Consider the following 144,179-nt stretch of genomic DNA (forward strand, 5'->3'; position numbering starts at 1 on the left):
GAGATGCATCTTGCTGCGAAGACATTCTCAATGCCAGCGAAGTGGTTTTCCACTGCAATAGAAGCAGATTCGTCCTTGCGACGCGCCGACATTCACCGTTCAGCAAGACGGGCTATGGTACAGTCTGATCCTGCTACGAAGCGACAAGACTCGGCAGGACTGCCCAGGGTGTCTAACAAGTTGACATTTTCAAATTCCCCGAGTTTTCCAAGTTTACCGTGAGCGCCTTCGCAAAATTCCCTGAATGAGCCAGAACTTTGTTTTATGTCAAGACAGGCTGACACCATGTTGCCCGATGCTGTCACTCTCTAGTAAGCATGTTGAAAAAAAAAAAAAAACTACTTAATCCCGTTTGAATAGCAAGGAGTAATATCTATATTATTTAAAAAATTAAGAAAACAGAAGGAAGGTGTTAGTAAAATGCACAGCGAAAAAAATGATAAAACCCATTCCAAATTGAGTCGAACATTTTCAAATACGAATGAAAAGGAGCTGCATATTTAAGTAAATATTTTTGAATATGAGCTATTTCTATCAAGTGATAGCAAGCTCATAGGTATGAGGCCTGAACTTCGTCACAACTAAGATTCCCTCTCAGCTGCTGGGATTAAGTCAACCTCAACTGTCCTGACATACTCTCAGCCGGTACACAACATCTCAGTGTTGGGTTTCACTGCTTTAAAGAGTTTATTTTGGTTTGGATGAGGGACACCTGCATCTCGGCGTCAGCCAACACTTTGTTTTTTGAGCTCAAGCTCCTTCAAAGAGGCGGCGGCATGCTTCGATCCTTTCCCATTAATTCCTCAGTGCGTCTGTCCTTTCTGCTCTCATCCTCCTGCCACGCGTTCATCCCATAGATCATTTGAAGCATCCTCTTGGTCAGTTATACAGTTAACGTCCGATTTTTCGGACTCCCTAGGGACCGCAAGGACATCCGAAAAATAGGGCAGTCCGAGAAAAAAAAAAAAAAAAACGGATGCATGTCTTTAACGGCCCTTAAGGGCTAAAATTTCCACAGGCACTTCCGAAAAAGCTCTTCAGGCCTGCCAGTACATTTATTAGGCATATCGGTGCTCCTACTGTGACAGGAGACGGGGGTGCAAGTGTGTATAATTAAGGAATACATATACTGTGCCCCGTGACAATTGCCCCTTCCCACGCTTGTTACGCTTCACCGCGTAACAACGCTGTACCGAAGCGAAGCTAACTTTCGGAGACTGGCATTACGCAACGCGCTGTGCTCTGCGAGCTTCGAAGCCAATTGCGAGGATGACAAAGGCGGAGTCGGTGCCACTGCTGACAGCGGCGAATTCTTTCAATGAAAAACACGGCACCGCACGGCAAGTAGCTCAACAGCGAACGTAGAAGCAGCTAGGCCTAACGTTGCCGCGGTGATCACCGCGGCAACGTTAGGATCTGCGTGCGAGAGTGCCGGTTCGAGGCGGCGAGATGATCAAAATGGCGACGGTGGTGGCTTTGATTAATGCCATTGCAGACCTGCAGTAGGGGCAATGTACATTGACTATATGGAGTACGTGGTGGTGCCGCAAAGCCATGCGAACTATCGGGCAAGTCCGAGAAATCGGGCGTCTGGAAAATCAGTCGTTAACTACTCTGGCAATACCTTGTGCCAATGACACGGCGCCAATGACGATTCGTTGCGATTTCTCTGTTACTGGAGCCAGCATTAACACGACTTTCGTTCCCTTTCAATAAAGTTTCAGCTAATTATCCCTGATAGAAGCACAAGTTCCCTGAGTTTTCCCTGAGTATTTCCAGACTATTCAAGTTCCCTGAGAATTCCCGGTTGGCAGACACCCTGCTGCCACACATGCCTCCCGGCGAGCGCCGACACTGCGCCTCAGCTGGACTGAGACGACAGCTTCACTGGCACAACGAAATAAGCCCTCGCCGTGAAAGCATTTCCGCCTTTTCCGTCGACCAGGGAAATGAGGAGAGCGACCCAAAGCTATGTTGAAGCGGTTTGGTGCCCTTGTGAATGTGAATACTGTGAGCGCAGCTCTAGATACAGGAGCTATCATTACCTGTATCAACGAAACTGGGTTCAAAGCTCTAAAACTGCAATTACTCAAAGATCCATGGATCACTGTTCAACAAGTCACCTAATCAACAAAACCTTTAGGTCGCGTGCAAATAGAACTCCAAATAGGAAAATTAAGAAAGACAGTCCAAGCACATGTGCTGCAAGGCATGAAGACAACTGTTACTTGGCTCGGACGCCTGCTTTTTCAACCTCGTTGAACAGCATAACATTGTACCAAGGCAATTCCCTCCGACGTATCAAAAGCAAGTCTTCAGCATTCACCTTTCTTCATCGCAAAGTTTTGATATGACCCATCTCGAGGAATCTCAACAAGCAGCATTGAAAGACGTTCAGAAATTTGTAGACATTTTTTCGAAGTCCCGAATGGACTTAAGGTGCGATGAGAGTGAGCAACACCACACTGCACTGACCAATAACGTTCCCATTCACTGACTGCCACAGCGATGCTCCCAGGCCAACAAAGCTGGGATCACAAGACAAGTTGCCTGTCTTCTCGAACAAGGTGTAGCACAACCATCTCTCTCACCTTATGCTGCACCTGTCATTCTAGTGAAAAAGAAAGGCAAAGGCTGTACCCGTTTGTGCATAGACTACTAGAAACTTAACACTGCTACCCTGCCAGACTATCAACCTAAACCACACATCGATGACATGCTAGACAACTTGGGTACCTCCTGATACTTGTCAACTTGATATATTATGTCAGGTTATTGGCACATACAAATGCATGAAGAGGACATTCCGAAAATGGATTTTGTAACATCTGATGGCCAACATGAATGGTTAGTTATGTTTTTTGGTCTAAAGACTGCCCCCGCCACATTCGAAAGGGCTGTAAAATCAATAATCACAAAGCATCATTTGAAGGATGTTGTCAACTACTTCGATAACATTGTGGTGTTTTCTAACACATTTTCAGAGCATGTAAGCCTTATGTAAGCCTAATGTAAGTGCGAGAAACGAAGAAAATGTTCAGGTTGACATCATGCCCTTGCGTCACACACACGTCCATGGTGACGAACACTATAAAGGACGGTGAGGTGTGCCGCCTGATTGCCACATCATCTGTTCTGCGTAGTCTGATCCATACTCCTAGGAGAAAGCGGTGCAGGTGCAGATTAATACTCACGGACTTGTACAATGCACGTTGGCTCCTCCGATTGACTCACGGGCCCTGGTTGCACAGAAAGTTGACTCTTATATGCAATTCTTGTTCCAACATGGTACAGAGCATGGAGGACTGGACACGACTACAGTGGACCAGCATGTCTGTTCCATCTGTATTTGTTTTATCGTCTTATCTGCACTGCTTGCCAAGTCATGCATTTTCTCGCATTGGCTCTGTTGTCTTACTGTGCCTCTGTATTACGCTCTGGTCTTGCCTTCCTGAACCCGCTTCCATGTTTGCGACCTTAACTCGAGGGACATTTTGATCAATGCAAACTCTGCTGGGAATAGGCACTGTACATTTAGAACCTCATTATAATAAGTTGCATCCAACACGAAAATGCCTTTGTTATATCTGATATTTGTTGTAAGCATAAATGACACTATCAGTGAAAAAAATAAATTTGTGACCATATCTATGCAAAATACATGGAAGCAAGATGCCTCTTACAGGTCAGCTAAGGGTCTCCTGTCTATATTGATGGCCTGTCGGTGGCCTGCCAAGCTGATAAGTGGTGTATGAACTAAGTTACAAACATGCTTTGCACTAGTACCAATGATAGGCAACCATGCGATTGGTGTGATCACATGGGATTGGCACTTTGGCTTGCTGGTTGCAGGAAAGCTAGGCCTACCTCATGGCTCATAACACATGTCCCTGCAGAATATAACATTTCAATTTAACATGTATTTGGCACTCTTGCTAAGAGAATATGTACTTGCAGTTGCAAGTGAACAAATACAGTTGAGCCTTAATATAATAAACACGGATATAATGAAATGTCATTGATATCAGCATGTAAAATGCATGCTAATAACAAATATCAGATATAATGCAGGATTTTCGTGTCAAATGCAACTTTGTTATAACACAGTTTGACTGTATTCACTTCATTGCAACCTCTATCGTTCCCAATCCTTTATTTTTGGTTTTATTTATAAGAGTATAATGATTTTGAAATACAGCAAGTCCCAACCAAATTTTAGGTCTACTTAGTCGTATCCATGTTCGTGTATATGTCAATGTTTGACAGTAGTTAAAAAAGAAAAAAGAAACCACAACAGACACGTTGGCAGCTTAAGTGCACTTTCAAGCTTTAATTTGAAACTTCGCTTCTCTCTTCGAAAAGCCCCTAATGTGTGAATGGGTAACAGTGCATTCATGCACATGCTGTCCTCCATTTGCATCCCTTGCTCACTTGGACTGTTCACACCCTACAATGCTCACTGCAACTCTCCTCCTGTGTCTGTCGCAAAAGCGGGCAGTCTAATAAACAACCCACGCACGTGAACAACAAGGGCCTGCTAAAATAATAACAACAAACTGCTGTTCAAACAACACTGGGCACTAGAAACCTAGTGCAAAAAAAAAAAAAAAAAATAGAGCTACAAAGCAATACGAAGTTTGATGACAATATCACTCAAATCTCTGTGCCGCAAAAGCCATGCTGCCATGGAAAGCACAGCAGCGAAAGAAGAAGAGGTGGCATTCCCGTAAAGACTGGTTTTGGCAACTGGAATTTGTTGCTTGAGTGCTGCGGTCACACCTTCTCAACCTGGTTTACATACCTGTGCTGACTTGCTCATATGTTATCAAGCATTTTTGCAAATGCTCAGCATCGCAACATTTTTCTTCAATGTATATAATGAAGGCCTCCTGCTCTCCTGAAACCGTTACAGCCAATACAAAAAGTCTGATGCAGTTATATACTTGCACCCATAAGGAGTTTCTTGCGAAGGACACCAGAGAGAAATGTCACACGAGTGTCTGCATATGGCATATGCACATGTGTTTTTCCAGGATGGGAATGACTTGCAGGGATCGATTTGCCTGAAATTTGCCCTTTTCGCTTCAAATGACTCAGTGGATTATGTTTCTGAGGTTCACTTTATTTTTTCTTGGCAAATTTATTGTGGAGCAAAACCTGGTCTCATATACCCTCTAATTTCTGCCACTTGATGATTTTCAGAACATCGTGAATAAAAATGATTTGTTTAGGTGAACAAAAGCAATTAGGCATTGTGGGTGTTACTTGCCAATGGCAACACTGTACAGCTTTAGCAGTGTATAAACCCCAGAGTAATGTGATATGCTTATATGCTGGAAATTACACAACAAAATCATTGCGAGGGTACTATGCAATGCAGCTGAACTGCAATGAACCATAAATGAAACAGCAATGCGTTTTCTCAATAGATCCTTTCCAAACTGTGGACGAATTTGCAATTCCCGTGGTGCCTGAGCGATTACAGCGGCCTCTAGTAATTATAATATGCGAACTCTTTCTTTGTGAAATGAAAATGACTGGACCAACATTCAAAAAACTTTTCATAAACTTTTCATACGTCAGGGTTCCAGGTTACTGGTCACCGCTGCAGTGATCTTGTTGGCACACCGACTGCTACGATGAGTGACATGTTCACGAATGCCAGTCACTGAGGAAAGGCTCTTCAGTAAGAGAATTTTTGGGAATATAGGCATCAATTTGCGTACTTTAGTTAAAGCAAGCATAAAGACTGCTCTGTTAACACTCCCAATGAAAACATACTAGGCTGGTGTAGTTTTCCATGGCATGCACTCTGATCCTGCTGTACGATGAACAATTAACTTAATGTGTGACAGTCACTTTAATTAAGCTCTGAGCACAAGGGTAAGTCCACACCAAAATTTGCTATGGATTGTCTTTTGCAGTGGGCAGTAGTGTGACAATCTGCTCAGATTTCTTGGGGTGCAGGTCTGCGAGAATCAAGAGAGATTATGAAGAAGCTGACTAGCTGCATGTGCAAAATTCTGGGGGGATGCTGCGCTATGTTGAATATGTATGCGAGGCACAACATTGTAAACAATACTTAGCTCTCAAAGGCTTATGAATGTGCACAACGGGAAGGTAAACATTTCTGGCACAACGCTACAGTTCTGATAAACTGTTTCACTAAAAAAAGTTGGTTATTGCAGCAGAAAGTTCAAGTGCTTGTGGCAGCCGCGTGCCACAATGCTCCCACACAAATCCAAATCGACCGCATGAAAATTGTGTCTAACTTAATGCACTGACTAAAACTGCGGTTTGCCCAAGTTAAACTATCATGAATTTACGGGATCACTGTTTGGGCAAAGTAAAGAACTCCAATGCATGTGGCTCAGCAACACTAACTAACCCTCTGCATTCACTTTAAGATCACGTACAGCCAATTCTGCCCATTAAAATGCAACACGTATGCATGACTATTCGCAAACCAAGCATGAAAGTCATTTGACTGAACTGGGTCCAATGTTTGCGATGCTGCACATCTAAACTGCCTTTTCACCAGGCAACAGCAAGTAAAACTTCTTCAGCTGTTAATAGAAAAGCAAGAGAAGCACAGAATTCAGGGCTAGCACTCCACTAAACAGATCTCTAAAGAACACTGGCTCCTTGGAGACTCTCACTGGCTCTAAAGTTGGAAAGGTTTGACTCTACTGTGGTCGAACAGCATCACAGACGACAGATGAGGAGCACAGACTACACGAGACAGAGCTCACCCTGTGTAGACTGCCCGTCTGTCGCCTGTCCTGTTTTACCACAACGAACACCACCGGCTTGCCAAAAAGCAGATCATAGCTCTTGCCCAGACGCTCAAGTTCGTTGGTTCTTCGACCTCACTTGTGCGCAAAGTCCAAACCAGCAACCCTGACCAAGGTAGGTCGACATCGCACCTGCAGGCACAAGGAACTGAACGGAGGAGCTGAGTTGGAGAAGAAAAAAAAAAAGAAAAAAAGTTAAAGGCAACAGGGAAGACGCTGCCCACTTCATCCGCAGGTACTCAGAGCCTGAGCTCCTTGTCACTTGGCAGTGGCTCGAAGTAGGAGTTGACTTTCTCATCCGTGACTTCTTCCAAGGTCGCTGGGCTCCATTTGGGAGTGCCCGTGCGGTCGATTAGCACTGCACGCAAGCAGAACAGGGCGTTCAGGTCAAGTCAACTGTGCACGAAAGTAGTACATGCTGCATTTCTACTGTATGCTGGGTGCGAAATTACAGGGTTTTGTCACCATCATCGGCCTATTTCAAGTACATTGCAGGACAAAGGCCTCCTCCTTCTGCGATCTAGTCACCTCAAATCATCAGAAAAAACATTTAGAAAGGGGGGGGGGGGGGTTAGGCATCAAAACCAGAATATAATTATGAGGTATACCGTAGTGAAAGACTCCAGATTAATTTTGATTATCTGAGGTTACAGCACGTGCCTAAATAAAAGTAAATGAGCGTTAATGTATTTCACCCCCACTGAAATGTGGATGCCACAGCTGGGATCTAACTTGTGACCTCAATCTCAGCAGCGCAACGCCATTGCTACGGGGTTAACAGTAGACCTCTGTCTTTGTCCCTGAAATGTTCTGATCATCTGCAAATTGCCAGCTGGTACTCTGCAGCCTTTCACTTCACATTACCTGACCTGACCAACTCCATGTACAGTTTGTATACTTTTTTACAGCATAAGCTGTTATGGGCTCATTCTAATTATGACTTTGGTTGGCGATGGTGTCCGCCGCTGCTGGTGTCCGTCGTGGCTGTCGTCGGGAATGAGGAAAAAAAATTGCAGTTCCCACCAGGATCGAACCCGGGCCCACTGCGCAGGAGTCAGCTACTTTACCACTGGGCCAAGCCAGTGCCAGCTAGCTTGTAGCGGAAAATGCCCCATACATGTGTCCTAGCACGCCAGGAAACACGCAATGCGAGATGCGTGCCATGTAGCATTGATATGTGCACACTTTACATTGCAGCTGCATAATATTGCACCAGTTGGCATGCCATGTAACAGTTGCACAGGTAACGGTACAAGGTAAATAAAGAAGTCTTGAAGAAAATGAGGATTAAGGAGATGCATTAGAAATCAGAGAATGACAAACATGTGTGGCATGCCTGATTAAATCAAGCAGGCAAGGTAACTTTGTCACCAGCCCGTTTCAAAGAGGATGCCAATAAATTATAATCACCATTATCATCATTGTTTGCATCGCATTATGACACTTCTCAGGCTATGTTAGACGCTCTCCGCTTGGCGTTGATGCGTGCACACTTCACATTGCAGTTGCATATTATTGCAACAGGTGGCAAGCCATGTAGCAGTTTATAGCTAGGGGTACAAGGTTGATAAAGAAGGTTTGAGGAAGAAAGAGAATATTAAGGAACTGCACACAAAAATCCTAGAATGAAAAACGTGTATAGCATACCTGAATAAATCAAGCAGGCTACGTGACTGTTTGTTACCGCCCCATTTCAGAGGGGATGCCAATAAATCATCATCATCATCATTAACATTGTATCATGCCACTTGTCACGTGATGCGAGATGTGCGCTGTGTAGCGTTGACATGTGCACACTTTGCATTGCAGTTGCATAAAATTACACCAGGTGGCACGCCATGAAGCAGTTGCAAAGGTAACGGTACAAGAGAGATTCTTGAAGAAGAAGAGGATTAAGGATATGTATAAAAAGTCTGAGAATGACAAACGTGTGTAGCATACCTGAGCAAATCAAGCAGGCTAGGTGACTGTTTGTCACCGCCCCTTTTCAAGGGGATGCCAATAAATCATCATTATCATCATCAATCGTACCATTTGTCATAACTTGAGAGGCGCGCCGCATAGTGTACACATGTGCAAATTTTGCATTGTAGTTGCATTGTATTCCACCAAGTGTCCCGACATGCAGCAGTTGTATGTAGCAGTTGCATGTTGCATGTAGCTGGACCTGGTTAATTATAACAAGCTAGGCAACTATTCATCACCGCCTCGTTTTAAAGGGGATAGAAATAAATGATCATCATCAGCAGCAGCATCGTATCATACCAGGGGTCAAAGGCTGTGACCTGTGTGCCGTGTAATCTCAATACCTGTGTTTACTCTTTAGTAAATGTTATGGCACCTTCTTGCAAGGTACAAACCCTCTAGTGCATGCTGCCAAAAATGAAACTCCTATGGAGACACTCTTCTGGCTTATGCTGTTGACTGTGTTGCGTGTGATGTGCAGACCTGTGACTTTTTTGCTATTTATATGCGACAAAAGAGTAGGAGGTAGGAGCAAATATGGCAGATACTACCAAGGCATGACCAGCAGCTTACCACTATCCTTGAAAAGGAACATCGACAATAATTGCATTCTACCCATACTAATATAAGGGGCAGCAACTTCAAGGTGAATGAAGAAACTTGAGAAGAGGTTAAAGTCCAAAATGTAACAGCGCGACTTGAAAGAAGCACAAGAATAGAAGAGCAGACATGGACAAATGCTCGTGCAGCAAAACTAGCTCAATCTTTGGTATCATTAAGAGCTAAGGGACGTGCCAGGAGTTCTTGGAACAAAAAACAATAGGTATAATGTTAACGTCCAACAAGGTTTTAATCACTGAACCCACTTGTAACAATGTTAAGTAAACCGGGGTAGATGTTACTGTAGATGATATTAAGAGAAAGATATTGAGCCGGGCGGGTCATATGATATATCGCATACGTTATTAGAGTAGAAGGGAAATGCAGTTGAAGACGGCAGAGAACTCGGCAGTGTAATGAAATTGGGATATTGGCAGGCATAAGATGGTGCCAGCTGACGCAAGACAAGGATAACTGAAGATCATTGAGAAATACCATCCTGCAGTGGATACAAATAGGCTGCTGCTGCTGATGCAACATGCCATGCTTTAATGTGATAACGTTAAGGGCCCTGTGTCGCAGAAATTCGGTGAGAGCGCAGGCGTCGGCGCTGGCATCCACGGCCGAGAAAATCATTCCGAACCATCCCTAACTACGCATGCAGGAGAGGGAGGCATGGCGGCGTTGTACGCTAGCAGCAACTGTGCATTGCACAACCACGCCCGAAGGGCACAAAAGATTGTGGCTCAGTCACCCACGTACAAGGGAGGAAAGCGGGAAGGAAGCATGCTGTCTTCCATCATGCGCATAGTGCCGGGGGGGTGGGGGTGTCACGGTGTTTTACTCCGGCAACAACTGCGCATGCCCACGGTGCACCTTATCTTCAAAGCAATCTGCATCGGGGCTGAGTCGATGGCAGCTCATACCTATGTTCGTGCTGAGTTCTCCCTGCTCAGTTTGCGTTGAAGCGAATGTTTGCAAGTTTATACGGCCGACAAAACTACTATCCTTACTTCGTGTAACTTTGTACACATTTGCTATCGCAATCGACGGTTCGTATTTTCGGCGAAACTTGCTTTTTTAGAGGTGGCTGCAGAAAAAAAAAAATTGCTCATAATTTTACACCGCATAATGAACACACCCCAACTTTGCGCATATTTTTCGGGAGAAATAGTGCGTTCATTATGTGAGTAAATATGGTACTTGAGCTGAGTGCTCATATAAGTGATTACCTTCCAATATTTCTATTAATGACCCAGTGTTCACTTACAACACCCAAACATTGTTTGCCACAAACGATTCGAGATGTCAATATACACCGCCTGAATAAGTTTGGTGAAGCAACGTTGCTAAAGGATTGGCCAGAACTAATGCATACCATAGACCCAGAAACTGCTTATGAACTCTTCTGCGCTAGGCCAGTTTGATAAAAGTTTATCATCTAATGTGATTTCACTTCGCGTTTTCCCGTCTTCTCATTCGAGAAAACCACTTCCAGGGCAATGTCGAATTTCATTATTACATTGTTATTGAACAAGGTATGTAAATACTGTCTCTTCTCTCTGTGCAAAAGATTTACTTTGTTCCTTTGTACCTCAAGTTCATGCAATTCTTCTTCAGTTCCAGTGTCAATAAAAGTTTTGTATAGGTGGTTTTTGGTGTGAATTTCATTGATACACTTTGCATTTTTTAATAATTTTTTTACTTTGCATGCAGGTTTATCTACTTTGTAGTTAAGCATTTATCATAGGCCTCCACTTGCAAATACTTTTAATAACTATTTTACAACTTTAGTAAAGAGTACTCATGATCTTAATTCTTTGAGTTAAGTTGGCTGCTGGACTAATCAATTTGCAATTTTAGAGTGGACTATGAAAATGAGGTATTTACTGCTTTTATGTCTACCAAGAACCGCAGACATCGTGATGTTGGTGGATTTGAGATCACACCAATTAAGCATGTCCTGGACGTGATTCTACTTGCATTAGAACACATTTTTAACTTTATAATCTCCAGTGGCTTCTTCCCGAAAATAAACTACAGCTTGTGAAGGTAATAGTTATGCACAAAGGTGGTGATCAAATCGAGTTAGCAAACTATCGACCAATATAGCTGTCGCCCATTCGTTCTAAAGGTATAGGAAAGCTAGTATATACCCTCATGATGTTTTTAGCGAAACACAAACTGATCACTAGTATGCGGTATATGTCTTTGTGAAAGGGCAGTAGATAGAAAGTGCCTCACTTACTCAAGAAGAAATTAAATTGGAGTTGTTTGAACAGCAATTATGTACTTTCGGTATCTTTGCTAATTATTCGAAGGCATTCGCTAGTATAAATCATGCTGCACTACTTAACAAACTATAACATTATGGTGTTTGTGGCATCTTTCTTGAACTAATGCTTTCATATTGTCATGATTGCTACTGGGCAGGAACGGCATGCGGCCGGACGGCCAGGAGCACAATAACGCTCACACAAGAATGGGAACACTGCACCCGTTTATTCAGTGACAGCCCTTTTTACAGACGTTCTGAAGCAGCTCGCGGTACATGTGCAACGTCAGTCTCGCGTCACGGCTAACGAGGTTTTTTTGTCTTCGTTGCCGTTCGATCAAGTGACTTGGCTAAGCGATTGGCTAAACTGCTCTTTAGTTACCATAGAACGCCCCTGGATGATGGACGATCACCATCTCAACGTCTTTTGGGTTATCAGATCCGTTCTCGGTTAGACATGTGCCGCGAGCTGCTTCAGAACGTCTGGAAAAAGGGCTGTCGCTGAATAACCGGGCGCAGTGTTCCCGTTCTTGTGTGTGCATTATTATGCTCCTGGCTGTCCGGCCGGATGCCGTTCCTGCCCGGTAGCAGTCATAACAGTGGCAACGAGCAACGAACCAGCACCTTGATGACGGTGAACACGCCTGCCATGGCGTACCAAGTTCCACAGTTCGACGATGCCAAGGACAAGTGGTCGTCGTACTACATCAGAGTTGAGTCATACTTCGAGAATAACGACATCATCGATGGCGCTAAAAAAAAAAAAAGGCGCTTCTCATCTCGGCACTGAGATCGAAGCCTGTCGACGTACTGAGTGGGCATCGTGCCCCGCGGAAGGTGACTGAGTTAACCTACACGGAAGCGGTTACCATTCTCGAAGAATTTTACACACCCACGACAAATGAGATAGCCGCAAGCTTCAAGTTCTTTACCCGCATTCAAAGGGAAGAGAAATCATCTCAGCAGTTTATTGTGGGGCTTTGACGCCTGGCTGATAAATGCAACTTCGGGACCATGTTGAATCGCCTGCTGCGAGACAGGATCGTGTGCAGAATTCACAGCAGTGACGTGCAGCCCTGATTTCTCACACGAAACTGATGTTTAAACACGCCAAATGTTTCAACTGTAGGAAAAAGGGACACCTAGCTACCATGTGTTGATCTAAAGGAAAGCGACCGCAGCAGAGTTTGGCGCTGAGCAGCGGCTGAATGGAAAGTGCCGAAGCCGAGATCTGTGCACAGTTGCATACACTAAAGCCCCAAGCAACCGCAGCCAACGGACTCGTCAGCCCGGTACGACACAATTTTTGCTGGGGCGGAGCCGACATCGTGATGGAAATTGACACCGGCTTACCCATGTGCGTGGTGTCCTGGGACGTCTACTGCCAACATCGCACAAGCTGGCCCTGCCTTGAAAAATCCAGCTTGAAGTTGTCATGCTACTTGGGTCTGTTGGCTATAACCGGGAAGCTAACGCTCCCAGTTTCACACTGCGGCACGACTGTTACGGCGTCACTGACCGTTGATCACATCTCCGGACCGAGCCTGTGCGGCCGTGATCTCACCCAGGGACTGAACAATGAACGGGCTGCGGTTTTGAGCGTAAGGAGCAAGGGCTAAACATGCAAGTGATCCTGTGTGAGTACGAGGATGTGTTTGGACCTGAACTGGGTCTGTTCAAGGTTCCGCCCGCTCATCTATACATGAAGAAGGATGCGGTTCCAAAGTTCTTCAGAGCCAGGCCGCTTCCATATGCAATGCGAGAAAAGGTTTCTAACGAGCTGGACAGGCTTGTTAAATCCAGAGTACTGTCCCCGGTGGCTCACTCGGAGTGGGCGACGCCGATAATTCTGGTAATGAAGAAAGACGGAACAGTTCAATTGTGCGTCGATTACAAGCTAACGGTAAATGCCAGCTGTGTGACAGAGCAGTACCCACTCCCGGTAATCAATTACCTTTTTGCTGCACTGCACGAGGGTGACATTTACAGCACATCGGCCCTTCGAGACGCCTACAACCAGATTCCCCTGGATGAGCAGTCAAAGAAGTTGACTGTCATTAACACACATCGAGGATTACTCTGCTTTAATCACCTGCCATTTGGTGTGTCTTCTGCCCCAACTATCTTTCAGCGAATAATGGACAGCGTTCTGAACGGGTTGCTGGCAGTCCAGGAGTACTTGGACGACGTTCTGGTTGCCGAGAAGAGGAATGACGGCGGAAAGAACCTCAAGGCAGTTCTCCAGTGGTTTCGAGGGTACGGCGTCAAGCTAAGGATGGACAAGTGCACCTTCAGGATGCCTGAGGTTTCGTACCTTGGCCACAAGATCGGCACGGGAGGGCTGCAACCTCTGGAGAAGAACATGGACGCTATCATGAAGGCGCCAACACCTAAGAACGAGAGTGAACTGCGTTCCTACTTGGGTTTTCTCACATATTACAGCAAGTTCTTTCCCAATATGGCCAGTCTGCTATCCCCGCTCTACGATTTGCTAACGAAAGAATGTCGCTGGAATTGGGGCTCTCAACAACGGGAAGCGTTTCAGAAGTAAAAAAAAAAAACGCTTTATGCAATGCCAAAATGCTTACTCACTTTGATCCGTCACTGCCGCTGCGCTTGGAGTGCGATGCGTCACTGAAAGGAATCGGAGCGGTACCGTCCCATCGCATTGGCAATGTTGACAAGTCTATAGGTTTTCGCTCTTGAAGACTTACCAAAGCGGAAAGGAATTATTCACAACTTGAGCGTGAAGCGTTGGCCCTAGTGTTCAGGGTATCAAAGTTTCGGGACTCCCTACTGGGAAGAACATTCACCTTGATCATGGATCACAAGCCGCTGGTCTATTTCGCGAAGATCATCCCACGCCCATCATGGCTGCCGCAAGAATTTAGCGTTGGTCCTTGCTGCTGGGAGCATACCAGTACAATATAGAGTACAAACCTGGCTCGCACAACCTGAATGCAGACGCACTCAGTCGGCTTCCTCTAGAAACCACCAAGGACACATAAGAGGAGCTACACGAGCACGTGCACTCGCTGCAGCAGCTGGATGACACGCCCCTTTCTTCGCAAGCAATGAGACAGTTTACTGAGAAAGATCGAGTACTTAGAAATGTCAAGTCCTACGTGCTTCATGGTTGGCCAAAGGAGCGCAAAGCACCTGATTCGCAGTTGGAACCATACTTCGCACGAAAGAGTGAGCTAACCGTTTATGAAGGTCTCATTTACTGGGGTCACAGAGTCGTGATTCCCGAGGCTGCTCGTGGTGACATGCTGCAACTCCTGCACAAGACACACCAGGGAATGTCTGCAATGAAGGCATTGGCCCGTACGGTCATGTGGCGGCCCGGCATCGATGGAGCTATCGAACAAATCAGTAGGAATTGTACTACATGCATACAAGCAAGCGCAACGACACCGGCGAAAATACCAGTAAGCTGGCCACTAACGCACGAGAATTGGTCACGTGTACATTTGGATTATGCTGGTCCAGTGAATAATACCATGATCCCAGTGGCCATAGATTCACATTTGAAATGGATTGAAACAATTCCAGTGCGTCATGCCACAGCACAGTCGACAGTTACATCCCTGCGTGAAATCTTCTGCAGGCAGGGTATACCAAGAACCATTGTGACAGACAACGGGACTCAGTTCACGTCAGAGACTTTCACGAAGTTTCTGACAGGAAATAACATAAAGCATTTTCGTATGGCACCATATCACCCCCAATTGAACAGGCTTGCTGAACGCGCCGTGCGGACACTGAAAGATGGCCTCAAGAAGGTTTGATCAAGTGACTTGGATGAGTGATTGGCTTAACTGCTCTTTAGCTACTGCAGAACGCCCATGTATGATGGACGATCACCGTTTCAACGTCTTTTGGTTTATCAGATTCGTTCTCGGTTAGACAGGCGTTGCGAGCTGCTTCAGAACGTCTGGAAAAAGGGCGGTCACTAAATAAGCGGGCGCAGTGTTCCCATTCTTGTGAGAGCGTTATTATGCTCCTGGCTGTCCGGCCGGATACCGTTCCTGTCCGGTAGCAGTCATAACACATATTTTCAACACCTTAGGCAGCAAAAAATCAAAAATTAAATTATGGGGCTTTACGTGCCAAAACCACTTTCTTATTATGAGGCATGCTGTAGTGGAGGACTCCGGAAATTTCGACCACCTGGGGTTCTTTAATGTGCACCTAAATTTAAGCACATGGGTGTTTTCGCATTTCGCCCCCATCACCTTAGGCAGCAAGTGATAATAGACAGATAGATGTCAAATTTAAAGCCAGTTCTTGCAGGAGTGCCACAGGGAAGTATCCTCAGGTCTCTGCATATTTTTCATTTATATTAATGACTTAGTTACTATAAATAATAATGTAAAATTCATTAGGCACATGGATGGCACAACATTGCTGGTTACTGCACAAAGTTCCACTCAGGCTACATATCAGTATTATGAATCAAGCACTAGTAAAGCTGTCCTCCTGGTCTACTGGAAAGTAATTTGGTACAAATATTAAGAAAATCACAGCTGTTATCTCCAGACCAAAAAATTGTAATGTCCCTGTGAGATTAACATTACAACTTAATAATTCTGTTATACTGATTGTGCCTACTGTTAAGTGCCTTCGAGTTGTACTAAAACAACATGCCATGGGACACACACTGATTTAGTTGCTGCTAAAATATTCTGTGTGAGTGTAATCTTGTGCAGGTTAAGATTTTTTTTCTGTCCCTAAAACCATCAAGCTTCTCCTCTACAAGTCCTTACTTCTCAGTCAAATGAACTACTGTTATCGTGTTTGGGGTACTACAGCTCTTACTAATCTCACCACACCACATAGAGTTAAAAAATAAAAATAAAGGCTGCCCCAATTATTTTGGATGTTCCCCACAACACCCATATGCACCCACCTTTTTTAAAAGCAATATTTACGTCCTATGCCTGATATTTATGAGTAAACACTAATTCACTGGTATAAGACAAGTATTAGCAAAGACAATAATTTTAAACACAGCCTGGAACTTAAAATGTAGAAAGAGAAAGCTAAATACACACAGCTGCAATGCCTGGGAGATGAAGGATTAATTACATCTACCAAATGCTGTGCTTTAGATTACCAGCTTGTCTAAACAAAATCTATATTGTACAAAATTCATTATTGTGCTTTTTCTTTCGATATAATTACATTTTACATTACATATGCATATTTTATATGTGCTATATATGCATTCCGTTTCATTTGTGTTTATTCTATATATATGCATTATGTTTGTCCCTCATCAAACTGGGACGACAACAGCCCTACTGAATATGTACCACCTCACTTTACACTCTGCCGCTGCCTGTTAAAAAAGGCCACGGACCACGTCCAGCCATAAAACCTTTTTTGTTCACAGTCCTCAACATTTTGGTGTTGAAATAAAGAGAAACTATTTGTCCATTCTTGCAATTATACTAGGGGTGTATGAATATTGGTAACTTTCAAATAACAAATCGAATATGTATTGCCCTATTCGATTCTGTCTTCAAATAAAGCAGTCACTATTCATAAATGTGAATATTTTTCTAGTAGTTCCAGAATACTTCAAATCGCCAACTGTGTGATAAATGTTATTCCAGCAGCCACAGCAGACATAAAACATGAGAAATTAATTAGTGGAGCACGGTACATCACTCAGAGAGCCACGTTTTTCTGGCTAAACTGTTGTCATTTGCACTCGCCAACGAGTGCTGCCTATGCAAATAAATTGCTTTTTACAGCGTAAACTGTTATGGGCTCACTCCCATAGCAGTTTCGTTTGGTGATGGTGTCCACCGCCACTGCCGCCTCCACTGCCGGTGTCCGAAGACCGTAACAGCTATTGCCGGGAATGAGAAATAAAATACAGAGTTCCCGCCGGGATCAATCTCAGGCCCGCTGCATGGGAGTCAGCTACAATACCACTGAGCCACGCCAGCGCTTGCTAGCATGCAGAGGAAAAAATGTTCTGAAAACGTGTCCTAGCGTGCGAGGAGACACGCGATGGCACATGCGCACAGTGTAGCGTCGATACGTGCACATTTTGAATTGCAATTGCATATTATTGCAACAAGTAGAACGCCATGTAGCAGATGCACAGGTAGCCGTATAAGGCAGTTACAGAAGGTTTGAGCAAGAAAAAGAAATTTGAGGAGATTTATACAAGAATGCTAGAAAATATGTACATTGCACACCTAGTTAAATCAAGCTGGCTAGGGGACTACACAGTGCAGTCCACTTATAGCGATACCACACATAACAATATATCGGTCATAACGATGGGTCAAGGTAACAGTGCCATTTTATGCATTAGGTCTATGGGAGAAAAACCCATATATAACGATATGTTATTCATCGCATATCGGATATAACTATCATAACTTTGCCATTAGGAAAGCGTTTTTCATGCAGAATAATCCTGACATTTGCGTTGCTTGGTTTCCCTGAAACGAACGATGCCGAGATGGGGCGATGTTCACCTACGTGAGTTCGTATCTGCTGCCATAATCGCGCAGAGCGTCGTATTCCGCCTGTACCACCCACGCACCAGAGAGCATTGTGAGTTGGCGCAGCACGCCACAAGATGGCGCCTGCTGCTTCACATTTTTGCGCGTTGCCCACAATCGCACCGAAAGAGAGAGAGAGAGAAAACGAGAAAAAGAAAAGGAGGTGAAAAGCAAAGCAGTGCGGTGGCGCCTATCCCCCAACTCAGTCCCTCTCGCAGCGAGCGCGACAGTAGCTTCACAGCTGAAGCCACCGAAGCAGCGAACAGCCCAGTTCAAAGATGGCGCCGACAAAGCGCAAAGCTGTGTCACTTGACACGAAGTTGCAAATTTTGCAGGATTTTCGATGCGGTTCCATGGCGAGCGCCCTCGTGAAGAAATATGAGCTCGCTCAGTCAACAATATCAACAATTCTGAAAACCGGGAGCACCGCAATTGTGAAGGCAGCAAGTATTAGTGGCCATGCCGATCAGCAGAAAAGGGTTAGGGACCCTTTGTACGCCGATGTGGAAGAGTTGCTTTACCAGTGGTTTACCACAACCTGTGCGCATAATGTGCCAATCAGTGGGCCAATACTTGCCGCCAAAGTGAAAAACATTGCTTTTCTTTGGGGATGGCCAAAATTTGAGCCTGGAGGAGGCTGGATTCAGCGTTTTAAACAGCGGCACGGCATCATTTATAAAAACATGGTAGGGGAAGCGGCATCCTTGGATATGCAGGCGAAGCAGCAGTGGCTACTGACATAGCTGCTCGGCATGCTGGAGCATTACGCAGACAAGGATATTCACAACTGCGACGAAACTGCTCTTTTTTTTTTCAAATGTTGCCGTCAAAAGTGCACGCTTTTGAAGAAGATATATGCCCCGGTGGGAAGCACTCTAAACTTGTGACTGTGTTGCTGTGCCTTAGCATGGACAGGAGCCATCACTTCAAGCCTTTCATTATTGGGCTATCCAAGAAGCCAGCATGCTTCAAGAATCAGCACATCCCCGTCTGCTATGGCAGCAATAAGAAGGCGTGGATGACCCGCGACTTGTTTGAAGAGTGGTAGCTTGAGTTGGACAGCATAATTGAAAGTCAGGGAGGAAGAGTAGTGTTGCTACTGGACAAGTGCACACAGCGTTAGCCCGAAGCTGACATCGTTCGAATTATGTTTCTGCTTCCCAACACGACGGCAGGCCTGCAGCCGTTGGACGCTGGCATGATAGCCAACTTTAAGGCTTTTGCTGTGTGTGTGGCACACTTGATTTTGTACCCCACTGCTGCGATAACCCTGTTAGGGTTGCAGTATGTATATAAAAAAGAAAGGTCTTTATATCGGTGGCACATGCTAGAGTGGGTAATTTTAGTCATTGACCGCACAGCTCCTGGCACATCGGGCCATGTAGATGGCCCCCTGACCTGAAAATCAGCCTTTTGAAGGCCGTGCGCTTCGTCTATGGTGCATGGTACGATGTGAAGCAGTCCATTATACAAAACTGCTTCAAAAAGGCGGGCTTTGGGCATGAGGACGAACCTACCCCACTCCCGATAGTGAGACCAACACGGTGGATGCCGCCAACTTAACCGAGCTCTGGCAGCAGGTCGCTACTGGTGACACAGGTGGTGCGTCGATGGAAGAGTTCTTGACTGCAGACAATGCTGCCCTGTTCTGCGTTGAGATCACCGACGATGCAATTGCCGAAGGTATGCTGTCACAACAGACGGCAATGTGTGCGACGGTTGCGACGGCAGCAGCGACAGTGACAATGAGATTGACAGTGGCTCCTTGACCTCGACCTCGATGTTCACGCAAAGTGCATTGTCGTCGATTTACTCCTTAATTGCCAGTGTTCGTGCAGCAGCTGGAAGCTTTGCATACCGCAGTTGTGAAGCTGAAACTGCCGCGAAAGCGAGTGCAGATTTCAGATTATTTCAATGCACAAAACGCTTGACAGGATCTTTGGCACTAGAAATAAAGTTTTGTTTTTCACAGCCTACTTTCTACATCTATTCTTTAGTGCAAGTGGCGAATTCGGCTTTGGAGCTGTAAAGGTACGTCGGCTGCTTTTTTTTTACGGCAGTCCAGATATAGCGATCGTTGGTTATAATGACAGGGTGTCTACCGATTGACATTTCCAAATTCCCTGATTTTTCCAGGTTTTCCCTGAGTGAATTTGCAATATTCCCTGAGTGACACAGAACTTTGTTTTATGTCAAGACGGGCTCCCTACATCATGTCGCCCAATGGTGTCACTCTAGTAAGCATGTCAAAAAATAAAAAGCAGCTTAATCGAGTTTGAATAGTAAGGGGTAGTGTTTATTTTATTCAAAAAGAAAACAGAAGGGAGGGGTTAGTAAAATGCACAGCGAATAAAATATCTTCGAAAGAAATAGTAAATAAAACCCATTGCAAATCGAGTCGAACATTCTCAAATATGAATATGAAAGAGATGCATGCAGAACATTTTCGAACATGAGCTACTTCTATCAATTGATAGCAAGCTAATTGTTATGAGGCCAGAACTTTATCACACGTGAGATTATCCCGCAACAGCTGGTAAGTCAACCTCAACTGTCCTGACACACTCTCAGCCTCCACACAACACCTCAGTGTTGCGTTTCACAATTCTAAAAGAGTTTTTCTGCTTGGATGAGGGACACCTGCATCTCGGCATCAATGAACACTTTGCTTTTAGAGTGCAAGCTCCTCCAAAAGAAGTGGCGGCATGCTTCCTTTCCTGTTCATTTCTGAATGCGTAAGTCCTTTGTCTTCTTGTTCTCCTCCGGCTGCGCGTCCGCTACACGGACTATTTGAAGCATCCTCTTGGACAATTGTACAGTCAGCGTCCGATTTTTCGAACTCCCGAGGGGCCGCGAAAACGTCCGAAAAAGTGAATGCATGTCTTTTACAGCCCTTGAGGGTTCAAATCGCCACAGGCACGTCCGAAAAATCTCTGAAGGCCTGCCAGTATACTTATTAGGCATATCGGTACTTGTACTGTGACGGGAGATGACGGGTGCACGCGTGTATAATTAAGGAATACATACCGTGCCCCGTGACACTTGCCCCTTCCCACACTTGTTATGCTTCACGGCGTAACATTACTGTAATGAGGCGAAGCTGACTTTCGGGAACCGGCATTATGCAACGCGCCGTGCTTTCCGAACTTCGAAGCCAATCGCGATGACCACAAAGGCGGTATCGGTACCATTGCTGGCAGCGGCAAATTATTTCAGTAAAAAACACGACACAGAACGGCAAGAAGTTTAATGCCAAATCTCGAAGCAGCTAGGCCTAGCATTGCCGTGGTGGTGGCTACGGCTGCAGGCGCATCTTCGTGCGAGTGTGCCGGGTCGAGGCGGCGAGGTTATCAAAATGACGGCGGTGGTGGTTTTGATTAATGCCATTTCGGACCCGCGGCCACGGCAAAAAGTCAGAAAAATCAGACGGCGAAGGGTTCTTGTGTTCGAAATTTCATACGTTTCTATACATTTACCCTATGGGGCACGTAGTTGTGCCGCGAAGCCGTCCGAATTATCTGGCGTCCGGAAAGTCAGTCATTGACTGTATTCTGGCAACTCCTCCAGCCGACGTGGCGTCAAAGAACATTCGTTACGATTCCTCTCTGTTGCTCGAGCCAGCATTACCACGACTTTTGTTCCCTTTGAATAAAATTACAGCTAATCTTCCCTGATAGAAGCACAAATTCCCTGAGTTTTCCAGACTACTCAAAATTCCTGAGAATTCCTGGTTTTCCCGGTTGGTAGACACCCTGAATGATCATATTTTTCGTGTTTCTCGATATGGTCATAATACTGCATTGTATGTCCCTGACGCGTTTCGAAAGGGACGCCAATAAATCATCATCATCATTAGCATCGTAACGTACCACTTGCCTTGCAATGTGAAATGGGCACCGCATAGCGTCTATATAGTATGCGCCCTTTGTATTACAGTTGCATAGGTAGCAGTACAAGGTAAATAGAGAAGTCCTGAGAAAAAAAAAGATTATGGGGATGCATAAATATCGATGTAATTAAAAACATGTGTGTTATACCTGATTAATTCAAGAAGGCTGGGTGACTGCTTGTCACCACTCTGTTTCAAAGGGACTGCCATTAAATCATCATCATCGTCAATATCATATCGTGCCATTTGACACATGATGTGGCACGCGCAGCGTCGATACGTACAAACATTTCCATTGCACATCCGTTATATTCCACCAGGTGGTGTCCCAACATGTAACAGTTGCATATAGTAGTAGCTGCATGCTGCACGTACCTGTTTAACTCAAGCAGGCTAGGTGACTATTTGTCACCCCTCATCCTCCGCATTTAAGGGGATGCCAATGAACCATCATTATCATCATCAGCAGCAACATACCGTGCCACGGATTAAGGTATGTGACATGAGTGCCACGCAGTCTAGATATCTGTGTTTGCTCTTCGGTGCACATTATGGCACCGCACGAGGTACGAACCGTTGCTGAAGAAGCAAATGGTAGAGCTACATGCGCGGCTGCAACCAGGCAACATCGGGCTCAGCAGGCCGCTGTGCAGAGAGCAGCACAAGCCGCAGCTCGCCATCAACGCCGGGCGGACGGTTCAGATCGTTCTCGTGAAAATGACGTGAATAGACTTTCGCAGCGAAGGCCCTGTAGTGCGTGGTGCCGAAAGTGGAGCTCTTCTATCGAGCCGTTCCTCCAGCTTATGCTGTGACTGTGTGCAGGCCTGCGACTTTTTTTGCTCCCAATGCTCTATTTGTGCTTTTAATAAGCAACACTTCATAATGTACAGTGTAATGACAGAAACTTGTTAACGTTGAGACTATTTTAAGAGCTGACAATCGATGGTGAGAATGGCAGTTCATTATTCAATTTGGTTCTCTCCTGGCACTATTCGATTCATTTGATTCTGTCACAGTTGCTATTCGAACACCGCTAGATAATAAGTTGCTATAAGGAAGACAAACCTGATTTGACTCCCTCGTAGAAGTCGGAGTCCTGCATGAAGCGCTGGGAAAGACGGAACTCCATCTTAAGGGCGTCTTGTAGAGTCAGCCGAATGCCTTCTTCAAGCTCTTTGAAGGTGATCTTGAGGGAAAGTGGTGACTGTGGAAAGCAGACACAAACACTACTCAAACTCTGAGGGTGAAATACACGGTCCAAGTCACCCAAGAGCATGAGAAAATTGAACAATGGAAGTTGCATGTCATGCGTGCAACAGCGCAAGTGACTATTCCATTCTGAACCCTGACTCCATTCTCAGGAGAGATACTTTTGCTGCCTGGGCTGATGTCCAATACCCAAACGCTGCGGCAGACCTGCCCAAACTTAAAATACAAACAACACTACAGTCAAAGCCAAAATATACAAAAATTTGCTGACAAATACAAAAAGTTGTTCAATGACTCAAGATGTTCAAAATGAAAAGTATGCCGAGTTGTTAAATTGAATAGCAAATAGCATGAGAGGAACAGCGGACAAGAGAATCGGATAACACGGGCACTGTATTTTGTTCACTGTTGGTTCTGTGCTGTTTGTTTTTTATGATGCCAGGATGCTGACTCTTGATATAACTAGAACGATTACCTATTGTGACATAGGTTGAAATTATTCGCATGGCGACATTCACATGCACTTGCCCTAATTATTAGCCTAAGACATTTCGACAGCCTGTGGCTTGGCTTGCACCGCTACTTCATCATCATCATCATCATAATCAGCCTGGTTACGCCCACTGCAGGGCAAAGGCCTCTCCCATACTTCTCCAACAACCCCGGTCATGTACTAATTGTGGCCATGCCGTCCCTGCAAACTTCTTAATCTCATCCGCCCACCTAACTTTCTGCCGCCCCCTGCTACGCTTCCCTTCCCTTGGGATCCAGTCCGTAACCCTTAATGACCATCGGTTATCTTCCCTCCTCATTACATGTCCTGCCCATGCCCATTTCTTTTTCTTGATTTCAACTAAGATGTCATTAACTCGCGTTTGTTCCGCTACTTCGTGCGCCTACAAAGAGTGGACCAGAGAAAAGATAAATTTGCCGCACCTCGTATGCACGCTGCTCTTCAGGAGTCCTCAGTACATGTGGTCTTCCCATAGTGCTGTCACAACACAAATCAGTAGCTAGGCGGGTTCTTCTTTAATATACGAAAGTGTACTTGCATAACTTTCTCCTTCGTATGCTACAGTCAAGCTGCCATCGTCGTGTCAGCTTGCGCAACAGTAATCTTTACCGGGAAACGTATCGGGGAGGGCTACGTGCTTCGCGTTGCATGTAGGCGCAGGAGTGCCTTATCATCAATTATGTGGCTCGGTGCCCGATTTGAGCTTGTTCTTTATTGAAATGTATGCTGTTCTGTATATTGTATGTGTGATTCCAAAGAATGCATGCACTGTTTGCTTCATTATGCTGAGTGCTTGTAGCCCCCGCCTAAGGAGGTATGAGCCATTGATGATGACAGTTTTCTGTCTATGTTAACGCCACGAGAAAATCCTGGGATCCTAGTCAAAGACAGTGTCACTGTAAAATGTGAAACTTTGTTCTCTAAGTACAGTGTAAACGCAATCTGCTGTAAAGTTGCAATTAGACTGATCTGAGCTGCAGACAAATGGAAATATTCATGCATTTTATTCAGGAAACATTTCCTGCAACAGAGCACTGAATTTCTGTTGCTGTTATATGGTTTTATGTGGTTATGTTTATGGTTTAGGGTGTTATGGAGCAGGTGGCAGTGCTGCAGGGGTCCGAATTCGGGCTCCAAAAATTCGATTGGCAACTATACTTTTTTTGTGCGCTATTTAAATCACTGTTGCTCTAAGCTGGACACAAATAAAATTGTTGGTATCACTGACAATCAAACAAGCTCACTCTCACAATTTTACGATAAGATGTCCGAGTTTTTAATCAGACATTATACTATAATATCACGACAGTTGGCAGGCATTCTGTGGTGCATGCCCGCAGTATCCGCTTCCACTCAACCCTTCTCCTCATTCACAGTGTGGCACCAGCTGCTGTGGTTGATCCCATAATGATCCGCACCTTCTGAGGAGAGAGACATAAATCACAACCGAAAAAATTGTCGGCATGGCAGCCTTGTTCGGACGCCTTATCTGTTCTTCCACCGTGGTCCACAATTCCCTAGGCTGACAGCATGTCAACAATTTGCAATAACACACGACCACCAGAATTTTGCCCACTGTCCACTGGCCCATTAAGAGGTTTGATGCAACAGGTCTTTACAAGGTCTTGGTCCCTGTGTCATGAATAACCGGTAAGTACGTAACATTTAGAATTTGAGTGGGCACCGCGAATGACAGAACTGAAAGAATTTCAGTGCACAAAAAAACAGAGGCGTACACAGACAGTGCTGATTTGCAACACTTTTTTAAACAGACATGTAGAGACATGTGCAAAGATGCTGAATGTGCGACTGGTTTTTTGTCTGCTAGCTGGGACACATGAGTGCATCAATTTTCTGTATGCCAATGCCAGGCATTTCTTTTACTGTGTGTGACGAGTTTAGATCATTATTATTTTTGTGTTTCCTGTTGCATATTTCCCTAGGTTCATTGCGTTTTGTGCTATAAAGATTCAGTCATGCATCAGTGCTGTCAGTGTGTGCTTTTCTGTTGCCCCATTCTTTTGTATGCTGAAATGTGAAAATTCTATCCCTCAGGTGTGGCATGACTACGTGGTGAGTTGTGCATGTTTGCACTTTCTTGATGGTTTGGAGAGATGGTGCCACTATGCTTGTGATGGGTAATGTCAAAAACACGGTGACCATGGCAGGTTTCTGGCTCTGGAATCATTTCTGGTACATGCATAGCCTTTGAGATCTGTTTCTGTTACTCTGAAGATGCGGTTGATGGAGGCTGGATTTGAACATCGCCTATTGAAAGCAGCAGGAAATTTTCACTTGCATTCAATTTACCACAACAATATTCCTTCTTCACTTAGGAAAGACCTGCATTATTAATCACACAGGTAGAATAATCACCAACACTTCTCATGACCTACACCACAGTTACTGCGTTAAATGTTTCATACTGCACCAAATGATGCCTCACTATGCGATTAGCGGACAGGCATGTACGTGTTAAACAAAAAAACAGACAAAATTTCTTGTGTCAGCACACGTGAAGCAAGTATCAAGTAATTAACGACCATGCGGAATATCACCATCAATATGCTCCCCTTCTATAATTCTTTTCGTGTCATTTGAACAGACTGAAGGGCATCATCTCAAAACTGACCATTCTGCTCAGTGTGGTGAGCTGCTCTTTGGCCCAGTCTGAGTTGTCCTTTTTGAGATTCTCGATGATTTGCTCCACACTTGGGGCATCAAAGGCGGCGTTGATGCGGCCCATGTACTTCTTGAGGATGAACTCCTTCCGGAAGTCAGCTTCACACTGCAACGAGCGTCCAACATTTGATGCATGTTGTACATCTAGTAACACTGAATGCAGCAGCATGCTGCCAAGCTTTGCATTATCATGTTGCACATCAACGATGTTGACAAGCTTATGCATGAGCTATTCCTGCAGCTGTTTACTGTGAAAAAGATCAGCCAGGTTCATTCAAAACTGTTTACAGGTTGCTTCAACAATGCCACATGTTTCTCGCAACAGCTGCGAGAAAAAAAAAATAAGAAAAAATACATTTGAGTTGCCGCTACTGTTTAGCAGGCCACTATAGTCTACGTCAGATACCAAGCATCAGTTTTTGAGTCATTATTATTGTTAGGACGCGTTGCTACAAAGTATGCAATTTCCAGCTGTTGATACTGAGCAAAATCTGAAAGACCACCTATCATCAGAGTTATACAAGTACTTGAACTCATGTTTTCATTTGGTAATTGTCCTCCAGAAAGCATTTTTATAACCAGTCATCATTAGCTAAGCATCATCAGCCATTCTGAGCATAATTTTGGTAGTGCCGAATGTTCATGTTGCCCTATGCTTGTTGCCTTTATTGTGACAGATATTATATGGACACTCAAGGCATGTTCCCATTATAGGCACTGCCACCGAGTTGTTCTGTTATCACATGCAGTTGTGCAATTGCACATGCACAACTTGCGTGTGGCAGACTAGAAATCTAGTCTTTAGAAACAAAACTCCACGCTAGAACACTGCAGGAGCTGGCATCGAGCAAACTGTAGTCTTACCCCTTCGAGCTTCATGTGTTTCGATCGTCTGATGAAAATGCTCACCTGGTCTTGATGTTTGACGAGAATCTTGTCAATGTCCGAGATATTTGGTGTGGTCAGTCGCATCAGGTCGCCTTCGATGTGCTCAATCTGTGGACACAAAAGCGAAAATGTGAAGCTAGTTACTACTGCAGCTAATGCCACTATGTACCGTATTTACTCGCATAATGATCGCACTCGCGTAATGATCGCACCCCTGAATTTTGTCGTCAAAATTCGATTTTTTAAATTTCCCATGTAATAATCGCACCCTGAACTTGCCGCAGTGATATGTCGTGTGCCAAGTCTAGCTAATAATGATCGCGCTTGCCATCTGTCGAATGCTATGCTAACGACTGTTCAAGACAAGCCAAGCGGTCTGCACGCACCAAACATTCTTAAGTGCATGCCTCATTTCATTACTTTAATCACTTTCCGCACTTCCATGACAAAAAGAGGTACAACCAAACTTTGCCTTTATTATGGGTAGGCTTTATAATGGTTGCGGTCAACAAAAACAACAAGGCGCCTTTCAATTCTTTTCATCTGCACTTGTGGGCACGCAATAAATCACGCACGGCAATGATAGTGGCCCCTTTACACTGATACGTTAAAAGTGTACCCTATTCATATGCCGACGCTTGTAACACAGCTAATCGCGCCCATCTGTTTCTGTCCCCTCTAAGTGATGACATGGCTATGTTATTGCTGCAAAATTGCTGATATTAATGATATTATTCATTACTGATACGGAAGAAACTGTTTCAATGCACGTAATGCACTCACGAGAAGAAAAAAAGAATCGCGTTCGGCGCATTCGGCTTGCTCTGCCGGCCGCCATTCTTGTTTTGGCGTCCCGCACCCACATCCCGCAGCAAACGCGGGACAAAAAAATTTTTTTTTTCGCGGGAAATTTAACCCGCGTAATGATCGCACCCCTGAATATACATCAATTTTTCTGACAAAAAAGTGCGATCATTATGCGAGTAAATATGGTAATCTAAAACAAAATGGCACACGGCAACTTTTGTTGAAACCAAAAGGACTTGAAGGTGCAATGAGGTGTATAAGCTTGAAATGTACACTGCCAACTGCTTTGTTCAATTTTATTTTGTGGGTGTAGAACATTGGACCTCCGTTAAGTGGGGTTTAACCCATTTAACCCTTGTGCATTATCCCCTAATCGGGCCGACGTCGGCAGGCACTCGCAGTGACAAATTATGCTAACCTGTGTGGTGCGCTCGACGCTCCTGTTGCACTGAAAACAACGTGAAACCCTCACATGGGCGGCATCAAGCCCATGAAGCTCTGAGCCGCACACGACATGTGGCACTCTACAGGTCTCTACACCGAATATATACGATGTTTCAATAGTAGATATTCCAATCGCAAATCGAACGATTCAAAAGTTCACTGTTCGATTCGATTTGATTTGGCAATACTGTATTCAAGTATTTGCACACCCGAAATTTAAACCCTTCTGTCCCATAGATGGGCTGGGCTCATCCATGTGTCTTTGGCAAAAACGGCCAAGGATGAGCGCAGTTCGTTAACAATATTTTAACGCGAGAGCATTAAGGAGCTCGTGTCGCAGAAAAGCCGGTGTCGTGGGCGTTGGCAGCGTTGGCCATGAGCGAGAAATGGCGGAAGGCAATTCATAAATAAAAACAACTTGCAAGATGGGCTGGGTGGGAATCGAACCAGGGTCTACGGAGTGTGAGACGGAGATGCTACCACTCAGCCATGAGTTTGATGGTTCAAAGCGGTACAAAAGCGCCTCTCGTGAATGCGGTGTTGCCTTAGAAACATGCCGTATAAAGTTATACTGCGGTGTATATAGGTAATTATGAGCATGTAAATTACAGAAGTCGCAGTTAAATGAGTAGCGAAGTACGTTTCCACTACATTTCTTCGGCGCTTGGCGCACACGCAGAGCCATCTTGCGGCAAACACAGAAGACCCCCTCCTCGCAATGTACGGCGCTGCCCCGACAGGTGGCGCGCCACTCGCCGCTTCTCCCCTTCGTCTCGTTTGAGCGCATTGTGGCCGTGCGGGGACCGGTGCGAGGATGCCCCAATGCCCTTGCGTTTGATAAGTTTTGTCGCTCTCTCCCCTTCCAAATTCCAGCGTGCGTCACTCGAACCCTCGTGTTTAGGCGACGCGGCTCCACTTTCCGCTTACAGCGTGATTCCTAGGTGCAGCGTCCGATGTGGGACGCCTCTGACGTGATCGTTGCGCCGTAGCACGTCTGGTGGGAAAGCGTCCCTTGCGATGTGTGCCATGCTGCTAGCGAAGAGTCATGCGTCTGTGTGGTGCTCTCAAGTGAGATGGAGGACGATCCCATCGAGGCGTCAGCCCTATGATTGCGTCCGCCTTCATGACGCATCGCGGCCCGGCTGTCCGTGCCAGTCACGACGTTTGGCTCGCGTAGATTTTTTCTACCTCCAAGACACTGAGTTCTTTGGTTCGTTCCGCTTGCTCAGGCGCACGTTGCGTCTTTGTGTGACTCGAGAGCATGCCGAGCGAATGAGTGGGCGGTGTGAACGGGGTGCGTTAACGCTATTGCGTTCCACTCTTGAAGGCGAAGCTTAAGTGTCCTCCAAGTTTTCTATTTTTATTTGCACATTGACAATACTGACACGTGGCCTTATTATTTATGGGTGAGCACTTTACACCATCTAACGAATGTTATTACTCTGCGCAGGATGCGTCCGCATGTATTGGAAGTTTCTCTAATGTTATCGATGGTTCTGTAGTCATCGAAGCTTGTGTAATCTGATTGCATGTGCAACGCAAACTGTGTAGAACATTCTGGAAGACCCGCGGGCACCACCAATTACCGTATTTATTCGCGTATAACCCGCACCAAAATGTGAAAAAACGCGTTTAAAAAGTGGGGGTGCGGGTTATCTGCGAATTTTTTCCTTGGGAGGGGGGGGGGGGGTCGGCTTCACCGCAATGTGCGGCGGCCTCCCCGTGTAGTCCGCCATCCCCATCGTCATCGACGCTTGTCAAGCCGATGAAGGGCCAACGAAAGGCCAGCATTGTTGAGCCTCGCGTTAGGCGCTGTTTAGTGTACTTACCCCAGTTTGCACTGTTTGCCTGCTTTGTTTTGGCATCATGAGTGCGACTCGACAGCAGTGTTTCACAGCGAAAGAGAAGCTAAAGATTATAGCCGCTGCCGAAGAAATCTGCAACAGAGCTGCTGCAAGACAGCATGACGTCGACGAGTCGTGCATTCGCGACTGGAGGAAGAAAAAAAGAGAGTCTCGAAGCAACGAACCGGAACAGGCGAGCGTTTCGGGGTCCGAAGACTGGCGCGTACCCCCACCTCGAGACGCAGCTTGCGAAGTTCATTGAGGAGCAGAGAAGTCGTGGCCACGCTGTTTCGACTGAGATGGCGCAAATGGAAGCCCTGAAGTTGGCCCGGGAATTGAACATTCCACGTGAGTTTCGTGCAAGCCGTGGATGGCTTCAGCGCTTCATGCGAAGACATGGATTTTCTATGCGGCGGCGAACAACCATGTGCCAGCGGCTTCCTGAAGCCTATGAGGAAAAGTTGAACTTTCAACGATATGTGATCGCACTTCGGAAGGAGCACAGCTATTTGCTGTCTCAGGTGGGAAATGCTGATCAAACACCTGTGTACTTTGAGATGCCGATGGACACGACCATGGAAAAAAAGGGCTCCAAATCAGTCAGCGTGCTGACCGGCGGAAATGCCAAGCTGCGCTGCACAGTCATGCTATGCGCTTTGGCTGACGGCACGAAACTGCGCCCGTATGTGATTTTCAAACGCAAGACGCTGCCTGGCATTCCACTGCCCCCAGGAATCGTTGTGCGTGCGGAAGAAAATTCGTGGATGAACAGTGGCCTAGTCGGTGACTGGCTTCGAGTAATCTGGGAGCGAAGACCAGGTGCCTTGCTGGCACGCCGGTCGATGCTCGTACTAGATTCCTTCAGAGGCCACTGCACTGATGCGGTGAAGACTCGCCTTCGCACACCGACGGGACGCGTGCGAAGGCCTGATATTCCATTGCTGTGCCAGTGGATCGTGGATGCGTGGAAAGCGATACCGGCCGATTTGGTGCGCAAAAGCGTTAAAAAAAGTGCGATCAGTAATAGTCTGGATGGTTCCGAGGACGACTACGTCTTTGAGAGTGGCGATGAAGCCTCGGATGGCAGTAGTGAGAGCGGCAACGATTAAGAATCGGATAACCAGTGACGTGGTGGCGGTCGTTTGAATAAATGTTCTGAAAACGAAATGATCACTGAGTGTGAGTTGCATCTTTCTAGCGCTCATTTTTTTTTTTTTTCAGGTAAACGTGCGGGTTATACGCGAGTTTTTTTTTTTTTCCGCCGAGTTCAAAGTTAGGGGTGCGGGTTATACGCAGGGGCGGGTTATACGCGGGTAAATACGGTACTCTGGAACCTTCGATGACTCATGTATAAAAGCCAATGCACTTGACCAGCAGATCAGATTTTTGCTGATCGCTGACTGTATTCGCCGCTGTCGCCGTTCTTGAAGTGTAGCCTGTTTCTGAGGGCACAAGTTCGCCCCATAAGATGCTGGTTTCGTCATTCCCAGTTTTGCTGCTTTTTTCATTGCCACTACTATGCGACAATACATTGGGCTTTTCAAAAAAATGTTTGTATGCTGCTGTTAATGGGACAAAAAAGGCAATAATAAGTCAAGCTTAAAGTGATATACTAATGCTTGAGAATGCTTAAGGCGTCAATATTGTTCCGAACAATGTCTCAGTAATCGAGAAATTGAGCTGAATGCAAGACGGCACTTGCGACCCACACGGCACATTTAAGTACTAGCCTAATGACATAGGCACTCCTATTTTTATTCTGTCACTAGTACTCAACCTCTCGTAATAAAAAGATAATTGCACTGCATTATAAGATGAAAGAAAATGCTACTTGTCCAGTTCTACTTGATATTTAGAAAAAAGAACTCATTGATGTTACCCTAGACAACGATGCAGGTGGTCGAAAGGTTTCGTTTCTTTTAGACTCTGCATCCCCTGCGCTTTGGTGTTTCAGTAATTTCGTTATTGCGTAGTGCTGTGCTGGCTTTGACGGCTTCACGACATGTGATGTCGTGGGATGCCTGAACGGTCCAGGTCACTTGAACAAAAGCAATCTGGAGTGGCGAATTCAACGCTCTGTCTTGTCTCAGTTTCTCCATGGTCGTGGGTTTCTGTTTTGTGCAAAAAACTGTAGCGCAATCTGTCGGGCAACATTTTACTCCCCGACAGCAGCAAAGGGTGGGGATGGCATATGCAACGTCACCACTCCCAGACTTAGGGGTGGGCGATTTAAATTAAGCTAATTGTATGCAGTCTTTTTAGATGCGATTTCGTCTTAAACTAAGTCTTTACTTCGCATGAAACAAGCACTGCGAGCTTATGGAATGGTATTTTAACAGTCCACGTTGACTAGATATTTGTGTTTATTGCCCCTTTAAAGAGTGCCTGTAATAGTTCAGACAAATTTTGTAGACATGCAGGGTACAGCTACAGTAAATCCACAATACAGTAGCACAATTTGTGTGAAGTGTTTCATATTAAAAGATCTGAAGTGAAGGCGCTAAAAACACACACACAAAGGGGCTCATGCTTAACCAACACGCCCAACTATCCATCCTAACGTCGTATATTAAAAGAGCTACGGATGATTATAAGTTACCCTGCTCCATAGCTATGCATTTTTCTCCCACTCGTTTGCCGAGTGATCGGGGCTAAGCACCGCCTTCACTGGCTCTGCGTCGACATGCGATGTCAGTCGTCTACTTCCGGTTGTCTTAGAGACCGTGCGTGAAGCCTCTCCAACCTGTCCACCGCCAGCCTGGTAGTCAATCTCAAGCGAGAGCTATCGAAGCAGCGCGTATTGTGAGCATTCCATCACAGCGCCGAGCACGTCCCGTAACCACAGGTGAGCTGATACGGATAGTTTTGACGGATAGGTGGAGGCATAAACTAAAGCCCCTCCATACTACTATTGCGGTGACGAAGGAGCTTCAGCGTAGACATATGTGAGTGGCCTGATTGGTCTGCCCGGCAGTCCAGCCACATTGTGGCGCAAAGGTTAACCAGCCAAGCAAAGGGCTAATATTGCTGGAACCAAGTGTAACACATTTTAGACATCTAGAAAAATGTGTTCAAGATTACGCTCCTGCCAAAAAATATTGTCAACAAAGTAGAATACACTTGGTTACTGCTATATTAGTTCAGTGTTTGGTAGAGTTCTGTGCCACCAGGTGGCTGCACTGTCCAGGCTGTTCACATTTGAATCTCTGCTCATCCCGTAAAACACCCAGGCACAGTCCGCTTGCACTTGCATGTACCAGAACACTGGACATGCGAAACATCTTTGGTATACAGTAATCCTTTGTTGTGAAGTGACGGCTGCAAATGTGTAGATGCTGGTGACGATCGGACACTGACAACCAGCACTACAGCCACTCCATTCATATGTTTGCCTTGCAGAGGGACACGATTTCACAGGTTGACATGTCGCTGTTTGCTACAATTGCAGCCCATAATGCAAAGGCGAACCATGGTGCATGCGGAAAGGCAGATTGAGACCAACAAAGACCACGCAGCTCGCGTCAACACAGAGCCCGTTGTGACACAAGGAGACGACACTTGCTGTGTGCCGGAAATACTCGAGTGTAGTGACAAATTGTCCTTGTGCATTTTTTTTTTTCAGTTCCTTTTTATACAAACAAATTAACTTTATAACTATTACGAAGAAGATTTGTTCACCATAAAATCGGAAAAATTATTGATGACGCGTCCTGAGCAACCAATCGGAAAGCTCGCACTACTGGCGTCATATGGTCATCTCGCGTTACTTAGTTGGGGTGGATGAAAACTCAGGTGAGTGGTGCGCTGTGATCAGCAGCGATGTACATTTTTGAAACGTTATGATAAATTACTTGCTTTATGCGGAGCACTTAGATGCATCAATTAAGGACCAGAAGGGCCAACCCCAACGACTCAATATGTTTGTACAAAATCGTCAAAATCATTTCAGGGTTCCTTTAAGCTTCACTTTTGCAATAGATGGCTAATATTTGCAATAATTTGCGCTGAAATATTGCTTAACTTCTTTGTAATCGATTCATTGCAGCAAAACAATATGCTCATTTTTGGTCAGAAATCAAGAAAATTATGTTACGCAGAAAGGGTTAAGAGCCACAGAGGTCCACCTCAGTGTGGTGGGTGGTCTTTTCTAGATCGCCACTGAACGCAGGTGCAGAAGAAAACGGGCTCTCGAGGGGTGATAAAGGGTGCAGAGAGTACGGTGCAGATAAACACATGAGAATCTTAGAGTCATAAAAAATCACAGTCCTGGAAAAGTCAAGAGTTATGCTACCCAGCCACGAAAGTAGTAATGCACTAATAACTATGCGACTTGATACTACTTCCTGAGGAGGTACCCAGGAGGTTGCCTGTGCTATAGGATAATCGGCAAGTTTTTTTTTTCAGGACTGCCAGATCTGCCACTTGCACACCTATTGGAAGTGTGACACAATGATGTGGTGTTGTCTTCCTACACTCTCATAGCTGCCAACCTGTGAGCTTTAAAATTTAAAAAATATTGTGGGCACGAGACCGAGTGAGATTGCACATGAACCAGTCTACCTTGTTCCCCATCCCAAAAGTGCTTTCAATTACAGGCATGGATGCAAAAGAGCTCACTAAAAAAATCAAAATTATGAATCTGTTTCGCTGCCCTTTCCTTAAATAATACTGACAATATTGACGTGAGAAGGATGCACACATAGACTTGCTGCATCAGATAGCAGGGCAGCTTAGCCAGCGATAATGGTTTTGCCACCGTCTGCAGAGCCCATGATCTTCGTTCTCTTTGCAAGAGAGATAATTACTTGCTGTACAAGTGGCACACGAGTATGTTGCTGTTGTTAACAAACTAAACTTTGAAAAATAGGGGGAGAAGGGGGGGATGTTCAATGTTTGGAAGTTGCACTGCTAATTATTGAGGGCGTTTTGGATTAATTTTTACCAGCTTTTCATGCCATGGACGAGATCAGTTCGTCCATGTGTTTCTGGTAAAAACAGCCAATGGCGATCTCTGCTCATCGACAACACTTCTCATTCTCTGTAAGTTTTTATTATCTCATCGGCAATGGCGTTCAATTTTATTTTTTTAATTTCCTTCTATAGTTCTGGGTCAATTTTTGAAACGAACCAGTTGAAATTTTGTTAATACTAAAAATATTGTCTACATTTTTTTTGCGAAGTATTCCACAGTAAAGAATTGGGCATTTTTTGTCAGATTTCAGAATAATAGCGTGGCATGGAAGGGGTTAGCATGCACAAAAGTTTAAGTACATGAGTGTTTTTGGATTTCTGTCTTATCGAAAGGCAGCTGTGGCAGCTGGAAATCGAACCCATGACCTCATGTTGTACAGCACAATGCCACAGCCATTGCGGTAAACTGCTCCCAGTCTGTGTTCTGCCCCCAGCAGGTGACATCATTAAAAGAGGAGCCCTCCCTCACCCTCTGGGACGAGGAAAAGTGTGTGGCGATGCGGCCCTTGAGGACATCCCAGCCGGTCATTCGCTGTCCAGTCAAGCCCAGGTAGAGGCCTAGCTTTCCCGGTAGCCGCGGCAACACATAGCTGCCTCCAACATCCGGGAAAAAACCTGCATGAGAAAGTGTTGCGGAACATGACAGCTAAAGGATGTCACAGCAACACCTTGAAGGGACCGACAAGTGGCCAGAATGTGTTGCGAGACATTGATGGGAATGAAATGACCATGATTTATAGTGATAGAATCCAGCATGCTATTTGTGATTTAAGTAGGAATTTTAAGTTTAAATTGGCAAAGAAAGTCTTAAGAACCACTAAGTGGTGAGACCTGGCGGTGAAATCTTGGTACTTCGGAGGTATTCTACAAGATTACTGTACGTGAGTCAGCTGTTATTAAGTACAGCATAAGTATTGCTTAAAATTGCAGTTGGTATATTATTAGAGGCTCACGCATTATTCTATGCTTCGGAAATCAAAAGCGCACCCAGGGCTACGGCAACACGCTGAACTCTGTATCACATGTAAAGGTGCTGTTTAATTTTTCATCTGATTGGATTCGTTAAGACTGGTTAAATACCAAAGCAGTTGGACAGGAAACCATGAAAACACCTAGCTATTATCGCAGAAATAATTTAACAATTCAGAAAACATGAATTGCAGGAACATCAACTTGATAAACAAAATCATATTTTGTTACAGCTATGACCACACTTGTTGTCTGCCTTCCACAAGCGCAGGTGTATAATCGCTATTGCAATCACCTATCACCATTTCCAGCATGCTTCCAGTGAAGGACTACGTCCTCAATACAGATAAAAAAATTCTGATAAAAAATGTTCCACAATGTTATCTGCATTAGCACTTCATGATTAGACACTCTGACCGGTAAGCTTTCCATTGCACTATGAAAAATTGGTACCATGAATATTGGTTGTCAGTCCCTTTAAAGGAGTACTAGCACACACTTTCCAATTTGTGGAAAGTCTACTACATGTTTCCCCCACACCTTTTAAAAGGGTAAGACTTAATATAAATGCTGTTTTCTGAAAACACTTCTAAGATATTTTAATGTGACACCTACAGTTAGTCTCAGAATACCAAAACTGGTGTTATGATGTCATGACACAGAGCCAATTTTATGATGTGATGTAGCAGTAAGCCTACATATAATGACACTGCTCATAAAAACATTAATGAGCGCTTTGTGCAGGCACTTGACAGCATTCTCTTTTTTAATAAACTGCAGCAGGTTTGCAGAGGAATGGATTCCCATTATTGGATGCTGGCATTGAGGAAGCCCAGAATACAGTCTTTGTACAAGATAGTGGAAAAGATAGTCTAACCTCGATGTAAAGAACATGGATAGAACAAATTACTGGTATATAACAAAGTAAATATAAAACGTGTCTCGCTGGCATCATTGTGTAATGAATATATTGTGACGTAGCAGTTGTCACTACGTTTATTCCGACTCGAAGATACGGTGAACCGATCACGCCCACAGCACGGATCACACTCGAGAGCCAGCCCCACAAGCGATGAAGAAGAAGAACCCCATATGAGCCCCACATGATGATGATCATGTACAGATGACAAAGAATAGCTTATATCTGGCTACAATATGCTTATAATGCATCTTGAACATAATGAAGATATTTTGATGTTGAATGTGACTTTGTTATAACAAAGTTCGACTGTATTAAAAGCCCATTCCACCAGTTAGTTGAAAGTCATGCATGTAAGTACATTAATGGTTAATGGAAGTAAAATGGTTTATCACCCCATAAAAAATAAATTCAATAACTGAGCATACACATTTAGATGCAGTGCTCTCACTGGGCTTATTGACTGGAGAACTTGGTTGCTAGAAAACAACAGAATTCTGTGGTGAGGGCTGCACTAGCCAATGCGTGTTACTCACACTGGATACCACTTTCTGGAACCGAGAAACATTCGCATAGAACTATGGCAGTATTCTCGGGCAATCACTTTTGGTGATAGTTTCACTTTCGCAAGGTTTTGTGAGACTCAGCCCACAAGAGCCAGCGAGAGCTTCCTTCTCGCATTTGCTCAACCTTTGCGCACATGCATCCAGTGCCAAATCTTGCAAAATCTTGTAATCTTCTTCCAAAAGTGATCCTTCGAGAACACATCCCCTGGCTAGAACCAGTAAAATGGCAAGCACTCACCAATTGCTGTCTCTGGCATGGCAAACACTGTCCTCTCTGTGGCTACACGAAAAGTGCCGTGAACCGAGAGTCCTACACCCTGCAAGACGAGATATGTTGGGACATTAGAACCCACAGCTGGTCACTCATGTCACAGCACCTAAACTTAAAAAAAAAAAAGAAGTAGCATTGCAAGGCTGAGCCTACACAGCAACATAGTGTCGAACCAAAGGCTTTTTTTTTTTATCTGGTTAAAGGAATCCTGAACCGTCCCTCGGGCTTGGTGAAAAGACAGTCTGCGCATAGCATATGCTGCTGTGAACATGTCAGCCAAGTTTTGCAGCCCGTGCACAAGTGCATGGAGCTCGCAAGTGGGTTGCAGAATCACCTTTTTCTCAAATGCTCTCTTTTCAACAGAAGCCTGCTCCTCAACCTTTTCCGCATGAGTTATTTCGTAATATAATATTGCACTGCTCCTCCAAAGCCTTCGCAGTACAAGGCATTGAAGAAGGAGCAGGAGCCCCGTCAAGGGCATGTTTGACTGCCAATAACCCCGTTTCTGCTGATCGCACTGAAGTACTTTTTGCGACGAAGTATTTCTTCAATAGCCTATTTTACCTTCAAATGGATTTCTCCACATTATAAAAAGTGGTTCAGGGCCCCTTTGAGCAAAAATGTTTAATTTCTGGCACAACTTGAGACCCCCCCCCAAATAATGGTTCAACTGCCTGAATCAGTTTATGTTCATTTGTGTAAATTATTAACTACAGGAAAACAGCACAAATTTATGTAAGAACGCAACAATGCTTCCGAGCTGTAGGGGGAAAATATTAAAAAATGAAGTTACGCATGCTATTTTTGACGCAGCAAGTAGCTATGGAAAAATCGCATTATGGATGCACACCTTTGAAGCAAATATGTGTCATTTCCATTGCACCTACCTAAGTTATGTATGTACCAGGGTCATAGCCAGGTGGGGGTTGGCTTATGGGGTCTCAACATACAGAAACGCATTCGCTTGAGCACAACCTCTCCGGAATGTCTTGTCTCTCCAGTGTAGGATACTGAGCAATATGCGTGTCGTTCTCTGTAGACCAAGCGTCTCACGTTTTTTTCTATATTTATTCGGTAGCCACATTAGGTGCCCAAAGTAGGCATTAGATTGCGGCCAACGTGTTTTCCTATGAGTTTATTATTTCAGTGCTCCGGCACCACAAAAGAAAAAAGACATCGCGGCGCAGCGAATTGCCGCATGGTGAAAGTTCAATTTCGTTACTACTTCTTTTGCGGAAAGTAATAGGCCATGGGATGCTTCAGTTGACAGATACTCTTATTACATTATTGCGATAGCAATTATATGGACACTCCAGGCACATTCCTGCTATCGCCGTCGCCTTCATGTTCCGTATAAGTGCAAGGGTGATAACATTGTGATCGCGTGCCTCATGCTGCATGTGCGAGTGAAAGCGTAGGGGGGAGTGGTATGGGTGAGCCAACGATGCTGGCTCAGTCTTGTGCGTGCGAGGGAGAAAAGTGGGGTGGAAGTGCGCTGCCTTCCGTCGCAGGCGATACATCAGGGGGAGTGGAGGGAGGGGGGGGGGGAGGCCTTAGGATTTTGTGATCTGTGAATCTGTCATTGTCCAACATGTTTGTTTGCCTTGCTTGACGCATTATATAGTGACTTTTTCTTGGATATGTTGATTTATTGGAAACTTAAACGTATACTTAAATATCTTGTTGTGAGGTTTTGTGTATTTGTGCATAGAACTTTGTTTCCAGTGACATTCTTTTAACCCTTATCAAGCTGCATCTTTGCATTTGTATATTGCATTGTATCTTCCATTTCTATTGTATGAGGGCAAGTCAAATGAAAGTGAGCCAACCCGCCCTGCTCAATAATAGTTCGGTTCATTATCTGCGAGGCATGCGCATAGCACAGAAGCATTTCTCATTTACAAAAGTGACATGCAGGTGCGAGGATAAATGTTCTTTAATGCGCTCATACATTGGGTTAAACATGGTTGCGTGAGATAATGGACGCTATAAAAGTTGCACAGCATGGTGTCGTGAGGTTTTTGACAGCTGAAGGCGTTTCCCAATTAGAAATTAGTCGTGTACGTGGAACATTGCATTTCATTGGCCACTGTGAAGCGTCGGAGCAAACGGTTCAAAGAAGGATGTGAAAGTTGCAAAGACAATCCAAGACCGTGGCAAAGCCACCATGCAATCACCTCCAACACAATGACAAACGTTGATGAGCTGATTAGACAAAAACGGAGGATACGCACTGATGAATTGGCAGAGCATGTGAACATCAGCCACGGTTTGGTTCACACCATAATTCATGAATATCTCAGTTATCGGTTCTAGTGTGCACAATGGATGCCCAAGATTTTGAACCACCACCAGAAGATGGAGAGGTCCGGTGCTGCCGTGACTCGTCTCATCCGGTATCACAATGAAGGTGACGACTTCTTGCCTGCAGTTGTCACCCGGCGCAAATCATGGTGCCACTATTACGAGCCTGAAAAACGACGGCAATGCTTACAGTGGAAACATTCGAATTCACTATCCCCAAAGAAAGCAAGGGCCTCTACTTCCGCCGGAAAGATGTTGATTCTTTTTTCCGCTGCCAGGGGCCATTACTGATCGAATTTGCTAAACTTGGAGTGAATATCGATCGTTTTCGATATTGTGAAACGCTGGATCAGCTGTGTGTCACAATCAAAAACAAACGAGGTGAAAAATGTATGAATGCGGTCATCTTGCTCAACGACAATGCCCGTCACCACATCGTTGATGTTGTTAACACAAAACTGGCAAAGTTCAAGTGGGAAACGCTGCAACATCTGCCATACAGCCCAGACCTGTCACCTAGTGACTTCCACATTTTGGGGCAGTTGAAAAAACAGTTCACGGGAACCAGACTCGTGTCGGACGATGACGTGAAAGAGTCAGTAACCAATTTTTTGAAGCAAATGTCTCATTTGTCATATATTCGCATTGGCTGACTTTCATTTGACTCGCTCTCATATATTTTGCAGAACTCCTGATTTTGTATGTGCCCTCTATTGCGACTATAACTTCGGTGCAATTACTCACAATACACGACCGGTGACAGCTGCTCCTGCACAATACATTGAAACAAAGGACAGCGTTATTGAGATTTTTCCCTAGCCGTTGCATATGTACGATAATGTAAACAAGGTTCTTGAATGACAAAGTTTAATTACAATATTTGTCCTCAATTTCATGGCCTTTACACTTTTCATATCAGCGGCATGCACTGCTTTGCCGGTTTCGAACTGATATTTCCTTTACTTACAACATATACAAAAAACATGGAAGCATTGATATCAGTTATTTTAGGCACAATTTTTGGGACATACGAGTGTACTTTCTTACAAAAAAATATATATTTCATGTGTCTTGACAATGCGCAGCATTCAAAAATTCGTTTGCAGCATCTTTGGCAATGACAATGCAGTTATTATTCCTGTATTTGATTCCTCAACAAATTCTATGAGGTGGAGGCCAAACTGCAACATGAGCCCCCCCCCCCCCCCCCCCAATCGAAATTTCTGGCTTTGCCACTGGTATGCACCAGTGTAATCAAAAGCCAATCACTTAGCTAGGAAGTGCATCATTTGAATAATTAAAGTAGAACCTCGTTCATACGTTATAGGAAAAAAATGTGAGGATAGGCATACTAATTGGGAAAACGTATGACTTAAGGTCACAAACATATTTAGCATACTCCCCCCAGCTGTAATTGACATCTACGTAAAGCAAAGCGTTGTGCAAATCGTTGCAGCAAGGGATGCCGATATACGCGCCGAGCTGGTGGAGCTTGAGTGGCCCGAGACATGCATTGTTTTCCTATTGCATAGTGTTTTAAGATGGTGACGAGATACCAAAATGAAATCGAGCTGGTGGGCGACGCCGGAATACAATGCCACCAGAGCAAAATGTGACACCCGCTTTGTGCCATCTGCAGCATACAACGGCGCTGCATTTGAATTATTGCAAATTACAAGTGTGCAGTAAGCTTCCAATGACACTATGCCTTCCGTGCTGCAATACAGATAGATAAACATTCTTATCGCAATAGGGTTGGACAAGATAGCTGTGAATGCGACATGCGTGCCGGTATTTTCCCACGACATGGGCGAGCGAATGCTGTGGCAAAGCTTCCATGGCAGGCACCTACTGCTCTCTGTCACTCGTGCTTCACGCTTTATCTTGTTCTTGTGAATTCTAGTGGTCGGTGAACGTATCATATGATCACAGTTTAGGTGTACTGAATGTTAGGTCCAAAAAACTGTTGTTTTTGAGAATGTATCAACCAGTAAAGAAAGGAAGCATAAATGTACTGTGTCACTTTCTGTGTACACGATTGGGAACATAGGCGCCAGGAAATCGTACGAAATGGGACTGTGCAAGTGAGGTTCCATGTATGTAGGTCTCCCACCACTGAACGACAATCCTTTAATTTAAAGTAGGATAGTAACCTACGTGAAACGCTCACGAGCGTATCACAATGTACCTGCCTCCTGACAAGCTACTTTGAAAACTGCAATGCTCCCACATTAAAGTGATAGCAAGCCAGTGTGCATTTACAAATGCGGTAGCATGGTTGAGCTACAGGCGCAGACAATACATGGACGAAAAGCTCCAAAGAATCTGTCCTACCTGGGGAGGTATTCTGTAAGTGTCCACCTAGTGCACATGTCCATTTCGTCTGCTGCAGTGCTTATTAGCTGTGGCGTCTTGCAGCTGCGGACGTGCAACCCAGTCCAGCCAATCAGAAGTTCAACAGCAGACGAAATGGACATATGCACTAGGCGAACACTTACAGAATACGTCCCCTGGACACCGTTACTTTCTTTTCCAAGAGGGAGGGGGAGAAGCTCATATTGAAGCAGAAAAGAAGTAACATTCTAATTCTATTCTGCATATTCAAACATAACTTATTTTTAATTTCAGTTAAGTTCAGTAAACACTACAGCACACAAAAATCTAGGTAGGATGTTTACACACACAATGTGCACCGCAAGCAGATTCCCAAACTAAAGGGATTGGAAGATTAACAATATTTATGTGCACGTGCAACAAACATGAAATAGAAACAGAATGAAAAGAGTTGTCACACTTGACATGTTGCCCTTCAAACATTGCAGTAAGATTACCTCTCTTTTGATAATGATAACCAAACTTTAGCAATGCGAGGGTCATCTGCAGAACATATTTTTCAGCCTCAATAGTTTTTCCCTCAGCAATGTCTTTTAAATACAAGTTTAGCTGCAAGCTTAAGCTATTCGTGTCACCTGAATCATTCCCACCCTGAATGATAGCGGAATGGGATAACTAATCTGCTTACTGTGAAAAAGGCACAAAACTATGTGAAGAACAACAGGACTGGAAAGCGCCATGTGGTCAGCAATAACATATTGTTACGGGGATGTTGGGAGTATAAGACTGTATTTACAATGTATATGCAACCAGAGTCAATAGGGTTAAGATAACTGACTAGCAACAACACGCTGCAGCCAGCATCTCGCCTATCTTCTTCCTCTCTCTCTCCTTTCATCTTTCCGTAACAGAACCCCCGGGTGGTGAAGCGCCGTCTCAGCACATGGTAGGTGAAGAACTGCGAGCGAAGTATGGCTCCAGCCGCAAAACGTGCACGACGTCAACAGGCAGCGGACTTGAGGATGAATGGAACTGTAACAGCGCAATCTCGTAACTGACGTCGTTAACTTGACGGGGGACTTCATAAGGCCCTGTGTAGCGAGAGAGAAGCTCCTGGGAGAGGCTGACCCGATGACATGGTGACCAAAGCAGCACCCAAGCACCTGGGGTGAACTGAACATCGTGATGGCACCAGTCGTAATGCTGTTTTTGCAGATGCTGCGAGGCTAATAAGCGCGATCGGGCGACTTGATGCGCTATGCGAGCGCGATCGATGACTTCACGAGCGTACTCAGTGGCAATGCGGGGCACAGAAGGTAGGATGGTGCTAAAGGGCAAAGTGGGGTCACGACCATACAAAAGATAAAAGGATAAATATCCTGCGGTGTCATGTCGGGACGAGTTATATGCGAATGTCACGTAGGCCAGCGTGGCGTCCCAGTCGCGGTGATTGTCAGAAATGTACATCGTCAGCACCTCTGTGAGTGTTCGGTTGAGATGTTCCGTAAGACCGTTCCTACGCTCTTGTGCTCAGTGGCACAAGAGTGGAGAAGGTCGTCCACAACTCTAGACAAGAATGAGCGGCCGCCGTCTGTAAGTAACTGTCGAGGTGCACCGTGCTGGAGAATGACGACGTGAAGAAGAAAATCAGCGACGTCTGTAGCGCAACTAGTTGGCCACACCTTTGTTATCACGCAGCGTGTCGTGTAATCAGTAGTGACAGCAATCCATTTATTCCCTCTAGTCGTCATCGGAAAAGAGCCAAGCAGGTCAAGGCCTACGCGAAAGAATGGTTCAGAGGGAAGTTCAGTTGGATGAAGTCGGCCGACAGGTGGCAGTGGAGGTTTCTTCTGGCGCTGGCAGAATTTGCAAGTTGCGACATAACAATGCACAGAGCGGTAGAGACCCGGCCAGAAGAACCGACGTTGTACGCGGTCGTACGTATGCCAAACTCCAAGGTGTCCTGCTGTCTGTGCATCGTGAAGTTGTTCGAGAACGACGGATCGTAGATAACGAGGAAGGACAAGGAGCAACTCAGGGCCGTGAGGGTTGATATTGCAGCGGTAGAGGATGGCGTCCTGCAGCACGAACGTGTGGAACGTGCCATCGGGGCTGCCAGATTGCACTCCTGCAATGATGGGCTGTAACGATGCGTCGCCTTGTTGTTCAGTGTGCATGGCGGTCATGTCAGTCAAAGCCATCACGCAGATCGCCGGATCATGCGCAACAGGATCGGGAGGATCCACGGGGTGACGCGAGAGGCAGTCAGCATCCTTGTGCAGATGTCCAGACTTATAGTTGACAACAAATGAAAAATCCTGGAGCCGCAAAGCCCAGCGACCAAGCCGTCCTGTGGGGTCCCGGAGGGAAGACAGCCAGCAGAGGGCATGGTGGTCTGTAACGACCGAAAACGTGTGGCCATACAAATACGGCCGGAACATTGCGACAGCCCAAACTAAAGCTAAGCATGCCCGCTCGGTGTAAGCTATCACGCACTCGGTACCATTCTGCTGTTGGGCGAGAACAGCGCCGATGCCGTGGCTGCTTGTGTCAGTGTGGACTTCTGTCGGTGCAGATATATCAAAGTGGGAAAGTATGGGAGGGGTGGTCAGAAACCCGATGAGAGCGGCGAACGTGTGAGCTTGCTCAGGGCCCCATGAGAACGGCATGTTCTTCTTTAGAAGACTGTCAAAGGCCGAGCAAAGTCGGTGAAATTTCTGACGAGAGAGAGAGAGAGAGAGAGAGAGAGAGAGAGAGAGAGAGAGAGAGAGAGAGAAACAACCTTATTGAGCCGAGCTCGACATCATCTTAGACGCCGTCGATGGAAGTGGTACCCTCTCGGGACCCATATGCTTCCCTAGCCACCTGGCCCCCGGAGATCAGGACGAGCTGGTCTTCCAGGTCTACCATCGCTCGGTAAGGGTGGATGAGGGATGGGGTAGGGTAGTGGGGGGGCAGGTAAGAGGTGGGGGATTGCCTTGATGAAATCGCATACTCCGATGACTTGTTGGAGCTCGCCTAACTGAGTTTTGCAGAAATTACAACCCTTCTCTTACCTTTCCGGGTACATCTCATTTTGAAGGTAAGGGTGCGTAAAGGATCCTGCCTGTACCTGCCTGTGGATCGCTTGCTGTTCTCTGCTTAGCAATTTGTGAGGATCGGGGTAACGGCACCTCTCCGTCTTGTAATGGTTCGTAATGTCCCTATAACTAATTATGGACTGTGGCTCACCTTCCTCTACCTGGTGTTCAATCTCTCGGGTGAACTGGTGGGCAAGTTCGTTGCCCTCCAGCCCAGAGTGATCCGGTGTCCATGTCAACTCAACTTTCCTTTCAGGCACGTCGCGTTTACTCTTGAGAATATCTAGTGCCGCAAGAGACACCCACCCCTTTCTGTAGCTGCTATACGCCTTTTGCGAGTCAGTGACAATTCTTCCCACCTTGGGCTGTGCGAGTGCTATCGCTATCGCAGCCTCTTCTGCCACCTCCGGAAAAGACGTCTTGATGGAGGTGCAGGTTACGAGCACATCCCACGTCATAACTGCCAGTGTGGCTTTCGATGAAAACTTGGGTAACGAAGCATCTGTGAAGAGAGTGACCCCCCTTTCTTCTTCTACTATTTGACCCAAAGTCTCCATCAAGGCCGCTATACGAACCGCTCTGCAGCCGTCGTTACGACCCAACCTCATGTTACGAGGCAGTGGCTTGCTGTCGATTTTATGCGCCCACAATCTGGGTAACGGCCTCTTTTCCTTCCGCTCTGCCTCTTGCCAGCCCAACTTGGCAAGAACGCGACGTGCCGCCGACGTTTGACTGAGTCGAAGTCTGATTAGACAGATGAGCTTCTATTAACTCTTCGACGACATTGTGCTTGGCCATGGCGAGAAGCTTGTCGGTCGAAGAATGCTTCGGAATGCCCAGTGCCATCTTGGTTGCCTGGCATATAATGATGTTCAACTGGTCCCTGTCTTTCTTCAGTAACTTGAGGTACGGCGCCGCATAAACGATGCGCGACATCACAAAGGCCTGGACGAGCATCAGTGCATCGTCCTCCTTAAGTCCTCTTTGTCTGTTTGTGACTCTTCTGATCATGTTCGAAATTTGTTCCTTTGAAACCTTGATTTTGTCGAACGATTTTGCCATTGTTCTGGAAGATGACAACCAGGATACGTGCTTGCATGGTTGGCGTTATGGTCGTCCCGTCGATGGTGATGCGGTTGATCTCTTGGTCTCCTTTCTTTCTTCTTGGCTTGATGACGAGTAACTCTGGCTTCTGTGGCGAGCAACTGAGGCCGCACGATTTAGCAAACTCGTGCACAGTCTTTGCCACACTCTGAAGGGTCTCCTCCCTCCAACCCTCCGACCCTGCCCTCGTTGTCTACACAGTGATATCGTCCGCATAGAGAGCGTGATCTATGCCCTCTATGTCTTGAAGCAAAGCCGGGAGAGGGAGGAGTGTCAGGTTGAAGAGAAGCGGCGAAAGAACCGACCCTTGCGGGATGCCTCCGTCTCCCCAGGCTATCGGTTTCGACTTCTTCTCTCCAATTTTGATCGTTGCCGTTCTATTGCTTAAGAAATCCTGCACATATTTGAATGTTCGCTTTCCGCATCCCGTTTGGCCAGGTTACGGAGAATACTTTCGTGTGTGTTGTTATCGAAGGCCCCCTTGAGATCGAGCGCCAGGATAGCTCTTGGCATAGGGGTCTTCGCTTGCTTGATAACCAGCTTGTGCAGTTGCACCAGACGTCTTGCGTGCTCAGGTGCCTCCGGTATCCCTACATGGTCGGTGGCATCTGATCAGTGACGTCCAAATGTCTCTGTACTCTTTTGAACACCATGCGCTCTACCACCTTCCCTACACACGACGTGAGGGAGATGGGGCGCAGATTGATGACGTGGGGTGGTTTCCCCGACTTGGGAATGAAATGCACCTCCGCTTCTTTCCATTCTTTTGGTAACAAACCCTTCTCCCAGGACGTGTTGGCGAGGTCTAGCCGTTCAGCTCGGATTTTGTCGCTCATATTTTTAAGCATCTTGTATGTAACGCCGTCAATTCCCGGTGCGCTGCCTTGATTACTTTCATCGATGGCCACAACCAGCTCCACTTCGGTGAAGGCTTCGTCCATCTCGACGTTGCTATCCCCTTCATACTCGTGAGTCGGGTTACCGCTCTTCTCGATCTTGAGGTATTTACTTGTGAGTTCACAAATGAGCTTATCCCCGTCCCCGTCGTAACTGTTGGTCGTTCTTATGAGGTCTCGAGCAAATGCGCTCTTGCTTTTTAACGGATCTATGAGGTGCCGCAACAGCTTCCAAGCCTTCTTCGAAAACAGTGTGCCTTGCATGTCGTCACACATCTTCATCCAATTTTCCCTGCATAGTTGTTCCGCATACTCAGTCACCTGCTTGTTTAGTGTGTGTATACATCTGCGAAGCTTCTTGTTATGTCTTTGCCTCTTCCACCTTCGAATAAGGCCGTGCCTGGCCGCCCACATGTGACTAAGCCTGCTGTCTACGAAGGGAATTTGCGTGGTCGTAGTAATCTTCTGCGTAAATTTCTTTACAAATTCACGTAGCTTTTTGGCCCACGAAACGGCCAAAGAACACAAAGTAAGAACACAGGCCGACGAAGCAGCGCACGTCAGAAGCAGAACGCGGCACAGAGAAACTGCGTATGGTGTGAACTTTTTCCATATCTTGTTGGACACCGGATGCGTCAACAAGGTGTCCCAACACGGTAATCTCACGGTGCCCGAATTGACACTTCGTGGAGTTCAGTTGAAGGCCGGCTTTTCGGAAGACCGCAAGAATGGCAGCGAGTCGGGTAAGGTGGCTGCTGAATGTGGGAGAAAAAACAACAGGTAACAGAGACAGATGATCCATTTGTAGCCTCGCAGAAGAAAGTCTATCATACGTTCAAATGTCCCAGGAGCATTAGCCAAAGGGCATGACTTTGAATTGATATAAGCCATTCAGCGTGATGAAGGTCATCTTCTCGCAGTCCATTTCATCAACTGAAATCTGCCAGTAGCCGGATCGAAGATTGATGGACGAGAGGTATTTAGCTCCGTGCAAGCAGTCCAAGGCGTCATCGATGCATGGTAGTGGGTAGACGTCTTTTCAGGTGATCTTGTTTAAATGGTGATAATCGATGCAAGAACACCAGGTACCATCTTCTTTTTCGCAAGGATGACAGGCGAAGCCCAAGGGCTGGTCGATGGTTCGATGACCCCTTTGCAGAGCATTTTGTCCACTTCTGATTGGATGACGCGATGTTCAGCATGCGATACACGATAGGGTCGCGACGAATAGGATTCGTGTCTCCAGTGTTGATATGGTGGTGAACAACAAATGTTTGTACTAAAGGCTTGTCGCCGAAATCGAAGATGTCAAGGTACGATTAGAGGAGGAGACGTATGTCCTTGGCATGTGCAAAGGTGAGGTCAGATGCTATAATCTTCGCAAAGTCATCCGTTATGGAACCAGAACTTATGGAACCAGAGCTATGAGCTGCAATTGGTGCTAAGAAACTGCTCTTGGCATTCAGACATTCAGAATGTCAAATTCGGAAGTATGAGAAACGCTGGCCAAGAACATGCCGGCTGGAAGCATTTGAGGGCACAGGCATTCAGAAGCGGAAGAATGACGTTGTTATTATTAATCCTCACCAACGTATGCAGAAGAGCAATGTTCCAGTTCAAAAGCATGCCGATTATGGGGCAAAGGACATATTCACCGTAGGGAATCTGTGGCTGCGCGGTCAAAGCGACGTGACTGCCTCAGGTGACAGACGCACATCTTGAAGCGAACACAAGTGCGGTGGAGCAGTGCTCGGAGCATCGGCGACTTGAGGTAGTTCCAACTGATGATGAGATGAGAGCGGAATGATGGGATAAAAAGTCCAATCTAAGGATAATGTCGTGAGGGCAGTTGTCAATCACAGCGAAGAGAATAGAAGTAGGGCGGTCGACTATACTTATGCCCGCAGTACACATTCCAAGTACAACCAACACGCACGCCACCGTCGGCCACATGAAGCACTAGGGCAGCTGCTGGGGTGAGGACCTTCTTTAAGTGTCCACGCAGGCTAGCACTCGTCACAGATATGGGGGCTCCAGTGTCGACGAGTGCTTGGACAGGTAAGCCGTCTATTTTAACATTGATTACACTTCTCTTTGTGGGCACAGACAGAGGATTTGCTGTAGTAGTGGGCAATGCAGCACTACCTCCGAGGGCTGCATTTCTTAGTTCTCCAACAGGGTGTGGCCAAAAGCCACAGGGGACAAAAAGCGACGTGGCTGTGGCGAAAGGGAAGATGGGCGACGTGTTTGCGGAGAACGAGACTCATGTCCGCACGGCGATGGTGAGCGACTGTACCACGTGTTCCTAGCAGAGTTGTCGGCGCTGTTAGACTCGGCGGTAGGTCAAACATTGTGGGTATTTCCATTAAAATGGCTCAGGTTGGTCGGCGTGCGAGGTGTTGAGGGCCACGAGTTGCGACAGTATCTGGCAACACGACCAATGCGACGACAGGTGAAACATATCGGCTGGTCGTCCGTGATTTTCCACTCAGTCGGGTTGCGATAACGTGGAGAGAAGTGTCGGGGTGTAGCGAAAATAGTAGAAGGGCGTTCATTCACTCTGGGGTTGGTGACAGCACAGACAGAATGTAGGTCAAAGTTTTCAAGTTCCTGTCGAATGATGGCTTGCACGATTAGAACTGAAATAGGGGTAGCATCAGGGCTAGCCGAACAGAAAGCTGCGGGCACCATCGCCTCAAGTTCATGTTGAACGATTCATACAACGTCCTCTGATGGCGACGCATGCTGCTGCGTGGGTTTATCTTCAGGCGTCGACGTTGCGGTAGTATTGGGAAGTCTGGTGAATCGGTGCAGGACACGTCGGCTTTTGGCCTGCTCTAACTGTTGGCACTCTTTGATGATAGCGTCAACTGCAGAGCAGCTTTTGCACATGAGCAGATTAAAGGCGTCGTCAGCAATTCCCTTGAGCACATGCTCTACCTTCTCAGCTTCTGTCATGTCGTGATCCGCTTTACGACAAAGCACCAGCATGGGTCTGAAAATTAATCTGCAGAAAACTAAAGTATTGTTTAACAGTCTCGGAAGAGAACAGCAGTTTACGATAGGTAGCGAAGCACTGGAAGTGGTAAGGGAATACATCTACTTAGGGCAGGTAGTGACCACGGATCTGGATCATGAGACTGAAATAACCAGAAGAATAAGAATGGGCTGGGGTGCGTTTGGCAGGCATTCTCAAATCATGAACAGCAGGTTGCCACTATCCCTCAAAAGGAAAGTGTATAACAGCTGTGTGTTACCAGTACTCACATATGGGGCAGAAACCTGGAGGCTTACGAAAAGGGTTCTGCTGAAATTGAGGACGACGCAACGAGCTATGGAAAGAAGAATGATGGGTGTGACGTTAAGGGATAAGAAAAGAGCAGATTGGGTGAGGCAACAAACACGGGTAAACGACATCTTAGTTGAAATCAAGAAAAAGAAATGGGCATGGGCCGGACATGTAATGAGGAGGGAAGATAACCGATGGTCACTAAGGGTTACGGACTGGATTCCAAGGGAAGGGATGCGTAGCAGGGGGCGGCAGAAAGTTAGGTGGGCGGATGACATTAAGACGTTTGCAGGGACAACATGGCCACAATTAGTACATGACCGGGGTAGTTGGAGAAGTATGGGAGAGGCCTTTGCCCTGCAGTGGGCGTAACTAGGCTGATGATGATGATGATGATGACCAGCATGTCCTAGATATACGAAACATAGCATTCTGTGGGGGATTGGCCACGAGAGGACAGTTCCTGCTTTGCGGCAATTTTACGGCCGGCTGGTTTGCCAAACAATTCTGTTAACTTCTCTTTGCATTCATCCCAGCTGGTCAGCTCCTCTTCATGGTTTTCAAACCACACCTTTGCCGTGCCTCTTAGGTAGAACAGGTTAGCTAGCAGAAGCATAGGGTCCCATCTATTGATTCCACTCACATATTCGTACATAGCCACCCACTCTTCAACGTCGGCGCCATCAGTCCTGCCGAAAGTTATGCGATCCTTGAGTTGCACAACCACAACCGAAGGGGACGATGGTGAAGAGGGCGGCAACGACATTGATCCCGAATGCTCACCATCATTCATGGTGAGGATGATGATGCGAAGCCCACTGCGGAGCTCTGTTTCCAGCCGTGGTACCCCGCACCTCCCACCAATATGTCACGGTGATGTTGGGAGTATAAGACTGTATTTGCAACGTATAACAAGCAGAGTCAATGGGGTTAAAATGGCTGACTAGTAACAACACGCAGCAGCCAGCGTCTCGCCAATCTTCTTCCTCACTCTTTTCTTTCATCCTTCCGTAACAATATTATTACGCACTGTCGACATCACTGACCATAACAAAATTTCAGGGCTAGTGCGCAGTCTCGAAGTTGTGAAATTACACTTGAATATTCCTTTGTTTTTGATTTAAAGTGATAGTAATAGCCTATTTTTAACACTGTTCCAATGTATAAGTCTAGTTTTCTTCCTCATAATTTTCACCAGTATGACATACTACATGCATAAACCATGCGTGCCGGCATGACAAACACGAGTGCTTAATTTTTTTTTTATTGTAAGAAACCGTACATGGCAGCATTTTGAAAGGAATCGAATGTTGCAATAATGGTGGAGCGACAATTGGCGCAGATATTGGCTCCAAGCACTCGCCACATAGGCAGCGTGGTGGTAGCAGTAAGGACGCAGCAGTGAAGGCTGCCAGCAAGCATAGCCTCCGTGACGCAGGTGCCTCCGTGATTGGAACTCGCGCTACAGTTTGCCATTGTAGTTCAGTTTTTCATAAAGAAAAGGTTAAATCCACAGAATTGATGCAATAAATAACTAAAGGGTGGCCCAATTTCTTACTCCTACATTGTGACCTCCGAAACCAGAAACAGAAACAGTAACTGCCACTTGGTTACTATCATCATCAGTTGCCCATGCAAGAAATGAAATGAAAATCTTTTGGTGAATTCGACAAATTGCACCGGCCCGTACAGGGGAACCCTGGGGCAAAGATGATTGGATGAAATGGTGCATTGGGGCATCCTGGTGCAATTCGCCATTTATTGATATAGAATAAGACTGGCATGCGGCCTGAGTGGGGAGGGCGGTTAATTAAGAGGGGTTGAGAGGCGTATCATGGCTCCTCTCAGACTCGTTTTATGATGCAGGATTTGCAAGCAAGCGCCCACAAGGAGAGCAGCATTTTCTTGGCACGCCTGGGGTCAAAGGGTGCTGTCCACGCCTCATAAGACTGCGCCAGCTGGGCGTGTTTCTCCCCAAAGCAGGTAAAGGCACTCGCAGTGCCACAGGAGGTGTTTGATGTATTGTCTGACGCCGGTATGGTTGCAGTACGGGCAGGGATTCGGAGGGAAGGCGTGGGCAGCAGTGCCGTCTTCTGTGCTGCTATCATATTGCTCGGCCACCCTTATATGGGAGCACCACTTGTGCAGCGCATCCTCGGTTAGGGTGACATCGCACAAGAAGTGACAGTGGTTTTGGCTCCCAGTCGCCATTTTGCTTTTTGCAAGCGTTAGTTCAGGCATGTTGTGATCGTTTCCGTGTTTGTTCTGAGCATGCCGTGTCGCAGAGGCAATGCCAGCGGGGTGCCTACAACGTTGTGTAAAAGCTACTGTATTTTTCTACGTACAACCTGTCACTGTGAGTAACCTCCCCCCCTGATTACAATAACCTAGAAAGAAAAAGAAATCCGTGCATATAACCAGCAGAAATAACTGCATGCAACAACGCTCAAATCTTTGCAAAAACGGTTTCCATTTGCGGATGCACAAGTTGTCCACGTAGCTTCAGCCAGCAGCTTGATCAGTGCTAGTGATTTATGCATTACGATTTATGCTGTACAGTCTACGCTCGTTGCAATCTACGCTCGTTGTACAGTCTATGCTCGTAGAACAGACTTTCGGTTATAATGGGCCACATTTCAACCTTAGTTTGCACTACCTATTTTATTAATGCAACAACGCTTGTTTTTACTGGACCGCGTTACAACGGACTATCGCCTACAGCGAATTTGTCAAAATCGGGCATATAAAACAGACTTTTGCCATGTCAGCAGGGCTGGCAACTGACTTGTGAGGGTCGCCCGATGATCGTGGCTCAATATTGTGTGCGCGAGGGAGGGAGGAAAGCAGGGTGGAAGCACGCAGTCTTTGACGCGCGAGGCATGGAAAAAAGGGGGGAGGAGGTGATGGACAGGGGCGGGGGTTCTACTCCGGTGGCTACTGTGAATGGCGCGCCCACACAGCTACCATATCTTGAAAGCGATTTGTGATGTCGACAAAGTGTGCCCAGTGCCGCTGGCTTCAAACGCACTGTGCTTTCGACGTTTAGTTCGCGTCGAAGCGACAGACAACACGAAGGTAAATTCACTAGCTGTTGCAGTCGTGCTTTCTCGCTCTATTTTGACAATGACTTTCCGTGATCATTGAGCTATATGTGTTCATGTTTACCTGTGTGCGCGTGACAAGGTGCTTGTTAATTTAGTCAGTAAGCTAATGTTTACAACTTTATATGGCCGATAAAACTACTATCCTTACTTCGCATAGCTGTCCACTAGTTTGCTATCCCAATTGGTGCTTAAAACACATTTTTTGTCGGATTATCAGGGTCAGTTGTAATGAGAGTTGACTGTATTAACTTAATCATAATCTACATGCACTTGATAAAGGCCTTCAGTCACATCTTGAATATAAAAATAGAAAAAGTGTCACCCACTATTGGAAGCAAGGTTACCTTCAGCAGAAAGCTCTGGAAAAGTCATTGGGAGATGATCATTAGCAGAAATGTGTGAGGGAAAGAAAACATCAGAGAACACATGTGCTATTTCTCTAATAGCTATGTGGTGCTAAACTTCCTTTTTTCGTTTTGTTTGACTTGATGGCTACATCAACATGTGTGCCTGCTGCACAGAAATGAAATCGTAGTGGTTTGAATGAAGCTTTGTGCCCAAGGGAGCGATAATGCAAATTTGCTGCATAACAAAGACTACAGTGGGGGCTGTTTGTGGATCACCAACTGGCTTTCTCAGATACACTGCTAAATGAAAAATAAAAAGGAGAGAGAGAGGAGAGAGAGAGAATGTTCAAACAGTCAGCAGCAACTTACCCCACCCATAGTGACGCCATCCAAAATAGCAACGAAGGGGATTGTCAGACTAGCTGTGAGACAAAGAGAGAAGAACACAATGTTAGGACACAGCATGCAAAACCCATGACGAGCTAGCAACAATGTTAACTCCTCTAGCCTGTTGTCGCGATTTTGCGACATGCCAAATCTGAGCTCATAAATTAAAATTCTCTCACTAAGCGAAATCCTGATTTTTGACATAATGTGTGGTCATCCAGCAAGGACACTTCAGCATGTTGCCATCTCTGACTCGGAAAACAACACTTCGCACACTGTGTTTCCAGCGAGCGTGAACGCTCCAACAAACTTATGTGGCTGCATCTATTCATGTGCATAAATGAAAGTCCCCATCTCATCAATACCGACTGTTCTACAGACTGCCATAATATGACTTATTGACCTGCCAAGTCTGAGCTTATTCAGCATGAAAACATGGAACTATAAAGGCACTGTTTTACAGCAAAGCTGGTTACCTCTACCCCCCCATGCGTTCTAAATGGGGGTTTCCTGGCAGGGTGTATCAGGCGCACATGGCACGTGGACAGGAATGGAGACGGGTAGGGGAGAGAGGGAAAGAGTGTGGCAACAGAGCTGCAGCAATGGAGACAGGCAGGGATAGAGGGGGAAAGAGTGTGGTGACGGTGCCAGTGCACGTGGTTACGCTTCTGTGGTTATAACATCATGTGTGTCGAAGGAGCCGGTGCAGCTGCAGCAGCGGCTGCGGCAAACGCATGGGAGGTGCAGTGACCACAGAGGCGCTTGTGTTGGTGTAGTGTGGTGCCGTATATGAAAAAAATATATACAATTTCACAATGTATGCAGGCCATGTACATAGGCTAAACATCTGGTAATTTGTCCTCATATGACTGTTGTGGCCCTACACATTTTTTTTGCCACATGACCATCTGAGTTTTCTTTAACAGCTCCACAAATCTCACATCAGGGCAGTAAATGATGCAAGACTAATTTTGGATATTCTAATCTCACATAAAAGTACTACTTTAATCTATTAAAGTGCTCACTTACAGGCAAAAAAACTAAGCTTATAAGAGGTTAAAGGGACATTAAAGGCAAATACTAAGCCATCGTCGACTGTTAAAAATACCATTCCAGAAACCATGCAGCACTTGTTTTGTGCCAAGGAAAAGACCTAGTTAATGAGAAAATTGCATCTGAAGGGTCTGCATACCTTCAGCACAATTCAAATAGCTTGCCTCCGAGCGAGGGAGTGGCGACGTTGCTTACGCGATTACCGCACTTCACTGCTGTTGGGGGAGTAAAACGGTGCCTGACAGATGGTGCTATGGTTTTCTGCACAAAATGCTAATGCGCGGCCATGGAGGAGCCGAGCTAAGACAGATTCTTGGATTCGCCTCTGCAGCTGATCTTGGTCAAGTGGGGCATGACATCACATTGATGTCAAATTCACTGCTACTTTCAGTTTGTGCGAGTTTCGCGAGCCAGCAAAACCGGCACAGCTCTAAGAGATAATGAAACTGCTGAAACGCAAAAGCACGGGCGGCTCCAGAGTGGAGAAAACAACACCTTTCAACCGCTTGCATCAATGCCAAGGGTAACATCAATTACTTTCTTTTTGGAAAAATTAAATAGAACTGAAGAAGCAGCATTTTATTTCGTTTTATAATGGGATACAATGATGCTTCTATTACAAGTGGTTGAGTATTAGTGACAAAATTATATTGAGGAGTGCCTTCGTCATCGAGCTAGTACTTATATGTCCTGGAGGAATCTCGAATTGTGTCCTGCATTTACCTCAATTTCTCATATACTAACGCTCTGTTCGCGATAATATTGATGCCTTAGACGTTCTTGAGCAGAAATCTATTACTTTAGCTTGACTTAATATTCGTCTTTAGTGTCTCTTTAAAAGCAAAAGTTTGTTCCAAATAAATGCACAATGTCACAGGAAATTTACAATCCTCAGATTTTATGCAACATCGCTAAAAATTCTTTTGTAACCTTGCAGTGATGTGCCAAAACAGAAAGCGTAAAAAAAGCCCATTTGCTTTAATTGTATGCCAGTGATTTATTAATGAAATCTACCTTAGGTTGGCCAACACTTTCAATTGCACTGTAAGTGCTTTGGATTAGGCCTTTTTTACAACATTCATCCTCCGAATTAATGAGCCTTTAAAGAACAATCATCCTTTCAAGATGAATGTTCTGCCATGCCACATAATTACATGTTTTTGTTTTTGTTTTTTTCACAACAAACAAGCAGCAAACTAAACCCTCTTCCTGTGTTCGTTGCCGTAATTCAAGATTCTTGTGTTTTCAAAAAGGCAGTATATGATATTTCCTGTTAAATCACTTCTCTCTGTGATACTCACTGTGCCATTAATAACGCCTTGCACATTCATAAGCAACCTGATAGATGCACAGCCATTATGATCTAGCTGAAAACTGAATACTGGAACATGAAAGAAATACTAAATACAATACAATCAAATACAGTCTTATATGCAGTTAACTGTGATTAAGTAAACAATTCCTTTCATGCTTTCTACGTAAGATAGTGTAACAGCACTAGGCTGTAACTCTCGTTCTGTCCTAACCTGCAGTTAGCGTATTTATGTAGCTATGATATTGTTACGCAAAATAAGGATTAACAACTGGAGACTATTTACAAAGTATATTTACAAAGGATAGTGCAGTGCTGGCCAGCTCAGTCGACAGCTTGAGAGCGTAACACGTAATATGCATGTATCAATATCATAAAGCTCCTGTCTTTACATTCCATTATAGCATCTACTAGGTGTTTCTGTAGGTTTCTATCTAAATCTCCAAAACCGTGTGCTATTCAATTTTGAGTAAATCTTATGAGCAAGTTTGCCTTCTCACATAATGCCAAAACTCAAGTAAAAGAATGAATGACACTGTGACACTAGCCTTCGTGCAGGCACTGTTTCACTGATGGAACTGTTCGGAATGTAAAAGGTATTTACATTAGAGGTGGGTGAATATCAAGTTTTCTAATCTAAACTGAATACAAATAGTAAGTATTGAGTAGTCAAAGACAGGTGCACATATTTACAATATATATTTTGGCGTGATTAAGTACCACACTTGTACGGACTAGTGACTGAGCGACCTTCGTCCCCATGGTTAAACAACACATTGAAATGACTAAACAATAAAAATAAAAGATTTCGCAAAGACGAGCATTCGAACACTGCTCCTGTCTGGGAAAAATATTACGCCAGTGAAAAGGCATTTGATTCTTTGGCTGCAACAGCTAAACGAACTTTCTACTCAACAACACTCCATAACATGCTGCAAAACAATCTCAAACAATTCTGGAAATACATTAGTCCAGATAACCGTAAACCATTATTATTGTATGATAACTACAATCCATGTTTCTGACCATAAAGTATCTGAAGTACTAAACTCTGTTTTCTCTTCCATGTTCACTTCTGAACCTAACACTGACCTTCCAGACTGCCCTTACCTCAACCACCCAACCATGCCAGACATAACACTTGAGGCATACGGTATCACCAAGCTAAATGAATCCCTCAAATTAACATCCTCGGCCAGCATCGATGGAATCAATTCCAAAACGCTTAAGAACACTGCGAATATCTCCAGTGTATTTTTGTGTCATATCCTTCAGTAATCATTATCATCTGAAGCGGTGTCGCAAGATTGGAAAATAGGCAAGATAATTCCAGTACCAAAAAAGTATCATCGTCATCGTGCCACAATTACCGTTCAATTTCCCTCACCAGTGTTTGTTCCAAAGTAATGGAGTAATTTATTCTCATATTGTAAAGTATCTAACATCCGATAATTTCTTTAATCCTAATCAACATGGTTTACAGAAAAGCATGCCCTACAAGACTCAAATAGCTCTCTTTGTTAACGACATACGCTCACATCTTGATCAAAACATACCTATAGATGCCCTCTTCCTACATTTCCATAAGGCTTTTGACAAGGTCCCTCATGAACAACTCTTCCTAAAACTATAGCATCTTAATTTTAACCCTTGTCTTCTCCAATGGATACAGGTCTCCTCGATTTGGCTGCACTTTCTACACTAGTTCAGGGGGTGCTGCACTCTAGCACTCGATTTGCCAGTGCAGCTAGCGCCACCTGCACTTCGGCACTCGATTTGACGTCGTGCTGCACGAATTCATGTACACTTCGGCACTAGACTCTCCGTGAGTTCTTTTCTCGTGCACGTAGTGCAAGGCTCTTGATGGCAGACGATGCGTACGACTCCGTGGCCATGCGGGTATTGGTAGACGGCATAGAAACGGCAGTGTTTCCCGTGACAGAAAATGGCTGTCACGTGCAGTACGACGGAGCATTTCTGTATGAGACAGAAGGTGAGTGCTGTTATTTCAACACGTTGGCAATCGCAATGTTTGATGATTCGCTACAACTTTTCTTTTTGCTTAGACGGCCTTCACATCACCATTGGACATGAGGCAGTGCCAGTCTCACCTCTGCTTGTGGCAGCGGCTGGCTTTGATGTCACCAGTCAGGCCATGCCTTCGATAGCCACACCATCTATGGCCACACTGCCGCCGACAGCCACACCGCCGCCGGCAGCCACGCAGCCGCCACTGTCCGCAGACAGTGAACGCGAGGTGTGGAGCACCAACAAATCAAAGTTCCTTAACAAAATATAAGGAATTCAAGGAGGTAATTGGCAAGAACGACGGCTTCAGGTAAGTCGCCTCCATTGCTGCCAACATGTAAAATGGCAACTAGAGAAGTGCTACTAATTTTGTGCACGCTGCAGTAATTGATGTGTATGCACGATAAAACATCACATAACACAGCTGCAGTGGCGCCTGTTAGTAACGCAGCACGGACGCCAGTTTTTTTCAGGATGTGTACGCAGCATCTTGTTAAGGGCGCTTTTCAGGTTCAGCTGCTGCCAAGTGCACTAGAGGCCGGGATTTTCCCACAGGTCACAGTCATTTGTATTAATTTTTACGAGCTTACCGCTACCTCGACATTAAGTTTACGCGAAACCACATCGGTCCGTCGTTTGAAACGTTGTACCATATATGATTCAGAAAGGTGCGGAAACCGCGCTTGGTCATGCTTTCTGAATAATGCCGAAGTTCGAACTAATTTCCAGGTACTAATACATGAATTTTTTCCAGGACCAAAAAGGCCATGTGGGAGAAACTGGTCCATGAGATTAACCAGGAGTTCCGACGTCATATGACGCCTCTGCAAGTGGAGAATAAATGGAAATCCATGAAACGAGCGTATAAGAAAACAAAAATAAAGAATAGTTCATCCGGCCATTCCCGTACAGCCTGCGAGTACGAAGGGTATGGGCAGCAGATGTTTTCACATCATTGTTTTACTCATGTCCCGACCCAGCATAATTTTTTCGAATGCGGTTTCTTAACAGAGAGCTTTCCGAAGTGTTGGAGCGGGAGCACCACATCACCCCTGTCGCATTGCTCGCCCCGGGGAGGATTGTTGCGTAAGTTTGCATTTTGCATCATCTTTATCTTATCCTCAAAACAATTTTAAAATGTCACCTGATCGTGCATGTAAATTTTGCTGACAGCATATTTTAATTCCACTTTATGTGCATTTGCGCATAACTGTTAAGGCTGTTTCACATGGCGCGATTTTCAGTCAGCGACACAGCGAATTCCGTCGCTCAGCGACCGCCGCGACGTCATGGGCTCTCCGCGACTAGATTCCAACAAGTTGGTCGCGCCGCCGCTCCGTCGCAGCGATCGGCGGGATGTGGGAGGGGCAATGTGTGTTTCACCACGCGTTGGTAGCTCTGTGGAGCAATGTCGCGCGGCAGTTCTAGCTATGTTTACGGCGTACCCACCAGCGTTTGCGGCTAAGGAGCTTCATACATTTTTTTTTCTTTCGCTTACACAATTTGTTTGAAAGGAGAAGCTGCACGCTATCCAGATCGGGAGAAGGACGCCGCTTCAACATAAGGCACGTACCCACTTGATCGCCGCCGTCGTCAACCGCTTCATCCCTACAAATCGCGCCAGCTGCTTATATACATGCACACTCAACAGTAGTTTGTTCTTCTGCAAAAGGAAATACTCATCCAGGAAAAAAAGTTGCAGCTCCCATAGTAACAACGAAACTAGAGTGTACTACACGGAACCACCCCACCGACGCCGCGCAAGACGCACGCTCATACTTGCGGTGTAGAGCAGCGCCTCACTCACCGTATCTGTAAGCTGTTGTGTCTCAACGCCTTTAAACGTTAAAAATGGTGTACCTATTCTATTATCGAATAAAAATAGGAAAATTCGAACATTTGACTAGTTTCCATGGTGTTTTTATTTAACGATTCAGGCATGGATACTTCGTGAGCACGAGGCAACCCTGCGCATCGCTGCGATGGATATCGCGCAGCCGTAAATGCATGTGAAAGCTGTGAGCGAAAATCGCTCTGCGACGTGCGCGGCAGAACAATTTTTTTCGCCCCAATCGCGCCATGTGAAACAGCCTTTAGCCAGCTTTAAACCTGCATATTGTGTGCATGCATATTTTTCACTTAAGACACTGCTCCCATTAGTATGGCATACAAGGACAATTTATTATTTGCACAGAATTGTTAGCAGACTCTAAACTTGCTGTGTGCATCCATGTTTTTGTGGTAAAACACTACTTCCATTAGTACGGCATACACGGACCATTTATTATCATAGGATGAGGTCACTAATGTGACCTCGTCTGTTTCTCCATGTGCAATTGAATCCTCTTTGCAATGAAGATGTATTCAGCTGTAAGAATACTTGCACTTTACCCACTGCTTCTGCTTACAGCATTGGTGTGAGTTGAAGGTACCCAGAACATCTACAAAACAATTTGACACTTGACATTAATGAAACTTTATTCATGGAAGTAACAGGAATGGCGGAAACATCCTGCCGGAAAATGGGCCAGCTGATGAACCAGCTGAGGAGGCATCAGCCGAGGAGGCACCAGCCAAGGAGGTACGAGCACCCCGCAGAAGTGAAGTTGAACCTAGGAGAGGTCGTGGTGGAGGCCGCCACAGGGGCTCGTCGATAGGCAGCCTGATCAGTGTTTTGCAGGAAGCCATCGCTGCGAAACAGAAGCAGCACGACGAAAAAAATGAAACTTCTTGAACGTCTCGTATGCGCTGCCGAGGGCAATAAATAAGTACGCCTACACCAGCAGTTTGTTTTCACATTATTCCCATGTGCATTTCAGCATTGATGTTGGGCAATGTGTCACCTTCGGCTTTCACACTGTGATGTGGATGTGTCGCATTCGCTTGGCTCATTATCATTGCCAACATCATCATGAGGGGGCAGGTCTGCAAGTTCTGCAATGAAATCTATTTCAGAATTGCACATGTTGTGAAGTACATGTGCTCCTATAACAATGAGACAACACTGCATAATTGTCTTGGCATCAACAAGATATAGCCTTCTGAAGCGTTGCTTCAAAAGGCCAAAGCAGTTCTCAATGACCACCCTTTGCTGACTGTGAAACTTGTTGAATTTTTTTTTCCATGTTGGAAAGCTAGAGCCGTTGTCTTTGTACGGTGTCATAAGCCCAAGGCAGCAAGGGGTATGCTGAATCTTCAAGTATATAAAATTCACCGCACTTGGCTGCAGCCTCTTCAAAGAATGTGCTTTCTCTCAACACCTGGGCGTCATGCGTAGAACCAGGGAAGCCAATAAAGACATCCAAAAATCTGTTTTGGTCGTTGCAAACTGCTTGGAGGATATAGACGCCCACTTCTTCCTGTTTATGTATGATGCAGTGGAGTCGTCCGGCTTCAGAATCTCAATGTGGCTGCCATCAATGCATCCCACGGTGTTGCGGGGGCCTTACCCGCCGCTTTTTGTCAGGAAGGCCATTTTGCTGCGGGCCATGTCGGCAGCGCTAGGCCAGCATATCACTTCAGCGCTGATCGCCTGCAGAAAATTGAGCACTCTCTGCATGCACAGCACAACTGATGATTCAGAAACGTCGAATCTGTCTGCCACTGAGTACATGCTTGTTTGTGCACCAAGGTAGCTCAAAGTTATGAGGCAAGTCTTTTCTGCTGTGATCTGCGGATGGCCGGAGACACTTTTTGGGTAGAATGGCGACAACCTGAACCACGAGCACAGACTGCCAAAAGTCTCAGGCGACAGCCTAAACAGCATTTTGAATTCAAAGTCTAAGTATTCAGTTGTCACCTTCTCAAGGTATCCGTTGATTCGGCGATGGTCGACCCGTGCCACTTTGCACAACGCAACGGAAAGAGATGCGTCGAATTCCTCGTCACTGTCAGAGCCATTGAGTTCCATAGCCGTTGCCAACAAAGACGCCATTTTGAACAAATGCACAGCGTATCCGTGTTCTTACAACTAGTAGCAATTGCGCACACGTTTGAACGCACATGCTCACGGCACACACCAACAAAAGAAAAGCCACAGCCGCCCAGTTGCAGCAGACGAAGGCCTGTACGTTTTTGCACTTTTGTCCTCGATTTGACCGCTGCACCAAAAGCGCTAGTGTCGCGCTACACTCACACTTCAAGAACTGGCGCTGCACTGGCACGGCACTTTTCTGAACTAGTGCAAACAGTGCAGCCAAATCGAGGAGACCTTGGACACACAACTTTCTGACTAACCGTCAACAGTTCATTTACGCTAACTAATGCTCGCCTAATTTATCACCCATTATCTCCGGCGTGCCACAAGGCACTGTCCTGGGGTCACTACTCTTCTTAATATACATTAATGACTTACTGAGAGGTTGTTCTTCGAAAATTAATTTATTTGCTGATGATTGTGCAATCTATCGTCCTATTATTAACGATGCTGATTCTTGTGCTCTCCAGTCTGACCTTAATGTCACTGAACTTGGTGTAATAATTAGATAATATCTCTCAACGTCAAAAAATGACGCTAGTTACTTTCCACCATCACCAATCATCTATTTCAGCTAATTACGTTATCGCCGGTTTTGAAATACATGCTGTGACTCCTTATAGGTACTTAGGTATTAACATGTCCTGTAACCTCAGTTGGTACTCACACATTTGCGGCATTAGCAATGATGCCAATTGTGTACTATGCTAACCGTCAACAGTTCCCCGTTCAGTAAAACTACTCGCATATTTAACACTTGTTCGACCCAAACTGGAATACGCATACTCAGTGTGGCACCCATACCAATCCACCCTGGCAACAGCATTGGAATCCATACAGAATCTTGCAGCAAGGTTCATTCACTTTGGCTACTCTTACCATACTAGCGTCACTAAACTTGTCATATCTGAAGCTTCCAACCCTTGAGCACTGCTGCAAAACAGCAAGACTGTGTCTTTTTTACAAATTTTATCACTCGCTGCTTTCCCAGACCAACGTCATGCCTCCACATCGCACTTCATCCCGTCATAGCGATTAAAAAGCTGTTTATCCCCCTCCAGCTTGTACCACCGCTCATCTTAACTCTTTCTTAACTCTTTCTAAAGGCATGCACTTGTTTTCTTGAACTGGCCAATTTTCCCCGACATTCTTGCGATTCCTAGGGAGTCCGAAAAAACGTAATTGGATAGTAGTTAGCGCCTAATATTTGATTTGTTTCCAAAACTTCGAATATTCGCCCACCCTTAATTTACATGTTTTTCTATTGGCAAGAATCTTCAGACGGTGACATTCGAAAAAGGACAAATATTTGCACAAGCCCACTTTACCGGACAGTAATAAAGTACTGACACGTGCCCCTTTCCCCTGCAGTGGGTACTGCCTCATTGAGGAGCAATGCAGCACACCTACCAATGAGGTTGTTCAGTCGGTACTCTTCCCGGAAGAAAGCATCCCGAAGTTCGGACTCCTTGCCTTGCGTCAAGGCAATGGCCTTTACATCACCACCTGCGCAGAAGGCCTTGGACCCGGATGCCGCTTTGATGATTACCATCTTCATTTCAGGATCTGTGTCCCATTTCTGCAAGAAAAAAAAAAAAGGATACATACATCATAATGCGCATACATAAACAAACAAGCCTACATACAAACTGCACTCACCTTGAATTAATGTCTTACTGAATTTATATAACCTAGGTTAGCATTTCATCTGAGCCCTTAGCATGACTGCTAGTCATTGGCTTATGCTGTTGATACATAAGTATTAACTCAAGCACTCATTTTGTGGTAGGCTGGATAAAAAAAAAATTGAGACCATAATTTTTCACCATGCTTGTGCAGTGCATGTCACCCTTGTGTACAGCATGGGAACGACGGCTGCCGCGGTGCTCCGGAGACAGCCAGCGACGTCCAACGGTAGCGGCTGGGCCCAGCCACTACGAATATACGTTGCTGGCTGGCTCCGAAGCGGCCGGTGTACATGTGCTCTACACAAGGGTGACGCACACTGTACATACACTAAAAATTCAAAGGCACAGAGTAAGTATAACATATGAAACAGCGCAATATTAGTGTAATATAATTATGCAGAAACGAAGCTTTCATAGTGTAAGGCGTAAGCACAAGGCACTCTGTATTTTTACAGCAGTTTGATAAGCATCATCACTAACGTTCTCAGCATGCCATCTTCAAAAGCAATAGCGGGCAGCTTGAGGTCAATTTTTATTACCCTGAGTTACGTTACTTAGCATGCACACATAGTCAAACACCTTTAAGCGAGAGGGACCTGGAGTATCCCTTTCTATAAAGATTAGTTTGTTATAGTAAAAGCTGTTATAACTGTCTCTTATACAAGTAAAACACAAAATAGGTGTGCTGTAACAAATTAAACTTTACTCTGACCATGCCGAGATGCTTTTTTATTAAAAATCAGTTATCTTAGAAATCAGTGTGCACAGTGCTTTATGAAGAAACTGACTACCCCCAGCCTGATATTGTCAAGGGCGATAGCACGTTCAGCTGGAAGGTGCAGCATTTATGCCAAATATACTTAAAGAGAACAAAATACCCTATCAACTTGCCATCACTCTATTCTCTACTGCCGTATCCTCATCACTGTCCTCAGTCACTTGCTCGACTTGTACGTTGCCAATGCAAAGCTATGATTTAAAGTTGGCATAACTTCGTGCTAAAGTACCAAAACATGAACAGGAACGCATCGATTATTTTCTAACATTAGCAGATGTAGAGGGGGGGGGGGTAACATTGATACCTGCATTCTCCCTCGCCCCATTCCTCCCTCAAGACATGCTGGTATTTCAGCACTGACAAATTGAGCTTCTCCTCCTTTGTAAGTTTTGATGACTTCTATTCCCCCCAAGGTTACCCTGGATTCACCTCTGTTTTGTTAAACAGGCAAATCCATTATAAAATTCTTAATTATAGTGGTGCTGGTGATGCCATGTTGTCCCCTTTATTACACACCATTCATAATAAAGACATCCATTGCAGTGGCATTCAGCCATGTCTAAGTGTCCTGCATCTGATCCTGGCTGTACCAATGACAGCAAGGATTCCATCTGCCTTAGCAGCCATACACATTGCTGGCTTACCTCCAATGTGGAGCCAGTAAAATGGAATGTGTGAAACAAAAACTATGAATTACTGATTAGAAGAATTGTGCATACAAGCTGTTGTATATGTGAATGAGATACACACAAGGTAACCTTTATTTTATAATCATTGATCATCATGTTTTAAAGCAAATTCAGGGCTCTGACACACATTGCATTTCATTCACATTTGATTTGCTGCTGACCACACTGCCGCATAAAAACTGCATCAGAACTCCCGCTTGACAGCTTCACCGAAAAGCTTTTCTTAAAATTTTACTGCCAGATCTTGACTCACACGAGGACAGATGCCTTTGAACTACCATTGCCTCCTCTTTCTTTTCCAATGCCAGCCAGATGTGGCCAATCCAATTATTGACCACCCTCTCCTATCGTCCTTTCCTACTCTCCCCTGTTGGCTAGCGTTTGCTCCTGCTTTGCGGTTGTGGAGGAGAGTACCATCTGGGTGGCACCCCACGACGGAAGTCGGAGGAAGACTGACATGTGTGATAACCCGACAGATGCAGGGGCGGAGCATCTACCACTTCTCCACCAGAATGGCAGCAACGTGCGCTCAGACACACGCATGATGCAAGCAGCCGTACCATCTGGGTAGCGTCGCATCCAGCAACTCACTGAACTAAGGCGCACCAACGGCTCCCATTGGGGAGTGAGCGATTGCACTGGCATTGAAAAAATAGAGGAGGCGATGAAACTGCAATGGCTAGGACCATTCATGCTCTGCCTAGTTTGCTCCAGCCATGGTCATGTGCACAAACATGCTTTCGATTCACTACTGTCATTTACGATCTTTCTGGCTATGGAGCACCACAAAACTTCAATCTCATTCCTAATCTCTCAAAGCTCTATGATGCGATACTTGCCCACATGGTTCTCTCACAGGACCGCAATTACTTTGCTTACAGGTTATTCTAGACACACGAGAACAGTTCATATTGAACAAACAGTGCAAACAAACGGGGCTACGGGAAGACAACACGGGCACTGGCAAGCAATCTTTTGTTCCATTGCTTTGTGCATGATTCCTAGCTCTTCAACCTTTTTTTTCTTAGTCTTCATCTTTCTGCTGCTAATGTTAGTTTTGGTAGAATGCAATTATTGTACACTACTCAAGGATGGCGGTAAGCTGTTTGTCATGACTTTGGAGTGTCTGTCATATCTTGCAATTAACACAAGTTTATTACTATAGTCGAAAATAAACTGCTTGCCCTAGAAATTGTGCCACACTTGTTACTCCTAAAATTATTTATGGGCATTTAGCTTATTTTTCTCTCTTTTTGCTTTTTTGTAACCACAAAACTTCTGGAACTTTTTCTTTTTCTACTTTGCTATGATGACATATTTAATGCCTTCTTGATGTTCCTCATATAACATTTAGAACTGGGCTGATTCCTATTATTAAGAGTGATGTTTTAATTATTGCACTGTGCATGTTTATACATTATCATGGTTATTATAACCAACTGTAACAACAAGTGGTATGCAACCTCTCTGCTGTATGCTCCAATAAAATTAGGAATATCTTAAAATAAAATTACATTGTTAGATTACCTTGCTCGCAAACTTCCATGCAAAGAAATGCAAGAAATGAGGGTTTCTATGCAGCTGCTTCAGCAATCTTGGAGGTCACACACTGCCAGGCTCTGCTGCCTGCTTTGAGTCACAGAGAGGGCGCCACAGCCTCTTTCTTATAAAGTAAGGCCCCTAGATAGTTTGACGGTAGTGCCAGTCTTTCATCTAGCCACTGTCCTCTTTATTCTTGCACTCTCCCTCTATTTGTCTATGCGTTATTGGCTTAGTGTCGTCATGTGGTATTTTAGCCAGTTAGCGGCGGTGTTTATTGTTTTGGAAAAGTTTCAAAAGCATTGCTTATGCTAAGATGTGCAAGAATAAGGATTTATTGCATGAAATACAGTTTTAAAATGAGTATAGACAATAAGTGAAGTATGACTCAAACTAGAAGCTATTTGATTTTACATGCGTGCTGAGAGGTTTGGTACTTTACTGGGAGCACCAGTGGTGCTCCATGTAAGAAGAGGATTACAGGAGAAGGAGAATGGGAAAGGAAGAATGGCACTAGCTTAAACTTATCTAGGGACCTTAATATAAGGTGCTGACAGAACAGTGTGAAGAATTAGCACCAGTGAGTTTCACAGCAGGAAAACAACAAGATTGATCAGCCTTGGTTTTCATTTATCTTTAAATACAATGTAATGAATAGTACTGTATAATAGACCACATAGCACGATATCAACTGGGGTCAGGCTTCAGTTATTGCTAGGGAAAGGAACTGGATACAGTCCTTGATTATTCAAACAACAGAAAAGTTGCTGAACTGAAACAACAGTACTAATATCCTGCCTTCCTAAGCAAGATGCATGAACATATTACTGAAACAAGCTTAAAGAAATACTACCGACACATATTTTTGATCTAATAAAAGCTTATCACATGTTTCTCACATTTAAAAGGATAAGACTTTGTCATATACAAAAAGGTTCTGAAACACTTATATTTCAATATCGGTTTCGAAATGCCAGGCCTGGCATCATCGACACTAGAGGCCAACTGTAACGAAACTACACTTTGATTAAATTGGCAATAAATTAGCAGTATATTCTACTGATGCAATCTTGGCAAAGCCGCAGGACTGGTAATTGTCAATTGTCCAATTTTCTTACTAGCAGCCTTTTAAAAGCACCTAAGCAGATGACGGAGCACGTGGTAGTGAGCGGCTATCATGCAAGTCTCAGAACGTCTCCTTCGAGATGCTTTGGCGCACTGTGAGCAGCCGCGGGTGGTGCCTAGTCATGGCTGTCATGTCAAGGAGTCGTGCGATCCGAGCCAAGCGTCTCAAACACGTTCGCTTGCCCGCGAGGGGTTCCTAACTCGAAGGATCGCTCAGCTGCATTCAACTGGGCATTAATGCTTTTTATTGCATACACTCATGACATGGCGCCGCCTCCTACTCATTGGCTGATGCCCAACGATGCACTTACTAGGCACACGTTTAGTCAACCAGAACCGTGGAGCGGCTGTGGCATTCGGGAAGCGTGCTGGTCTCGCACCCTGGAGGACCGGGTTCGTTTCCCACCCAGACCAAAATTTACCTTATATTCTTTTCAAAGGCACTAATTTACTTTGCTTACAGGAACCTCCCCGAGAAATATGATGTAAATTCAATTATTTTTTTATGTGTCTTTACTCTTTGGCACAGGCCATTTTTATGCCATTATTTGGTCAAGCTGACGACTACAATACTGGATTTTTGCGTAACAGGGCATATAATGCTTTCGCATTAAAAGCCTACTTTTGCGAGCCCTTCACAATGCACCCACTCGTTTTTCAAGTGTGACATTATGTATAGAGGCTGTTTTATACCCGCAATGTCCGAGTCTACACTTTTTCTTTTGGCCCAATATTGCATTCTAGTTGGCCTTTCAATATGGCGAGTGAAAAATTTGCCGGCTTGGATAGCAACGAGACTAGGTATGCTGGTGTTGCTAGTAAAAAGTAAGCAAGAGTGCTGCATGATATTATTCTGGCGGCCCTCATGTGCGCCAGCAGCAGCGTTCCCGGGAACAGAGCAAGCCAGGTGTTATGATTCATGCACGTTTTGGGTGCTGAAATTGAAACTACTTAATAAAAATTTGTATTACAGAAAACAATTTACAGTGACTGCCTGGAAAGTCCTACTAAAGCTAAATTAAAGCATTTGGAACTTCAATTACGTACTGCAAAAATAATGACAACTTGAACATGCTATGTCAGCACTCCTTTAAAATGACACTAAGGAGATACGTTAAATTATTTCAGACTGATAAACTAGTCTTTGAAATGTTTATTTTCAATAATTTCACTGAAATAGGTTGATCAGTAGAAGAGAAAATGAGGGTAAAGTACATTATTTTAAACTTCCCGTTAAAACCCGTGAGCCAGTATGTTAGCGTGATGTCATGGATTTCACAGTACTATTTTGTATTTGGGCCCACATGGTTCAGTAAAAGTTCTTGAAAGCTGCTAGGCTCAATCTTTGGGTTCTTTAGAAAACAATGTAGTCCATTTTTACTGACAAAAAATTAACTGGGCCCAAGGAGATGCTTTTAAAGTCCACGACGCTGTGGCGAGATGGTGCGAAAACATTAAACAGGTACCGACTAGATACTTCCGACTGAATGTCGTAGAGCTCTATACCCTAGAAGAAAGTATGACAACCCTCAGAGCACAGTAAATAATTTAATATAACTGCTTCTCTGCAGCCAGTTTCAGTTTACTTTCTGAGGAGGAAACTGTGTTCTGACGTCACGACACAGTACATAGTCACGTGGGTGAGCAAGATGTTCTGACATTCGTTTGGTTGTCCGCTCTACTGCTACATCGGCCCACACAATGAGTGGCAGCATACGAAGCGGCCGAATGAGCCAGAATGAGCGTCAAAACGTCACAATGTCCTGCTTCCACATACTGTGTTGTGACGTGAGGACGCTCCTGAAAACGGAACTGCCTGTAGGTCACCCCTTCAAGGCATCGGCGTCACCCACCTTTTGTTTTTGCTTCTTTTCTGCCTCACCAAGCCTCTCTGCATAGTAAGAGTGGCCTTTTTGTATTCCAGAAGGGTAACTTACAAACGCATCTGAAATAATTTCTTTCTCTTTAGTGTCCTTTTAAGCTAGATATTTCAAGCCTTTTACCCAGTGAACAAAGTCTCCATGTGGAAGCCAGAACGTCTAACCCTTAAGACCGCACCCTTTTGGTCAGTGTCATTCTTCCTTTCTTTAATAAGTGTTTACTTTCTCAGCAAATGATATGTTCTCCGATTATCAATTTCATGCAGTGTAATGTGACTTTTCACTGTGAATACTTAAGTTCAATTTATTAACCATGAACGGGGCACATTTTGCAATGGGAGCTGCAACAGCAGTTTTTGTTGCGCAATATTATTTGAGTAATGGATTACCAACTTGCCCGGGATGCTGCTCTCATGCAGCAGCAGAACAAACCCTGTCTTGTATTTACATTATTTTTGATCACTTACAGAGGCTCTGTTCTAGATTACAGTGGCAATTTTGAATGCTAATCTATCACTTCACTTCACAAATCCCAAGATATCATTTTTGAAACGCTGTTTGATGCTTGAAAATGCTGCTTGAAGTGCAGGACACTACATGCAAAGTCCCAGACAGCATTTTTGACACTGTGAACAAGGCCCCCGTATGGGAGCCGAAACGTCTTGGTTTCTCTTTTTTTTTTTAATGTTTTGGTCGGTGTCTGTTTTGCCCTTGACTATGTGCAATCCTGACCAGACGAGTTTTCGCTGAACTCTTGATCTCATGGGGGAGTGAAGTTTCCTGTTGTTGATGGCTAAGCAAACCAATTACTAAATAATTACTATATCAATTAAGTGTAAGTCAAACAATATTTAACTGCTTTTGTTACAACTACGGACTGAATTGTTTGAGATAAAGGTGATCTAGTTGTTCCAATTTTCCTTGATGTGGAATGGTGCTTTATTATTTACCTTTATTGTCTAGTTAAACAAATTGCAGCTATATAAAAAAAAAGTAGTTCTTGGCAATTCAGCATGCACAATATGGCAAACTGCGGAGGTAAAACACTTACCTTAAGAACTGGATAAATCTGGCGAATCATGTCGAGAGAGAGAGCGTTGAGAGCCTTTGGCCTGTTTAAAGTGATGACACCTTTGTTGCCAACTTTCTCCAACAACACATCGCTGGACTCTGTTGACATTGCCCTCTGAAAAACCAGATATACCAGTTCATAAGCACAGAGTACATGAAAAGATAAATATAGATTGCGCATGCATGCATCGTTCTCCACCATGTTTACTTTATTAAAGGTCTACTTCACAAAAACATTTCCTGATAGAAAAACACACATGCCTGGTCAAGGCACTGTGATTTAAGAAATAATAATGTTGAGCGTTTCTTCAATGAATTTCGTACTAACAATTAGTTTTATGTGTGCTGCTATCAACATAATTCTTAATCTTGCAAGCCACACACAATCATGCTTACTCCAATAAAGTGCACATTTTGATGTCAGCCAAGACAAACTATTAAACAACCAAGCACTGGACATGTAAAAATACATATTAAAAAATAAACTGAAGTTGCACATACCACAAGTTGTGTGTGTAAGCTCACTGGTCCCCTCAGGCATCTGAAACAGCCACAGCAGAACTGTTTTTCCTGTTCGGCACGTGATTATTAAGACTAACAGTATGACGTTACAGCACCCAATTAAGCGTTAACGGTGGCACAAATGCTTCAAATACTGTCGTTAATCGCCGGCTAAGGTTCCATGTAAGCTGCCATAAAAAAAAAAAATTAAGACAGCAACAGAATTTACAACAACGTGCCGGTTGCACAGCCGATAAAAAAATATGCATACGCAGCTGCACGCTTGCGTTCACCTCGTATCGTATTCCACAAATCCCTCTGCACTTCAACCGACCTTCCCCTCAGTACATCGCACCAGTGCACATCTTTAGCGACGAGAGTTAAAAAGGAAGTTCGCAGTGCTTACGCGTCGCAATTTCGCCGAAATTTCTAAGTGAAACGCACACACTTATCCCAGATGTTGATATAACGGGCGAGGATAGACGCGGCAAATCGTAGCGCACGCCGCAGAGGTCAGGCGCGTCTTTCATAGGGCAACGATTTGCCGTAATGCAAGGTCCCTGTAGCTTATCGAAAGGTATACCTTCGCTCGGCCAGTGACAGCGTATTTATTGCCACTTCTGCCACGCCTCAAAGGCCTAAACCCGAAGGTGTCGTGAAAGTCGTCGCACACGCGGGGGGAAAGGCCCGAGTTGAGAGAAAGTTAAGCCCGCGAAACAAACTTTCCGCGAGCACGCCAGTCACGCGGGTCGTTGACATGCCTCGTTCGGTAAGCTACCGGTTCGTAGCGATCGCAGGAGAAGGACGGCAGCAGTTGTTTACCTTTTAGCGAAACCCAGAACAGTCGTCCGCATCACCTTCGGGATCGTCATCTTGCTAGTCTCCACTGATGGCTCTCCCTCGCTTTTTTTTTGTCCCGAGTACGCTGGAGCTTTCGGAGGCCTTCAAAGTTCGGCACAAAAAGCCGTGTCGTCTTGCCTTTCGCGCACTTAGCTTTCTATTGCCTTGTGCCAACTATAATCACGCCCATATGAGTTTTATTTACAAATAAAACCACATAAAAACTACACAACCTTTTCAGCTCCACAGGCCAGTTCAACTTGCAGGCTACTGCTAGCGAGGCTAGTGCGGACGGATGCAGTTTCGGATTCTCGTTATCTGTGAAAAATCGTGGTATAAATGGGTAGAAAATGTTTACCTTTTATCACCTGCTTTTATACCCTTTAAATTGAAACATTTTTTTACTAAAAAAGCGATAATTTGGGTTCGAAAAAGGGATACCAGGCGCATTGCACGTTACAAGCCCGTCATGACGGAGGCTGCAGTTGCGATTTTACTGCAGCATAGCGCATTTTTGCAAGAACGCTGCGCACAATGATGTGACACTTAGCAAGCATGGCGCCTTGCAGAGCGCCAGAGAACTAAGAAACTCCGCAAAGATGACTTGTCGTGGCTAGCATATCGCGACATCGCTACTGTTCACTGCTGTAACATGCTGTGGTTGAAATGCTTGTGCATTGCAGCACAAGAAGCATTCAACGTGCACAGAGGTTACACTTGGCACTCGGTGACGTGCTGCTGTTGGCCGAGGAAGTTTTCTTTAACGTAGAAGACGAAGTTTGAAATGTTCACGATGGTCGAACTCGATCGCTTCAGGTCGCAGTGGTTGCGAGAACTGAAAGTAGACGCGGCACGAAAGCCGGTTGGACCTGAAGAACTTGGTGGTGTCGTCATCGAGGGTCTTCGTGCCGACGACGCAAATGTTGATGACGAAGATCGGCTTGTCAGAGTTGATTGTGATGGTGGCGCGCGCACTGCCAAACGTGCTGCCAAGCGGAGATTAATCAAACTCGAGTCGAACACGCTTTGCCAGGAGCAGCCTAGAGCCTTCGACATTGCGGACCGCCTGCTTCAGGGCGAAATCCTGACCGACGACGATTTGTTCGGGAAGTGCGAAGAGAAGAAGCGCGCCTTAGGTCTCAAGACGCCAGTGGAGTGCTCGGAAGTGTCCACCGCGCCTGCTCCCCTGTCTGTAGAGGACGCCTGCTCATCGTTGGTGGACACTTTCATCAGTGATTTGGTGATGAGCTTTAGATTTCACACATTTTTGGAAGTGTTGATACATATTTCTCCCACACACTGGCACAGTCAAACGTATGTCAACCACAGCTATAGTAAAACTCATTTGGTATAGGCCATTGCTACAGAACATCTTCAAGCACATTTGACTTGTCTATAATAACGCTGACTTGGCTGTCATATGGCACCAAATCATTGCATCGAAGCTACCTTAGCGAACAGCAGCACCAGCGGCGATAAATTCGTTCGTAGCGTGCGAAGCAGATTTCAGGGATTAAATGTAGCGTGCAGGTCTGGATTTGTTTGCTGGGGCTGAAAAAAAGATAGTCTCTTCGCATCTAAAAAGAAATTAAGCTACAAAGCCCAGTACACCATTCCATATCAAGTAAAATGAGAACTTCATGACCGTTTTCTTTTTTGGCCATGGAGAGTATGTTCCTACAAAAAAAAGTGAAATGTTCGAAACAAATTAGTATATTAATTGTTAACTAGTAATTGCTTTGCCGAGCTATCCGGCAAGAGAAATTTTGCTCCAGCATGCCAAAAATGCTTCTAATATCTTTTATGTTAGGTTTACCTCAGTTAAATCAGCATATTCAGCAATCAAACTCAGTGTGTCAAACATGATACATTGAGCTTTGTGAGGTCACAAGGGTTGCCTCTCACACGATGTATTGCATCAAACGTGTGATGTAAGCATGATGAGACTCAGCCTAGTGTGAATAGAGCATTCATAACACGTTGAAACAAACACAGCTCCCTGTGGTGCTACGCTACAGACATGCTTAACTACATGCACCATTTGATTTGAAAATTAAAGCGCTAACACATGCATCCACAAAGGAACAAGGATGAGACACAAGTGCTGACTGTCAACTAAATTTGATTGACGGAAGACGAATACCTTATATAAGGCGAAAGGCAGATGTGAAGTGTAAGGGAGCGATACAATCGGGAAAAAATGACATTGCGCATCGATAAACGTATGTGCCGGCAATCAACGGAAACAGACACAGAAAATTAAAAAAAACTAGAAAAAGGCAAGGGAAACTAACAGACAATCAAATAAGTAAGTGGTTGCTTCTAGAAATTGAAGCTCTGCAGCAAATAGCGAAACAGAGGGGGTGTTTACGCACTTGCTGCCATATTTCTTTATGTGGAACGCTTCCAAACTGATGCGCGCTGTCGTGTCAGCACTCTTACCGGGAATCTTTGTCTCTCCCAATCAAGCCTCGCAACCTCTGCATTTAATTAAGTGCATGACTAAATGTGCGTACTGGTCCTTTAAATCACTTAAATTTTGGGCATGTTCCTCCAAACGTTCATTAATTTAGTGGCTGGTTTGGCCGACATAAACCCTTCCACTTTTCAAGGGAATGTCCTAGACCACTCCTGTGGAACTCTTAATGAACGGCTTGTCATGTTTTATCTGACAACCTCTTTTTTTAGAGTGGGCATTTAGACTGTGCCAGCTTGTTGGGTGCCGAAAAAACAACGGACACCCCATGCCTGTTGGCCACCTTCTTGAGATTGTGCGGTCTTATGTAGGCACTGTACAACCAAAGGCTTGTCCTACACAAGACCATATTCCTCATTCGTACCTACATCGAACCTACAAAGGCTTTTGGCAATCAAGTTTGCCAGGCTGAAACAGAAATGACTGAAATTAAGTGATATTGCCCCTGCTTCCATGTTCTGTAGCCAATTGTACATCTTGCTACACAAGAAGTCTGTTCAGAGTTCATGTGTGAAGGCATGGTGATGACACATGCAACATAAGTGTGGCCACAATGGCATGATTCTGTGCTCTGCTGAAAGTTGCAAAACAGTCACATGTCACTGTTCTTAGAGATGTTGAGAGACCGCAGGTCTGACATCTATACAAGATTTAGTTCACTCTGAATTCCTACTTGCACTCTACATTTTCGTTGACGCTATATTGAGTACCTCATTCACATGCTGTTATGCCATGGGATAGGATAGCGTAGGATAGGATATATGTTTATTGAGGTTAGCCTGTTTTGAGGAGGGGGTCACTGACACTGAGCCGATATTGCGGGGCTAGAGTCTGTGTATGAGGCTGCTCTCTCTGGCAAATGCCAGGAAAGAAGCGAGCAAGGACCGTTAATTGAGCCACTCATTGAATCTAGCTCCTGCACTCCTGTCCACATAAGCATGTAATCAGCGGTGTGGATGATGGTTCTGTTATCCTATGGGTGTCGTTATGTCTTGACATATTGTCACATTATAGTGACTGTGAAGAACCAAACACTCGGAAAATTCTGATTTAAAGATCTGTCTTTATTCAGGGAACTTGGGCCCAGAAAGATGAGCATTACGCTTGCATCACAATGATAGTGATTAGCACAGTTGTTGATTGTCAAATCTGGACTGAAATGTCAAGTCTGTGTATCATCTATGTATATATCACTGTACATTCCAGAATAATTGCTGGTGCTTGCATGTGTCTGAAAGTGTACGACACTATTTATATCATGCATGAAATCTGATTAGACAATACTGCTTCGCCATAGAATTGGCAACAACATTCAAGAAATTTCGTATACATTAGGCTCATCTTGCACCAAGTGATAACTTCATAACAGCGGCAAGCCAGCGAAAAACAGTCACCGGCAAAAAGCAATATAATGTATGCAGGACAATGTGAACTTTGGGCAGATTTCTTGTTTTGTGAGGTGCACACTCATCTATGCAAAGATGGAAAGAGGTGGCAAAGGGCTCGAATAATCATTTCTTGCTCACAAAGGTACATTTGTGCATTTTTAAAGCAGCAAGCTGGTGTACATGGCACTTTTTCATGAGGTACTGAAATGCTTCAAGTCTAATGCTCGTATGACACGGGCCACACAGGCACAAAAAATGACGTTAACGGTTCACTGCATTAAGGTTTATTGCCATTTGCGCAGTGTCACACAAACTTGCCTAATGGCATTAAAGCTTATGCAGTTTGCAGTGTCGTGCGCTCTCACCACTCATTCAGATCATCATCATCATCAGCAGCAGCAGCTTTGCTACGCCCACTGCAGGGCAAAGGCCTCTCCCATACTTCTCCAACTACCCCGGTCATGTGCTAATTGTGGCCACGTTGTCCCTGCAAACTTCTTAACCTCATCTGTCCACCTAACTTTCTGCTGCCCCCTGCTACGCTTCCCTTCCCTTGGAATCCAGTCTGTAACCCATAATGACCATTGGTTATCTTCCCTCCTCATTACATGTCCTGCCCATTCCCATTTCTTTTTCTTGATTTCAACTAAGATGTCATTAACTCGCGTTTGTCCCCTCCCCCAATCTGCTCTCTTCTTACCCCCCTTAACGTTACACCTATCATTCTTCTTTCCATAGCTCGTGTTGTCCTCAATTTAAGTAGAACCCATTTCATAAGCCTCCAGGTTTCTGCCCCGTAGGTGAGTACCGGTAATACACAGCTGTTATACACATTTCTCTTGAGGGATAATGGCAAACTGCTGTTCATGATCTGGGAATGCCTGCCAAATGCACCCCAGCCCATTCTTATTCTTCTGATTATTTCAGTCTCATGATCCAGATCCGTGGTCACTACCTGTCCTAAGTAGGTGTATTCCCTTACCACTTCCAGTGCCTCGCTACCTATCATAAACTGTTCTCTTCTGAGACTGTTAAACTTTAGTTTTCTGCAGATTAGTTTTTAAACCTACCCTTCTGCTTTGCCTGTCCAGGTCAGTGAGCATGCATTGCAATCGGTCCCCTGAGTTACTAAGCAAGGCAATATCAGTGAATCACAAGTTACTAAGGTATTCTCCATTAACTCTTATTCCCAATTCTTCCTAATCCAGGTCTCTAAATACCGCCTGATAAGCATTCAACTGCTGAAGGCATAATCTCGCTCCTGATGTTAGCAGTTACAGGTGTACACAAAAGATAATTTTTGAAGTAAACTGAAATAATTGTACATAAAATATTCCTATTAATTTCTTAATTCATATATTTTAAACTTTTTCGCACTGAATATTTTTTTTGTTAGGATTGTCAAACAAGCTTAAGTTATCATCATGGTATTTAATCACATTAAAAGTGCATCTGTAGCAGCAACTTCATATATGTTAGCATTAAGAAACTTAATTTCCTCGACACTGTATGGCATTAACCTCGCAAGGGTGTGTGATATATGCATACGTCTTGTTCACCTGGAACTGCGGATTCCACAATAAAATTTACATTGACATCATATTGAATTCACTTTTACACACTTTGATCACATAAATATGCAGTCTGTTGTGCAAATGGCAACCTTCTAATGGTTATAGCTAAAAAATGTGAACCTTTAATACCTTTCTTCTCTGTACTGTTGTCTGGTCAACATGCTGCCGACAAAATTTCTGTCTCTAGTGGTGCTGTTCGCTATGGCCGCATAATGTAGGATCATGCACATTTTCCCTTCTGGTTATGTAAAAAATTGCCAGGTGTCCTTAGCTATTGCCTAAGAGATGTGAGGGCGAAAGCCATGTAAAGCCTATTGTAATTCACCTTAAACCACTTCATCACCCTAATCTGCCTTAATCACCCTAATCTTCCTTAATCCTCCTTGATTCACCTTATTCAACCTTAGTCCACTTTAATCTACCCTAATTCACCTTAATACAATCACTAATCAATCATTACTTAACTTTGCTAGTCATTAATCATCTCTTTACACAGCTGGACATGCTTTGGTTCGCTTCTGGCCTTCCTTTGGTCATGTGATATTTTCTGTACCTCACAGCTTGGCCTTGAAACATTGAGATCTAAAGCTTTCTCCTTAAAAAGTTTGGTGTCAGTATATTTCAGTGAAAGCAGAAATTGCCTTGTGACAAGAGCATAACTTACAAGGCATGTAACGTAAAGTTCCTTTATAGGATAATACCAACTTTGATGTTTCTGAGAACAGATAGTTGTTACTGAGCCTTGTAGGACTTGAAAGTTATCTGTCAGTCATTCACTGTCTTAGCACTGGGTTCTTATATTGTCACCACTGTAGACCTGAAAACATGCAGCTTCATACTCAGCTTCAAAACATGGTGAGCAAGAGGCAGTATGTGTCCTAGTTATTCAGCCTATTCTGTAGACCATTTTTCACTGTGCCTTATTGGCTATAGTGTTCTGCTGCTGGGCATATGGTTCTTCTTGGCCTGAGTGTAAATGTGATGGCAACAGGAAAAAAAAAAGAACAAAAGAAAATATGTTTTATCAAGCGTGAAGTATGACCTTTATTCTTTATTCAGTGGGGAGGCTACTTTGCCTGAAGGCATTAAAGTAGGGAAGTTATAAGCACACACAAGTGCACGCACGCAAACATGTATCCTCATTCACACTGCACCCTTGCTCAATTAGGTCGATTCCACTGTGTCACAGTGTTTAAAAAAAAATTATGCGGAGGTGTTTTTTGGTTAAGTATTCTCTGATTTTGCACCCATGATCACTGTGTACAGATATATATCTTGGTTATCTTAAGTAACCTTGCATTCCAAGTAATTGTGCATTTTAAGAGCTGTGCAGTGTACTTTAAAGCAATGCAGAGACCTTTTGGGAGATAGAATTCTAGAAACTGGGGAAAGAATGAGGGACAGACCCAAGTTACAGGCATTCAAAGTTGTAGAATGGTCATCTTGCATATTGAAAATTAGTTCAATTTGTGTGCACTTCACTCTAATGGGGCTGAAAAATGTTAAGGTTGTGCCAGCTCAGTACATTGCACACACTTTTGAAAACGGTGCCGTGGAGCGAGACACCATTTGCTTGGCCTAATGCTTGGTGACCTGGTCAGCCTATTATGTATTACCATGTTTTCAAAACTTATGAGAGATTCTACTTTGTGTTTTTAGTGTATTTTTAAAAGGTGCCACAGTGCTGAGCCATATTGCACCATAAGCCAAACTGCCTGACACAGCATGAACATATGTGCACTGGTGGCTGGATGTTTTTTGGGTTAAGAGGTAGCAGCAATAAGGGAGGGGAGGTAGTTGCAGTTATTGGAGGTTTTTGGGATGCGCCATGAGGGAAGTCCAACTTTCAGGGGATGAGCCTTCTGAGGTGACATGATGGCTCAGAAAGCATCTCGTTTTTGAGAAGCTCGTTAACATAGAAGATTTTATGAAAGAGGCATGCTCAGATCCTTTCGGCACAATGCAAGGTTGCTGAAGCAAGGGACTTCTTTCGCTGCTTAAGTGTTGGAATTAAGAGAATAGTCTGAAGTTACGACACAGGCAATACAATTCTGAGTAGGTTTGAGGGGGTTTTTTAGTACAATTTGTCCAAGACGCAAAGTGGAGCAGGCATAATCAAGTTTAGGTCTGACCGGTTTTTTATACAATTGAAGCTTCGTAACGGTGGTAGCAGGTGAAATACTTCAGTGTAAGAAATGTAGTGTGTGATCAGCATTGCTAAATCTATTAAGGGTGCAAAATACTTGAATAGGAAGTTATAGCTTCAGTGGTGCACTACTAAAACTGTAATCAGCATGTGAATATGTAATGCTTGCAACAAATTGTAGTCTATTTTGACTGTGTAAAGTCATTGTCGAAGAGTTTAGGACGCTCTGAAAATGCCCTATCTGGCAACAGACACCACCTTGTTGAATGTCATCAAAAGGTTGCGCTAGGTCGCCAGTGAATGCAGTTTTCCTGAACCACAGCAATGCCACACTGCAGCAGAGGACTGCACTGGAGGGGTACACTTTTGTTGCATAGAACCAAGGGCATTGTAGTGCAGCGTGCCACATGCTTGTGAACCCTGTGTGAATCAAGCAGACCTCGGGTGCACTTACCTATTTTATAGTTTATCATCTTTAATTATCAGTAACAACTCGCTGTATGAGGTTGTCATATTCCACGATAACTCAGACTTCTCATTACTATGATAAACACGCTGACACATTTTCTCTTATTTTCCAGAATGAAATTACTGAAATTCCATTCTTTGACACTTATCTTCCTCGTGAAGTAGCCATCGACATCTTTAAGCACCTGGACATTGTTGATCTCTGCAGATGTGCTCAGGTGAGATTTCCAGTAGGCGACTGTGCCAATTACACAGGAAACTTTTGATCTTACAGGGGTCCGTAAAAGAGTTACATTTTAAGAGCATGGACCCAAAGGTAAGAAAATATTTAGTGGCTGGGAAATGTGACAAAGCGCCACTACCAGCTGCAGCATCTATACCTCCAGACAACACAAAGCTCTTATATGACAGCATACACATCTCAGAGAGTTGGTGTTTGGTGATGAACGCAACCGTTCGAGCATGAAAACAGGTGAAAACAAACAATGAATGCTGAGAATGTGAAAACAATAAAGTTGCATTGAAGAATTAAACCTGGTATTTCTCCTCTTGTATATAAACAGAGCATTTTCAGTGTGTTCCCTTCCTGTGAAAGTGACTGTTCAGAAGGCCCTCTTAGTTACACAGCTTTCTGGGTAGAGAGAATACAGATCCATGGAAACTAGGCGCGGAGGCCTAAACATAGGGAAATAAATTTCAGTAACGTGGAAAGTTGGGCTAGTTGGTGAGTGATCATAGTCCCTTGCTGGTGAAGCAGCGCACAAACACGGACACAGTGGAGACAAGCAGGAATAGATGACACTCGAAATAAATTTACTGTGCACTACAGCATCTGTGTAACTGCGAGCCCTTTTTTGCGAGTCTCCACTTGCTCCTCTGACGTTGCTTCATAGTCCTGAAAAGCTGGTCGCTTGTGGATGGACAGCCAGAAAGTGGTTGATGAGAATTCATTCATCAATGAACAGAACATGTTTACTTATGTTAATATGGATGGGCGCCCCTACAAGGCGACACCACTGACCAACTCGCACATTCTGCAACTCTGGTACATCAAATCAAATCAAATAAGTTTATTCACACCAATGGTAAAAAAGGTACATGTAACTCATCTGGGCCTTTCGCTTTCTTGGCTAGACGGGCCCATGCCGGAAGTGCTACATACGGCACTGAAACAACTCGACATTGTAAATAAATTTCGTGTACAACAAAGTTATACAATGGTTGCACACAACACAAATTAAGACACACAAGAACTTATACAATAGTAACACAAAAGCGAAAAAGAAACGTAACAAAACAAAAACATTAGTTTACAATGGACTCGCATATTGATCACTTCTGATTGATCAGGTGTGCATGCACTGAGACTCTCTTTCTCTCCACCATGGAACATTGCCTTCCCCATTTTCTCACTCTTGTACTTTATGAAGTTGTTTTGCATGAATGCTTATATCGATCTGTTTGTAAAAGTAATTGTTTTAAATCCTAATTTTGCTCTGGACCACATTTTGTTACCTTCAGATATACCTGCCATGGTGGCTTAGTGGTTATGACATTGCGCTGCTGAGTACAAGGTTTCTGCTTCGATTCCCAACCATTGTGGCTACATTCCAATTGGGGCAGGATCCACAAATGCTTATGCCCTGCACTTTGTGTGCATGCTACAGTACTTCAGGTGGTTGAAATTAATCCGCAGCCCCCCATAATGGCATCACTCATAACGAACTGCACAGTTCCAGGACATTTAAACCCCATAATTTAATTTTAACCTTCAGATAATTCAAACACCTGTTGACCCAAATTTAAAACAACTTAAGTAAATAACTGTGGTCCATAGGTCTTTGATGGACCATGCTTAGGTTCTTAGCATTAGGTCTGGAACAACCTAGCACGGCAGTGTAGTTAAGTGGAGCACTTCTTCCTCAGGTCAGCCGCGGCTGGAGATGCGTAGCAGACGACGAGCTGTTGTGGCATCGACATTGTTGTCAGATGGGATTTGCAGATGAGACCGTGACAGCAGAAAAGACTAACTGGAAGCACTACCTCAAGGACCAGATGCAGAGGGAGTCTCTTCTCAGGCACAACTGGAAGGTCTGTTTCTTGATGCTTCATGTACCATCTGCAGCCGAATAGTACTTATTGTCTCTATGCTGCATACAATGCTTATGAAGAACATTTGGTGACTAATTAAGGCATAAGCAGGAAACTGTGGATGATCGCTTGGTGTGGGCTGGTGGATTGTATTCTTGTGGGGTTGTTGATTTCTTGTCTGGATCCTATATTTATCTTGAAGAACTAATTGAAGTAGTTGAACACATCTTTTATCCCATAAAATGAACCAGTGTTATGTGCATCTACTGACTTAAAAATTGAGACTGCCTCCGTTAGGTTGGCAACTGTTTCACAGTAAAGCTAGCTTTACAATTAGACACTCTCCTCAGCCGGGACGGCTGCAGAGTGTAAAAATGCTTATATGTTGAGTTTCTTGCCGTATTGAAAAATCCCAGGTGATCAAAGCTAATTTCATACATGCTAGCACAGCAGAAAAATAAAAAAATACTAATCTGTCTTCTTCCAGATGTATAAATTTAACCATAAGCAGTCTGTATGAATCTAACTGTAACCAGATACTATATAACCTTCAAGTTTTAATGGTAAAAATTGATACAAGGCCTTCGACTACAGTACCTCTCATTGCTCCTGCATTGAATTGGGACGCTAAACCTTAATTATCAGTCTATCATAGATTAACTTGAAAATTAGGGAAAGATCTTATTACAGCCTAGTAAGATGCTGAGCAAAACGAGAACAAGGTAAAAGTGGGAGCCAACGTTTTGACTAGTGGACTTGTCGAAACGTTCACTCCTGCCTTTACCTTTTTCTCGTTTTGCTCATCATCTTGAATTTCCATCAACCGCCTTCCCTGTGTTTTCCTTGGAAGCCTAGTAAAATGTTTCACTAACAGGTTTTTTGCAAATCTTATGATTACCAGAATCGCATTGGACGACTTTATGAGCTGGAGTATTCAAGGGCTGGTGTACTGTCAGCAGTTGACTCATCTGAAGACTTCATCCTTGCAGGGTTTGTAAGCACTGATTGTTTACATGTGTTAAGCTAGCTGAAGCAGCTTGCAATAGGGAATTACATATAAAACTTGATTTCTGTAAGCTTTGTGACTTTTCTGCAATGTCTGAATCTTATCTAGCCGTGCCTGGCCTAGCCTAGTCTAACCTAACCGTAAACTAACCTAACTCTAAACTGCACCTAACCTGACCCTAAAGCTAATCTAAGCCTAAACTTAACCTAACCTAACCTATCCTATTCTAGCCTGGCATAGTGAAGTGAAACACTTGAGACTCTGGGGTCGAATTTTCTGAAGTACAGTTTGTAAGCGGCACTATCTTCATCAGTGGTCTACATAAAGGGGTACTGCAACACTTCTTGAACACAGTAACGAAATGTTTGTGATTTGTAAATAGTGCCGCCATGCAAACCAAATATTCCGGGAGCCCACAATCTTACATACAGGCCCCCTCTACAGGGGTGGCGCCAGGATTTTTTTACTGATGGGGCACCCACAACTGAGTTCCTTGGGAGGGGCGGAGGGGGCAGGGGGGCGGGGAGCTTATGCGTTGTGTTTTGACTATTTTTAATTGGGCTGAAGGCCTCCTAAATACATCAGTGTTAATAGCAGCGTGTCTACCAACCGGGAAAACCGGTAATTCTCAGGTATTTTGAGTAGTCTGGAAATACTCAGGGAAAGCTCAGGGAATTCCTGCTTCTATTAGGGAAAATTTGCTGTAGTTTTATTGAAAGGGAACGAAAGTCGCGCTAGTGCTCGTTCGAGTTACAAAGAGGAATCGTAACGAATCGACTTTGACGCCGTATCGTCGGCTGGAGGAGTTGGCAGTGTACAGTCGACGCCAGATTTTTGGGACATGGCTTCGCGGCACCACCACATATCCCGTAGAGTCAATGTACAAGAACGTCTGAAATTTTGGACGCAGGAAGCCTTCGCCGTCCGATTTTCCGGGCTTTTTGGCGTGATCGCAGCTCCGAAATGGCGTTAATGAAAGCCACCACCGCCGCCATTTTGATTACCTTCTTGCTTCTTGCGTGTTTTTCGTTCGCCGCTGTCAGCAATGGCACCGACTCCGCCTTTGTAATCCTCGCGATTGGCTTCGAAGCTCGGAAACACAGTGCGTTGCATGATGCCGGGTCCCGACAGTCAACTGGGCCTCAATACAGCAATATTACGCGGTGAAGCATATGCGAAGCAGTGCGGTGAAGCTTAACAAGCGTGTGAAGGGGTAATTGTCACGGGATACAGTATGTATTTCTTAATTATACACGCGTGCACACGCCGTCTACTGTCACAGTACAAGCACCGATATGCCTAATAAGTGTACTGGCAAGCCTTCAGAGCTTTTTCGGACACGCCTGTGGCGATTTGAGCCCTTAAGGGCAGTAAAAGACATGCGTTCACTTTTCGGACTGCTCGATTTTTCGGACGTTTTCGTGGCGCCCAGGAAGTTCGAAAAATCGAACGTTGACTGTTTAATTGACCAAGAGGATGCTTCAAATGGTCCATACGGCGAATGCTCGGCGAAAAGGGGCGGGAACAGAAAGGACCGACGCATTGAGGAATGAACGGGAAAGGAAGTGTGCCGACGCTTCCGTGAAGGAGCTTGAGCTCAAAAAACAGTTTTGGCTGACGCCCAGACGCAGGTGTTCTTCATCCAAACCAAAATAAACTTTTTAAAGCAGTGAAACGCAACACTGAGGTGTCGTGCGTGGGCTGAGAGTATATCAGTACAGTTAAGGTTGAATTTCCAGCTGCTGAGAGAGAATCTCATATGGGACAAAGTTCGGGCCTCATACCAGTGAGCTTGCTATCAGTTCATAGAAATAGCTCATATTCAAAAATATTTGTTTCTGTGTGCATGTCTTTTTATTTGTATTTGAAAATGTTAGACTCGATTTGCAGTGGGCTTTACTATTTTTTCACAGCTATTTTATTCACTGTGCATTTTACTAACCCACCCCTTCTGTTTTCTTTTTGAATAGAATAAACACTGCTCCTTACTATTAAAACTGGATTAAGTAGTTTCTTTATTTTTAAACATGCGTGTCAGCCCATTTTCACAAAAACAAAGTTCTGTGTCTCTCACGAATTTTGCAAGGGCACTCGGGAAAACTGGGAAAGCTCAGGGAACTTGGAAATGTCAACTTGGTAGACGCCCTGAATAAGCTATTCCAGCATCGAAGATATAAATTAAAATTGAGCATATTTACACAACAAAGCTACCGCTAAGAAAATGAAAATTTATATAATAGTACATGGTAAGCACATACATAAAAAAACTGAAAAAAAGAAACAGGTACCCAGCAGCAACAATATGCCATCAGTTAAATAGATCGCAATGTAGGTTCAAAAGAGTATAGTTCACAAGAGGAGTAAGAACTAACACCTCTAAGCAATGTGCATATCAATTCCAACTTTGGTAAAGGCACACTAGATTACACACACACACACACACACACACACACACACACACACATGCACACACGCACACGCACACATGCACGCACGCATACACAGACACACACAAACACACGCACGCACGCATGTGCACGCACGCACACACACACACACGTTAATACACTCTTGTGGCGATTCTAAATGCTGGAAATGGGAAAAAATATAACAGAAAGGTAAATGCAAAAAGAATAACAAACAAATAGAAGAGAGGAGAGAACTGCAAAAATAGAGCACGCAGTTGGCATTTCAGTCAGTGTCACATTTGGTCATGCAGTACAGCAGGTTTCACAAATGCATATAGCAGCTCTTTGACTATACACTGTTCACTGCACAAGCTATGCCACTGATGTGGCCTTGGACAGCACCCTATGTGGAGTCTCTTACAAAGCGATGACAGGCACAGAGGAAGCTTTCGTCACAACCACAGATGCCAGTGCCTGCGCTGTGACAGTATAAGACAAAACACAGACAGGATTTATTCGATGGTGAAGCGGGTGTTCTGGTACAGGTATGGGTATCAGTCCTATGCATGTGCCGCACAGTTTTCCCATGAAAGCGCTGCAAAGATACGATGGGGTATCATTATACCGGCATATTAGTGCAGACGTATACGCTGATTACTGTGCGCAGCGTCAAACGTGTCGACAACATGCTGGAGATCTATCTTATTGGCAAGAGATTGCTCGATTACAAGCACAGCTAGGTCGCTCAGACGGTTATTTGTCATCTTGCTGCGAAGATAAGTCTTCAATCTTTGAAGGCACGAAAACATGTGCTCGCAAAATGGGTGACGATGCCGGTATCGTCACGGCGATAACACCTAACTTGTGCACTTTGTGGAAGGCTAGTTTATACTCTTCACTCCCAAACAAAAGGTGTTGCAGGGCTACTTTAAGTGTTCACAACATGCACATAGCCTGCATAAACATCGCATAGTTTACTTCAATTTTGTGTCAGAAATATTGCTACATGATCCCTGAAATTCACATGTACCATAGCTTCAGCTTCAGCTAAGTCACTGAAGTATTGAGTTCATGAAAGGGAAGCAACCTGCATAATGTACTTTCTAGACCAATACTTTCTTCTGATACCTCTCTGTTTAGCTGTTCTTCAACTGTGCTTGTTTTTTCAGTTAGCTCGGGTAGTTCACAAACATTGTCAACATTATGCTTGTGGGTTGTTGTACGTGGCAACATTCAGCATTGCGTGGGTGGTGGTTTCTATAATGGAACGTTGTTAGCTTAAACAAAATGACATCTAGAATGTCAGGCATGGAATGTCATTTGTCACAGTAACCACATTATATCATAAACTAGTGATGTCGCCGACATTTATTCATAGTGCAACCATTCACACTTATGTAGATGTATAGCTACAACATTCTTTCATAAAAGTTTTAGTTTATTCAACTTTGCAACTGGAGGAAAACATGGGGTCTGACTTTGTGATACCAAGAATAGAAGGATGTATGTATTGGTGTGCACTCATAACCATCAAGCAAAACAGCAAGATGTGAGAATGAAAATTGGCTTCTAGAGGTACTTTTCCATCCATTGTTAAGTTGCAGGTAGGGATCATATGGCCCATAAAGCTCCATCCAATTAGCCAATTGCAAAAATCATCTTCCCATCTATTGCATCTGCTATAAACATGCTGAGATTTGCAAGAAATTGAGACACACAAAATAAGTGGCTAAACAGCATAAGTTGTCAATGTGGCGTAATACAGTAGCTATAAGGTGGCAGATTACTCTTGTTTTTTTTTTTTTTACCGTAATCAGGCGTGGAGACTTGCTACGTTGCTTTCTTTTTTTTTTAATGTGTTAGTATTAGACTGTTCATGCGAACGAAAACCCATCTGTCAGTTTGTGAACGGCAAAAGAGGGGGAAGGAATGGAGAGGATAGGAGTCCAATGCAGGTGGAAGGGGAGGAGGCACCTGACGTCATGAGAGCGGAAGCGTGCCATGGGGAGGGGCACACAGGTGTAGAAAGGCTGGAGGGGACAGCACACCTGCCGAAGAACTGCCCCAATCTCAACGTGAAAATATGCTACCCTGAAACACCACGTCGTGCAGCACAGTTGTATCGTAATTGCCATTATGCTCTATGTAACTAGCCGAAGTCCAATTTAAATTCAAGTCATTTGTGGGGGGGCAGTGTAGGCCTAACTCAGTTCGCTTCAGATTGAGACATGCGGTGAGGAGCGTGCAGGAGGCAAAGCTCTAATATGCATTGCATAGTGACCTGCTCTCTTGGGTCTGTTTTGCCGCAATACAGCCATTATATGTGATGAAGCATATTAAGGAAGGAAAGCGGCCAGTGTAACAAGACATAGTACACATTCCTAAATTGTATACACGTGCATGCGCCATCCCCGGTCACAGTACGAGCACCGAGATGTCAAATAACTACACTGGCAGCAATTTGGAGCAGTTTATACCGTTGCTTTGACCTGGAAAAAAAAGAGTGATTTCATTATATTTTGCCGTCATTGTGGTAGTTGTCATCCCCCTGCTTGGCAAATCTCCCATATTGCAAGGTCTACAGGCTGGCAGCTATGAGAGAGGAGGAAGTGCGCGTCATATGTCAAATGCAAGCAGAAAAAAAAAAAACACAAAATAAAATGGTGATACAATGAGTATAAATTTTGAATGATTGAAATTTATTGAAAGACTGCATGTAAGCTTTGGCTCACTTTTACAATCTCTATCACATTGCTGCATGTAATTTATTAATAAATCACATTAGTAGCCTATATGGACAACCAAGCATTATACATGCTGCTGACAAGCTAGTTGACACAATAAGTGCTAATGATGGGTGGTCGCTGGGAGCATGAATGGGAGAGAAGCAGCAAATACAATTGGGTTTGATGGATAGAATGGAATTGACCTTTCAGTCTTGCAACTTTGGATAACATGACGGAGAAAAGCTCTAAGACATCAGCAAGAGTGGTGGATCAAAACCATAAAAATAACTTGTATTGTGCACAGGCTGCTCTAAATCACTGAATGTAACCACCAAGGGTTCGTGTTCAGGTCACTTTTGGAGATTATATATGGTAACTAGATAAGTGACCTTGGTTGTGCCAACTTCATTCTCGTGATATTGAGAGTTTCAAAGTTTATTGATTCAAAGTGGTTACAGGTTTTGATATATATAAAATACAAATGGAGGTCCCACAGTCAAAGACTGTATTGGGACCTCCCGTCACCTAGTCACTGCTGTAGTCAAATAGTGCTCCTTTCCAGCCTGCATTCTACTCACCGACATTAGGTGTGCGTGTTCCTCTACAGGATACTTCCATGTCAGCAATGGCATTTGCCGTTGATTTGCTTCTAATCTCAGATACTCTTGAGAGGCTTCAACTCTTGGTAGATGAAACTGTCTCCTTTCTTAATAATGTTGGCTTGCAGATCAATCCTTTAAAATCTCAATAGGGTACTTCGGATGGTGTCCCAACTATTCCAGTAACGGTTTCGACTATAACATTCCTAAATTATCTGTTTTAGGTCAGGACATTCAGCCAAAGTGTAGAGATGAGCCAATTCGATTAGTACTTGGTTTAGATATCTTCATTTGTGAGAATCCAACTGTTCGTTTCAACAGCTCTGAAACTTCTTGATCTCATTGCTAAAGCCTCACTGAAACCGTTTCAGAAGGTTAATTGCCTTAGACAACTGGTTATTCCAGATCTCTTGTACACTGCATCTAATACACTAGAGATTTCTTCAGAATCCTGCAGGTTGGATGGGCTTATTTGTAGATGGATCAAGAAGGTTCTTCATTTGCTTCCAGGTTTTCCTAATATCCATATATGATTACCCTCAAAGAGTGGGGGGCTGGGTGTTATTTGGTCACAGACGGTTGCTCAGGCTGTGTAGTTTAAGAACCTTGTGCGTCTGCTCAGACTAGGGGACACATTCATAGATTATCTATATGATAGCATTTTAAATAAAAACTTTCTGAGAATCTCCAAACTTTTCCAAATGCCTTCCGGAATAACTCCGAAATAAGTTTCCCGAAAGCAGTTGAAATAGCACTTAATAGAGGATCACAAAAGTGGCGGTCTGATCTAAAGCCCAAATACTCCAACAAGGATCGCCTAGCACACCAAGACCAGATCGTTGCTAACACTTGGTTGTATCATGATTCCAAGCTATTGAAGGAAGGTGATTATCTTAAGGCACTATGCCTTAGGATGAATCTTTATCCAACCAAGTCTCTCACTAACAAACAAAGCAGCGATCCAACGCCATGGCTCTGCCATAGATGCCACGAAAAACCGGAAACCGCATTCCACATCTCGCAGGAATGTGAGTCTCTCCACCTCGCGCATACTGAGTGCTGCAACTTCGTGGCTAAGCAGGTGGCCCTCCTAGTCCAGGAAAAGAGACCGAGCGTCGCAGTTCAAAAAGAACCTCGGTTGACTACTCAAGAAGGCACTAGGCTGAAGCCTGATATGGTCATTGAAACTGACGACAACATGTTGGTGGTTGACTTGGCTGTCATATGGGATGCCAACGAGGAGGTGCTCAAAGACAAAGCGCGAGAGAAGGCAGCAAAGTATGCGCCTTTGAGGTGCTGCTTTGATCCGTGCAAGAAATTTCCCTCGCAGGGGTTGGTTTTCGGGGCAAGGAGTATGGTATGTCGTGGAACTTTGGAGCTGGGCAAGAACCTGGGTTTGTCTCATGCAGATCTGGCTTGGCTCGGAGAATGCATCCTTCGTGGTAGTTTGATTTGCCTCAATAGATTTAGAAAGAGAGTGTAGGTTCTCCCTTGAGATTTGAATTGTGTTCTTCCTTTTTGATGTCGTTTCCACTTGTCCTTTGTGGTTTCCTTTTTTTTCTTCCTTTTTTGTTCTGAATATTAGTGTTGCTCTATGATGTATTTAGTTGAGGCTGGCCACAGTATTAAAGATAAGTATTCTACAACAACACACTAGCTCTCCCCTGGGCAGCTCATACACAATTGACGTCTTGGGGAGGCCAGTACTGGAGAGCAAGGGCCGACATGAGGTGGGGTCTCCCCGCCCATGCTGGTCCTTTCCAAACGTCCAATAGACTATATCTTGCTTTGGCCACTGGCACCACAAGCTTGTGGTAATGTATGTTATTAGCGCAAATTGAATTTACTGTGTGATAATGTGCAACCATATTAACAACCGTGCATGTAGCACACTGCATTTGCGCGTGATAATGCACAATGTCTGCTAATGTGTGTTCATGTTTGGTCGGGGACTTATCAGTTGCATATCTTCAGACTTTATAATGTGAGACATGGCACTTGTGACAAACACTGTAGCAGTGTGCAAGTCATATTTGAGGCAAAGGACACTCGGCATAAAGCCATTTGAAGTGCCCATGTACATTTGTAAGAATGTTGCCGTTTAGAATGCTAATATTTTATCGCACGGTGCGCTATAAAAAGAAAAAAAAAAGGTGGTTCTTTCCAAGGGGAGGTCCCTTTGATACGAAGCTGCACTGCAATCCCTGAGTTACCACATTGCAGCTGCATCAGACAGACACAGCAATGCATGCTAGCAGAAGCCTCAACACAACCTTTTTGGTCACGGGGTAGCTGTGACATCTATGTCAATAAGTAATAAAAAATAAGATGTTTTACACACGAGCGCAAGCGGAAAAGTGTGAAGTGCACAGATATGTTTATGCCGACTGAGACTGATTATGCATGAAACTCGTTGCACTTCAATCCTGAGTAAGTTGGTAACATAATGTGAATGTTGGCCGTGGTGAGGGGTGATGCGATAAGGAGATTCACTTTACAGTGGCAAGTGTGCCGTCATTCACCGCCATACACTAAAGCCCTCTATGTCACCACATCCATAGGCAAACGGCATGCTTGTAAATTGTCAGAATTACTACTCATGGTCATGCTAGCTTACAAGGCACTTTTAGTTAAATCTTGGTTTGAACCCTTGGAAGAACGCCTGCACCTTGTAAAGCAGCCTTCTAGCCAAGTGCAAATGGGGCTGCCGGTATGCTGTCGTGCATCTGCGTGGCTGGCATCATGTGGTCCTCGCCAGTACACGGAAATTTCTATAGCATATGCAGGAGCTGCACCGAAGAGCCTGATTGTTGCATAGAAGGAAAGGAAAAAAAGGAGAGAGAGAAAAAAGAACAATGCACGGTCTATAGCGTTAATACAAACTTTCTGTTTGTGTTTGTGCATCATACTTCTGTAAAGAGCCACAGATAGAAGTCAAAATTTTGCTTTGTAAATTTCGAAATTTTGTTCGTCGCCGAATCCCAAAATTCAAGTATTCTGCTCCAAAAGCAAGATTTTTCAGCTCTAAAAATTGCTCCATAAGCTGTTACAGCTGTTGCACCCCTGAATTGCGAGAAACTGAGTTATGACATATCAGTTGTCTTCTCTGTGTGAGTTCCTGACAGTGCTTCCAATGCAGCTTATGATGTGCCAGGTTTAAGGAGAACTGGAAAACTGGCAAATTATGCACCAGTGAGGATGTCAAAACGGTACCTGGCATCGTAGTGAAAAAAGCCGGCTGTGCTGCCGGAAAACAAGGCAGGTGGCAAACTGAGATGGGTGCTGCAACTTCAACAGGCAGCTGAATTTCAAACATCTGACTGTACCCATTCCAGATGTAGCACGGTGTTGTTCTTTTCCTGCAGGTATTCGAGTGGGGAGGTGCGCCTGTGGCAGCGAACCAGCTCAGGTGTGCAGCTGAGGAGTGTCATCTTGGATGGCACCATACATCCAAACAGCTTAAACTATGTCAGTTCGGTAGCCTTGGCCAAAAGCTGTTTTGTAGTCACCTATGCAGAAGGTGAGATATCTTTCTTTTTTGCCTCTTCCATTTCGATGAAAGCTCGCAATAGGGTGCTCTGCTTTATACGTTCGATAGAAGGCTATATAGCACTTCATTTCATATGCAGCAGGCAACATTACAAAAGCTAGAAACTAACTTCTCTCATTCGCGCTTGTGAGTAAGAAATAGTGCATCTCATGGGAAGCAAAGGTATAGGTGTGCATTTCGTAATTTAATGTAGCATTAAGTATAATACAGAAGAACCTCATTCATACGATTTGGGAAAAACTTGGTAACCGGGGAAACGTATGATCTGAAGTCACTTGAGAATTTGGCACACTTGACTGTCGTTGACATCTATGCAGTGCGAAGTGTTGCAGCACAAGACACCGACGCGCGACGAGCTGGTGGCAGCCGAGTGGCCTGCGACGTGCATTGTCATTTTTGGGGCTTCAGCAAGCTTATGTTTCCACTCCTCGATTGGCCTGGGTCAGCAGCTTCTTTGCGTGGAGCGTTTTGGAGGAAAGTGTTCGTGTGGACACTCCACAACAATCGTTGTGATATGCCCACTCCACGAGAATTGAGAACATTGAAGTCGGAAAATCGTATGAAATGGGATCATATAAATGAGGTTCTACTGTACCTTTATGTCACCTAATGTACTGTAGTTGTTGCGTAGAAGTTGTTCCTGAATTGAACCTATTTATTGCTGATGGGTGTACTGACCAGCAGCCACAGTGCACTACCAGCGCTCACGACCATTAGAGAGTACATCATGCACTGGAAGTGCAAAGATGCAACAAGGCGCACAAAGAATATGCGATTTGGTGTAGTCCACTAGTTGTAGTTGTAAGATACGAAGCAGTTATTCGACAGAATGCATTGCAATTCAAATGAAACTGCACTGTGTAATGCACAGACTAGTAGCACTTCTGTGACAGAGCTACTTGCATTGCTTGGTAACTATAAAAAGGAATATAGTGTTGTGTATGAACTTAAGGGAGTGTTTTCTAGCTTGTGCTATCATAGCTAAGTGTGGCATTGTAGGGAAGGCCAGCTTGCATAAGGAGACAGGTGCATTCCGGTTGTAGGGAGGCACAAGCACATGTCGAGGGGTGAGCATCCGTTTCCTTCACTAGAAGGAAGGAACCATTGGGGCTTTGTAGTGTCCCGTGTGTTCTTTTAAAAAAGCGAATAGCTTTATTTGGCTCTTTCACATGTTTCCGGGGTGGTCGGCAATCATACTTTCTTCGTGGAGGGCATGTGCTCTCGTGCAACTGAGTTAGTAACCAAGTTATACGATGCCTTCGTCGCCGAACGTTAACTAGCTCTTTAGGATGCATGTGCTGTCATGCGAAAGGTTTGTGGCATGTGGAAGTTTACACGCTGTGGTCCGTGGTGATGCTGTGTAACGTTTCTCCGCCACCTGGGCCGATTGTTGCGGGGCGCGTTCATTGCCGAAGTCCGCTGCATGTCTCTTGCTGAGATGTGCCTCGTTTTGTCTTGCCACCGCACAACAGCTTCACTTAGACCAACTCCCGCAGTGCGCTGGATCTGCATGATTTTCTGTGCCTTGTTTTGGATGCAATGAAGAGTGACGAGAGAGTCAGCCCAGTAATGAATAGTGGCAGTAAACTCAATGGTCACAAGAGTATCTGGAATCTGTGGAGCAAACAAGTGAAGAAGGTAGCGCAGGTATGCAGCCATTGTCACGCCACTGTCCTCTGCGATCATCCTTTCGTTGTTGTCATGCCATCTTGCAATGATCATGCTACCTTCATAATCACGCCATCACCATCTCGATTGTTGTAATTGCATCATCGACATACCACCGTCGTTGCACCTCTGTCATGCCATCTACCAAAACCTGCTGATAATAATTTGTGCCACCATCATCAAACATGTTTATCGATGCCAGCGATAGCAATAACGCACATTGAAAAGCTAATTGGTGAGCAGCACACTGTCTTGTTGTTTAGTCCCATTTTTAGCGCTGTTTGTTTTCTGAGTCAGTGGTAGACTTTGGGAGTATTGCTAGCTTCTGCATTTTATTTCTGTGGTTTGCATAAGCTATTCAGTTACTATGACATTCCGCTTCGGTGGTTTCTACAATTCTTTTTCTGCACATTAGGCGTACTTTGTGTGCACAAATGCTGACTTGCTCATTATAAAGAGAATGTGTGTGGAATGACCTTGTTGCTCACTGGGGAAAACATGCAAAGATTACAAGTTTCAATGGCCTATCTTTCATGTTGCCTGGAAAATGGCTGGGCCAATCATTCTGTAACTGGGCAAGTGATATGTAAATACAGGCAGATTAAGGCTTTTAAACAGTGATGTCTGTTGCTTTTTTTAGAAGCATTTGTGAACTGAAGAAAAACTTAAAGTTTACAAGCTCGAATAATGTTTGTGCATGCTCTCTAGACATTGAGGAGCGAACGGGCCTGTTCTGCTTTTTATTAAGAACAGTGTTGTGTGATGGTACTAGAGGTTCAATTGTTGGGTCATAATAAGAGCTGACTTCTGAAAAGCAATCAAAATAAGCTTTGCTGGGTTGATGGATTACATTTCTGAAATATGAGATAGGTCAATTTTATCGGGAGTGGCAGCTTAGCTTGGTTTGGTACAATTTAGAATACAAGTGGGTCAGGTTGCAATACCAACTTCGAAACTTTTACTCCATCTTTCCTAGACTGTGGCAATGTCTTGCTTAAGCTAGTTGAAATTTATAAAAAAAAATCGATCGCTATAAATTTGTGAAAGAAAACAGGCTTGACCTCACAACTTCTGTAGGTTTTTTCCTTTGTGCTCAGAAAAGACCGAAATATGCAAAAATACTATTAAAATAGTTGTGCCATATTGATGTTATCAGTACTACAGTTTGTGAAAATTAATAAGGGGGAGTATGGCTGTTTTTCTTCTGCTTTGAATGAACTACATATGTGTACATGTGTGTCTGTTTTAACGAGTAAATACAGAACGGTTTCTGAAATGGTTATATACTGGTGGTCTATTTTTTTTACTGCATCCCTCTAACGTTCATTCAAGTCTTAATATTAATAGCACTAGTAGTTATCTACTTAGGTTTCAGGTTTATTTATATATTTACAGTACTGCCGGTCTCTACTGAGACCACTTCAGGTGGGCACTATATACATGTACAGATAGATACAAGAATATGTAACACATGTAACAACAAATGTGTGACAACTTGCACTTTGCTCATAGGCAATTGGCACTACATAATATATACACCATATACAAGTGCATGCTAATTTTCAAGATAGAATAAAATAGCATTTTAAACATGCTATGCTGCATGCTATGCTGCATGCTATGCTGCATGCAAGACTACATACACAAGGTACAGGTACAGTTGTGTGCAGTATGACTTGCAACTTCCTTGTTCGTGGTCCAAGGGGCTCCAGGGCTGCACGGTGGCTCTGATATGCGAAATATCGGTTCAATAAATACCACTAATTGAAGCTGTGTTTGATCTCGAACTTATCCTGTGTCGGTGCAGCCGTACAGTCTTGGAGCCCCTTCGACCACGGGCATCAGTGTTGCAGGTCATATTGCACGTGGCTGTACATGCTGGTTTGCATAATCAAATAATAGCACTAGTAATTTTTACATGCTAGGAGGTTTTTTCAATTTTTAATTCAAACTCAGTGACTCGGCGTTAGTGGTGAGAGGCGCTAACATATTCCATTCACGGATGGCAGCCAGAAAAAAGGAATATTTAAACACAGCGTTGTTACATTTTGTACTATACTAAAGTATTTGTATGTTTGTGCCTAGTAGGTCGTGTTTGTGAAAATAAATATAATTTGAAATGTCAATTTTGAAATAATTATGCAGGAGGTGGTAAAGAAATTTTAAATGTACCTGTTTCGCTTGTGCTTCTAACGTAAGGCTGCAACCTGATGTGTGTTGACAAGTGGACATAGTTGTTCATCTTGTGAAACATTGCAAAATTCTTGTTTTTTAACTTTAGTGCATATAAGTTTGCATGCAATGGGTGTTTTATATAACTTAATGAAAGTTTATGAAGTGGTGCATCTTAGCCAAATGAAACCAGGAGCATGTTGTTTGTAGCCACCTGGACTTACTCAGACTATACTTTTGAAGTGTAATTAGTTATCCAGTTAATCAAGTTCAATTATTCAGATGTTCGTCTGAAGGCAAGTTGTACTTCAAAAGTTGTAGCCTGCTCACAAACACCCAATGAGGTATTATTCATGACATTATCTTTGAACCATTATATTGTCTTGGGTTTTGAAGAGAGACTACACTATTTTCTCCAGGTTATGCATGACCCCCAATGGAGAGTTCTGTAGCCCTGAAGAACTATTTTGTGTACAGAGATGTCAGGACTAGTAATAAGGGCATTTGTGCTACTTTAGGGAAGAACAATATTGCCACGGGGATGTTGCGAGTATAAGAAAACTATATTTACAAAATATATAGAGGATGAGTCAGAGCAGTTAAGATAGCTGACCATCAACAACACGCAGCAGCCAGCGTCTTCGATCTTCTTCTTCTTCCTTCTTCCTTCATCCTTCCGTATTGATATTTACAGTACTGGGCCTAAATAGCCATTGAGAAGAGCTGCGGAATGATGGGGCAGCAAGTCTCCACGTGCAATATGGGAGCATGCTGCAACAGCATGCGTGACATCACAGTCTGGGGTGGGCGATCTCATGAGATATCTAAATGGATTCGAAAATTGATATTTTAGATTCCATTGAATATTTTATGTTTTATGCGCATAATCACTGGGTAGCATAAAAGCGCACTACATAATTTAGGAGAGGAAAAATACTGAAGTTCTTCAGTGTGTGGGCACCATTTTCATGCACTGGGCATTATCACAAATTCATGATATAAAGTACAAAATATTGAGGCTGCAAAGAATATGTTTACTTTTGTGTCAAACTTACATGTAAAGCAGAGTAAGCTAGCATTGTTTTAGAATTAAGGGCGAAACGAAATTGTTTTAGAAAAATTTGTAAATATGCAACACTCTTTAAAAGTTGCGACTTTTCTAAATTTTTATCTCCTAAGGTGAGGGATGTAGCTTTTTGAAACTTGGTGGGCTGCGAGAACTTCATTTGTTCAACATTTGTGCTCGATATTGCCTACTGTGGCACAAAGGATCATTTTTACAAATTGCACATTGTATTGTGCAGTCAGTGTTTGGTCAATTGCGGTTTTTTGTTCAAGGTGTGCAGACGTTCTGTATCACTGTATTCGTCTTTCCTTTTAATAGAGTGTTTTTTTGCATTTGTGCATCATAGCCGACTTTGGCTGAAAAATTTCACATTGAAACTATCATCAAACATGCGTCATAAGGGCATAGCATGGCACATATTGTCTCTCTGTGATTGTTACTGATGCTGTCTGGCCCAATACTTGCTGTGTAGTTTCAATGTTTGCTTTATCCACAAAAAGTCGGTGCTTGTAGCTTCATTGGTTTTTGTGTCTACCTGGGAGTCTGGTCTACATCGATCACCAATGGTCTTTGTACAGTGTGTTTTATCTGCAATCTGGCATTGTACAGCTCAGTGTGTTTTTTTGGTGGCCCTGGTTGGGCATGCATTAAATGTGGGTTTCAAATAAAAGGGGGGTACACGACCGTGGCTCCTCCATATTTATTATATAGTCAGTGCTCATTAAATTGACCTCAGTCATTCAACTTTTCGCTGAATTCGAACAAACTGTTAAGTCCCTGCTAGAAACGATAACTTGCTAGAGAAGGAGAACTGGTTTAGTTCAAACGCAAGAACATGCCACTTTAATTAATTTCACCTCCCCCCCCCCCCCCACTGGATGCTCCTTCTGCCTGTGAAGCCATCTGTTCCCATTTGTTTTGCACCACGTCAAGTCCCCTTATTCAGCAGTATGCATTGTCCATTCAGCACAGCATTGCATGACAATTATACAATGTTATCCATTGAGCTGCAGTCATGCTTCAAGTGCAAGAAGCAAGAATACATTGCAGGCTACTTAAACCAATAAAGAAAAGGATTTGAATTTGTTTATTTTGCCACAGTTGCTGATTCAACCTTTTGAAGAATTCAACCACACCATGTGGTCCCCAATGATTGAATTAATGGGAGTCTACTAGCAGATACCGATCGATGTTCTGCGAAAACTCATTATACATTCTTTGGACATTGGTTTAGTTGTCTCCGAGTTAAATCAAAAAGTGAAGCGATAATGCAAAAGAGAAATTACTTTAGATTTGAATTTAAATGTATAGGAGGTCTATTTTATTTCAGTGGCATATAATCATGTTATGTTGCAGCAATGTAACAATATTGTCGCCAATTTTCAAGAAAATTTTCACTTGATTTGATTTGTGTGTGGCTGTTTCATCATCACTGTCAACTAGATGCGCCTGCGAAGGGTACATTTCAAATGCTGTGAGATGATGTAACAACCTATGGTACAGGTTTGACATAACTACTTATTTTTTAAAATGTATTTATTGCCACATGATGCTACATCTTCGTCTATGTGTTTATATTAACTAAAGCTGCTTTTACCAGAATGAGCTAAAGGAGACAGTCACTCTGTTCAGATGCGTGAAGATGCTACTTTGCAAATCTGCGAATCTAACCATGGTATTTGAGTAAGCATAAAGTTTTGCTGAGTTGTAGCATTCCTGTGTGGTAGCAGTAACTGATTTCAAAATGGCATTGCATCTCTGGGCTTCAGATGAGCACACATGGGCTTTCCTCTGTTATGCTGCTTTATTTGTTTGGTCCCAGTGAAAATACTTTGTCGACTCACAGGATGGTTCTATGTTGACCTGTGCCCTGCAGGTGAGGTCTGTGTCAGTGGTTTAAGTGGCTGTTCTACATCAGCTACTGCTTGCAATCAGACTATCGCCCTCACTGGGCCAGCCAAGGTCGCAGCTTCCAAGCAGGACAACCACTTCGCTGCTTTCGGAGGCACAAGCATTGCCCTTGTGGATCCAGCAGGTCAAATCTATTCGGCCCAGCTCCCTACCAAGGTGGGTGGATGTGTACAAACGTTTTATAGCAGTGGTGATTTTTATTATTTTTTTTTACTCTGACAGCAATTAATGAGCTTTAAACTGTGTATACCATGTCCATTTGTCCTTTCCACTTTGGGATAACAATGGCTCTCATGGTCATCGGGTCTCAACAGCAGTTTCACCGTCACCATAGGGCAAAGAAAAACAAAACTTTTCCCACCACCATTGGGATTTCAAATCACGCTGCAGTGGAAAATGTGCAATTGTAAGCTGAATGCACTAGCCACTTTGTTATAATGCAGCTTTGGCAGTCGGTTGTGTGTGTGTGTGTGTGTGTGTGTCCAGAATCTGTGAGCTTCACACAGACTCTGAGGGTGGTGGCATGCTTGTATGTACGTCCTTTAGCCCTAGCTTGTTTCACGTTTTGTTTGTTAGCAATAGTAGTGCGCTACAAAAGGTAAATAATGTCGTCCACCCAAGAGTAGCATGAAACTGCAAAGGAAACCCTTTGCAATTGAAAAAAAGGAAAAGACATCTCGCTTCAGTGATCAAATCTGGGACCGCCAACACACTCTTGAGCGGACGACAGTCTTTCCCTTTCATGAAACATTGCTGGCTTCTGCAGTACTAGTTTGCAGTATGACGCTAAGTTCAACAGGAAAAGCCAAAGGCAAATGTGTTTTGCTTGGGGAGAATCATCCACATGTATGTCACATTGTCCAAGCTGTGTGTAGCATATCATTAGATCATTTAGAACTTCACATTATTCTCAGCAAACCACTGTAACTAGCGTGTAGCTGGTGAAATTTTGAAAACCATTGTCATGCTACAAGGTCACCAACTGCAGTGACCCAGCTACGTACAATTCAACTGGCATGCGGGCATGCCTCTCTGAATGTTGGTTTGGCATTGTACACTTCATAAAATATCTGAGTACAAGAAAGAAATAGGAATAGAGCTGCACTTACCACACGCATACATTGAAGAAGCATAACGAATGTGAGTATTGACTGGCAACATCTTAATGTCAGACTTAGACACATAAAAAAATGTTGCCTTCCTAGTGGACATGCAGAAACCAGGTCATGATGTAGTGACAGAATGAAACATCCATCTCAACCAAATACATCAGGGTGTCTACCAACCGAGAAATCCGGGAAAACCGGGAATTCTAAGGGATTTTGAGTAGTCTGGAAAAAGTCAGGGAAAGTCAGGGAATTTGGGCCTCTATCAGGGAAAATTAGCGCCAATTTTATTGAAAGGGTCGAAAGTCGCGGTAATGCTGGCTCGAGCAACAGACAGGAATCGTAATGAATCGTCTTTGACGCGCTGTCGTCGGCTGGAGGAGTTGCCAGTGTGCAGTCAACGACCGACTTTCCGGATTCCCGATAATTCGGACGGCTTCGCGGCACCGCCACGTAACCCATAGAATCAACGTATCAGAACGTGTGAAATTGCAGACGCAAGAACTCTTCGCCGTCCGATTTTCCGCACGTTTTGCCGTGACCGCGGGTCCGAAACGGCAATAATCAAAGGTACCACCGCTGTCGTTTTGATTACCTCGCCGCCTCGAACCGGCACTATCGCACGTAGATCCGCTGGCAGCCGTTGCCACCACTGCGGCAACGCTAGGCCTAGCTGCTTCGACGTTCGCTATGAAGCTTCTTGCCGTTGGATGCTGAGTTGTTTATTGAAAGAATTAGCTGCTGTGAGCAATGGCACGGACTCCGAATTTGTGGTCCTCGTGATTGGCTTAGGAACTTAGAAAACACGGTGCGTTGCATAATGCCGGTTCCCGAAAGTCAGCTTCGCCTCTGTACAGAAATGTTACATGGTGAAGCATACGCAGAAGTATTGCAGTGAAGCATAACAAGCGTGGGAAGGGGCTATTGGCACGGAACACAGTACGCATTCCTTAATTATACACGCGTGCACCCTGTATTTCCTGTCACAGTACGAGCGCCGATATGCCTAATATGTGTACCGACAGGCCTTCAGAGCGTTTTCGAACGTGCCTGTCGCGGTTTGAGCCCCTAAGGGCAGTAAATGACACGCATTTATTTTTTTCCAACTGGCCGATTTTTCGAACGTTTTCCCGACCCCTAGGGAGTTCTAAAAATCGGTCGTGGACTGTACAACTGGCCAAGATGCTTCAAATGGTCCTTGGGGTGAACGAGTAGCAGAAGGAGGACAAGAACAGAAATGATGTATGCATTGAGGAATAAACGGGAAAGGAAGCTTGCTGCTGCCGTTTTGAAGAAGCTTGAGCTCAAAAAACAAAATTTTGGCTGATGCCGAGACGCACGTGTCCCTCATCCAAACCAAAATAAACTCTTTAAAGCAGTGAAACACAACACTCAGGCGTCGTGCGTGGGCTGAGAGTATGTCAGGACAGTTGAGGTTAACTTACGAGCGGTTGAGAGAGAATCTCAATTGTGACAGAGTTCAGGCCTCATACCACTGCATGAGCTTGCTATCAGTTGATAGAAATAGCTCATATTCGAATATATTTGCTTCTATGTGCATCTCCTTTTTATTTGTATTTGTGAATGTCCGACTTCATTTGCAATTTTTTTCGAAGACTCTTTATTTGCTGTGCATTTTACTAACCCCTGCCTTCTATTCTCTTTTCGAATAACATAAACACTACTCCTTAGTATTCAAATTGGATTAAGTCGCTTTTTTATTTTTTTCATGTGCTTACTAGAGAGTGACAGCATCAGGCGATATGGTTTCAGCCCGTCTTGACATAAAACATAGTTCTGCGTCACTCAGAAAAGTATGCAACGGCACTCAGGGAAAACCTGGAAAACTCAGGGAATTTGGAAATGTCAACTTGGTAGACACCCTCATACATTTAAGAATGATATCTGGCTTGAGTGCAAGCATAGCTGATCCTTACTGATATAATTCTTTTATGACTTTGCCATCCTTTGATCTTTTGCCATTCTTTTTCCTGACTAAGGGTGCATTCATACTAGCATTGTTGTGTTCATAGGAGGTTGTGGCCAAGTACTGCACCAGGGTGGCCAATCCTGCTCTGGTGAGGGAGTGCGTTACCGGTTCTGGTCACCGGGATCAGGCCACACTCCAGGCCTGTTTGTGCAATTTTATCAACACGCGGATTTTTTTTTTTTAATCCGGTGGAAAATTGCCGGCACCGGGATTCGAACCACGGACCTCTTGCACGCGAGGCGGGTGTTCTACCTCTACGCCACCGCTGCAGCTAGCAAGTTGCAGAGGTCACACAACCAACTTGGTCATGAAGCAACAATTGCAAATGGGCACTTTGTTTCATAAGAAATCACAATGGGCCAGTCGCTCGCTGATACTAATTGGCTCTGCAGCTGAATTTGCAAAGCTGCTGAAGCGATCAGTTGGTCAAGCGATCTCTATCGATTGCCAGTGTGAATGCATTTTAAGGTGTCCAAAGGTCATTTGCATAGCAGTGTTTACCAATATGCACAACACAAGCTTCTTCTGACTATCAAGGTTACTTTACTGTCCTCAGGGTTGATCAGTAGGTGTCTTCCGTGACAAAATTGGTGCTTTGAACATGGTGGTTGAAAGTAACAATGCAAGAGAATGAATGTTGTACAAGATAAACTTCAGGCGACGCTTGTAGCTTGACACAGGCACGCACCCACAGGTGGAGGCCCGCTTCCCCCCCCCCCTACCCGTGCCACCACTCCTCACACACATTCCTAAAGCGCTGCCAAATCATTCTTGAGACTTGACAGCTATTCGGTGGTCAACATTTTGCTGCCTTTTTCACTCCTTTTGGATGGCGGTAGTTATCGGCATCTGCTAGGGTGTGAAGGCCAGTTTTCTCATCAATTCAGTGCCCGCGCAATTAATTCAAGATGCCTTCAGTTGTCACCATCTATTGCAACAGTCACGCGCATCGCTGTTGCTTCTTTAGTTCAGCCTTCTTTGTTTAGACTGATCCAGTGACCAGGAAAGGGATTCAGTTCATAGTCAGCTGGTCCGTATGCTCGTGGAACGAGTTGCGGCCGGAGACAGACAGCTTTAGTTTCGCGTTTGCAACCAAACGTAAATGCATTACGTACGTAAAGAAATAGCGTTGTCATCATTGCACATGCTCTTATTGGGTTATTGGGTTTCTGCAGTTTACGTACGCTATGATAACATACATTATTTGGCGAGTTTAATGTTCGAATGTTCACATACACTAAGAAATAACATTGTCGAACATGGCGGACCCATGGCTCCCACTTCAGCGTGAATTCTTATGGTGGCTGCACTCTGACTCGCGTTGATTGCCAATAAATATTGAAATGAGCTTTCGCTTTCTCTAAGCTAACCTGAAACGTTAGTTATGAGTGCATAGCACATCCAATTTCTGAGATCATTCAGTGGTTCCGGCGCCTGTATGCTACGAGGCGCGTCAGCATAGCAACAACAGGATGATTGGTAATGAATTGTCTTGGCTTGGATAAGTTTGGCAGGAGGTACCAGTCGGCGCCCTGTTTTATAACGTCTTCATAACGTTTACGTTCCCATACGGTAAACTAAGTCTTCAGAGGACGCGCACCGTAATGTCCCGCAAAGGTGATTAAGTTTAACGTATGTAAGGTGACAAACACTATTCTAAAACTGTGTAATGCCAGTTGCATTTAACTTGTCCTTTTGCTTCATTATTTTTTCGAGTGATGGCTCGCCGCGACACTGGCATATTCTTGGAACCATATACCCGTGATATAGGTTAGATAAGGTGGAAAATAAAATCATCTGAAACAGGGTCCATGAGAAAACCCTGCAATAACCGTTAAACCCATAAGCGATACGAATGTCACCTGTTACCTCGTCTGGTGATTTCCTTAATTGTACAGCACTTTTCATGCGAAATAGTCAGCTGGAAACAAGAGTCGCAAGGAGGTGAGAAATTAAGCAGTGTATTAAAAGAGAGAGCCAAGGCAAGACCCAAACAAGAAGGAAAAACAAAAATTAACAAATTTGACCATTGCTTGTGAAACTATTTATGAATCAATACCTTTTTGTTTAAAAAGGAATTAGCAAAAACGCTGCCGGAAATAGAGGAATCTGTGTGTTTTTAATGATGCTTCTTCCATTATCAGTCTAACCGCCAGACGTAGCCATTTCTCTGCTATGCTTATGTGGGTGTTTTTCTAACCTTCTGTGGTGGGCGGAGTATGTCTAGAACCGCAGTGTCCTGCACTCTGCGCGGCTATACGGGACTGGCAACCGCGCATCGTTATGCAACTTCCCAAATAACAATACGAATCAATTTTGGCACTTAACTTGGTAAGCAGTAAACTAGGGATCCAAAAGAACTGTGATTGTTCCGCAAATATATATTTCTCTGTATTTATTCCACAGCTAACTAAAAAAAAAAAAACGCTACTAGAAATCGTTATTTTACACTTTCGCTTGTTTACTCGTTCTTGGCAGAGTTCTTCCTGCGCGAGTCCATTTGATGTGGTTCCTTGTTTGTCAAGCAAGGGAGAGTTCTATCTCGCAGGTGTATACCTGTGTGATACACCTTATTTTATTTCTCTTTTGCGGGATTACGCGTTTTTATGGTGAACGGTGGGCTATTCACATTTACACTAGTAAAGGTACTGCACCTCCCCCCCCCCCTTATTTGCACAGAAAATTTTGCTTGGCCCCCTCTGAAATAAAGTCCTGCGTACATGCCTGGCTTGACATATGCCTCACTTAATCATTAACAAACATAATTTTTATTTTTCACAGAGACAATCTGTGTGTGCTTAGAGAAATCAGGGGTGCATTGGAATTGAACAAGCTTGGTGAGTGATTCTCAGCAATGTGATGGGAGTGACAGTGTGGCTAATGTCATGATGCGAATTTGCATGCAATTAACAACACCCATTGTTTGTTTCAGGTGTCTCATGTGGCGCTTCTCCCAACTGCATGTGGCCGACAGCAGCCACCTCTAGTGTCAGCTGCTGAAGACGCCGTGAGGCTGCATGCCGGGCACCAGTTTGAGGCAGACGGCCTTTCTCTGCATCACCTGATTGGTGCCACGGTCACCTGCTTAGATTCCTCTGATGCTGTCATTGCCCTTGGGCTCACTGACAGGTCCGCTGTCAATGTCTTTCAGGTAGGTAAGGAAGTTGCTCTGCCGACTGCATATGTGCACTTCTGTAAGTGATAGCTCAGTGCACATTGCCCAAAGGCACGCACATAGTGGCCCTGAAAGGGGGAGGATATTTAGGAAATGCCCTAGACTTGGTCACCTGTGAAAAATTTAGTTTGTGGGGTCTAGAGTGATCTTTGTAATTAGAGACACAGCACACAGTAGTGCAAGCATACAAAAGGGCATTTATTGCTCCATTTATTAGTACAATCAATTAGTACAACTAGTACAAGTATTATCGGACATTTGTTAGTACAAGAAAGCTAGCTAGCCAAAATGCAGGGAAGACACTTCCCCATTAAGACGCGCCGAGAAATCGAAGTTTGACACCATGCTTGGTTACTGAGCAAATGTTCGCCTATGCCCAATGCCGATGCCAGTGTTGTCTGGGGTTGCAATACCTCGAACAGAAGTGCGTCTGAGCGATCATATTTGTCCATACTGGTGCCATTTTCCTAAGCCAAGCAGGAGGCCTTCTGTGGGGATGGGTGCACAGTTGCTCTGCATGCACTATGCCCCACAGCTGAGGAGGAGGAAGCAAGTCCCTTTTGAACATGAGTTATTTGCGCCATCGGGTGGCGCTTACGTCAAGAAAACTTGAGACGTCTCTCATCGAAGATGTGTGACTAGGACTCCCACCATTGCATGCCATGTGGGGAAGTTGAACGTCAGGAGACGTGAGAGCTGTGTGGGGAAGACGGTCATCAGAGGATGCAAGATAGTCGAGCATGCCCGCAAGTTAAAGGGCCAAGTATCACTGCAGACAGCGCACTGCGTATGGCAGCAATTGCAGTGTGGAGCAATGCTACTCTGATGGCCTGGCAGTGCACATGCAGTTACTAGTGCACTAAAGGGGACGTCCAGTCAAATCCATTCATGCCATACTTTCGATTTCTAGCAAGCAAGATTCCTGCACATGACAAGTGATAGGACCACAGTGCTTTATTTCCTTCTTGCAGTGGCAGTTACAGGAAGCTCAGTGTAAAGCTTGCTGCATTAAATGTAAATGAAAACATTCAAAATTGGATACGAAACTACCTAAATGGAAGAACCCAGTCTGTTGTTCTAAACAACGCTGCATCTTCACCAATAACTGTTTCTTCGGGCGTTCCTCAGGGAAGCGTACTGGGCCCCTTGTTATTTTTAATCTACATAAATGACATTGTCGAACTAATTACATCACCCATAAAACTATTTGCTGATGACTGTGTGATTTACAGAGAAATTACCACTGAAGATGACATAGATACATTGCAGACAGATTTAGATAAGGTAGCGATCTGGTGTAAAAAATGGAACATGAATTTAGATATAAAAAAAGTGCAGTAGCGTAAGTTTTTCCAGAAAATTATCCAAATTTCAGCACCGATATAACATCAATGGCACGCTTATTGACATACAGTAGGAATATAAGTATTTAGGAGTCTATTTTACCGAATCACTCACTTGGCATAAACAGATTGACACTGTCATAGCAAAAGCTAGTAGGATGTTACATTTTATTCGCAGAAATTTTAAACAGGCAACACGCGAAGTTAAAGAAACTTTATACTTCTTACATGTTAGAACAATACTTTATTATGCTTGTGTAATATGGGATCCCCATCAAGATTACCTCATTAATAGACTGGAAAAACTACAGAACCAAGCAGTAATAATTACAGCCCGTACTCTAGCATTTCCAAAATGAAGGCCACTTTAGGATGGTATCTACTACAGTGAAATCTCGTTGATACGATTCGGCTAAATACGTTTTTCGGCATAATACGTTTTTTTTTTCGTTCCCGGCCGATGCCCTATAGAGGTAAATGCATTTTTGTACGGCTAATACGATCGTATTTCCACGTCGGTTTGGATAATACGATCCCGGAAACGTCTTCTGTATGATGATAACATCAGAGCCAGTCCTTTGAAGCGGGTGGGCAGAGCTACTGAAATTAACATCGAGCGAAACGACAGGCACGGCGGACTAAAGACGCGGCGACGCGCGCTTTGTATGCTCGAGGCTTGACCTGGCTCGGCTCGGCTAGAGTCCGGCCGTGCTTCTGCACAGCGCCTGCAGCAGTGTGGCGGCCTCTGGGAGCAATTTTCGCAAGCTCGCACACCAAACGCACCGAAGGTTTTTAGCGCCATCTATCCTAAGACATAGTACTCACGGTAAAATCACGTGACCAAGAAGCAGTTATTGGCGCATGCATTGACGATGCTGTAGGCTTTGTTGGCTTTGTGCTTGCCATTTCTCGTTGCCATTTTGGTGTTTCGAGCGTTCAGCTTGCACTTCGCCCTTATCGTTTCTTCTGTTTTGGTGCCGCGTTTCACCCGTGCGCTTCACCATGTCTAGAAAGCGTAAAGCGTTATCGCTGAAAGAAAAACTCGACGTCCTAGCAAAAGTCGACGAAAATCCGCAGAAGAAACGTGTCGACCTGGCACGCGAACTTTGTTTGCCTGTCTCCACGCTGAACACGATCGTCGGCAAGCGAGAAGAAATTCAGAAGAACATTCAAGTCTTCGGCGCCGGCGTGAAGCAAACAAGGGGCGCCCAGCATGGCAAGATGGAAGAGGTTCTTCTGGCATGGTTCAGGGAAGTAAGGGCGGCGGGCGTGAACGTGGACGGGACAGTTGTTCGCGAGAGAGCTGATGAGATAGCACTCTCGTTGGGCATCGAAGATTTTAAAGCTTCGGGCGGGTGGCTCCATCGTTTTAAAACACGGCATGGCCTGTCGTATAAAACCGTTTCCGGCGAAGGGAAGTCTGCCGACCAAGATCAGGTCTCCAACTGGCTTTCGACTCTGCCGGCGGTGATTGCTCAGTACCAGCCAAGGGACGTGTTCAACGCAGATGAAGCTGGGTTGTTCATCAATCTTCAGCCCGAGAAAAGTCTCAGCATAAAAGGTGAGACGTGTCAAGGCGGAAAAAAAAGCAAAGAAAGAGTCACCGTATTGTTGTGCTGCAACGCTGATGGAACCGAGAAGCTCAAGCCTACTGTCATTGGCAAATACTGGAAGCCACGCTGCTTTTCGCGTAACCCACGCCTTCCTGTCATTTATAAAGCGAATAAGAAGGCATGGATGACTGGAGCCCTTTTCACAGAGTTCCTCACATTTCTGGATGCCCGGATGCGTGCCGTGAACCGTAGAATTCTTCTGGTTCTCGACAATTGTGCCGCGCACCCTGTCGATACTTCGTGGCTGCAAAACGTAAAAGTAATTTTCCTGCCGCCCAACTGCACCAGCCACTTGCAGCCCCTAGATGCAGGAATCATTAGAAACATGAAATTTCACTTTAGGAGCTTGTTGATCAGACGCTTTTTGGCCAAGATTGACCGGAAAGATGCCAGCTTGAAGGTGGATCTTCTTGATGCCATCCATTTTCTGGCGATGTCATGGGATCGCGTCATACCTGACACCATCGCCAACTGCTTCAAGAAGTGTGGCTTTTTTTGTGCACCTGGCGATACTGAGGAAAATGGAGATGACGGCGCAGAGATTGACATCCCGGACTGGGGTGACCTCAATGTCGACGCGTCTCCGGAAGAGTTTGTATCGGCGGACGACCAACTGGCGACATGTGAATTGCGCACCGTCCAAGACATCATTGCAGATGTTACCGCTGAAGAGGAGAGCGACGACGATGACAACCAAGACGCCGGAGATTGCAGCAGCGATCGTCGGCCATTAAATACTGACGATGCTCTCGAAGCTTTGGACGGGCTTCGTGGCTTTGTCGCGTCTGTGGAGCTCAGCGAGGAAACTGCTACTCGTTTTTACGAGTTCCAGAAAAGCTTGCTGCAGGACCTCGAAAAGCAAAAAGTGCAGCGCAAAGTGACGGATTATTTTAAAGTGCTTTAATAAAAGCAAGTTCTGTGCCAAGTATGTATTATTCGCGATCTTTTGGAGTCCGTTTTGGATAATACGATTTTTGGATAATACGTTTTTATTTTCGGTGCCCGTGAGAATCGTATCAACGAGATTCCACTGTACATATGTGTAGGCAGAAGTTAAGGCTTAAACTATTGCACCGAATATATAATAATCAGACAGGTATTAATCGCTATAACTATCTCCTGGAACCAGATTATATATCGACTCGCTGTGATAACAAAAAGATCTCAGCCTATAACTGCAGAACAAACACTTTTTACTACTCTTTTTTCCCCAAATCAATTAGACAATGGAACAGTTTATCAAATGATATAGTAAATGTGTCAAATAATGAACTATTCTATTCAATGCTGTGACGGCGCTCTTGTAAAACAAATGTATGTGTTATATATCTTGAAACCTGCTTGTTTCACGTTGCTTGTATGCCTTTCTCTAACAGCTATTGTAGTGCTTCTGTTCGGGAGTATATCTGTCCAAAAGCTTTTCTGTATCACTGGTTATATTTTGTTCCCACTACGTAATGCCTTTATGGCGATGTAGGAACTCTGTAAATAAATAAATAAATAAATAAATAAATAAATAAATAAATAAATAAATAAATAAATAATGACACTGTGACAATGTCTTTGCATCGAAGGTTCCTCTGTATGCGGCGGAGAATGGACGGCTGATTGGCACACTGACCAGCCACACAAGCTCTGTTGTGTGCGTCAACATCTCCCACTGTCCTGACAACCTGGTGCTGACCGGGAGCTGTGACAAGAAGTACGTGCCCTTTAGGATTACCAAAGCCTTTGGTTCTTGCTTCGTTCTTCAGCAACATCACGACATGTTGTTTCTTAAGAGCAAATGCAAACATTGCATGTTTCTCATTGGACGTTTCTTATTGTATGCAGTTGAACCTCACTATAATGAATTAGCCTAATAATATCCTCAATAAAATGAAGTGGTTAACTTTTTATAAATTCTTGTCCAGAGAACGTAATGTATTTTGTACCTCAGTAACAAAGTGTGTTTATACACGATTTCAATAAACGAAATTTCACTGCTGCCGTGAAGCAGTATTGAAGCAATAAGCGGAAACTGCCACGGGCACAGATCGTGAAATGGTTTAATTATGTGCAGTTGCCTCCGAATGCGCTTTAAATCCCACACCGCATGACAGAGAGTGGCCGGCGAAGTGCAGGCTAAGTTCAGTGTAAAGTCCAAATGCGATTAGATCCTATTGTACCCTGCGCACCGTATGTACTATGGGTGTAAGGGAAATTGTGCGAGGGAGAGTGCACTGGTCCTCCCGCGCAAGCAGGAGGGGAGTGATGGGGGGGGGCGGGTGAGTGCGTGTCTTCTGCTCTAGTCTGGTGGTAGTTGCGCATGGCTGTCAGTGTGCTGAGCAAATACGCTGCCCGCGGGCCCTGTCTTGTGAGGTAACGTGCGGCGGGTGCAAAAGCTGCGTGAGCCGTGAAGACCATGGCTTTATGGGTGCTCTCCTTTCCCTCATTAGGGTAGCAGGTTGTATTATCTCAAGGTTTGGTGGCGCATTGAAGCGAGGCAGACAAAACATTCATTCTCCTCTTGTGCTTTTCATGATAGCGTTGTCCTTATGCGGGCGACACTGTTAGCTGTGGCAATGGAGTGGACGCAAAAGCTTCGCAGGCTTCACTTTGTACTAGCGGTTATCAACACAGCGTGAAACTATCTTTGGTCATCGACTGTCAAATTCAACAAAATGATTTTTTTTCTTATTTTCATTCGCTTTTTTCCAATTGCTGAATAATGTGGAGAATTTCACGGTCCCTTCCATGTAAGAAAAATTTGTATAAAAGGTTGAATTTCAATGAGTAAAGCACAGATTTTACCGACTTCGTTAATTTTATTTTAACTTATATTTTTCAATGTATGCATTGTTTGACTTTTTTGGCAGTGACTACTTTCACTGATTCATCACTGTTATCAATTTCATACTCTTGCACAAGATGTGCCTGCCTTGTCTGTAGCATTGTGAAATAGCTACCAATTCACAGAGGCATAGATTTGCCTAGACAGATTGCACATGTTACGCAGATAGTGTTGTACAATTTTGAATTTACGTGAGCAGCATTGATTGCTTTAGGATGTACAGTGATCCGTGTATAGATATCGATCCAACTTGAGCCCTGTGATTAGATTTGATGACCATATTGTTCTCACCGCTGTTATCGTCAGTTTAGTGTTGCTTTGCTTTCCTACAAGTTTACCCAATAAAGAGTTTGATTCTTTGTTCATTGTATGAGGAAGCATTTCAGCTTCCTCACTGTGACTATGCCGTGATAGTGTGGCCCCATTTTGGAGCATAGTAAAGCACATTGCTGTCAAGTGTGCTCCTGCAGCATCAGCACATAGCTGGGTATTGGAAGGTTCCCAGTATACTTGAAAATAAATTTGTAGAATCAGTGCATTCTTTCATTACTGACATCTGAAATTTGGAGGATAAGCAATAAACTTGAAGAGATGGTCGCTGTGCATAGAATGATGGAATAGAAAGGGATAAGTGCGATGTTAAGGGGCAGGAAGACATCAATATGGATTAGAGAGCAAATGTGGGTAGCCGGCATTCTAGTCGAGATCAAAGTGAAAAAAAAAAAGATGGGTGGGCTATGTCATGCCTAGAGCAGATGATTGGTTGGCTTGTGGAGTAACAGAATATACCAGATTTCAAGGGGTGGGAATTGCAGCAAAGATAGCAGAATCGGTTGACCCAGGGTGAGATCACTGGAAGTGGCCATTGCCTTGGCAGTGGGTACAAACGGAATGATGATGATGAATCAGCAATGAATAGTTTAGCCTTGTGTTGTGGTCATGACAATTGGTAGCACAACCTCAACCATGCCGATTATTCATTCAGTAGCATAGAAACAAAGTAGGCACTGCAATTGATCACTTGCAGTTTCTATTAAAAGTTTTTGTTTAGGTTCGTAAGAAGCCTATGCCAAATTTATTGGTAGGGTATGCAAGGAGAAATATGCTGTTTTAGGCAGTTTTATGAGAAAACAAGCCTTAGTAGGGTTAGAAGTTACGAGTGGCTAGGCTATTATTCAGCATTAAGAACTTAGCTTGTTCAAGGGAGGGCCAGTTCAGCAAGTCTAGAAAAGGTTTAGAGTTTAGGACCATGTTAGAGTACGTACAGCGGTAAGTGCTATGACATTGTCATTGAAGCTATAATTGCCAATAAGGCTAGCATGTAGGTTCATATTAAGATAACCAGATGATCGAGCCGTGGTAATGGACTTCGTGCATGTCTGTGTTGGCCGTCGTCATGTGACCAGTGTATAAGATCACCCTGTTCTGTTGCGAAATCCTTGCTCGTGCTCCCCTTTTTGCCCTGCTCCACCCTGGTGCAGTGCACGTATCTTTGACCTGCGGACCCTACAGTGTGAGGTGCGCATCAGTGCACACGGACTGGGTGTCACCCAGGTGCAGATGGACGAGCACAGCCTGGTGACCGGGGGTCAGGATGGTCTCGTCTGCGTGTGGGACCTGCGCACCAAGGCAAAACTCTGGGAGATGTTCTGCAGGCAAGATGCCTCCCACTATTGTGTGACGATTAGGCGTCTGGAATGCTCAGTGGATAAATTGCAGGAAATTGACAGTGCTAGCTAGATGCCTTGGGCTGCCGAATTTTCACACCACTCACGTGCAAAAAAAGTCAACATCTATATTTAATGTTGTAACTAAGTGTTCACCAGATATGCATGGCTTTTCTGGCTTAAATTGCCAGCCTATTCGCACATAAATATTGCATAGGTGGCATTTTACACTGTACAAAGTGTCATACCAAGTTTGGATTCACTTACTACTTTCCCGTTTCATCAAAAGTAAATCAAAAGTAAATATGATCTGTTCTGACACCAGACATAAAATGCAAATTTTGTAGGAACAGAATGGGGACACCATCTGTCGCTATAATGGCTTTGTTTTGCTGTATTGCATTGATGATAACAGAGAGGAGCATTATTCCATTGCAGCAAAACAGAACATTTGTTCTCTGGCATTGCGGCAGACTGAGTGTGCATCTGCTTCGCTCTGGATGAAACGGGAATGTAATGCACCCAAACAGGGTTGCAGGTCAGTCGTAGCAACTGCTCCAAATTGGCTAGCTAGCATGTAGCCTTCTTCTTGAAAGCTCATTAAACATTGGATGAAATCGCATTGTATATGGGTAGGATGTATATAAAGCATACTCTGATTTTAAAGACAGATTTGAGTTCCTTAATACCTAAGCATTGTGGTAGACAGCATCATGCAGCTACTAGTATGAAGCACAGTTTAAACATTTTTTATGCATCCTGGGGATTTATTACACAGAAAAATTTGAGGCTTACTACCAATTTTTAAACTTCAGGGTTCGCATTTTCATATTGATACTTGTGGTTTGGACATGTGGTCGTCAATGTACCTTCTGGACGAAACTTCAGTGACGGCTTATACTTTAGCAGTACTGAATGCTCCATCTGGACCGAAAATTAGAAAACTAGCCACAGCATCTTAAAAACTGCATAAGCTGCCACCAACAGCATGGTATGTGTTCATAAGGCTGTGGTAATGAGAAAAATTACTCATCAAAGGCCTCTGCAAAGAATGCATTCGTGACATGTCATTGGATGATAAGGCTGTAGAATTAACAGTCAAATTCAATAAAGTAGTGATTAAGCATTGGGTGCACTTTAAAGAACTCTAGGTGGCCAAAAATAATCCAGAGCCCACCACTGCCGTTTGTCTCATAGCCCATGTGATCAATCAGTGTATCAATCAACCTGCTGATCAATCAGTAAATGAAACAAACAATAAATCAATCAGCCAGTCAATTAATAAACCACTCAAACAATGATTAATCAATCACCCATTCAATAAATTAATTAATTGAACAACCGATCTGTATATCAAATAACCCATCAAACAAACAGCCAATCAGTCAGTCATCACTACTGTCAATGAGGTGCTGTGAGAGTAAGTTTTCTGGTTTCCATTAGGACTTTGCTGCTGTCTGGCATTTGGCGGTTTTTGAGCAAAAGCACTTGGTAGAAGGAATGCTTGTCAAGTATCGCTGTGTAGAAAAAGCACAGGTGAAAGGTGTAGACACAATACAAGTGTATTGTGACAGTGTCTTTTGCAACTGTATGAATTTTCACTTTGAGCAAGCCACTGTGATGCAGTGGAAGTCAGTACTAAAATCACAGCACTAATGTTGGATGTAGATTTATAACCATTGCAACTCAGGTAGTCTAGCGAGATCTTGGTTGAGGTTTTCATAGAGGCAATATTTGAGGCACTATCATCGGTGTTACTGCCTGAAGCACCCTGCTGTGGCCTCATCAGTAAAGTTTGATGTCAGTTCTTGCTGTACATGCAACATGTGCAGCAGAAGTGCACATGTTGTTTCATCTTTTTTCCGACACACTTTTTATTGAGAATTATACTTGCTCAGTTTCTTGCTGCCAAGGGCATGACTTGGAGGTTAATTTTTATAGTCTGGTTCTCCTCTCTCATTTCTTAGGTTATCTTATTTATTTATTTATTTTATAATCATACTGTCAACCTTCTAATAAAGGTTGTTGCAGGGAGGGCACACAAATGAAAAGAAACGTAAATCTTAGGTGCACAGGGGATGCATGTTTCTCCTCATCATCTTGCAAGCGTAGGTCTAAAGAGTGTTCAAATGTGTGAGCACTGCTTGGGTTCACTGCAGGGCCGGGATAACGTAAAATTATTTTGATCTGTCTTCATTCCAATTCCACCAATATTCCGTTCTGCCTTTACAAATCCACCATCAGCCCTCATCTGTCATGGAGGGCTAGTGGTGGATTCAGAATAAAAATAGGATTGGAATAGTTTTACATTATCCTGGCCCTAATCTTGTAAATGTTTTCCATAGTTTAATAATGGCAGTAAAAGAAAAGAAGGGTGAAACGCATCACTGGGAACAAAGTGAGGCTGTATAACATAATTGGGACTGACATGAGCACTTCATTTTCCTGAATGCCTCCCATAAACATTTTTATCGCTTTTTAGCTGATGGCTGAACGAGGGAATTGCAGTTTTGCCTCAGTACGATCACCTTCGCAAGTGCAGCATTTTTGCAGATGTGAGTTTCTTGACTCACTGATATGGCTTGAAGTGTATCTGAAGTTTATAATGTTAAGAAGCACTTCAGTTTGGCCTAGTTGGTGTTTACTGCATATCATATTGACCCCAAGTAAAGACGGGGACAGCAGAAGAGAACACCAAAATCGCACGGCCGGTACACGGGCGGTACCGCCTGTGCCGTTTTTGTGTTCTCTTCCGCTGTCCCCATCTTTATTTGCGGTCAATATGGTATGCATATAGTGTTAAGTTTTAAGGGTGGTGCTGCCACTACAACTTTCTACTTGTGGCTCATCCGTACTTACTCACGCAGGCACCCTGTGAAGCACTTGCGAGCCAACCGAACCACCCTTGTCACGGCACATGTGCCCTACAACCTGTTTCCAGAACCAGAGGATGGCAACATTGTCGTTCACACCAGGTGCGCTTTGGCTGGCCACATAATTAGCGCACCCAAACCAAATAGCAGTTCTTAGTGTCCATCCACTTTGCTGGTGTGGTTGAGTGGCAATGTGGCACTCTGTTGCTCAGCACAAGGTTACGGGTTCGATTCCTTGCTGTGGTTCCTGCATTCTGATGAGGGTGGAATGCAGAAACGCTTGCATATGAAGAGTTACTGTATACACTCGTGTAAGGGTCGAATTTTTTTCCCTAAAATCTTGGCTGGGTGTGGCCCTTACACTCAGTAACAGTAACAAATCAGTAACATCTTTATTATTACTCAATCTCACTTTCGTTGCTCCTGGAGGAGCTCAGATGCTGGCCCATCGTCCCTGACTGGCGCTGACCCAAACAGGGCTTCCATCTCTAGAGGCGAAGTGCCACCAGTCTGATTGGAAACACTGCCAACACAGCAGATTCGATGCACCACATGAGGAAATAATGGTGCAGTGATGCTGACCTGAGGGGGACGTTCTAAATTTTCTTCAAAAATTTTTTCCTCCAAAGTGGAGCTGTGGCCCCTACATGAGGGCGGCCCTTTGTTAAATATATGCGGTAGTTGCACATTAAAGGGACATGAGAGAGAAGTATTATTTCATTCACTAGTATTAATATAATACACTTCTACAATGCCAAAAACACCTCTCTTACCACAAAAAAGGTCTTGGTAAGCCAGAAAAGGGCAAAAAAGGAAAGAGGGGTGGCAACGTCACCTTGAAGTTTGCATCCACCTTGAAGTCTGCATGGCTTTCTTAAAAAGATACTGCAGTTCCTTTAATTATTTTTTATGTTGTTTTGTGCTTGTTGTGCTACATAGCTTTATAACATTGGAGGGTTTTACATTGACAGCTGCATCAGTTGTCTATATTTACACGCACGCAATATGCATGCACCAGTATAATTTCGACTACATAAATTAATCTCGACACTCTTGAGTGTGCATGTCTCTATATCTGGGTGTCCTTTTTTGTATGCAATGTTGTAAACAGAACGCGCTGGTCGGGACTATAACGTAAACAAAAAAAAATAATTTTCCTGGAGCTAACTGAAGACGACAGTACTAGGTTAAAGCGAGGAACTAAAAGGTTGTTTGATTCCTTAAAGAACAAAATTTAGGGAAATCCATGTACTAACCATCATTCCCACGATGGAAGAATACTGGTGGCATAAGTCGACATTGTCATCAAAATTCCATTTTGTAATTTATGCTTTGAGGAGATTCCTTTCAATACCGGACATATTGCATACCTCTCACCAAAGGTGTTGTGGGCCCCTTTGATCTTTCATGTGGGTGTCCCTTGAACCTCACAAATAGACTCCATCACTTTTTATGTTAGAAGGTAACTATGCTTCCAGTTTTCTAGTTTCCAACATCTTCTAGTAAGAATAAGAGACGAGTTGGGAGAATCGAAAGGTACTGTGTAATTGGGTGGCACTTGTATACATTGTTTTTTTTAAGGGTATTTGCCAAGGCATTCATGGCCATCCACTGGCTACAGTGTACAGAATTTGCATTTGATCTGCTTGCGTTTTCTGTAAGCTTTAAGCATTACCTTTTGTATAATGCGTGTTGCAATTTTCTAAACATTATTTTTATTCCTTTAGACAGAGGGGGTCCATCCGAATGTATGACTTCTCGGCCAACCAACAGACTTCAGGAATTCCATCAATATGTCTGTCTTCGTATGACGAACCAGCTGGTTACAACTACAATGTTCGCTTGGCTGTACCTTATGATGAGATCACGGATGTCATCTGAAAGAGCTGTTAAGCAGGCCTGTGAATGTTTTGTAAATAAATATACACGTGAATTCACAGTCACCCCTTATGTAATCTATTTGGGCCTTTAAGGTGCAATAAATGAAATGAAAAGGTATGCGAGTTTCTTGGCGACAAGTAGAGCAAAGTGACATCGAGTGAGATGTGTTCATGTTTTGCTGTGGGCGCATGACATCGTGATTGTTAATTACTTAGTGAGCAAATGTTTACAGCACTTTATATAGCTAATAAAGCTACTAAACTTGTTGGATATAGGTGTCTTATAATTTGCCATCGTAATCAATGCTTCGTGTTTCGGGCGAAACTGCGACTTTTTCGTTTGCAGCTTGCACTGACCTTTTTTATGTTATAACAAAAAATAAAGGCTTATGAAGTGTGCATTTGAATAAGAAATAGTAAAAATGGCACTTACTAATAAGGATGTCTTCACTATTCATATGCGCCTCATATTTTTTGTTTATACAGTTAAACATCAATATAACGAACTTCAATATAACGAAATTGTTGATATAGCGAATTATTTAACTTTTCATAACCTCTTGTCCATAGAACATGTAATTAGAATCTCAGCATAGCGAAGTGTATATGCGATTTAAACTTCACAAAATTTTGCTTCCGCAGCAAAGGAATGCCGAGACAATAAATGGAAGCTCCCGCGGACGCAGATGGTCAAATGATTGAATTACAAGCAGCTGCTTGCAAACGCACCTCTCAAATCGCGGGCGGCGCGACAAGAGCGACCTCCGAGGCGAAGCTGCATCACGTCCCCGATAAAGTCCAAGCGCGATAAGATCCTATCGTGCCCCGCCAGCACCCTCTAGGGAACTTAAGGCCTTCAGGCTGACCCTCTCCCCTTGAGCTACGTCACGCAGACGAGGCCAATATAGACCGTTTCATCGGGCGAGGAGGATAGGGCGCGCGGAGAGCATTTCCTCCTCTCTGGCTTGGGCGATCCGCCGCGGCGCTGCTTGACAGTATTGCTGTCGCGAGCTGCGTAACGATATAGAGATGTTTTAGATGGTACTTTGTGAAATTTTACGCCATGTCTGTTCATATAAGGTCGTCATGGAAGCCTTTCGGTGGATCGGTAACTACAGTAGGCGGAAATATCTCTTGGGGGCGCAAAAATGTGACGCGCTTTATCAGCCGCGGTGTGCGCACATTATCAGTCGCGGTGTGTGTATGTGTTGTGAACTATTTTGCTCCATATCGGTTTTAATTCAACAAAGAAAACCGTTGTCTCTGTATTAGCAGCATGAAATGGTAAATTTGCTCACTATCTGATCGCTTGGCGTAGGGAGTAAAACATAAAGCATAAGAGCGCATGCTCGTGCACGGCCAACCTAGCTAGGCAACCACGAAACATCTAAGCGGCAGGCGCTATCAAATATTTGTGACGCACCGGCATCGTTCTCGCGCATTTCAAGTCTAGCAGGCTTCAAATTACCATATGTCTACGCTAGCCTTCCTGCATGAGGCCGATGGCGCTGCTCAACACAGCGATCACTGCAGGTTGGTGGACCAGCACAATACATATGTAAGCTGTGCGCTTCGGCATTGCCTTTTTGGCCTGCATACAGCCATAAAATATGAGAGGGATCGCATAAAAAGAATGCGATGCCTACTTTTGAGGACAAAATTTCCGTAATGCGTGTGAGTGCGTCGTATAGAGAACGGAACGAACACAACGGAAAAAAAAATTCGGTTGTCATCCACTTTCTCGAAAAAGCAAGATAAAACGGGCTAACTCCGCAGTAGGACCTCGCATAGTCACGCCGCACAACGTTTATAAATATGTAACCGCTGATACCGTATGCTGGGACCATGCGGTATATAAAACAAAAATATATGTAATCCAGCACCTACCACTGCTTAGGACGCTCGCGCAGTTCGTAAACAGTCCCTTTGCTGGACAAGCTTAATTCAGACTGTAAGGTATGCTGCTATTACTTGCCAAAACTATTTTATTCAGGGGCGAAAACCTCATCCATCGAACCAAGTAGACACGCAATATAACCTACAGCGAACAGTTTGAACGCTTGTCAAAGTATAACAGTACAACTCCTATCGTAGCAGAACAGTACCCACGCTGTTACGATCGTCGCGTATGTTTCATGACTCCTAAACCGCAGCTTAGGAATAGAGGATAATACTGCAATAAGGTCACATTAGTGATTCGTGCATTCAGAAATACACAATTGATCTCCGAGGCTGATTGTAGGCTCAAATATGCGCGCGCACGTCGCGCTGCGTGTTCCGTCCACCTCAACGCCAGCAGAAATTCCGGCCATGACGCCTTAAACCACTTCAGCACGTCTCACAGAACTGTTTACCACGTAGAAAACGCGCATCATTCTAAATAGACCGCACGACCGCGAAAACAAACGCCAAAACCTACCGCCGAGCGTATACCTGCCATGCAAAAAACCGCTTTCACGCAAGCCAGTATGGCGCTGCTCATAGGCGGCGCCACTGCGTTCACAATATGGCGGCGCCTACCGTGCAGCGCGCTGCGAAGCTACTAGCGGCTCACACGTGTTGAAAATGAAGCGCGGAAGATATACAATAGTTAACCCCGGCTATTCGGAGAAGACCGAGGCGACGACGGCGGCGACAACAATTCGATTAGTTCCGGGAGCCCTGCCGCTCCTTGAATGGCTTCAGGGTTAAACAAGTCCCGACATGCTCAGCCATGCTGCCGCATGCTTCCGAACGTACATTTTTTTCTAGATGTGACCAGTGCATGCAGTCTCAACACTTGTGCTGTGCTTGCGATAGTGTGTACCGCGTGTCTTCATTGCCCCGGAATATGGAGTGCCATGCCAAGATATGCCTAATAAGTGCTGCGTGTCCAATTGCCGAAGCTATTACAAATCGGGACAGAAAAATTACGTCTGCAAGTTTCCGCAAGATGAAGAAGCCCAGAGTGCCTGGATTGGGGCGATACAACGTGCAGACATCATTGTATCACCGCACTCCAGGGTAAGATGTTCAGAGCTTCTTTAAATAGTTACTTTTGAAAAATACGGGAAGGTTAATTGCTCAATTACAGAAAGTGCATTTATATCAGGAATGTTAGAATAAAATTTGGAACAACTTTTAACTTCCTTCTAGGTTTGCGAACTTCACTTCATTGAGGCCGAAATCATGCGGGAGATCTCTCACCTCGACGACCTTCAGGGCGCACCGTCACTGCACCACTCTCACGCCTGCGTCTTCGCCCAGGCGCAGTCCCATCAAAGTTTCCTCAATGTCCACCTTTCGAAGCCAAGCACCTCAAGGGAGGATCCTTATTCCAAGCGCATGCGTCTTGAGGCCGCTTCTTTGAAGAAAGCGTGTGAAGCGCCTGCTGAAGCATTCCGCAAGGAGAACGAAGCGGATAAGATTCTAAACCTAGAAGACCTGATGCAATTTAAACAAGCAAAAAGTCTACGTTCTAGAAGAGGAATTTATTAATCTTCCAAACCAACGTCGTTTAGTCACTGACCTCACGCTTAAAGTGCTCGTCAGTGATGATTCCTCAGTGTTCGACGCTTGCGAGGATGGACACAAATGTGAATTTGTGTTAAGGCACATTTTGTTGTGTAACAGGAATATTTTATTGAAGAACTACTGCTGCAAGATGAACGACAAAATATTGGATGCCAATGCAAAGGCAAAAAAGAGAAAAGCTGAAACTCTGCGCAATAAGGCAGCTCTTTCCTTGTAAATAGCTGCACGAATGTTTTATATTCCGTTGCTATACTTATTTAAGGTATCTACATCTCCTGGCGGAAGTGGCGTACGGTGAAGAATGTGGAGAACCAGCGCCCGTGCTGTCTCCTTTCCTTGCTTGTATTCCGTTCCGGTGTATCAGTAATGAACAGGTCCTGCACGTCTTGTCGCAGAGTTAGTACACTTTCTTAGCTGCTTCGTGCGCTGTGACAAGGCTGTTGCGTGCACGCGATGTTCTTTTAATGCGAAGTATTCTCCGAATCCAGCCGGTTTTCCCTATCTGGCTGTCTTCATTCAACAGCAGGGCCTCGATGCGTTCTGCCTCCGCTTGAAGAAAAGCGCATTGGGGTGGCGTAGCTAAAAGTGCGGTACAGTCCGGCTTAACGCGGACGCGATCCACGCATGGTGCAGTCACGCTAAATCGGCGAAAATTGGACGCTCTACATTCTTGTGTGGCTGGTGCGGGAACAGAACATATCCTATCTCACGCCGCAGCGACTGGAACAGGGTGCATCGCTCGCCAGCTTGGCTGGCCAGCAGCATGCTGTTCGGTTTCACTGAATAAGCGAGCGTGTTACGTGTGCGCCTTCGACAAACAGAAGCGCTCGCTCGCCGCGCACTATTCCGCTAGCGCTCTGACTGCACTCGTGCACTCTAAACCTGCTATACCAGCACTCTAAAAGCAGTTGCACCCCTTGGGGTGTATATTTGCCACATATGAAAAATCCTCCCAACACTCTTCGAAAAATTTACACCCTTTGGGGTTTATCTTGTCCCACAACAATATTCGTCATCCGTCTTGCCCGCGTTTCCTTTAACGCGGCGAGCCCGGTACTTCCCAGTCACGAACGGCGCCGCGTTATCAGTGTGACGCAGCATTCTCGACAGGAAAGTAGCGAGCGCCGAGTTTTCAGGAAAGGAAACGCAAGCAAGGCAGGTGACGATTATCGTTGTGGAACAAATTTACACCCCAAAGGGTGCAACCGTTTTAAGAGTGAAGTGCTCCATTGTTGTTGTGTGGCAAAAAGGGGTAATTTTGCTTAAGAATGAACCTTGCCTGCATTTCCTTTCTTTGACGCTGCGAGCCTGGCACTTCCAAGTCACCAACGGCATGCGCGTTATCAGCATGACAGAGCATTCTCGACAGCAAAGTAACGAGCGCACCGTTTTCAAGAAAGGAAACGCAAGCAAGACAGATGTCGATTACACTCTAAAACAAACTTACACCCTTTGGGGTGTGTAGAGAGAGATGCAAATGAGAGAAAGGCAGGGAGGTTAACCAGACTTAAAACCTCCGGTTTGCTACCCTGCACTAGGGGAAGGGAAAGGGGAAGTAAAGACGGAAAGAAGAGCATGACAAAAATAAAAGCGTGAGAAAAAAATATGAAAAGGGATGAAATAGGGTCCTTATAGTCTTTCTAATAGGCCACTGTCACGTAGAAAAGTCAACAAAGCCTTGACCGACTTTTGCTTTTGCCACACAACGATAATCGCGATCTGTCTTGTCCGCATTTCCTTTCTTTAATGCGGCGGGCCCGTTACTTTCCAGAAACGAACGTCATGCGCTTTATCAGTATTGTATCAGACGCACATGCGCTCTATGCATGTGCCCTGGCCAGCATGCTATCTGTAACACGTGGCTGTTATCATGCAGCCGCCGGTACACTATATATGTTGGCAAGCAATCCCGAATAAACGTTCTTCTTCTGGTTGCTTTCAAGCTGCGTGTTCATTGTTGGATGCCGGAACAAGCATGACATAGCATTCCCAACAGGAAAGTAACGAGCGCAGCGTTTTCAAGAAAGGAAATGCGGGCAAGACAGATGACGATTATCGTTGTGTGGCAAATATACACCCCAAAGGGTGCAACTTGCATAAGAGTGTACACTCTTAGAAAAATTTACACCCTTTGGGGCGTATCTTGTCCCACAATAATTGTCATCTGTCTTGCCCGCGTTTCCTTTCTTTAACGCTGCGAGCCCGGTACTTCCCAGTCACGAACGGCATGCGCGTTATCAGTGTGACGCAGCATTCTCGACAGGAAAGTAGCCAGAGCCGAGTTTTCAAGAAAGGAAACGCCAGCAAGGCAGATGACGATTATCGTTGTGGGACAAATACACACCCCAAAGGGTGCAACCGTTTTAAGAGTGTATATACTCTACGAAAACTGTACACCCTTTGGAGTGCATATTTGCCACACAACGATAATCGTCATCTGTCTTGCCCGCATTTAATTTCTTGAATATGCTTCGCTCGTTACTTTCCTGCCGGGAATGCTATGTCATGCTGCTAACGCGCATGCCATTAGTTACTGGAAAGTACCGGGCTCGCCACGTTAAAGAAAGGAAATGCGGACAAGACAGATGGCGATTATTGTTGTGGCAAAAGGGTGTAATTTTGCTTAAGAGTGTACATGCAAGCAAACCTTCTGTTTACGTGTAGGCTCCCTAGACCGATCAGACAACTACTGCCATCTGTAGTAAAGGATGATAAGCAGCCGAGACTTGTCACAGCCGGACTAGAGGGGCTCGGTGCGAAGCGGGCATAAACACGGCCAGAGAGGCTGGATTGCGTCCGTGATAAATATTCGCCTATTTCGCTGTGGCAGCATTGCATTCCTGCATGGCTTGCCGCTGCATGTACACAGTGGATGCCGCGTCCCGTTCTCCTTCGTGACAAATGCAGCATGCGGTTCCTGCTCGTTTCTGGCGCTGTGTCGGAAAGGATTTCCTGCGTCCACTTCGACGCTTCCGTTATAGAGACGCGCGAAACATGTTGAAGATGGTGCACTACCGGAATTGATCGCTCGAGAATGTCGCCCTTGAATACAACTTACCTTTGAACGTTACCGCCGGTTGTCGTGCGTCATCGCGGCATTTAGTCAACTCGAGAAAGCGTTTGCCAAGCAGATCTTGACGGGTAAGTGACAGTGCTGTTGAAGCGCAGCTTTGTCTTCTGCAGTTTGCGTGCTTTGTGCGCGTTGGCTGGTCCGCGTCGCACTTGCCTGCCGTGTCGCGGTGTACGCTTGCGCTTGGAAAGCTGGGACAGGGAAGATGTGTCCGGCCTTCCTCTGCTCAGCGTTGTGCAATGCACAGCCATTGCTCGTGCTCGAGTACGCATTCGAGCACCCGACGGGCACGCAACGCGTCGGCATTCTTGCAACACCTCAAATCACGAGCGCAACAATGACAACGCACGCCGAGAGCGACTCCCGTCAACTCGCAAATGACGAGCGAGCGATGCACCTGGCTGCCTAGGCGCAACTAAGTTCTTCAATGTGCGCCATGTCCGCATCGCTACCGCTTTGCCACCAGGTGCACGCGTCGTCTGCTTAGGCGCTATTTAATAGCTGATAATAACAAAATGAGGCGATTACCAGCCCTATCGCTTTGCCAAGGATATACTTTGAGAGTATACGCTCGGCATTTATAGTCAATATAGCCCAAGTAAAATTTCGTTGCAGTTGGCTTTAAGTAGAGGCGCGTATCGCAACTTCTGGCGGGCGCCTCGGCCGTGGCTGCGCATGGCTCTAAGCGCGGCTGAGCACCTACGCGGCCGCGTGCTCTGCTTTAGAGGTAATCTGCCGCATGGGCAAAGAGTGGGCGTGTCGAGACGGCGTGGCATCATGTAAGCTGCCTTCCCGCGCGTTTAGGTATTGGAGGTTGCGTAATCTCGAGTTTCGGTGAGCCGTTGAAGCGAGAGGCAGAGGTAACATTCGCACCCGGCTGCTGGCGCTTTTCATGATAGCGTCGTGCCTGTGCGTGTAACCCTATCAGACCCGGGGGCGGAGTGCACGCGAAAGCGTGGCTGGCTTCGCCTAATTCGTACCGCCTATGGGAAGATATCGTCGGCGTGGCGTGAACCCGTATCATTCGTCACCAACTCCCAAATTAATAAAAAATGAATTGTTTTCTTATTCAAATGTGCTTTTTTGCGATTGTCCAATAATTCGGAAAATTCTGCAGCCCCTTCCCGCGTAGGAAAGATCGATCGGCCACTGTACTTATTTGAATAAAAGGCCGAACTTCAGTTGAACGAAATTTCGATATAACGAAGCAAATTGCCGATTTTACCTCCTTCGCTATATCGAGGTTAGCTATAACTATTTTCAAGCGACATGGTGCGTGACTTCTTTTTCTAGTTGTGGCTGCCATACAGTGCTCAGGCAGCACACACGCATCCAACGTTCAGATAGTTCTTTTGCGGCACACGATGAATTCAAAGCGGCAGGCAGGCATTGCTTCCTTTTCTGCTCCCGTTTAGCCTGTGCGCCTGGAAAGGCCCTACTGGCGTACGCCGAAATCCGCTGCAGCTGGCACTGCTTGTCGCGGAGCGGTAGCGCCACCGTACCAGGAAACGAGGCCTGTACAGTTACTGGTGGTGGCTTTTGGGCTTAGTCTACTTAGTATGACGTGGCGTATTGTACTTTGGAAAGGGTTCTGTGAGTCGTACTGAAGTTATTTAACTTGGCATGGCCAGAGTTCCTGGTGCCGGTGAGGCAGACGGAGCACCCAGCATGATATGTATGCGGGCGCCTTTAAACCGACAATCAGCCCGAGAGATCAGTTGTATATTTCGAAAAATTCGTTTCACCAAAGTGTCCTCCCTGCAACATTCTCGCTGTAATTCTCTAAACTGCTGCTTCGCAGCAACAAGTAAAGAGGAGAAAGACTTGAGTTCTAAAACGCTTCTTCTTCATTTTTGGTTTAATCTGAACCAAACCTCACTGTTTCTATCAGTATTTCATGCTCATTTCAAATCTATAATTAGTTTTCCGAGAGCTACTCTGCTTCAGAAAGTATTAAAGTCTGAAAATGAATTGGATGGGTACTTATTACAGGGATTTCTGGCAATTTTGCCTTGCTAAGCTCAAAAAAGTAGTAAGTGCATGACCCTAATGCCAAAGACTTGCTCCAGGGGGTCACGTTATATTTATTTGCTTGAAAGCATTCTAGAAGTAACAGACCAACATTTACTGTGAATTTTTATGAACATACGCGCTGCTCGTAACAGCGTGAGTTAAGGGAAGTTGCAGCCGTAAGGGTGTTTTCGCCCGTCTATAAATCGCTCCCTTACACCCATAGAAAAGGCGAAGTAGTAGTAGGCGAAGTAATACACCCATTTGAAAGCGTTTACTCTTTTTTTTTGGAGTTGAACCCTTTTCAGCAATGTATGTTTTGCCAAAATGCACACTATGTTTTAATTATTAAGGGGAAAGTCTTATATGTCTCATCCGTTAGTCGACCTTGAGCGAGAACGCGTCGACGACACGAAAGGTACGAAAAGGCTACAAACCCTCGACCTTTGGTAGGAGCCGAATCTACGACCTTCGGTGTTAAGGCTGCGAATCCCAGTAGAGTAGCACCTGGCCCCGGGTGCCAGATACCAGATGAGGGGGGAAAGAGTAGGGGGTGTCATATATGTCGGAAGACCACCCTCTTTCCGCCGGCTTGACTGGGAGTAAAGGGCAAATAATGCTCCGGTAACCAGCAGCCCTTGATCACGTACCCAATGTACCAGATGTGTAGTGCCACAGAAATGTCGGCTGCAGATTCATCAACATCCTACGTAATAATTGCACGAATGTGCGAGCTAAAAAACTTAGTTCGCTAAGTGGTCGCTAAACTAGCCGCCTTATAGCGGAACGTTTCATGTGCTCATGGTAGGAGCGGGCATCGCTAAACGTACATACAGTCTGGGGATGTGTCCCTTGGGTCCCTCTTCCGTTCAGTGCGCGCTGTGAAGACGAACAAAAACACCAGCAAGATCCCCCGCGCGGGCGCAGAACGAGCGCGCCGGCGCTCCCGTTTACGGCGAAGCATGCCTTGAGAACGAGTGACGGTGCAAAGTTCACAAGTGCGGCCGTCGACCGAAGCAAACGGGATTCTCAGGATCGTCTTCAGACTTGTTGCGGCCGATGGATGTGGCGGCGTACAACGATTCGACAGGCTGTAGTCGCGGGCTTGCTTTCCCTCTCCCACTCGCTCCGAGGAGGCGCGGGTAAAGGCCGCCGTCATGATTTTTAGTGCATTACTTTTGCATCAGTTTCGCGGTGTTGAATAAAAACACCGTCTCCTAGTCCTAGGTAACCGTCTCTTTATAATTTTGTTGTTGTGTGACTTCATGTCACAAACACAGTGTCTTAATTCTTTCGGCTGCACGCAATTCTATTAGGTGAATTTTGTAAGGATATTACCTTTCCCATAGGTAGTGACTGCAGTGACGGGGCCCGGCACTTTAACGTCTGTACTACAATGACGGGGCCCGGCACTTTGACATCTGCACTGCAGTGACGGGGCCCGGTTGGATTGAAGCTTCATTCTGTTATGCTCCATTTGGTTATACAAAAGCGGGCATTAAGAATCATGACGCACTCGATCGAACCGATACACCTGCAGCAGGCCACTGTTCATTCAACTAAACATATTGCTATTCGATCGGGAGCATAACACAGCTAGCTACGTAAACAGTGTTGTTAAACGTAGTCATCCTTTCCCTGTGTCCATATTTGTTTCATCATCACGTGCTACCAGAAGTACTGCCGCTGGAAATTTCGACCTGCCTCCTATACGTAATGTATATGTATATGGCAAAAGACGACTTGAATTTGTTGGAGTCAAGACATGGAACAACATACCTACCAAAATAAGAAACACAAGATTTCAGCAAAGCACTGTTTATTAGCTATAACCCACTGACATTGTGCCTGTATTCTTGCTTGGCGTTCTAGTTGTTTGGGGTTTGATAATTTATGTAACTGGCAATAATTGCCATGCATGCCGCAAAAAAATATATTTTTATTTCTGTTTTTAATGTGCTAATGTGTTGCATTCATCCCCTGTATTGATGCCCTTATGCTTGTACCGAATGTCTAATATATTTTGCATATTCGGACCCATTAACTAGCCTGCGGCTGTTGGGTCCAACAGTCTTGCGTATGTACTAGTGTAACACCTATGATGATAATAATAAAGAAATAGAGAAAGAAAGTTCACTAGAATTCTGATTCTGAATGAAAAGGGAAGGGTAAAAAGCACAATAAAAAATGTCATGGCATATGCTCATACTTGTGTAGCGCCCGACAACGAATATTTTACTGGATTAAGAAGCAGCCGGTAATTTCTCGCCGATAAGCCGACAAAGACCGATAGACATAAAGTGCGATGCAACTTGAGAAATAATTATATTGAAGCTTCCAAGACATTAGAAGAAAAGAAAAAGAAAAGACTAAATCGTCGCGACGGCACATCACAAGTCGCCGTAGGCGCCGAAGCCTAGCCATAATGAAATTATTTTTGAACAGCTCTGATAGTGTCTATGTAACAATGATTGCTTGCGTACCGTCAGATGCTCATATACTGCGGCATAAAGCTCACGGCACAGTGCGAAAACGCGCTCGCAGCGAAAGCGAAACATTGTGTGCGAACATGCATGAAGACGCGCAGTCGGCCCCTGCGAACCCGTGCGATCGCTGCATTGAAGCTTCATTCTGCTATGCCCCATCTGGTTACACCGACAGCTCACTATAAAAACATATTTCACATAGTTTTCTCTCAGCGATTGCCTACCTTTCACGTAAGAAACCGGTTCGGCGGGATCGATTGCGGCGACCACGCGCAGTGTCCCAGCTTACTGCACGTAGTAGGTAAAGAGATAGCGTCTGTAAGCCATTCTGTGCTTTCTGTTTATCCAAGATTATTATTTTATAGGTAAAATACTTCTGTCATTTCGAGAGTAATTGCAAAAATGTCAAGGAGGGCTCCCGCGTAGTATCTTTTGCTTAGCGCCGATAGCCAAACCTATGTGGAGCACACCGCGTTATCCCTCAGACTACGTAAGTGAGGCGCTTCCAACAGATGGCGACTCCGTAACTCCTCGCCCCCATAGTTGTATGAAACTATGATCGCCCCGAATACTGACATCGTTGTGACGGCCCCTTCGCTACAGTGTTGTTGCTAAAGTGACGGGCCCCGTCACTGTAGTCACTACCTTTCCCATATTCTATCACGCTACGTGTCTTTGTGAATAATAATAATAATAATAATAATATTTGGGGCTTTACGTGCCAAAACCACTTCCTGATTATGAGGCACGCCGTAGTGGAGGACTCCGGAAATTTTGACCACCTGGGGTTCTTTAACGTGCACCTAAATCTAAGCACACGGGTGTTTTCGCATTTCGCCCCCACCGAAATGCGGCCGCCGTGGCCGGGATTCGATCCCGCGACCTCGTGCTCAGCAGCCCAACACCATAGCCACTGAGCAACCACGGCGGGTCGTGTCTTTGTGACCACTAGGAACTCGGTATCGTGCAGAATATGGCAGATAATCAATGAGGATATATTATATAACTGCTTAATTAGCAATTACAGAGGAAACATTGCAATTTGGGAATTGAGGACCCAAAGTCATATTATTAACTCAGTAGAAACTTCTATAAACAAAATTGTCTTGGGTGCTGCAGTACTTGGGCACTGCGAGGGGCCCAGTGTGGCAGTACCGAAAGAAATGTCACAGTGAACCAGTGACGTAGATATCTCCATCCTGCCTATTGCGAGTGCATACCAACAGTAGCGCAAGCTTCCGCTCGCACAGGCTTCATCGCGGTCTTCTCTTTCTTTTTTACGTCGTGACGCCAGGAATCGATGCGAAGCGTGCTCTATTTCGTTCCCAACCTGGTGGTGGCACCGCAGCTCGGATAATCACATTTGTCAAAATCAGCAAATAAAGAAAGGCTTTGACGTAATAGTTCCGCGGAAACCCGCAAGGTGGCGAGAAGCAAGTAATAAAGGAAAAATGAGACATCCATCCTATTGTAGCAATTAGTACAATTAGTTTCGAGGATCCCGTATAGGTTGTCTTTGTAGCAATTGTTACAATGGGGTGGATGTCTCATTTTTTCTTTATTAAAGGAAATGCTTTATGGATCAGAATTAACAGAACTCGTAATTGTCATAGCAGGTTGGCGCCCGTGCAGCAGGTAAGGAGGTGACGTTTTCTAATAGGGTAGGGAGATCGTCGTCAATGACACGCTGTTTAATTTTCGATTGGCTTCAGGGCTGCCTTAGCCAAAATACTACACGCCGTGGTACCTATGAAGATATTTGTGACGTTGTTGTTGGGAAACATATGCCTGTCAGGCTTCTATTTTGAATATGCAATATTTGCCTCTAAAATTGCTAATTAAAACTTTTTTAGAATGTTTTTGCTACTTGTGTGATATTTTCCACGAAGCCGCATCTGTATTGGCTGCGAAGCCTTACATTCTGATAGCAGATGTGCAAATGCGCTCATCACAAGTTATCACTGCAGCACCTTGTGTTATTTGGTGCAGAAAATAAAACAGTGTGTATACCCGCTACATTCGCGATCTCTGGGAACGAAAGCGAAGAGGGAGGAGGAGGGTGGGTGACATGCGCGGTATCTGAGGCGTTGGTGCTGGAGCATCGCCCCTCCCCCTCTCTGGAAATATTCGATATCCTCGCCTTCATGATTTCACCCGTGGGGGGGGGGGGGTGACAGAAGACCTAGCTACGCCACCGTAGATGGGGCATCTGTATGCTGCAGCAAAAATTCAGAGACCACTGAGCACATCCTAATGAAAGGTGAAGGGATTCACCCAGTAAGCGCCGTAGGTGACGCACAGCTTCCAAAAGCGCTTGAGCTCAAAGTGGACGGAAGCGTCAATCGGTCAGCAGTCAAGGTAAGCAAGAGATGTTTAGAATATTGGCGAAAAAAAAAGCAGGGAAAAGATTGATACGACAGGTTTCCTCGCAGTCAAAGCTTGCGGTACAAGGTAGATTTTGAAGGAAAAACAAAACTATTAAATAGATTTATACAGAAACGGTAGATAAAAGAAACATGTATAGCATACCTGATTAAATCAAGCAGGCTAGGTGACTATTTGTCACCGCCCCGCTGCAAAGGGGATTCCATTAAATCATCATGATCATCATGGTTTTGGACACCGCCTGGCAGCAGTTTGGCAGCAGTGCGCACGCCGCAAGCATCGGGCAAACATTTCCTGCACAAGGCTGGACGAGAACGAGACCCTGACTGTAATGTTTGTCGCACTCCCAAGGCAATAACTCACGTACTTTGCGTGTGCCCTCAATATGCGGCCGAGCGAAATCTGGTTTTGACTGCTTGGACTCCCGCCCCTTTACGGAAGAAAAGATTTTAGGAGCGTGGAGAAGAGTTGACCATGCCCAATGCACCGTAAGATCACTCTTGCTAAAGCTCTTGAATTACAATGGTCTAATTAGGTCGAGTGACAGGGGCGGTGGTGTTGCAGTATACATTAAACGTTGCTATGCACACGGGGCAACAGAAGATTTCGCAATCATGACTCGAAATGTTGAATGGCTGGTCGTAGCCCAGTCCCATACTATGGTAGCAACAGTATACAATCCACCTGCTGGCAACAGATTACAATTTTTCTGGTTCTCAGAAAATCTAATGGAATTCCTAACGTCCGAGCCTCCGGTTGTTCTTATGGGTGATGTCGACATAAACCTAATTTTCGACAGTAATATAGTACGGGGACTTAATAGTATTATACATACAGACGCCTGTTCTAACACCATGACTTTACCCACAAGGGTAAGTCCAACCACTTCTAGTTTGCTGGATATCTGTTTCACGAATGTATTCTGAAATTGTGTGTGGTGTGCTGATAAACGAGATTAGTGGCCATTTGCCTGTTTTCTGTATTGCCCCTATTAGATTGTACAAGCCCAAATTGTTCGCGGTAGCATAAATGTCTACAGACATTAATGAAGGGTCCTTGGATAAATTCAAATCACTGATTGACGATGCTTCTTGTGCTACCATATATGAGATGACCGATGTAAACAAAGCATACGAAGCTTTCCTTCAAAAAAATTTTTTGCCTACTATGATGAAGCCTTATCGTTGAGAGAAAGGAAAATGAAAAGTAATAAGTTGAGAAAACCGTGGATAAATAAAGCGTTGTATGACAAAAATAAGAAGAGAAATGAAATCTGCCATAGGTTTATGGAAACTAAAAATGCTGATATTTTTTTTCAGAATACAGAAAGTGGAGGAACAAACTAAATAATGGACTGAAAGCTACGAAATCAAATTACTGTGTTGAGCGCTTTAGGCTGATACGTAATCACGCCAAGAAAGTATGGTGGCAGGTAAATAATTTATTGAATAGGAAAACTCAATCTGACCCATCAGAGATAACTACATCCAATGGAATATTGACTGGTTCTGATCTAGCTACAGCAGTGAATGAGTTTTTTGTGAATGTTGGGACTGCGGAGTACAGTGGCCCAATCTCGTGTAGGACGTACTAAAACCTGATATACCCACTATCAGACTTTGTTAACTGTATTCAGCAACTACCATTTAAGTCGCTGGTTTAATTTAATAACGTTTAATTTAATAACCTTAGAAGGAAAAACATCAGCAAGGCATGGCGGAATAGATCCCTGAAACATGTATCGATGTTCATATGTGATTTTTTGACGTAATCATTAACCTCATGCTTACAACTGGCACGTTACCCAGTCATGTAAAGGTAGCTCGTGTGTGTCCATTGCATAAGGGTGGTAACTGAAATTAAATTTGAAATTATCATCTAATCTCTATACTGCCATTGTTATCTAAAGTGTTTGAGGGAGTAATAAGCATTAGGCTACAAAACTTTTTTAAAAATAAATATATCGTTATAGCGAGCTCGCAATATAGATTTGTGAAGCGAAAGCCTACTGAACAAGCATTGTCGTCAATTAACCAGAAAATAATTGATAACATTGAATCTCGGATGTATACCTTTCGTTTATTTCTTCACTTTCAGAAAGCTTTTGACTGTGTGCAACGTGATATATTATTGTGTGAATTGGCTGATTATGGAGTTCGTGGTGTACTTTTGGACTTATTAAAAGATTATTTGTGCAACAGTCTTCAGTTTGTAAGAGTCAATCACTGCTCTTCTACTCCCATGGTTACACTACAAGGTGTTCCCCAGACATAAATTTTGGGGCCATTATTATTCATAGTGTATAATAAACATATGACTAATATTCCTGACTCACCCAATCTGGTCAGGTACACTGATGACACCAATGCCGCTTAACTGACGGATCCTTAACTAAATTAGAAATAAGGGTCAATGGTTATTTAAACAGGTTGGGGAATTGGTTGATCGCAAATAAGCAAGCATGAATCTTACTAAAACTACACACATAATATTTAGGCCCATCAATACTACTGAACGATGTAGTGCAGTAATTAATATAGAAACAATATCATAAAACAAGTTACCAATAACAGCTTTCAAGGTGTTTGGTTTAATGAAAACCTTTCATGGAATGTGCATGTACATAATTTAGGAAAAGATTCGAGTAAAACTGTAGGATGTGGTTATAAAAGTACTAATTTCATACTCACATGGCTCAAAATTTCTATGTACTATGCTCGTTTTTTATTCCAAAATATTATATTGTATTGTTGCACGGGGAACCACTTCATCTGGAAATTAAATAGGATGCTTGTCCTGCAAGACAGTCCTTAGAGCCATTGAAAATTATGGCAGACCACGGGATTGGCCTACAGAACCCTTATTCAGGAAATATACTATTCTATGAGCATATCACATATATTACTATCGTCTACTGCAATATATTCACCAAAACAAACTTTTACACCACTACCTGACGGGCCCGCCGTATTGTACAATCTGAGAACACGTTCAAAATTAGTGCCTGTCACTCGGACTAACTACAGGAGAAAGAAATTAACCTTTCAGGTACCATTCGTCATCAAACTTCACTAGATGTAGCATTCTCGATTTCAGCAGAGGTGTTTAAAAAATATAAAGCAATATTTGAATGAATATCCTATATAGTGGTACTCGCTGTGGGACTCGATGTAAGATTGTAGACGTGTAGGGCAAGTTCTTTTCTTTTGTGATTTTCTCAACGTATAAATGTTCAGTTATTGTGTTGATGCATCGTGATATTTATTTGCTATGTAAATAACTAGTGTATTTTGTGTTATTCTATATCAATTCGTGTATTTGATTTACACGTGTATTTTGTTGTTATATATGCACTGGATGCGTGTGCTGCTGTTTGCAACATGGAGCCAAGACCCAGTCAGGACTACGGCTTCTTGCCTTGGCTTCACCTTTCACTGGAAATAAATAAACACCAAATCAAAACCAAATCAAAACCACTATCGTCTCTTCTGATAAGCCTCTGTCATCCAGCTAGGTGTCTTAAAGCAGCACGCAAGTCTGTCTTTCATCGTCAAAACGAATGGCAGCAGATGAGGAGACGTGCTAAGGCCCCGTCACAATCGCGGATGTTACACGAGGCACCGTTCATCACGCCGATAGAAAAACACTAGGCCTTTGTGTATATGCGATGGCCAGCCACAAGCGACACAGTAAAGTTGCGTCGCATCGTGGTGTAGACACACACGGTTCGTGCTTTGAAGGCATGCTCGTATTGGGACCTCGCATGAGAGCAACCGCTTCCCAGTTTCCTCCGAAAGCAGTTTATAACCTACGGAGTAAAAGCGAATGCTGCAGACAGTGAAATATTCGGAGCAGTACTTTCGAAACGTTGATGTATAGCCGAGCTTCGCCCCCGCGAAGCAAATGAATATTTGATCATGCATCTCAATGAGAGTGCGAGTCAGGCGCTTTCGCGCACTTAAAAAATACCGATTTCGCGAGGGCTTCAATACACTTTAGTCACGTGGATATATATATATATATATATATATATATATATATATATATATATATATATATATATATATATATATATATATATATATATAGACCGACTTATCTCGCGGAGATATTCGACGACGTAAACCAAAAGCCATCGCCAGTTTTCAGCCAAAGAAGACTACGGAATTTTTTTTGTAATGGTAGCGACGCGCTGTAACGGAAATTGTGAAACATTGCTCGAAAAGAAAAACAAGAGAAAGAAAAGTATAGAAGAGGTCTGGGCGCGCGGGTGTGGAGCAGCAGGGGGGAGGGTGTGCAGACGGTAAAGAACCTTTTACTCTTCAAAGGTTAAGTTCTGCCGAATATATATTTCAAGATCGTAGAAAAAATTCGCTTAGTGTATTGGTCTTGAAAACGTGCCGAACTCGGCTCATTTTTCTAGTGCACACTTCCTGGGGCGGTAGGCTGGAGGACGAAAAACGGCGCTGAAAATAAAAACATAAAAAAAGCAAAATTTGGGCATCGAAAGGCTGCGCAAGCTCGCAGTTCACTTCTTAGAAAGTGAATATATGTTCTAAAACGTTTGCGATATTCACGAAGAGGACTTCCTCTTAGCAGCAAAGTTTTATAACTTGCGAAAGGCTGAAACTCGACGGCGCATCACTTCTCAGTATGCCGAGGAAACTTTGGCGTTCTTACTCCTTTTAGAGGCCACGCCACTTATAGCACTTTCTCAAATGATAAAAAGAAGGTGCACAAGTTGCAGGTGGTATAGTTAGGATGCCTTAATAGAATTGCTGTTCACATCAATTGGCTGACTGAGAGGAAACTGAAATGTTCAGATCTTCAACGTTTTTGCAGAGTCGCTTACCTTCCTATAAGAAACTGACTTGGCTGCCTGTTTGTCAGGGACTCTGCGGAGGACGATACCGTTATGCTAATTTTGTATTCTCTTGTATACTTTTGTAATCAGTGCGACGTGCGTGTCTTTCTCTTCCAGCGTGTCTCTCCTGTTACTACTGGCGCACTCGAATCTCGTTGCGTTACTTTATTCTTCGGGACCTCTCATTTTGTTGTTTATTTCCACTTTTATGACGCGTACACTTTAAACCGGAGAGGCCAAGAATGTGGCCGCAGGAGGGGGCTGAAGAAAACATTTTTATTTGAAAAGGAGTAACGCGAACTAAAAGGAAAAACAAGTTTATTTCCCTTCTCTCCATAGGCGGAAACCAGCTTTTCTCGAACCCCAGGCATATATATATATATATATATATATATATATATATATATATATATATATATATATATATATATATATATATATATATATATATATATATATAATCAGCCTATTTTTTGTCCACTACAGGAGGAAGGCATCTCGCTGCGATCTTCAATTACCCCTGTCCTGCGCCACCCAATTCCAACTAAAGCCCGCGAATTTCCTCCTTTCATCGCCCCACCTAGTCTTCTGCCGTCCTCTGCTGCGCTTTCCTTCTCTTGGCACCCATTCTGTAAGCATACTGGTCCACCGGTTATCTAACCTGCGCATTACATGACCTGCCCAGCGCCATGTCTTTCTCTCAATGTCAATTAGAGTATCGGCTATACCCGTTTCCTCTCTGATCCAAACTGCTCTCTTTCTGTCTCTCAAGGTTAGGCCTAGCATTCTTCGTTCCATCGCTCCTTGTGCGGTCCTTAACTTGTTCTCAAGCTTCTTTGTCAGTCTCCAAGTCTCTGCCCCATATGAATGAATGAATGCTTTATTTAGACAATACATTGTCTGGGATGTAGAGGCTAAAAGCAGATGCAACTGCTTGAAAAAGGCCCCCTACCCGTACATTGCTCAGGGGGTTAGATCATCATGAAAATAAAGTGGAACAATGTAGAAACAAGAAAAAGAACAAAATGTATGCGGCAAGCAATCAAGTACACAAAAAAGTAAGATTGTTACACTTTATACATAATATATCATCAGTAATGCGCGAGAACATGGTAATATTTAAACAAGCAAATAATACGTATGTGTGTTACAAAACATTACATAGCAAATAGGAGAAAAAAATGTAAGAGATAAAAAGACTAAAATAAAAAGAAAAGTTATCGAGGCCGCAAGGACAGTTAAGTACCATTAGGAACTTAGCATAAGATAATTCCTAACCTTTTTCTTTAGACTATAAGGAGATCTGCATTCCTGAATCATAGTAGCGATTTCTGGATTTTTACTGAGAAAATGAGGTACTAGGTAGGCGAGTGTCTGAGTACCATATTTGGTTCTAAACATAGGTGTTCTGAGTCTGCTATGCCTAAGGTGATATTGTGAGTTGTCGGATGACAAAAATGTGGACAGGGTATTTGGGTCATGCAGAATTTCCCTATGTGTATACATAGCAAGCCTTAGTTGGAATAGATGATCTATTGTGAGTATGTTTAGCTTGGAAAAGTATGGTCCAGTGTGGTCACTACGTTGAAGGTTTTTGATGCAACGCACATATCTTTTTTGTAGGATTATTAACCTATCTAAATTTGTCTTAGTAGTTGTACCCCAGATTAGTAGACAATAGTGTATATGTGAATAAACAAGGGCATACTATAGCTGTAGTTTTAACCATTTTGGCACCAAGGTTCTGGTATTATACAATATAGAAATTGACCTGCACATATTTGCATGTATCTTGTTTACATGTGATGTCCAGCTCAAGTTTTATTGAAAGACGACACCTAGAAACTTATAAGTAGAAACCGGTTAGATAGCACAATTTTTAAATCTAATACAGGTACTATAGTCATCAGGCTTATTAGGGCTTTTGAAAATAATATACTTAGTCTTTTGTACATTTAGTTGACGTTGATTACAATGCAACCAGTTTGATAGATTAGTTAACCATCTATTAGCTGCCTTTTCAAGTTCAAATAAGTGTTTACCTGTAAGAAAAATACTTGTGTCGTCTTCATAGAGAACTATGTCAGGAGATCATTTATATAAAGAATGAAGAATAATGGTCCAAGGATAGAGCCTTGCGGTACGCCATATTTTATCGGCTGTAATTGAGAACGGTAACCATTTAGGCTAGTAAATTGCACCCTGTTGGATAGATAACTGCGTATAAGATTTAATACCAAACCTCTAACACCGTAGTGAGAGAGTTTGCGAAACAAAATGGTATGCTTAATAGAATCGAACGCCTTTTTAATGTCTAGAAATAAACCAAGAATGTATTGCGTATTATCAATATTATAAACTAATTTTTCTTTAATATCTAAGAGCGCCGTTTCGGTTGATTTCTTTTCACGGAAGCTAAATTGCATTTGGTGGTCGCGAATAAACTTCATTAATCGTGATTTTAATGTATATTCTAACACTTTAGAAAATAAAGGTAGCACAGATGTAGGCCGATAGTTATTCAAGTCATTATGAGAGCCACCTTTGTGAATGACTACTACTCTGACTATCTTCATGCCTTCAGGAAAAGTACACGTGGTGAAAGCTTGATTTCGGATGTGCTGAAGTGGGCCACATAGTAATTCAGCAACACATTTAATTGGGTCAGCCTTAATGTCATCATAGCCAGCGGCAGTATATTTATTTAACGATTTCAGGTATGTAACTATTTCTAATTTACTATATGGAGTCAAGAAAATAGATTGCGCGCAGGAAGAAGAAATGTATTGTTCACAGTCATTTGTTGTATTATTTGCCTGACCTGCTGCACCAGAAGTTAGGAAATGATTATTGAGTTTGTCAGCACCGGTAGAATACACTGGTTATACACTTCCCTTTTCAATGAAAATGGTAAGCTTCCAGTCAGGAGCTGACAATGTCTGCCGTATGCGATCCAACCCATATTTATCTTGTACGAATTTCCTTCTCATGATCAGGGTTCCCTGTGAATAATTGTCCTAGGTAAACGGACTTCTTCACAGACTCTAGGTGCTGACTGACGACCCTGAACTCTCGCTCCCTTGCCCCCCCCCCCCCCCGTTATTCGTCATTATCTTTGTCTTCTGCACATTAATATGCATATATTCATGCAAAGCCAACAAATAAAGACCCCGAGGACAACACAGGGGAGATCACTTGTGCTTACTGATTAAATTAAAGGAATGAATAATTAGTGACAATAAAAGGGGATGAAAAACAGCTTGGCGCAGGTTGGGAACGATCCCAGTTTGTCGCATTACGCGTGCGATGCTTTACCAATTGAGCTACCACGGTGCCGTTTTCCCATCCGATTTCTTGGGTATTTATGTTTTAGCACTAGAACTAACATTTAGAAGTGTTAGCCAGCGCCACCACTCACAAACCTTGGCGGCGGATGTCGAACATCCTTTCTGCCATAGGTGCCACGAGTACGTGTTCTTTTTGAATTGAGGCAACTGATAAATGTAACATTTAAGAACAGTTTCACTTGAAGAAACATCGTGTGACCTCGAAGAATTGTTCACTGAAGTGACGGCCCTATATGAGTATTTACAAGACCTCGTAGTAGGAGACAGTTCAATTTCACAGCTTGAGTCCCCTAGCATCACCAAGAGACTGGCGTCTCTCGGATGAGCCATGCAGCAAGCGAATACAGTTAAACACTTTAGGGGTACAGATTTGTGTTGTGCGTATGAAGTCGTACAAATATATACATAAATGAAAAAAAAAAGCCAGGTAGCACCTTGTGAAAGCTTTAATATACAACGATGCAGTCAAGAAACATTTTCATGAAGATAGGTCAGTTGAGAAGATAAAACATAACGTGTAGCCCTTGTGTATCGTACATTTCTGCGTTATCGCGTCTTTGCAAACAATAACGTTTTTGTAACTATAGTGTGCTTGTGTCATGTTAACCTTTTTTTATTTATTTGTACTACGTAACCACATTGTATTGTTTGATACTGCGTTGCTTCTGTTAAACTTGTGTTTGATTCAATCGCCCCCCTTACTCAATGTTCCTGACGGAACCTGTAAAAAAAAACCTGAATAAATAAATAAAAAACGTTTATGAATATTACGCAATATGTAAAAATTTCTGAACGCAACTTATGACTAGAATTGTTGGGATAAAGCCATGTGACTCTATAACGCAATAGTTTAATTACTTATAAAATCATGCCTTATGCCATTGCGTGCTTTTATTTCTCGGCACCAGAATAAAAGATTATAGAGTAATAAATTATCAGGGTGACAAAAAACAACCGTGCTTGCAAGTAAACCAATCAATAAATAAAACAGCGATATCTCAAAAGCGCGAAAGGACACGAGAGCAAGTGAGTGAGTGAGTGAAGAAACTTTATTGCAGGTCCGGCGAGGGACGCGAACTCGTCGCGCTTTCGGCTAGCCCCGCGTCGGGACGGGCAGGTCTAGCCCATTGGCCCGGTCGCGGGCACGCCGGACAGCAAGTATTTGCTTGTCTAGAGCAGGGCTACGCAGAAGCGAGTCCCGCTTCTCCTAGATGAACTTGGGGCATGTCGACCCGCTCTCCCAGAGCATGTGCGCTAGAGTGGAGGTCTCCCCGCCGGACGGGCAGGCGTGGTCGCGATATACGTCGGGGTAAGCCTCGTGTAGAACGGACATACACGCATATGTGCTGGTCTGTAGAAGTCTAAGCGAAACGTCTTGCACCCTATTCAACTTGGTGGATAGACCCTTCTAGACATGTAGAAGAATTTCGTAACCTCGTTGTGAGTAGCGGGAACGTTCTTGTGGCCGTAGGGAGGAGGGGAGTCGGCGCTTCTTACAGAGGAAGCGGGGTCGGTGTGGTCACGCGCAGCCTCGTGAGCAGGCTCAATGTGGTTCGGGGGAGCACCTTCGACCGACCCTGCGTGAGCGGCAAACCAGTGAATCGAATGATGCGTGAGAGAATATGGACGAGCAGCTTGCTTTGCGATGCAACCCTTCTGAAAAGCCCTAACTGCCGTTTTGGAATCGCTATACGTCTCGGACCTACTACCGTCAAGGAGGGCAAGGGCGATGGCGGCTTGCTCGGTGACTCCGGGGTCTGAAGTGCGAATCGTTGCGCTATTGGACGCGAATTTCCGTTGCGCCATTGGAAATCTTGGCGCTGGAGTTTACCACAACGACGAAAAAGGTCTTCCCATAGCTGTATTCCACGGCGTCGACGAAGCTTGCTCTAATGTCTTGTTGCTTTATCTGTTTGAGGATCGCTGCTGCTCTGGCCTTGCGTCTGCCCCGTTGTAGATGAGATGGACGTTTCAAGGCACAGGGGCCACTTCGAACTTGTTTCGAATGCAGCTAGGGATCGGAGTACTGACCATCGGGAATTCCAGTGTGGTAACCCAGGTCTTCAAGGATGCGTTTACCTGCCGCTGTGGTAGTCAGGCGAGTGAGTTGCGCGCGTTCTTGTGCTTCGGCAGTCTCCTCGGCTGTGTTATGTACCCTCTGCTTGAGGAGATCCTCGATATGGGTCCTGATGAGTAGCCCGAGAGCCCTCTTGACTACATTGTGGATGTTAGCGTTCAGCTTGTCTCGCTTCGCTCTGAGCCAGTTGTGCATAGAAATCGTGTACGTGAGGTGACATAGTACGAAGGAATTTATCAGCCTCAGGAGATTGTTTTCCTTCATGCCTCGGTGCCGGTTTGCGATTCTGCGAACGAGGCGGAATGCGTTGTCCGTCGTTGAGATCTTGTGGAGAGCCGTTCCGTTCCCGCCGTTGAATTCGACAAGCATGCCCAGGACCCGAATAACGTCGACCCTGGGTATAACCCCCCCGTCACAAGTGCGAACACTGATGCTGCTTTCGGAGACTGCCTTCCAATCTTTGGGTCTGCCTCCCTTCTCTTTTCTGTAAAGCAGAAGCTCCGACTTGGCGGGGGAGCATCGAAGTCCGGTGGTGCGGAGATAGTCCTCGATCATGTCGATCACCTCCTGCATGGCTTCTTCGACTCTGCCCTCGAAGCCGCCGGAGCACCAGATGGTGATATCGTCGGCGTAGATGGTGTGCTTGACGTCCTCGACGAGATAGATGTTAAACAGTGTGGGGGAGATGACGGCGCCCTGAGGAGTGCCCCTCCCTCTGAGGGGAAAAGCTTCGGAGGGGAAGTTTCCAATGCGAGGCTTGCCTTTCCTGTCCGTTAGTATAGAGCTGACGTAGCTGTAGAATCTGGAACCGAGACCCAGATCCGAAATCGTCTTGACAATGAAGGTGTGGAGCACGTTGTCGAAAGCCTTCTCGAGGTCCAGACCGAGCAGAGCCTTGACGTCTGTTGAATGCCTATCCTCGATCTCATGCTTGATTAGTTTCATGGCATCCTGCGTCGAGAGTCCGGTGCGGAAGCCGATCATGTACGTGTAAACCTCGTTGTCTTCGAGGTACCCATTGAGCCTGTTGAGGACGACGCGCTCGATGGCCTTGCCGACGCAGGAGGTTTGAGAAATCGGCCTGAGCTTCTTGATATTCGGGGCCTTGGCTGGCTTGGGAATGAGCACCGTGCAGGCTGTCTTCCATTTTGCAAGAGCAACGCCCCTTTTCCAGGACTCGTTGATATTGTCGGTCAGAAAGACGATCGACATGTCATCGAGGTTTCTCAACATTCTGTT

The 144,179-nt window shown here is 44.4% G+C and overlaps 2 protein-coding genes across 2 annotated transcripts; one reads left to right on the forward strand and one right to left on the reverse strand.

Moving 5' to 3' along the window:
• Nucleotides 1-4,310: 4,310 nt before the first annotated feature.
• Hibch (3-hydroxyisobutyryl-CoA hydrolase) lies at nt 4,311-73,743 on the reverse strand. The gene is made up of 11 exons (XM_075693780.1): nt 73,442-73,743; nt 72,620-72,659; nt 72,099-72,233; nt 64,759-64,927; nt 54,962-55,014; nt 38,102-38,180; nt 35,879-36,024; nt 27,365-27,451; nt 26,406-26,561; nt 23,116-23,254; nt 4,311-7,152 (listed from the first exon to the last, which is right to left on the reverse strand). Exons 1-11 carry the CDS (start codon nt 73,489-73,491, stop codon nt 7,034-7,036), a joined length of 1,173 nt encoding a protein of 390 aa, XP_075549895.1. The 5' UTR covers nt 73,492-73,743; the 3' UTR covers nt 4,311-7,033.
• A 236-nt stretch (nt 73,744-73,979) lies between these two features.
• LOC142583354 (F-box/WD repeat-containing protein 8-like) lies at nt 73,980-119,306 on the forward strand. The gene is made up of 11 exons (XM_075693779.1): nt 73,980-74,699; nt 81,625-81,729; nt 83,438-83,602; nt 84,504-84,592; nt 93,707-93,861; nt 100,674-100,864; nt 106,737-106,955; nt 111,510-111,637; nt 114,250-114,423; nt 117,303-117,410; nt 119,036-119,306. Exons 1-11 carry the CDS (start codon nt 74,244-74,246, stop codon nt 119,187-119,189), a joined length of 1,944 nt encoding a protein of 647 aa, XP_075549894.1. The 5' UTR covers nt 73,980-74,243; the 3' UTR covers nt 119,190-119,306.
• The last annotated feature ends 24,873 nt before the right edge of the window (nt 119,307-144,179 follow it).

The sequence above is a fragment of the Dermacentor variabilis genome, chromosome 5 (genome assembly GCF_050947875.1).
Source record: "Dermacentor variabilis isolate Ectoservices chromosome 5, ASM5094787v1, whole genome shotgun sequence".
Taxonomy (NCBI): domain Eukaryota; kingdom Metazoa; phylum Arthropoda; class Arachnida; order Ixodida; family Ixodidae; genus Dermacentor; species Dermacentor variabilis.

What these genes read in the sequence shown, in the direction of transcription:
- LOC142583354 (XM_075693779.1), top strand. Translation starts at nt 74,244, where the DNA reads ATGTTCACGATGGTCGAACTCGATCGCTTCAGGTCGCAGTGGTTGCGA. An exon ending in ATCTCTGCAGATGTGCTCAG is followed by an intron (nt 81,730 to 83,437) that starts GTGAGATTTCCA and finishes CTTCTTCCTCAG; the next exon opens with GTCAGCCGCGGCTGGAGATG. An exon ending in CCGCTGTCAATGTCTTTCAG is followed by an intron (nt 106,956 to 111,509) that starts GTAGGTAAGGAA and finishes TTTGCATCGAAG; the next exon opens with GTTCCTCTGTATGCGGCGGA.
- Hibch (XM_075693780.1), bottom strand. Translation starts at nt 73,491, where the DNA reads ATGACGATCCCGAAGGTGATGCGGACGACTGTTCTGGGTTTCGCTAAA. An exon ending in CCGACTGAACAACCTCATTG is followed by an intron (nt 55,015 to 64,758) that starts GTAGGTGTGCTG and finishes TTTGTCTCACAG; the next exon opens with CTAGTCTGACAATCCCCTTC. An exon ending in CATGCCAGAGACAGCAATTG is followed by an intron (nt 36,025 to 38,101) that starts GTGAGTGCTTGC and finishes TTTCTCATGCAG; the next exon opens with GTTTTTTCCCGGATGTTGGA.